We start from the raw sequence: 130,748 nt of genomic DNA on the forward strand, positions 1-130,748 counted from the left end.
TCCCTAGATTTGGTTGAATAAAATCTATATTAGATATTTTCTTAAATTTTACCATCACTGCTACCACAGGTGCAGCTTCACTGATAGTAATAGCGAGAGTGCCCATGTAGACTGGGGCTCAAGCGTCTGCTTGTGTTTTAGCCACATTGTTGCTCTGAGCAGGTTTAAATGACATGGCGGTCAAAATGCTGGTCTCTGGCCTCGTATCCCCATCATTGATACCAGCAGTAGAGCTGTACCAGTGGTAGCAATGGCAGATGTTTTATGGGCGGGGGGGAAGTAACGTGCAGGTTAGGGCAGCATCTGGATCTGAGTATTTCACTGACTTCATAGGAATTGCTCAGGATTTATTCTGATGCAACTGCAAGTAGACCCCACAGAACTACTGATTATTAAAGAATGTGCAATACCAGGTCCCATCTTTGCGTTCGAATCTGGAGTCAACCTTTTCCAAAGTTCAGGGATGTTTTGGATCTGGGGCTTTGCTTCTGGGTTCATCTCTAGTCAAAACCATAGTACCCATATATGATAAACTCCAAGGCACAGAGCACACAAACAGGACAGATGGGTTTCTTTTCCAGCCTGGAGTGACCCACCATCAGCTGATTCACAATCACTTGGGAGGACAGCTTCCCACCCTGGCACAAGGCTTCAAGCATCATGACCTCAGGCATTTCTACCACGGCTCAGTCGATGATACATCAGAGTCCAGCTCTGCAGAAGCTTCTGTTAGTCCACAACCAGCAATTCCTGTGGTCAAAAGAGCAGTTGAGGCTGTTCTTGATCCAACTGTCCCTCCTTCCCCTGTAGGTTCAGGTCCTACACACCCTCTGTGTCCCGGGAGGATACGACATTTCCAAGTGTAGGATAAGGTACATTAGCCAGCTGATAAAGGGTTAGCTGGTGGCATAACCCACTTTCAGAACACACTGCCAAGAATAAGTGTCTGAGTGCGCTCAAATCCCTGAGCTCCAATGGGTTTCAACCCGATATATGAAAGTGATTGAAAGCTCACAATAATCTGCTCTGAAAAGTAGGTGACCACATACTGTGGCTGCTGTAAAACCCATAACTTCATGATACGAAAACCAAACAAAGGTGTTTTACAAATAAAACTTTAAACATAAATGCCTCTTTGCCTTCTTTCTATCCATATGCATTATCTACATCGCCTCTCTTAATTGCTCAGTAACCTGCTTCGGGGGGTGATGAGTCATATATTGGGCTTGATTTTCAAAGGCGCTGAGCACCTGCAGCTCCAATTGACTTCAGTGGGATATGTGGGTGCTCAGCACGTCTGAAAATCAGGCCAATACAGCTCTGAATCCACAGGCAGAAAAGACTCTGGGGAAAATGGGAAGTGTGGTCTTCCGCTTTCCCTCCCATCCTTTGTCTATTTTAGTTCACAGGTTCTTTGAGGCATGTGCCTGCCTTTAATATTTGTTTAAAGCACCTAAATTATTTTTGGGCATGACATCATGAGTGATGACATCCGTGTTCGTTTACAAAGACAAAGGGATGGACTCTGTAGCCGAGTGCACATAAGGTAACAATAAGATGGCCAGGCTTCCTCCTGTTCCCTAGTTAAATAAATAAAAATGCAAGGCCTTGAGTCTCTTAGACACACCTGACATTTGCTGCAGGCTGCTCTGCAGTAGTGCCACATGCTGGCAGTGTCTGCAGTTCAGGAACAGGCACACCTGATGGTGCTCGCTCTCCTGGCAGGAGATTATGATGTGCTGTGTCTGTGCAGGTATGTGAGGGGATATCTATTTAAAGTAAATGCTATCTGCAGGCAGCCCCGTGTGACCGTAACAGGATCGTGCCTGCCATTTATTGTTGTGCTAATAGACAAGGGGTATGTCTACACTACGGAATAAGGTCGAATTTATAGAAGTCGGTTTTTTAGAAATCGGTTTTATATAGTCGAGTGTGTGTGCCCCCACAGAAAATGCTCTAAGTGCATTAAGTGCATTAACTCGGCGGAGCGCTTCCACAGTACCGAGGCTAGAGTCAACTTCCGGAGCGTTGCACTGTGGGTAGCTATCCCACAGTTCCCGCAGTCTCCGCTGCCCATTGGAATTCTGGGTTGAGATCCCAATGCCTGATGGGGCTAAAACATTGTCGCGGGTGGTTCTGGGTACATATCGTCAGGCCCCCATTCCCTCCCTCCCTCCGTGAAAGCAAGGGCAGACAATCGTTTCGCGCCTTTTTTCCTGAGTTACCTGTGCAGACGCCATACCACGGCAAGCATGGAGCCCGCTCAGGTAACCGTCACCCTATGTCTCCTGGGTGCTGGTAGACGTGGTACGGCATTGCTACACAGTAGCAGCAACCCCTTGCCTTGTGGCAGCAGACGGTACAGTACGACTGGTAGCCACCATCGTCATGTCCGAGGTGCTCCTGGCCACGGTTAGTCCTATAGGAAAAGGGGAAGAGTTAATGGAGATTACACCAAATATGAGCCCCAGGAGGATACAGGATGGGTTAAAAAGGATTACAAGGGAGAATGGGAATGGAAAGAACTTGCAGCCAGAGGGAACAGGGGATAGACTGGAGAATAGCACCGTCACTAGGAAAAGGCAGGTCTATGTGATTGGGGACTCTTTACTGAGAAGAATAGATAGGCCTGTAACCAGAGCTGATCCAGAAAATAGGAGGGTGTGCTGTCTTCCAGGTGCTAAGATACGGGATGTAGACCTGAGGTTAAAAAGGATTCTAAAGGGAGCGGGAAAGAATCCCCTAATTATCCTTCATGTGGGAACAAATGATACGGCTAGATTCTCACTGGAAAGTATTAAGGGAGACTATGCTAGGCTGGGGAGGACGCTTAAGGAAATTGAGGCTCAGGTGATCTTTAGTGGGATTCTGCCTGTTCCTAGAGAAGGGCAACAAAGGTGTGACAAGATTATGACTATCAATAGATGGCTTAGGCAGTGGTGCTATAAGGAGGGCTTTGGGATGTATGGCCATTGGGAGGCATTCATGGATAGAGGACAGTTCTCTCGGGATGGACTTCATCTGAGTAGGGAAGGAAATAGACTTCTAGGATGGAGGCTGGCACAACTGATTAAGAGAGCTTTAAACTAGGAATTTGGGGGAGATGGTTGGGAGATGTCCAGGTAATCTCCACGCCAGAATTTAGCATAGAGTGGAAAGAAAATGAAGTAAGAGTGGATACAGCTGTAGGTAGGAGGAAGGGCAGTGTAGATACAAGTCTAATAGGTTATACTGGTAGTAAAATAACCGTGCCTAATAGGGTACAGAATGTGAGTGAGGCCAAACAGCAAAAATTAAGATGTTTGTACACTAATGCAAGGAGCCTAGGTAACAAAATGGAGGAACTAGAGTTACTGGTGCAGGAAGTGAAACCAGATATTATAGGTATAACAGAGACCTGGTGGAATAGTAGTCATGACTGGGCTACAGGTATTGAAGGGTATGTGCTGTTTAGGAAAGACCGAAATAAAGGTAAAGGTGGTGGAGTAGCACTGTATATCAATGATGAGATAGAATGTAAAGAAATAAGAAGCGATGAAATGGATATGACTGAGTCTGTCTGGGCAACAAATAAATTGGGGAAGAAAACTATTAGAGCCTCCCCTGGGATAGTGCTTGGGGTGTGCTATAGACCGCCGGGATCTAATTTGGATATGGATAGAGCCCTTTTTAATGTTTTTAATAAAGTAAATACTAATGGAAACTGTGTGATCATGGGAGACTTTAACTTCCCAGATATAGACTGGAGGACGAGTGCTAGTAATAATAATAGGGCTCAGATTTTTCTAGATGCGATAGCTGATGGATTCCTTCAGCAAGTAGTTGCTGAACCGACTAGAGGGGATGCCATTTTAGATTTGGTCTTGGTGAGTAATGAGGACCTCATAGAGGAAATGGTTGTAGGGGATAATCTTGGCTCAAGTGATCATGAGCTAATTCAGTTCAAACTGAATGGAAGGATTAACAAAAATAAATCTGCAACTAGGGTTTTTGATTTCAAAAGGGCTGACTTTCAAAAATTAAGGAAATTAGTTAGGGAAGTGAATTGGACTGAAGAATTTATGGGTTTAAAGGTAGAGGAGGCCTGGGATTATTTTAAATTAAAGCTGCAGAAGCTATCAGAAGCCTGCATCCCAAGAAAGGGGAAAAAATTCATAGGCAGGAGTTGTAGACCAAGCTGGATGAGCAAGCATCTTAGAGAGGTAATTAAGAAAAAGCAGAAAGCATATAGGGAGTGGAAGAAGGGAGGGATCAGTAAGGAAAGCTACCTTATTGAGGTCAGAATATGTAGGGATAAAGTGAGACAGGCTAAAAGTCAAGTAGAGTTGGACCTTGCAAAGGGAATTAAAACCAATAGTAAAAGGTTCTATAGTCATATAAATAGGAAGAAAACAAAGAAAGAAGAAGTGGGACCGCTAAAAACTGAGGATGGAGTGGAGGTCAAGGATAATCTAGGCATGGCCCAATATCTAAACAAATACTTTGCCTCAGTCTTTAATAAGACTAAAGAGGATCTTAGGGATAATGGTAGCATGATAAATGGGAATGAGGATATGGAGGTAGACATCACCATATCTGAGGTAGAAGCGAAACTCAAACAGCTTAATGGGACTAAATCGGGGGGCCCAGATAATCTTCATCCAAGAATATTAAAAGAATTGGCACAAGAAATTGCAAGCCCATTAGCAAGAATTTTTAATGAATCTGTAAACTCAGGGGTTGTACCGTATGATTGGAGAATTGCTAACATAGTTCCTATTTTTAAGAAAGGGAAAAAAAGTGATCCAAGTAATTATAGGCCTGTTAGTTTGACATCTGTAGTATGCAAGGTCTTGGAAAAAATTTTGAAGGAGAAGGTAGTTAAGGACATTGAAGTCAATGGTAAATGGGACAAAATACAACATGGTTTTACAAAAGGTAGATCGTGCCAAACCAACCTGATCTCCTTCTTTGAGAGAGTAACAGATTTTTTAGATAAAGGAAACGCAGTGGATCTAATTTACTTAGATTTTAGTAAGGCGTTTGATACTGTGCCACATGGGGAATTATTAGTTAAATTGGATAAGATGGGCATCAATAGGAAAATTGAAAGGTGGATAGGGAATTGGTTAAAGGGGAGACTACAACGGGTCCTACTGAAAGGTGAACTGTCAAGTTGGAGGGAGGTTACCAGTGGAGTTCCTCAAGGATCAGTTTTGGGACCAATCTTATTTAATCTTTTTATTACTGACCTGGGCACAAAAAGTGGGAGTGTGCTAATAAAGTTTGCAGATGATACAAAGCTGGGAGGTATTGCTAATTTAGAGAAGGACAGGGATACCCTACAGGAGGATCTGGATGACCTTGTAAACTGGAGTAATAGGAATAGGATGAAATTTAATAGTGAGAAGTGTAAGGTCATGCATTTAGGGATTAATAACAAGAATTTTAGTTATAAGCTAGGGACGCATCAACTAGAAGTAACGGAGGAGGAAAAGGACCTTGGAGTATTGGTTGATCATAGGATGACTATGAGCTGCCAATGTGATATGGCTGTGAAAAAAGCTAATGTCGTCTTGGGATGCATCAGGAGAGGTATTTCCAGTAGGGATAAGGAGGTTTTAGTACCATTATATAAGGCACTGGTGAGACCTCACCTGGAATACTGTGTGCAGTTCTGGTCTCCCATGTTTAAGAAGGATGAATTCAAACTGGAACAGGTACAGAGAAGGGCTACTAGGATGATCCGAGGAATGGAAAACTTGTCTTATGAAAGGAGACTCAGGGAGCTTGGCTTGTTTAGCCTAACTAAAAGAAGGTTGAGGGGAGATATGATTGCTCTCTATAAATATATCAGAGGGATAAATACCAGAGAGGGAGAGGAATTATTTAAACTCAGTACCAATGTGGACACAAGAACAAATGGATATAAACTGGCCACTAGGAAATTTAGATTAGAAATTAGACGAAGGTTTCTAACCATCAGAGGAGTGAAGTTTTGGAATAGCCTTCCGAGGGAAGTAGTGGGGGCAAAAGATCTATCTTGCTTTAAGATTAAACTCGATAAGTTTATGGAGGAGATGGTATGATGGGATAACATGGTTTTGGTAATTAAATATTCATGGTAAATAGGCCCAATGGCCTGTGATGGGTTTTTAGATGGGGTAAGATCCAAGTTACCCGGGAAAGAATTTTCTGTAGTATCTGGCTGATGAATCTTGCCCATATGCTCAGGGTTTAGCTGATCGCCATATTTGGGGTCGGGAAGGAATTTTCCTCCAGGTTAGATTGGAAGGCCCTGGAGGTTTTTCGCCTTCCTCTGTAGCATGGGGCACGGGTCACTTGCTGGAGGATTCTCTGCTCCTTGAGGTCTTCAAACTACAATTTGAGGACTTCAATAGCACAGATATAGGTGTGAGGTCTTTTTTAGGAGTGGTGGGTGAAATTCTGTGGCCTGCATTGTGCAGGGGGTCAGACTAGATGATCATAATGGTCCCTTCTGACCTAAATATCTATGAATCTATGAATCTACGTCGGCTGGGAGCACCTGGACAGACATGGGCGCAGGGACTAAATTTGGAGTGACTTGACCAGGTCATTCTCTTTAGTCCTGCAGTCAGTCCTATTGAACCGTCTTATGGTGAGCAGGCAGGCGATACGGATTGCTAGCAGTTGTACTGTACCATCTTCTGCCAGGCAGGCAAGAGATGAGGATTGCTAGCAGTCGTATTGTACCATCTTCTGCCGGGCAGGCAAGAGATGAGGATGGCTAGCAGTCGTACTGTACCATCTTCTGCCGAGCAGCCATGAGATGTGGATGGCATGCAGTCCTTCTGCACCGTCTGCTGCCAGCCAAAGTTGTAAAAGATAGATGGAGTGGATCAAAACAAGAAATAGACCAGATTTGTTTTGTACTCATTTGCCTCCTCCCCTGTCTAGGGGACTCATTCCTCTGGGTCACACTGCAGTCACTCACAGAGAAGGTGCAGCGAGGTAAATCTAGCCATGTATCAATCAGAGGCCAGGCTAACCTCCTCGTTCCAATAAGAACAATAACTTAGGTGCACCATTTCTTATTGGAACCCTCCGTGAAGTCCTGCCTGAAATACTCCTTGATGTAAAGACACCCCCTTTGTTGATTTTAGCTCCCTGAAGCCAACCCTGTAAGCCCTGTCGTCAGTCGCCCCTCCCTCCGTCAGAGCAACGGCAGACAATCGTTCCGCACCTTTTTTTCTGTGCGGACGCCATACCAAGGCAAGCATGGAGGCCGCTCAGCTCACTTTGGCAATTAGGAGCACATTAAACACCACACGCATTATCCAGCAGTATATGCAGCACCAGAACCGGGCAAAGCGATACCGGGCAAGGAGGCGACGTCAGCACGGTCACGTGAGTGATCAGGACATGGACACAGATTTCTCTGAAAGCATGGGCCCTGCCAATGCATGCATCATGGTGCTAATGGGGCAGGTTCATGCTGTGGAACACCGATTCTGGGCTCGGGAAACAAGCACAGACTGGTGGGACCGCATAGTGTTGCAGGTCTGGGACGATTCCCAGTGGCTGCGAAACTTTCGCATGCATAAGGGCACTTTCATGGAACTTTGTGACTTGCTTTCCCCTGCCCTGAGGCGCAAGAATACCAAGATGAGAGCAGCCCTCACAGTTGAGAAGCGAGTGGCGATAGCCCTGTGGAAGCTTGCAATGCCAGACAGCTACCGGTCAGTCGGGAATCAATTTGGAGTGGGCAACTCTACTGTGGGGGCTGCTGTGATGCAAGTAGCCCACGCAATCAAAGATCTGCTGATATCAAGGGTAGTGACCCTGGGAAATGTGCAGGTCATAGTGGATGGCTTTGCTGCAATGGGATTCCCTAACTGTGGTGGGGCCATAGACGGAACCCATATCCCTATCTTGGCACCGGAGCACCAAGCCGGCAAGTACATAAACCGCAAGGGGTACTTTTCGATAGTGCTGCAAGCTCTGGTGGATCACAAGGGATGTTTCACCAACATCAACTTGGGATGGCCGGGAAAGGTACATGACGCTCGCATCTTCAGGAACTCTGGTCTGTTTCAAAAGCTGCAGGAAGGGACATTATTCCCAGACCAGAAAATAACTGTTGGGGATGTTGAAATGCCTATAGTTATCCTTGGGGACCCAGCCTACCCCTTAATGCCATGGCTTATGAAGCCGTACACAGGCAGCCTGGACAGTAGTCAGAAGCTGTTCAACTACAGGCTGAGCAAGTGCAGAATGGTGGTAGAATGTGCATTTGGACGTTTAAAGGCGCGCTGGCGCAGTTTACTGACTCGCTTAGACCTCAGCGAAACCAATATTCCCACTGTTATTACTGCTTGCTGTGTGCTCCACAATATCTGTGAGAGTAAGGGGGAGACGTTTATGGCGGGGTGGGAGGTTGAGGCAAATCGCCTGGCTGCTGGTTACGCGCAGCCAGACACCAGGGCGGTTAGAAGAGCACAGGAGGGCGCGGTACGCATCAGAGAAGCTTTGAAAACCAGTTTCATGACTGGCCAGGCTACGGTATGAAAGTCCTGTTTGTTTCTCCTTGATGAAACCCCCCCGCCCCTTGGTTCACTCTACTTCCCTGTAAGCTAACCACTCACCCCTCCTCCCTTCAATCACCGCTTGCAGAGGCAATAAAGTCATTGTTGCTTCACATTCATGCATTCTTTATTCATTCATCACACAAATAGGGGGATAACTACCAAGGTAGCCCAGGAGGGGTGGTGGAGGAGGGAAGGAAAATGCTACAGAGCACTTTAAGCACAGCACTTTAAAAGTTTACAACTTTAAAATTTATTGAATGACAGCCTTCTTTTTTTTGGGCAATCCTCTGTGGTGGAGTGGCTGGTTGGCCGGAGGCCCCCCCACCGCGTTCTTGGGCATCTGGGTGTGGAGGCTATGGAACTTGGGGAGGAGGGCGGTTGGTTACAGAGGGGCTGCAGTGGCAGTCTGTGCTCCAGCTGCCTTTGCTGCAGCTCAACCATACACTGGAGCATACTGGTTTGGTCCTCCAGCAGCCTCAGCATTGAATCCTGCCTCCTCTCATCATGCTGCTGCCACATTTGAGCTTCAGCCCTCTCTTCAGCCCGCCACTTACTCTCTTCAGCCCGCCACTTCTCCTCCCGGTCATTTTGTACTTTCCTGCACTCTGACATTATTTGCCTCCATGCATTCATCTGTGCTCTGTCAGTGTGGGAGGACAGCATGAGCTCGGAGAACATTTCATCGCGAGTGCGTTTTTTTTTTCTTTCTAAGCTTCATTAGCCTCTGGGAAGGAGAAGATCCTGTGATCATTGAAACACATGCAGCTGGTGGAGAAAAAAAAAGGGACAGCGGTATTTAAAAAGACACTTTTTATAAAACAGTGGCTACACTCTTTCAGGGTAAACCTTGCTGTTAACATTACATACATAGCACATGTGCTTTCGTTACAAGGTCGCATTTTGCCTCCCCCCACCGCGTGGCTACCCCCTCAACCCTCCCCCCTCCCAGTGGCTAAAAGCAGGGAACATTTCTGTTTAGCCACAGGCAAACAGCCCAGCAGGAATGGGCTCCTCTGAGTGTCCCCTGAAGAAAAGCACTCTATTTCAACCAGGTGACCATGAATTATATCTCACTCTCCTGAGGATAACACAGAGAGATAAAAAACGGATGTTGTTTGAATGCCAGCAAACATACACTGCAATGCTTTGTTCTACAATGATTCCCGAGTACGTGTTACTGGCCTGGAGTGGTAAAGTGTCCTACCATGGTGGATGGAATAAGGCTGCCCTCCCCAAAAAATTTTGCAAAGGCTTTGGGAGTACATCCAGGAGAACCGCGAATGCCAGGGCAAAGTAATCCTTTCACATGCTTTCTTTTAAACCATATATAGTATTTTAAAAGGTACACTCACCAGAGGTCCCTTCTCCGCCTGCTGGGTCCAGGAGGCAGCCTTGGGTGGGTTCGGGGGGTACTGGCTCCAGGTCCAGGGTGAGAAACAGTTCCAGGCTGTCGGGAAAACCGGTTTCTCCGCTTGCTTGCTATGAGCTATCTACAACCTCATCATCATCATCACCTTCTTCATCCCCAAAACCTGCTTCCGTATTGCCTCCATCTCCATTGAAGGAGTCAAACAACACGGCTGGGGTAGTGGTGGCTGAACCCCCTAAAATGGCATGCAGCTCATCATAGAAGCGGCATGTTTGGGGCTCTGACCCGGAGCGGCCGTTTGCCTCTCTGGTTTTCTGGTAGGCTTGCCTCAACTCCTTCAGTTTCACGCGGCACTGCTTCGGGTCCCTGTTATGGCCTCTGTCCTTCATGCCCTGGGAGATTTTGACAAAGGTTTTGGCATTTCGAAAACTGGAATGGAGTTCTGATAGCACGGATTCCTCTCCCCAAACAGCGATCAGATCCCATACCTCCCGTTCGGTCCATGCTGGAGCTCTTTTGCGATTCTGGGACTCCATCATGGCCACCTCTGCTGATGAGCTCTGCATGGTCACCTGCAGCTTGCCACGCTGGCCAAACAGGAAATGAGATTCAAAAGTTCGCAGTTCTTTTCCTGTCTACCTGGCCAGTGCATCTGAGTTGAGAGTGCTGTCCAGAGTGGTCACAATGGAGCACTCTGGGATAGCTCCCGGAGGCCAATACCGTCGAATTGTGTCCACAGTACCCCAAATTCGAGCCGGCAAGGCCGATTTAAGCACTAATCCACTTGTCGGGGTGGAGTAAGGAAATCGATTTTAAGAGCCCTTTAAGTCGGAAAAAAGGGCTTCATCGTGTGGACGGGTGCAGGTTTACATTGATTTAATGCTGCTAAATTCGACCTAAAGTCCTAGTGTAGACCAGGGCAAGGTCTCTCTCTGCCTCTCTCGCATATATGAGGGCTAAATTATACCCTGCCTAATGCAGTGACGATGATCAGAGAAAATGGCCAGTGTGCCATTTTCTGTAGGAATCCTGCCAACCAGGCCAGGGTTCCAGAGGCCTGGCGGGGGGAACGTGCAGGGCACACACTGGTGCCTCTCAGAAGAGGAGTGGCACTGGCTGCAGCGTACGTGCTAACCAGCTGGACGTGCTGCCAAATCTGCAGACCACATGTCTATTCCATTCTATACTTTGCTCAGAGTCATTGCCTTAGTAGCTGAGCACCGTCTAGTAGTGCATTAAGCAACACAGCTAACACCTGTCCTTGGTGACCTGGTGCACTAGTGAGTGCACCAGATAACCATATCCCCTGCTATTTCCTTCCAAGAGATTCTGCCCTGCTGGTTTTTGGGGGTGGGGGGATTCCATATGCCTTCGTCACACCCACTCATTTCTTGCACATCAGTACAACACAGTGCAGGCCCTATCTAGATTGTTACTGTTTTATTTACATTCACATAACCTCAGCACCAGGACTATATTATTGTATTTTTACATTCTGGATTTCTCTTCACTAAACTCCAATGAGGAGTCCTGAGTAGGGTGACCAGATAGCAACTGTGAAAAAACGGGACAGGGAGGGAGGGGTAATAGGAGCCTATATAAGAAAAAGTCCCCAAAAACGGGACTGTCCCTATAAAAACGGGACATCTGGTCACCGTAGTCCTGAGCATAGTGCAGCGTGTATTACCCTACCGAGGGCACATATGATGCTCCCTGTGCTCGGGAAAAGCTTCCCTTCCTTAGCAGGACTGAGCACGTGTTTGTAGCTGGAATCTCTGCAGGTCCCTATGCAATCATATGGTAGCAGGAATCATTTTCTTACTGCATTTTCTTAGTAGCACAACAAGGGCACAAAGCAGATTTGCTGCTTCCAGGCTCTGAACTGCTCCCCTCCTCCTCCTGACGTACACACTCACTCTCCTTCCTATCAGTAAAATGGAAGAATCAGAAAATGGTTTGTGTTGATCTAATGCTGCAATTAATAACCACAACTTCTCTCCCCTCTCCTTGACATCTGCCCCCTTTGTAAACCACTGGCTTTAAACACTGTTATTCTCTCCCTCTTCAGCATATAGTCCTGCGTGTACGCACCCCAACTGCTTCTAGCTGATGCCCTTGTGCTTAGCATCACGTTATGGTGATGAGTGATCTAGAAACGACAATTAACAAATCAACCAAAAATTTTTCCCTTTCTTTGAATAACAGAGCGAACAGCTGTGTCAGATCTGCATCATTAACTCACTGCACTTTTCACCAGTTTCAATTGCCAGGCTGCTTTGTTACTGCCTGGGTATTCTGTGTGAATTCCAGCAGGAGGTGCTGAGCTTTGCTATGTCTGTGTTTCTGTTGGTGTGCTAAGATCAGCTACTTAACAGTAAGGAAAAAGCTGTTTATACCTAGCTAAGTTCATTGAGGATAGGTCCATCAATGGCTATTAGCCAGGATGGGCAAGGATGCAAAACCATGTTCTGAAGCGTTCCTAGTCTCTGTTTGCCAGAAGTTGGGAATGGGCGACAGGGGATGGATCACTTGATGATAACCTGTTCTGTTCATTCCCTCTGAACCACCTGGCATTGGCCACTGTTGGAAGACAGGATACTGGACTAGATGGACCTTTGGTCTGACCCAGTATGGTCGTTCTGATGTTCTGTTGGGAGGGAATGAGAACAGAGCCAAGAATGTAACAATTCCCCACCATAAGAGCCAAGAGCACAGCCAGCACTAATTGGCAACCCTGTCGGCAGTGTCAGCAGAGAGGCCAAGAAATTCATGGAAACAGAGAGTGAATTATCATCCTTTGCCCATGAGGGAGGACTGTCCAGGACAGGGTGGAAGCAAGATGGCAGGAGGCAGCGTAAGGGAGTTTGCAACGCTGCTGCTGCCTTCACTTGCCGGGACCGTTTCTCTGGCACTTTTCACCTGCACTAAAATCATTTTTAAAACACGTTACCATTTTTGTCTTTCCCTTTCATAGCCCCCTTCCTTCCCAGGATCTTACAAACATAAGGCTGGCCACACTGGGTCAGATCCATGGTCCATCTAGCCCTCTCCAACAGTGCAGCAATGTAAGGGCTAACCACAGTCGACTCCTCGGTCATTTCAAACCAGTTTTGCTTTGGAAGGAATTTCTGTGACCTTCTTCTGTTTGTATTTTGAAACTCACCTGAGAGCTAATAAGTAACTAGTGAGCAACTTCTGAGGCTGATGGATAAACCTCAAAAATCAGTAACGGGGGAAACGAGCCCGTAAGTTTTTATCTGAGTGTTATTGCAAAGCCAGTGCATTGATCCGTGCTGACACTTAAAACTAAAGTAGTACCATGGCAACAGCAATCTACCTGATCCCCTGGCTTGTAGTCTTATAAACACCACAAAGCTGTGATATTCCTTTTGCATCCTGCAGCCTAAACTGGGATAGGCAGTGTCAGTGCCTGGGCAGAGGGGAGAGAGGTAGTGGTCTTTCCTGGGAGCCAGTCTGCTGATGGTGTTAGGGGGGCAATCATGCTGTCGTTGAACACCAAACCTGGTGTCAGGAGCTGCCACTGCTATTTGGCCTGTGGGCCAAATTTAGTGGGGACATAAACGGCGGTGGTAAATTGGTCAGAAAATGAGTGAAAGTGCAAAAGTCATGTTTGTTGCACCAAGACGGCATTAAATGAGCATGTAACACAAGTGTAATTTTCACAGGCACCAAGGGGGTGTGTTAGCAGGATGCCACTGCCTAAAGGCTGTAAGATAAAGCAACCCCTCCCTCTAGTTTATCCTGTGCTCTCCTATTAGTTGATTTTTCTGCTAGCTCCACCCCAGCAATCCCTGGGCATGGAAGTTTACATTCATCAATGCCAGTTAGACAGTTTACCATGTACACCCTGTTTCTGGCCAGCTCGCACCTGATGTGTAATTTATAGCCGTATCAGCACTGAGTTTGGCCCATGGTTAACAGAAATCTCGCTGTGTTTTTATTAGTATAGGGGTTATCTGGTGTCCTGCTAATAGGCACCTGCCTCCACCTCAGCACCACAATGAGACAATTCCAGGTGCCTGTTCACATGTGGGGAGCGGAGAGGAGGAAATGGGAGCAGTCTTCACAATCAGCAGTAATGTGGAGGGGCGGGGAACTTGTGCTGATTGTCAGGGGTAGGTACGGCATGTTTGCAGGACGAATTGCCTGGGGTGGTCACTGGAGTGAGGGTGGAGAGTGGGATGGCAGGAGAGGATGGGGTAAAGCTGGAGGTTTTCATAGTGAGGAGAGGTGATTGGATGCTGACAGAGAGGATGAGGGATAAGCAGGGAAGGCCAGGTAGTGGGGTGGGTGTCAGTGAAGAAGGATGTGTGGGCTGACTAAGAGGGCAACAGCTCCAGCAAGGGGATATTAGTGAGTTGGGGAGAAGTTGCTTTGTATGTGTTTTGTAACAAGACATGTAACCGCATGACCTTATTTGGGTAACCTTTGTCCACCCATCTTCCTATCTTCTCCCACCTATGGTAGTAGCTCTCATTGTGCGTCATGTCTACCACTAGTATTTCAGTTTGTTGGGGCAGGGACTGTGTCCGTCTATATGTTTGGGAAGCACTTGGCACTTCAGGCTCACCGCAATGAATTATCATCATAACTCCCCACTGAAGTCAGTGGAGAGTTCTGCTTAAAAACAAGCAACATGGTATGGCCCATAGGTCTTTTTAGGCCAGTGGCTCTCAAACATTTTTACTGGTGACCCCTTTCACATAGCAAACCTCTGAGTGCGACCCTCCTTATAAATTAAAAACACTTTTTTATATATTTAACACCATTATAAATGCTGAAGGCAAAGCGGGATTTGGGCTGGAGATTGACAGCTCGTGAACCCCCATGTAATAACCTCGTGGCCCCCTGAGGAGTCCCGACCCACAGTTTGAGAACCCCTGTTTTAGGCCATATCCCTATTATTATATTAACTCTTACTGTGAGGCAGGTCTGCATTCTCCATTGCAAACACACATGGCTCTGTACGTTTTATGAAGGCTTGTTATTTTATTTTTTCTATATATATTTAATTTATAAAATAAAAAGTGTAAATTCAGTTACCCAAACTTTGGTCCTGATCCTGATTCTGTTAAAGTCAACTGGAGTTTGGTCCTTCGTTTTATAACAGATCTTGCTCTCAGAGTACAGCATACAGACCGATTTTAATCAGCGAGGTTAAATGTGTGTGGACTGCCCAGTGAAATCCACCTTGGACATATGAAACCAAGAGCAAAATTTGGCCTTGGTCTATAAGCAGCTGCACTGAATGTACAACCTTCTAATCATTTACTTGGTGTTTGCAATTGCCATGTATGCAGGTTTAAAGGTGATGGTCAGTGTGTTGTTTGAGGAGACAACAAAGTATATAAAGAGTCCTGATTCCACTTCAAAAGTTTATTCTTGCAGGCTGGCCCTGGCCTCTCTCTTGTGGCTTCCCAGAGGTTATAGCATTTCCAATCTGCCTAACTGGTTTACTGAGCAGAATGACCCTGCTCGTTTTGCTTCTCTTTGGCATTCAGTTGCTATGCTCCTGGGCTGTCTCTCCTCCAGGCACGGAACCACCATCTCTGTTACGTTCCCCTGCGTGTAATGACTCTGCAATAGAGGAAGCTGCAGATCTGGCTCTGCGCCAGATCAATGCCAACCAAAGAGAAGGCTACGTGCTTGGTCTCTATCGAATTTTCAGCATCCAAGAACATCCCCAGGTAACGAACCCTCTCATTCTGGTAGCGTTTGTCCTGGGGAGGGGGGTGTACTTTGTACATACTGTCCAGTTGCCCTAGCAATGGGGGTTTGAACCAAGGAATGCTCAGAAAGACATTTCAGAAAGGCTGGGAATTCATTCTGATGTGTAGAAAACGTGAAAAGCTAAATTTTCCTAGGACTCTCAGGGCAGTGGCAACTTCACCCACAAATGAATGGAAATAATTTCACAATAGCAATTTAAAGCAAGTAGGACAATTGGAAGCAGGAGGATCTGATTCTCTCTGGCCATGCACCTGGTACCATCATTGGCATCTGTCCAGTGGGAGTGAAACACCATCATTGTCATTTAATAACATTGTGTACCCACTTGGTTCAGATATACTTGCTTATACAAGGTGCAAAGCAATAGCGTATTGGGCCCAGGGAATTTTTTCACATACAATTGGGCACCTCATTGAAGACTGACTTGCCAAGAGAGCTTTGAAACCAGGTCAGAGTTAAAAATAAATTTAGATCTAAGGGGAAAGTATATCTCTGTGTGTGACTATTTTATTTATTATTGTTTGAATTGCAATAACGTGAAGGAGGCACAGCCAGGATCAGTGTGCCAGGCCCCAATATGTAAGGCACTGTATAACCATGGGAGTAACACCCCCTTCCTCTACTGCACATTGATATAATCGTATCTGTGCACTCACTTGCATTGTTTAATGGCTATAGCGCTGTAACTGAACAGAAATTCCATTGCCAGATATTTAAAGATCTCCCACATCTACTAGGACTTGTCACTATTTCCTACCCACCAAGACTCCAGCAACTCACACAGGAAAATGCCATGGTTAAATTTATCTGCCAGAGATCAGGAATTGGGTCAATAAAGTTGTACACATGTTCCACTGCTCTTTGAGCCACGTTCTCTACCCTTTGCATTGCTCAGGTGGCTCAAAGTGACCAGAAAGCAACCAGATCAGGTCAGTTGAGAGTTTCCCACATGGAGTCAGTCTCAGCTGGCATAGAATCAGCACAGCTATTACCCTGAACTGACTCCATCACAATGGATATATCAGAGGTATGTTGTAGGTATGGCCAGAGCACAGTGTGCTCTGGCAATCCCCAGCTAGAGAATGGTCCACTGGGACCTACTGCCAGATGACATGAATGAGAGCAGCCCCTAGGCTACTCTATTTTATGATAGGGCTGCTGCAGATGTGCCATCAGGCACTTGCTCCCTGATGGGTCCATCCACCTCCTCCTGTGCAAGGCATGTCTCAGCACAGGGGAGAATCTGGGCCTCTTTTTTAATATTGGCTCTCATCACTTCCATTGCCTCTTCACTCTTTACCTTTAAGGAGTAGCTTGTGTCCTGGTTTGTTTGGTTATTTTTACTGATTATTACTCTTTTATTTCTAAAAAATGTGCAAAACCACAGCATATAACAGCAAATAGATCAACTAAACCCAGCAGCTGAGCCAAAAGCACAAACAGGACTAATGAGACTGTATCACATTTGTGCCTCTGTGAAAATGGAACATACAGAGTGCATTCAAATAGGTCATGTTATTCAAAAATGTTAATAGATCCCACTGACACCTTTGTTCCTCAGAAAGGGTTGAGAAACTTACTCTTTGCCTGTGATTTAAATCAGTGGAAAAGCCATACCCTCTCTTTCCCCCTCATGTTTGTGATCACCACCTGTGATGAAAACATTTTCACTTTGCCTTCAGATTCAAATCTGCCCCTACCTGATCTGTGGCTTGATCCTACTTTAAGACTTTTGCCATTGACTCAAATGGGAGTAGGACAGGGCCCTTCATTCCCAAGAAATGATGATCAATGTACTTCAGTAACAGGTTTTTAACTAGATCTTAAGTAATCATTAGATACTGGAACATATTTACCTTCTTCTTTTACTGTTTTTAACAGGTCCCCCACCCCCGCAAAGAGTTGCTGACCTGTGGTTGCCAACTCCCTTCTGGCTCCAAGACTTGCCAGCATGCATGGGACTGGTCATGTTAGTGTCAGCAGAATCAAAGCAAGGGATATGCCTGTGTAGAAAACAGAAATCATGCTTTATCCAATACTAAACAGATCTCAAAAGGTTCCCTCTTAATAACCTTATTTATGAGATAAAAAATAAGGGTAATGAAATGCTCTGTGATCTGCTCGCCACTGAATAAATCCTGAACTAGCCTTTCCCCACTGGAGGCTGATGCATCTGAAAGTCAGTACATAAAACTGACATGGACTGTACAGTATACTCATAGCCCTTCTGCCTGCTAGAACTGGCCCAGGCGGGTAAAACAAGGATTTTGGTTCAGTTTGATTGTATTTAAGCACTTAAATATTCTTGAATTCACCCAACCTTCAAAACCAGTCTGTGTGATTCAGCAGAATAGACATATCTGACATCGAACATGTGTTTGATCGCAAATACACCTGTTTGATGCAGAATGTGTGTGCTCCAAATACTTGGGTGACTAATTTGGAAGCTCAGATACCAACTTCAGATTCTCTGTACATCCCTCCATTCCTATCTGCTCACCTGTGATATTCAGAAGAATGTTTTTCTAAGACAAGATATATTCAAAAATAATGAGTCTGGCTCCCAAGTGTGGCACGCAGAGACAAAAAACACTGAAATTTTCAGAACTTGACAAATACTCTTTGACTGGTTCTACTGTTTGTCTAATCCAGTGGTTCTCAACCTGCAGCCCAAACAGCACACAGCTGCGGCCCATGTGACATTCTCAGGGCCATACAGGTAATATATATATTCAGTGGATGCGGCCCACATAACACATAGAGAGCTGGATATGTGGCCCACAATGGTAAATAGGTTGAGAACCACTGATCTAATCTGTAATCTAAATTAGCCACTAGCCATTACATTTTAAAGACATGTGTCACTGCAGTACTTCGGTGCCTTGCACATTAGTAAAAGTCACATCTGATTTCATCTGCAGAAGGACCAGCATTCTCTAACCCACTTGCACTACATCTATTGTCCTGAGGTGGACCATTGAGATGGTTTTCTTCCAGTGGAACATTTCTAGCAGCAAATAAACATGATATTGTATCTGTACAGTGATGGCAAAGCATGGGAGATGCCTGCGATGCCTCTTTCCATAATAATACCTCGCTCTCATACAGCACTTTCCTTCAATAGATCTCAAAAGCACTTTACCAGGGAAGATCAGTATCAATATCACATTTTACAGATGGGGAAACTTGGGCACAGAGGAGGGAAATGACTTGTCCAAGGTCACCCAGCAGGCCAATGGCCAAGCGAGGAATAGAACCTAGGTCTCCTGAGTCCCAGTCCAGTGCTCTATCCCATAGAATGCTTCTGAGTCATATGCCGCATGCATGCTCGGAAACTTCAGCAATATACGTTCTTTATTTACTGACACAACATACCCATAGATAATTCTTTTGTTTTCACTAAAATTAGAACAGACCTAAATTTCAACCAAACCATAAAGTTCTGTTAACTATTTTTAAAACAATTTCCCATTACCATGGTTCATCCTCATTCTTGGGTTCTGGCTGGCACCAGAACAGGAAGGGGGAAAATAACTCAAAGAAAGGCTGTTCTTGCAATAATTCTGACCTCACTGAGGGCTGGAAGCGTTAGAAATATTTCAAGACAGCATGTTCTTACAGGCCAGATCCTCAGCTGGCATATGCTGATTTACACTAGCTGAAGATTTGGCCCACAACATTTCCAGCTTTTTTGCAGGTGCTTGTATGAACTTTATGACATTTGTCCATCACTCATTGTTATTCCCTTTTCTTTGTGATGGGTGAAATTGTGACATAACCCCTTTTACGTTGTGTTTAGAAAATCACTGATTCTGTCTTCTATCTCACCTTGGATGTGGTAGAAACCGAATGCCACGTACTCAGCAGAAGGTTGTGGAAGGATTGTAAGAACAGAGCTATACATGAAACGGTAAGGATTTATTTTATTTATTTATTTTTAGATTTAAGTGTACATGGGAGTGTATGGCTCAGCTATTACTGAACGAAGCAAAGATCCTTGCACAGATGGTTCTTACAAGCAGTTGGCTGGTTAAAAATTTGAAACTTGTTAATAAAAAATATTTTTAAAACATTTCCATGAAAATATTTCACTGTTTTCCAACCAGTTTATAAGAGTTCTCAAATTCAAAATGTCAACATTTTTTTCCCAACCAGATCTAATAAGCAGCTCCTGGTAAATATGCAAGTTAAGCAGTGTTTAGAATCCCTGTACGGGTTTCTCTGAAAATAGCCTGACAAAGGAAGAATGAAAGAGACTCACTTTATTCATCTTAATGCTTATTCTTTGTTCTGACAATCTAACGAACTAGAGGCCTGAAAAAGTAAAGAGAAAGAACAAACAACAAGCTAAGCCTCACGGATGCAGCAAGCAACCTGGGCTCACTGCTAGAGCCAGTCAATACTTTCTTGACAAAATATTTTCATGGGAAAGGAATTTTGCATGAAAGACTGTTTTAGCATCTGATGAAAATATTCAGGTTTTGGTTAAAAACAAACAAACAAAATGTTTGGCTTTTGTCAAGCAATTTTTATTTTTTTTAAACAAAAGCCTGAAATTCAAAAATAAAAATTTCCTGACCATCACAGCAGCTCCTTTGGCGGTTAGAAGGAACTGATGGGCGGTTGGATTCCACATCTTTTATACCTCTGGAGCCCTCCACAAAGCAAGAAACAGTGAAGGTTGAGTGGCCCCAATGGACACTGTCCATCAGAAGATTTCTGAAGCTCCCAGCACAGGTGCCTTGATCCCACAAGGGGAAATACTAAAGAGGCCGCCTGAGCATTAACATTTAAAGTCACTCATGCTAAGCCAGCATAATCAACCCAGGCTCACTGTAGTATGAGGATGATCCTCCAGAGCCATACAGCTGATGTACGGACTTTTATGCCATTCTCCCTCCTTGCTGCCAACATAGCATGGAAAAGGGTCAGACTCATGGCTGGAAGATAGCGGGAGTGGGTAGGACATTTCCACTGGGCTGCGCTCCAGCTGTTTTCAGATGGTTGGGCTCTGTGTATACATCCCTCAAGGTCCCCAATAGAGGGGGCAAAGCCAGGAAAAAGGAAACGTGCCAGTGCACCCCAGCAATCCCCAGTTGCCAGAAGAACTGCGGGGGAGGCTGGGCAGCTAACTGGCAATGCGCAAATGTAGCACCAGCCCTATGATCAGGGAGCCAAAACCATCTCCTTTGTGCTCCCCCTTCTCAGCCGTACTTAGTGGCCAACTGAGAATCTGAACCTACTAGTCAGATTCTAAACTGGCATAAATGGGCATAGCTCCACGGAAGTCAACAGAATGAAGTTGATTTATACCACCTGAGGATCTGGCTTTTTATTTCTGAAAGGTCTTTTCAGGAGATAAACTTGCTTAATTCTCAGCTGAACACTAATTCAGAATCTTTCTTTGTAAAGAATGATATAAATGTATGAAGAAGAATGCACTGTTTAGAGGCTCTATGGCTACTGACAGGTTCCAAAACTAAATTCCGCCTACATTCACAGCACATATTTATATTCCTTTAGAGTTTTGGGCAGTGCAAAGCAATCCTCTACATTTACAAGCCAAGGAGAATTGTTCACCTGCATAGCTATGAGTGCACTTTACAGCCAGGTATGTTATTCTTAATATGTTTCTTACAATAAAAGATTGGGGGAGCATGGAAGGATTGCATGGAAACTTTTTAAAGACACCATAATAGAGACTCAACTTAAATGTACACTCCAAATTAAAAAACATAGTAAGAGAAAGAGCCATCGTGGCTAAACAACAAATTAAGAGAAGCAGTGAGAGGCAAAAAGGCATTCTTTAAAAAGTGGAAGTTAAATCCTAGTGAGGAAAATAGAAAGGAGCATAAACTCTGGCAAATGAAGTGTAAAAATACAATTAGGAAGGCCAAAAAAGAATTTGAAGTACAGCTAGCCAAAGACTCAAAAAGTAATACCAATTTTTTTTTAAAGTACATCAGAAGCAGGAAGCCTGCTTAACAATCAGTGAGGCCACTGGACGATTGAGATGCTAAAGGAACACTCAAGGACAATAAGGCCATTGCGGAGAAACTAAATGAATTCATCGGTCTTCACGGAAGAGGATGTGAGGGAGATTCCCAAACCTGAGCCATTTTTTTAGGTGACAAATCTGAGGAACTGTCCCAGACTGAGATGACATTAGAGGAGGTTTTGGAACAAATTGATAAACTAAACAATAATAAGTCACCAGGACCAGATGGTATTCACCCAAGAGTTCTGAAGGAACTCAAATGTGAAATTGCAGGACTACTAACTGTAGCCTGTAACCTATCTTTTAAATCAGTTTCTGTACCAAATGACTGGAGGATAGCTAATGTGATGCCAATTTTTAAAAAGGGTTCCAGAGGTGACCCCGGCTATTACAGGCCGGTGAACTTGACTTCAGTACCGGGCAAACTGGTTGAAACTATAGTAAAGAACAAAATTGCCAGACACATGGATAAACATAATTTGTTGGGGAAGAGTCAACATGTTTTTGGTAGCGGGAAATCATGCCTCACCAATCTATTAGAATTCTTTGAGGGGGTCAACAAGCATGTGGACAAGGGGGATGCAGTGGGTATAGTCTATTTAGATTTTCAGAAAGCCTTTGACAAGGTCCCTCACCAAAGGCTCTTAAGCAAAGTAAGCAGTCATGGGATAAGAGAACGTTCTTTCATGGATTGGTGATTGGTTAAAAGATAGGAAACAAAGGATAGGAATAAATGGTCAGTTTTCAGAAAGGAGAGCGGTAAATAGTGGTGTCCCCAAGGGGTCTGTGCTGGGATGAATCCTATTTAACATATTCATAAATGATCCGGAAAAACGCATAAACAGTAAGGTGACAAAATTCACAGATGATACAAACTACTTAAGATATTTAAGTCCCATGCAGACTGTGAAGAGTTACAAAGGGATCTCTCAAAACTGGGTGACTGGGCAACAAAATGGCAGATGAAATTCAATGTTGATAAATGCAAAGTAATGCACATTGGAAAACATAATCCCAACTATACATATAAAATGATGGGGTCTAAATTAGCTGTTACCACTCAAGAAAGAGATATTGGAATCATTGTGGATAGTTCTCTAAAACATCCCCTCAGTGTGCAGCGGCAGTCAAAAAAGCCAACAGAATGTTGGGAATCATTAAGAAAGGGATAGATAATAAAACAGAAAATATCATATTGCCTCTATATAAATCCATGGTATGCCCACATCTTGAATACTGCATGCAGATGTGGTCGCCCCATCTCAAAAAAGATATATTGGAATTGGAAAAGGTTCAGAAAAGGGCAACAAAAATTATTAGGGGTATGGAACGGCTGCCGTATGAGGAGAGATTAATAAAACTGGGATTTTTCATCTTGGAAAAGAGATGACTAAGGGGAGATATGATAGAGGTCTATAAAATTATGACTGGTGTGGAGAAAGTAAACAAGGAAGTGTTATTTACTCCTTCTCATAACACAAGAACTAGGGGCCACCAAATGAAATTAATAGGCAGTTCTTATGTTCTTAATGCTTAAAGATAGAGCCCAGCAAATCCACGGATATCCAGGGACCATTCTTGTGGATCACGGATCAGATGCAGATACAAATTTTGTATCTGTGCAGGGCTCTACTTAAAGTGTGGCTCTACTCTGAGAAGTGACTGTAAAAATGGCATCATGGTGTTTCATATTATTTTTCTCTCAATGGCATCTGCCCTACCTCACTTTCTCAGGGCAGAAGGATACAAGCTGTTGATCTTGAGGACTTTTAGGACCAATATGGGTACACATCATAACTAGAAAGGTCCTGACTTTGAACTGAAAAGAGGATGAAAGACTTTTTACATGTGTGTTTGGCATGGCACTTTGAATATAATGCAATTCATTTGCATCTACACAGCTCCTTTCATCCAAGGACCTCCAAATGCTTTACGAAAGCAGCTAAATATCATAATCCCAATTTTACCATTAGGGAAAGAGACTAAACAGAGAGACAAAGCAATTTATATAAGATCCTATGGTGACAGAGTGGGGAGTAGAACCCTTTTCTCCTCACTCTCAGTTTCCTGCTTTAACCACTAGATGCGTTGCTGCTCATATTTCAATATGAGATTATTGAATATTTCTGCAAAGCACCTAGCGTGCTGCAAAAATATGAAATGCATTATTATTATTTCCAGCATGTATCCTCTGGTAATCAATATGGCCTGGGACAGCAATGGACATGGGATAGCAAACCCTCCCAAAATTATTAATGTTATTTCTCTTCATTCCTTTTGGAGCATCTGCCCTAATAGACTTTTCACACTAGAGATGAGTCCAAACCAAACCACAGATATAAACACTCCTGATCTTTGCCAGTGTCTGTATCTAGATCTGACCTTCACGGCTGACTCCTAGGTCTATAATGGGCTGAACCAAACACCCAGATTGGAACATTATGGTTTGGGCTCATCTATTGACACCTCTCAATAAGTTCCAAAATCTGGGTTTGATTTTCCCCCATTGATGCAGGGGGTGCAAACTGCCAGCAGGGATAGGGTGACCAGATATTCCGATTTTATAGCGACAGTCCCGATATTTGGGGCTTTTTCTTATATAGGCTCCTATTACCCCCCACCCGCATCCCGATTTTTCACACTTGCTGTCTGGTCACCCTAAGCAGGGACCACAGCCCTCTGTGAGGAGGGGATGGTGTGTACATGTGGGGCGCATGGGAGGCATCCCCGAGGGAAATGCAAGGGCTGTTGCACCACTATCTTCTCTGCGGTTTCCAAGAGGAGAAATAAACTTTAAAGTGCATCTGGTGCTCTAAGGGACCCTTGCTGATGGACACTTCCCACTAGATCCATGATCCACCCCCACAAATAGTGGTTCTCAACCCACTGGCTGCTTGCGGCCTAATCAGCACAGAGCTGCAGACCATGTGACATCCTCAGGCCCATACTGGCAGTATATATATTGTGTGGATGCAGCCCACATAACACATAGAGAGCTGCAAATGTGACCCACGATGGTAAATAGGTTGAGAATTGCTGCTCCACAGTGAGCCAAGCCCTCTATTGTTTATTTGGTAGTGTTTGGGGAGGGGGCGAGCTGATGAGGTGGATTTATGGGGGTGGATTAGTGGGCGGGGGGGGGGTCCCATGACAGTTCAATTGCTACATCAATGGCGATAACCTTTGTATCAAATATTGTTGTTTGAAGTTGTGTGAAATGCCAAGGGCATGTGTGGGGCTGGGGCTTGAAACCCTAAAGAAATAAATAAGAATGAAATATGCACACCAACCTACTTACCTACCTATATCTGTCAATGGGACTGTAGTGTTTTGACACCTGTCTTATCAGCGTGTATTTGTTATTTTCTACAAAGTTCCATCAAGCTCATTTTTACGGATTTGCCCTGACTGTCCAGTCCCTGACTGTCCAACGGAGCCCAAGTACCTGGAAACTGCTGCTGTGAGCCTGGCCAAATTCAACAAGGAAAGTGAGCAAGCTCATCATTTCTCTGTCCTTAACGTTACCAAAGCTTCAATGCAGGTAAGGCTGCGATTCACACAGGCCGCTTTGGGCCCTGGAAAGCATTGATACAACTGCTGCACTTTTTACAAATTACTCTATAAGGTGCAAAGATGGGCTTGGGCATCAACAGTTGGTTCAGGATAGGATTCTGAACCCTTCAAAGTTTGAGGCTGTGTAGATCTGTGGCTTTGATTCATCTTATTATAGAGATAAGAGACAGCTGCAAAATTCAGATCTAGATTTGAGCTCCATAGTTCATTGTCCCTGCTGGCAATTTGCACCCCCTGGGCTTTTGATTCAGGCCTACCTCTAACAAAAGGCACAGATGATAAAGTATTTAGTGTAGCATAGAGGTCCGTTTCTGTGCACACCTGCAACTCACCAAATTAGCTTAAACATATCATTGCACAGTAAGGAGGTGCTAATTATCAGTGTCCTGGATAATTCCATGTGTTCCTCACAATTATATCTTGACTCCCTAAAATTCGTTTCAAATGGATAGTCTTCACTCTCTGTCTATAACAGTTGTGTAGTGTTACTCATAGACTTTAAGGTCAGAAGGGACCATCATGATCATCTTAGTCTGACCTTGTGCATATTGCAGGACACACTGTGTGCTGTTTACATTTTTCCATTTTCCAACCCAGAAGTGGCTGCATTTCAGGACAGAGTCAAGTGATACCTATAGATAGAAAAAAGAAAAGGAGGACTTGGGGCACCTTAGAGACTAACCAATTTATTTGAGCATGAGCTTTCGTGAGCTGTAGCTTTAGCTGTAGCTTTCATGAGCTTTTGTGAGTTCTAAGGTGCCCCAAGTCCTCCTTTTCTTTTTGCGAATACAGACTAACACGGCTGCTACTCTGACACCTACAGATAGAAAGTTGGTTGAGCCACAATGAGGATCTTTGGATGAAAGTCTCTGTGTAAATATCAATTATTAATAGTATTTAAAAGAAAAAAGCATTTTAATCTAGTTCCATCTTTGACTGATGCATGAGCTAGAGTGATACTTCACGGGGAATTCTGTATAAAAGGTAAGGATCAGGCTATCGGGCAGCATTCGGAGAATATGGAAAATATATTCTCCTGCAATACAGCTAACAAACTCAGAAGTCTAACCCTACTCCCTCTGTTGTTCATGGGAGTTTCGCATTCAATGCAAAAGGTGCAGGATTGGGATTATGAATTTCTTTTCCTCTTCCTGGCAAATTTGCAAATGCTAAAAATAACGGTCAATGCTCTCTCTCTCTCTTTTCATACAAAACTTTGACAGTGGGTCGTTGGTCCTTCACACTTTGTAGAGTTTACAATCCAGGAGACATCCTGCTCCAAAAATGAATCCATTGCTGATGTCTCCAAGTGCAAGCCCCTACCATCTGAACTGGCTGTAAGTAATTCTGCTTGCAAAAATACGTAACTTTGTGGATATTATAATTTTTGCATTAAGTATTTTGCCTATCTTTTTCTGTTTTTCTTCTTTATGAACATGATCCAAAGCCCACTGAAGTCAATGGGAGTCTTTTCATTGACTTCACTGGACTTTGGATCAAGCCCTATATATGATTATTATTTATTATTTATACTAATGTAGTACCTCAGAGCTCCAGTCATGGATTAGGATCCCATTGTGCCAGGGGCTTGACAAACACAGAACTGAAAACAGTTTCTGCCTCAAATTGTTTACAATCTAAGACGAGTATCCCAGACAAAGTTCTGGATAACTGTTCAGAAGTGCATGAACGTAAATGGCACAGACAAATACAGTACAGAATGAGCAGAGGAGCTAGTGTTACCTGAAATTGGGCCAGCTGGTAAGCTTAGGGAGGACTAATGACCCACCAGAGTCTGGCAGAAAGCAGCACATTTATTATACTGATAGCTAAGCTCAAAAGAAGAGGGGTGGGGGGTCACACTCACACTCGCATACTTATGCTCCCAGGACAGGCACGGCACTGGAGATGTCAGGATTCTTCAAGGTAAGTGTCCTACAGCGCCGTGATGAACGGTGTGATGAAGGTAAGTCTTTCTGAGGCAATGGGGTGAAAAACCACTGGCCAGGCGGTCTAGGTGAAGGGCCTTCACGGGAGGTACAAGCTTGTGAGTGCACTCCTGAGCACGTGGCCCCTTCCCCTTTTCAGGACCTGTTCCTCATGGCCTGTGTCTCGAGATGACTTGGCCACGTCTGGTTGGTCACACTCCACCTCAGACAATGTCCATGCATTGGGTGTGTAATCGCTGCCTAATTAGAGTTCCAGACACCTTGTCTACCTGGGAGCTCTTCTGATCTTCTGGCTGTTCAACCACCCCATTCATCCCACAAGCATTCCAGGAGGGAGGGGGAGGGGGAAAGCCACTTCACAGGTATTCAAAGAGGGAGAGAAGACAAAAGGGGAGTGGGGGAAAAGTGTAACAGACCTTTTGAGCAGACAGGTTATACATAGCATAGTCATACAGACCATACAGATCACTGCTGCTCCTACAACAGCTAGTACTTTGCAAAAGTTATTAGTTCTCAAGGGCTTCTTCTGTACAAGCAGCCACAAATAATGAATTTTTAAGAATACACACACAATATATGTACATTGTGCTCAAGAAGTCAAATATAGAAAACCTTCAGAAATTAGAGGAAGGAACCTGAAGACATCTGAAAGGTTAAATTAGCACATTAGCCAGTCGATTCTGTTCTCTTAACCTCAGCCTGCACTGAGATTAGAACTGTGCTACCTACCAGCATGTATAAATCTACGGCTTATCTACATGATACTGGAATTCAAACTACAGGGGATGTGCATTGTAGAGAGCTCTAATGCGTTGCAATCTCATTGCCCCATGTAGACCCTGCTGGCATGAACTAAAAGGCAGCTAGTTTGCACTGATGTAGTCCCATACCAAACAGGACTACATTCTCACACACTAGGTACCTTTTAGTTCACACCCAGCGGCGTTCACGTGAGGAAGTTAGAGAACAGCACGTTAGAACTCTCTACAGTTCAGACCCCTGTAGTCGGGACTGTGGCACCATGTAGACGCGCCCCACTGTTGTTACTATCAGTATTCTACCAAGGTTTCCTTGATCAGTGTGAAGAGAGATTTTTTTCTCTGAGAACCGTAATCTAATACTCTTTTATAGGCCTGGCCGCTAATGGCATTTTCTGAAAATGTCCCCTATCACCAAAGCAGTTCCACACTGGTAATAACAACAGAGTTAGTGTAGATGGTGCACAGGCAGCTCCAGCATTTTTACCATCATGTCCTCTAATCCTTCTCAGAGATTAAAAAATTCATCTGGGAAATCTGTCCTCCTAGGTAACTTTGCCAGCACAAAAACCAAAAGTTTGCACTAGCTATACATCTATGCAAATGTATTTATGGAGCTAAATTTGTTTGGACTTTCATAATAAGACTGGGACTTTTCAGCTTGAAAAAAAGATGGCTCAGGGGAGATATGATTGAGGTCTATAAAATCATGACTGGTGTAGAGAAAGTGTAGATAAGGAAGCGTTGTTTACTTCTTCTCAAACACAAGAACTAGGGGTCACCAAATGAAATTAATAGGCAGCAGGTTTAAAACAAACAAAAGGAAGTATTTCTTCACACAACACACAGTCAACCTGTGGAACTCCTTGCCGAAGGATGTTGTAAAGGCCAAGACCATAACAGGGTTCAAAAGAGTACTAGATAAATTCATGGAGGATAGGTCCATCAATGGCTATTAGCCAGAATGGGCAGGAATGGTGTCCCTAGCCTCTGTCGGCCAGAAGCTGGAAATGAGCGACAGGGGATGGATCACTTGATGATTACCTGTTCTGTTCATTCCCTCTGGGGCACCTGGCACTGGCCACTGTCAGAAAGCAGAATACTGGGCTAGATGGACCTTTGGTCTGACCCAGTAGGGCCATTCTTATGTTTCTTATAATCTCCTATTTTACAATGTTAAAATCTAAATATTAGTGATACATTGTGGTTTGATGCTCACTTCTCCTAATTAGCCATTTCTTTTTCCAGCATACTGGTTTGTGCAAAGGCTCTGTAATAAACAGTCAAATTGATCATCATCAGTTTGTCAGCATATCCTGCGAAATCTACAATCCACAGGTATTTTTCCATCTAACTAAAAGTTTGCAAAAAGGTCCTTTATAAAATAAAATTGGAATGAATAAAGTGTGATCATTTTGTGTTAGGATTATTCACAAAGTAATGGACTGCATGCATAAGGGAAATGCATCAGCCAAATCAGAAAGAAACTTGTGATAAGAGGATCTTTGCCAGATGGTGAAAAAAGGCAATACAATACAATACAGGGTCCTGAGAAGGTTTATACAGTCCATGTGCCCATGACTTCACTGCGATTGTTATTTGAGCTAGCTAGATCAAAGTTAGCTCAGATATGTTTACCTGTGCTGCACTCACACTTCAGATTGCATGGTAGGCAGACCCATAGTCATTAAATCAAGCTGTATCCCAAACAATTTACAAGGCATTTGAAAATAATACAGTTACAGAACTAAAGCAACAATCATAATAATAACACAGGGAGAGTGAAATTAATAAATAGCTGAATTACCCCACTTCCAAGCAAGGGTAATCTCCCCCGGGTACTGCAGTTGCTTTGCTTGTCTACCATAGGAGTTTGCACCAGTGCATCTACATCAATGGCTGGCAATACTGCTGGAATTTGGACTGATCCTGAGTACAGACTAGGTCTGAGCCTTTCTTTATATCAGAGAAATGTTTTTAAGTAGCTTTAATATATGCATGTGTTTGCTGTTTGCCAATTTAGGCTCCTGCCCTTGGAGAACGGGAGCAGCACCCTGGCGGTAGATCTCAAAAACCTGATCAAGATGACGATGAAAGGCATGAACATCCTCACCACCGTGGAAGGAAGGAGAACCACCACCCCCACAAGCACCCCGACAACCATGAGCATAAGCAAGAGCCCAGACGTGAGCATCAGCATCCTTCCCCTTCTGAAGCCAGCCACTTCTCCCCACATCTGGAAAAAACAGTGGGTTGGGTTAAAGTTCTCCCTGCTAAAGAGGAGACTGTGTCTCTCCACACCTTACCAGAAAATCAGAGTGAACATATAGATGGAAAGCCTGTTCCCCCGGAGAAGGCAAAGCCAGTGCCAGCCCTTCCAGACACACATGGTGTCACTGATGTGACAGGCAGGTCAGAAGGAAAGCCAGGCTTGACCAAGCCTGCTACTGGCCCAGACATTCTCCCTTTCCCTGAACATCCTTTGCAATCAGATGCGTGCCCAGGAGAGCCCAAGTTTGTTAGTCCCATCATCCTCCCTTTGCTTCCCAGAAACCCCGTCAAAATAGAAGTTTCACCACGACAAACTGTGACTGAATAAAGTTCATGTTTCCCATTGGCATGTAAGAACTTTCAATTAATAAAATGTTCTTTATAGTTATGGTCTCTGGTGTTGTGTTGGCTTAAAGTGATCTTAGGGACTGGTTATGATAAGGAATTTTATTAGGCATTTTCCAGCAAGAGAATTTGGGGTCAAACTCTGGCTTTTCCCAACAGGGGAGAGCGTTAATGAAGGGCAGCTGCAGAGCAGTGACCAAGGCATGGGAGCCTGAAGAAGGCAGAATGCTGGACAGACACAGTCCAAATGCCTCAGGGGAGAGCATACTAAGTAGCAACGTCTATTGCCACCTTGAAAAGGTGCAGGTTGAGGTCCCCTAACATCTGTTGAGGTCCCCTAACATCTGTTAGTGGATGCTAGCAGGAGTCCAAGTTGGACGGCACCCCTGGCTAGTCTCAACATTACTGCTCACAGACCTTTGAGAATGTGAAACCTGGGCATGCTAGCTATTCAGCATTCCAGAAGCACAAGTGGTAGAACACTGGCTGAGTATGGCAACAGTCTGTAAATAGGGAAGAAGATCCTGTTATCTGGTGCTAAAAACTAGGGTTCTTTTGATGATTTCCAGCTTAACTCCTTAATAATAACACAGGGAGACCACATTGAGAGATTCAAAGCAATCTAAGAGATTTAGACACACATTTTCTATTATTTTCAATGGAAGAGATGTGCCTAAATCCCGTAGACTGCTTTGAAACTCATAACCCCAATTCTCCATTGCCTGGCATCTTGTGCCATCACTTACACTTGGGCAAAAGGGTGTAAAATGTTATCTTCACACAGATGTCAAGACACAAGGTTCAAGTTGGTGGAGGGTCAGGCCCTAGTTGTTCAAAACCTTTGTGCTTTACTAACTTTGTCATGCAGAAAAAACGGTCTGTTAATCAATTTCACCAAAGTCAGACACAGCCAAGACACAGACAATGGACAAATATAAATGAAAGAGAAGACAGGAGAAAGAAAAGGAAAAATAAAAGACATAGAACTCTTGTTGTGGCCAGGTAGAAGGGCGATGGTTCTGACTGTTAATAGATAAGACTAAAGCCACAGTTTCTTTCTCTAGTTATAAGCAGACGAAAAAGCAAAAATAGCAGTATTTTACCTTTTCCCCAATTTTGCAGGCTGCTGAGTCACCAGCACTCCTCAAACCTAAGGGTATGTCTACACTACGAAATTAGGTCGAATTTATAGAAGTCGGTTTTGTAGAAAGCGTTTTTATACAGTTGATTGTGTGTATCCCCACACAAATGCTCTAAGTGCATGTAGTCGGCGGAGTGTGTCCACAGTACCGAGGCAACCATCGACTTCTGGAGCATTGCACTATGGGTAGCTATCCCACAGTTCCCGCTGTCTCCACCGCCCATTTGAATTCTGGGTAGAAATCCCAGTGCCTGATGGGGCTAAAACATTGTTGCGGGTGGTTCTGGGTACATATCGTCAGGCCCCCCTTCCCTCCCTACCTCCGTGAAAGCAAGGGCAGACAATCATTTTATGCCTTTTTTCTTGAGCTACCTGTGCAGACGCCATACCACGGCAAGCATGGAGCCTGCTCAGCAAACCGTCACCGTATGTCTCCTGGGCGCTGGCAGACGCGGTACTGCATTGCTACACAGCAACAGTTTATTGCCTTTTGGCAGCAGACAGTGCAGTATGACTGGTAGCCGTCGTCGACATAGTCCAGGGTGCTCTTTTAACTGACCTCGATGAGGTCAGGGGCACCTGGGCAAACATGGGAGTGACTCAGCCAGGTCATTTCCCTTTTAAGTTTTGTCTCATGGCAATTCAGTCCTACTGGCAGTGCACTGTCTTTTAATCTACAGCCAGCAGAAGACAATGGCCAGCAGTCGTAGTGCACCGTCTTCTGCCGGGAACCCAGGAGATGACGATGGCTAGTGGTCGTACTGCACAGTCTGCTGCCAGCAAGATGTATAAAGATAGATGAAGTGGATCAAAACAATAAATAGACCAGATTTGTTTTGTATTCATTTTCTCCTCCCTCCCTCCGTGAAATCAATGGCCTGCTAAACCCAGTTTGAGTTCTCTCCTTGAGGTTTTGATTTCTATCATTGAGGGGGCCATTCTGTTTCTCGTAAAGCCACCCCCTGTGTTGATTTTAATTACCTGTAAGCCAACCCTGTAAGCCCTGTTGTCAGTCGCCCCTCCCTCCGTCAGAGCAATGGCAGACAATCGTTCTGCACCTTTTTTCTGTGCAGTCGCCATACCACAGCAAGCATGGAGCCCACTCAGATCACTTTGGCAATTAGGAGCACATTAAACACTACACGCATTATCCAGCAGTTTATGCAGCGCCAGAACCTGGCAAAGCAAAACCGGGCGAGTAGGCGACGTCAGCGCGGTGACAAGAGTGATGAGGACATGGACACAGACTTCTCTCAAAGCACGGGCCCTGGCAATGTAGGCATCATGGTGCTAATGGGGCAGGTTCATGCGGTGGAACGCCGATTCTGGGCTTGAGAAACAAGCACAGACTGGTGGGACCGCATAGAGTTGCAGGTCTGGGACAATTCCCAGTGGCTGCGAAACTTTCGCATGCGTAAGGGCACTTTCGTGGAACTTTGTGACTTGCTTTCCCCTGCCCTAAGGCGCAAGAATACCAAGATGAGAGCAGCCCTCACAGTTGAGAAGTGAGTGGCAATAGCCCTGTGGAAACTTGCAATGCCAGACAGCTACCGGTCAGTCGGGAATCAATTTGGAGTGGGCAAATCTACTGTGGGGGCTGCTGTGATGCAAGTAGCCAACGCAATCAAAGATCTGCTGATATCAAGGGTAGTGACCCTGGGAAATGTGCAGGTCATAGTGGATGGCTTTGCTGCAATGGGATTCCCTAACTGTGGTGGGGCCATAGACGGAACCCATATCTCTATCTTGGCACCGGAGCACCAAGCTGTCGAGTACATAAACCGCAAGGGGTACTTTTCAATAGTGCTGCAAGCACTGGTGGATCACAAGGGATGTTTCACCAACATCAACGTGGGATGGCCGGGAAAGGTGCATGATGCTCGCATCTTCAGGAACTCTGGTCTGTTTCAAAAGCTACAGGAAGGGACTTTATTCCCAGACCAGAAAATAACTGTTGGGGATGTTGAAATGCCTATATGTATCCTTGGGGACCCAGCCTACCCCTTAATGCCATGGCTCATGAAGCCGTACACAGGCAGCCTGGACAGTAGTCAGGAGCTGTTCAACTACAGGCTGAGCAAGTGCAGAATGGTGGTAGAATGTGCATTTGGACGTTTAAAGGCGCGCTGGCGCAGTTTACTGACTCAGTTAGACCTCAGCGAAACCAATATTCCCACTATTATTACTGCTTGCTGTGCACTCCACAATATCTGTGAGAGTATGGGGGGAGACGATTATGGCCGTGTGGGAGGTTGAGGCAAATCGCCTGGCTGCTGGTTACGCACAGCCAGACACCAGGGCAGTTAGAAGAGCACAGGAGGGCGCGGTGCACATCAGTGAAGCTTTGAAAACCAGTTTCATGACTGGCCAGGCTACGGTGTGAAAGTTCTGTTTGTTTCTCCTTGATGAAACCCCCCGTCCCTTGGTTCACTCTACTTCCCTGTAAGCTAACCACCCGCCCCTCCTCCCTTCGATCACTGCTTGCAGAGGCATTAAAGTCATTGTTGCTTCACATTCATGCATTCTTTATTCATTCATCACACAAATAGGGGGATAACTACCAAGGTAGCCCAGGAGGGGTGGTGGAGGAGGGAAGGACAAGGCCACACAGCAGTTTAAAAGTTTAAAACTTTAAAACGTATTGAATGCCAGCCTTCTGTTTCTTGGGCAATCCTCTGGGGTGGAGTGGCTGGGTGGCCAGAGGCCCCCCCACTGCGTTCTTGGGCGTCTGGGTGAGGAGGCTATGGAACTTGGGGAGGAGGGCGGTTGGTTACACAAGGGCTGTAGCGGCGGTCTGTGCTCCTGCTGCCTTTCCTGCAGCTCAACCATACGCTGGAGCATATTAGTTTGATCCTCCAGCAGCCTCAGCATTGAATCCTGCCTCCTCTCATCACGCTGCCGTCACCTTTCAGCTTCAGCCCTCTCTTCAGCCCGCCACCTCTCCTCCTGGTCATTTTGTGCTTTCCTGCACTCTGACATTGTCTGCCTCCACGCATTCGTCTGTGCTCTGTCAGTGTGGGAGGACACCATGAGCTCAGAGAACATTTCATCGCAAGTGCGTTTTTTTCACCTTCTAATCTTCGCTAGCCTCTGGGAAGGAGAAGATCCTATGATCCTTGAAAAACATGCAGCTGGTGGAGAAAAAAAAAGGGACAGTGGTATTTAAAAAGACACATTTTCTAGAACAGTGGCTACACTCTTTCACGGTAAACCTTGCTGTTAACATTACATACATAGCACATGTGCTTTCGATCTAAGGTCGCATTTTGCCTCCCCCTAACCCCATGGCTAGCCCCTCATCCCTCCCCCCTTCCTGTGGCTAACAGCGAGGAACATTTCTGTTCAGCTACAGACAAACAGCCCAGCATGAATAGGCATCTCTGAATGTCCCCTTAAGAAAAGCACCCTATTTCAACCAGGTGACCATGAATGATATCACTCTCCTGAGGATAACACAGAGAGATAAAAAACAGATGTTATTTGAACGCCAGCAAACATACACTGCAATGCTTTGTTCTATAATGATTCCCGAGTACGTGCTACTGGCCTGGAGTGGTAAAGTGTCCTACCATGGTGGATGGAATAAGGCTGCCCTCCCCAGAAACCTTTTGCAAAGGCTTTGGGAGTACATCCAGGAGAGCTGCAAATGCCAGGGCAAATTAATCATTAAACACACTTGCTTTTAAACCATATATAGTATTTTAAAAGGTACACTCACCAGAGGTCCCTTCTCTGCCTGGCAGGTCTGGGAGGCAGCCTTGGGTGGGTTCGGGGGGTACTGGCTCCAGGTCCAGGGTGAGGAACAGTTCCTGGCTGTCAGGAAAACCGGTTTCTCCACTTGCTTGCTGTGAGCTATCTACAACCTCATCATCATCATCTTCCTCATCCCCAAAACCTGCTTCCGTGTTGCCTCCATCTCCATTGAAGGAGTCAAACTGCACGGCTGGGGTAGTGGTGGCTGAACCCCCTAAAATGGCATGCAGCTCATCATAGAAGCAGCATGTTTGGACTCTGACCCGGAGCGGCCATTCGCCTCTCTGGTTTTCTGGTTGGCTTGCCTCAGCTCCTTAAATTTCACACGGTACTGCTTCGGGTCCCTGTTATGGCCTCTGTCCTTCATGCCCTGGGAGATTTTGACAAATGTTTTGGCATTTCGAAAACTGGAACGGAGTTCTGATAGCACGGATTCCTTTCCCCATACAGCAATCAGATCCCATACCTCCCGTTCGGTCCATGCTGGAGCTCTTTTGCGATTCTGGGACTCCATCATGGCCACCTCTGCTGATGAGCTCTGCATGGTCACCTCTGCTGATCAACTCTGCATGGTCACCTGCAGCTTGCCATGCTGGCCAAACAGGAAATTGAAATTCAAAAGTTCACAGGCCTTTTCCTGTCTACCTGGCCAGTGCATCTGAGTTGAGAGTGCTGTCCAGAGCGGTCACAATGGAGCACTCTGGGATAGCTCCTGGAGGCCAATACCGTCTAATTGTGTCCACAGTACCCCAAATTCGACCCGGCAAGACCGATTTCAGCGCTAATCCCCGTATCGGGGGTGGAGTAAGGAAATCGATTTTAAGAGCCCTTTAAGTCAAAAAAAAGGATTTCGTCATGTGGACGGGTGCAGGGTTAAATCGATTTAATGCTGCTAAATTCGACCTCAACTCCTAGTGTAGACCAAGGCTAAGTTGTTTTGCTATTTCCCTTTTCCCTGAATCATCAGGCATTGGCAGCATTTTTTTCTCATTGGTTTTCAAGTTGATCAACATGATTTATCCAATTTACAAGTTGATCAGTTTGTTCTATTAAAGTGTGTAAAGGTCACTCTCCTGAGTAGGGACTGCAAGATTAGGCTCTGACGATGTGAGGATTCAGTGCATGTCCTCAAACAGAACTCTGTGAGCTCCTGGGAAGAGCTCGCCAGCTTTGCTGAACCAAAGGACGATGGCAGTGGAACAGCAGCCTGTGATGGGGACAGTAGTTTGCAAAAAGGTTTTTCTTCCCTCCTCCCTATTCTTCCTTATATCATTTCACTTTTGCTATTTTTAGGATGTAGCCTATTTCAGGAAACATTTCATCAGTTGAATGCCTAAGGCCTGATTCAGATCTGAACAGAAACAAGGACTCTCAATTGAGTCCAGTCACTTCTGTCTTTAAACACTAGACAGGAGGATAAATGGTGTCAAGGCCTCTTGAGGCAGCAGTAACACGATCAGCTAAGAACACCTTTCCCCATCCCCTCCCATTTTCACTGGGATTTAGCCTGGTTAGCAAATGAGGTTCAGGTTAGGATGACTCTGTTAGTCTAGAAGGTGCCATAGGATTCTTTGCTGCTTTTACAGATCCAGACTAACACAGCTACCCTTCTGATACTTGTCTCTCAATCAGAGCATGCTAAGTACAGTTCTGCTGCTCATTACTCATACAATACAAATAACATCTCATTACCCCTGCATTCAATATAAAGTGAATCGTAACCCAAAAACCAGCCAAAATTGATCCCTTTGGCAAAGCAGCTCTGTCTGCTGAACACCATTAGAGTAGGTGTGTCTACACAAATACCGAGAAAAGTTTTCAGGATCACAGTTCATCGCGAGATGTCAGGGGAAAGCTCATTCAGACCCTGCTTAGAGCTGTAAAAACATCAGAAGTGTAAACACCAGGGATGGTGAAGAGCTATTTAAGCTAAAGGACAATGTTGGCATAAGAAATAAAAGGCTGTAAATGAGCCATGAATAAATTAAGGCTGGAAATTAGAAGGTTTCCAACCTTCAGAGGAGTGAAATTCTGGAACAGTTGTCCAATAGGACTTCTGGGGCAAACAACCTAACTAGTTTTAAGATGCAGCTTGATATGTTTATGAACAGGATAATATGATGGAGTTACCTGCAATAGAAGACTAAACTTGATAACCCAGGAAGGCCCTTCCAGTCCTTTGCCTTATGTGGTAAGGTGTTTTGACTGTATATGCTCTTTTGGATAAACAGACAGGAAACACTCACGTTCCTCTCATTACAACATCAGCCACAGCCCACAGAAGAATGTGTTCCTGCAGCAGCTCAAATAGGATGGGGTTACTGACTGGATTGAACTCTACCTTGCATACCTGTCTCTGGAGGGTGGGGTTTTGCAGAAATGCAGAAGGGTGACAGGGAGGGCTATTTATTTATGTTCTTGGTTAGCCTGCAGCTTTGTTCCAGTAATCCCTTTACTAAATGTCATGTTGACAGTTGATATATCCATCTTTCTTTAACCTATTTGAGAAAGCTGAAAAACCATAGAAATCAGAGCTGGAAAAGGCGTGTTAAAAAACCTGGCCCATCCTATTGTATCGTATGTTACAAGTGTTTTAATCAGTCTAATTTTAAAATGGCCAAAGCAACGGAGCATTCCACTACATTTCACATTGAGTCTGATTTTGTTTAGATGTTTTTAATTGTAAGTTTCTTCATGAGAGATGGCCCCAAACCAAAACCCCAGAATCAAACATGGTGGAAGTTTGGATCCAAGATTCTAAACTCTGCAACTCCACAAATACGAAGCTACATCAGGGCTGTCTGTGGTGAGGCCCTATGCCCTGAAGCTGTCTCCAGGGCCTGTGTCTCCTTGTTGTCTCAATAGCAATGTGGCTCCAACAGTCTGAGCACCATGAGCCCTCCTGTCACCACTCGCCATATAATCCCCCTTGAAGGGATCCAAAGCACCAAGTATGAGCAAGCCAAAGTAAATGATTCCATGAGTATTAATTTTGGGGTAAAAATCCTGTGGGTTTGAGGGGAATAACACACAGAGAGCTACCACCCATGTACAAATGCCTGCCTGCAGAATGGTCATGTGGAGTGCACAAGAAGCCATGAATAATGCCACTGAGGCAGCTGTCTCTTTTTCATGTCTCCTAAGAGAAGATCCATCAAACTTTCATCCAAATTACTAACTGATATAACATTTTTTTTCTCCCTATAGTGGTTGAAGCTTTCTGGTCATTTGGATCATTGCATTGTGTTCCTTCGCCAGGTAAATCATTCTAAAGATTTAAAATGTCTCTGTCACATGTATTAATACAAGTACTTGTAAAATACAGTAAAGTATAGTAAAGCACTTTTTAGATTAAAAAAACTCCTATCATTTTGCACAGTGTGGCCAATGTTTTAAAAAGTGAACTCTGTATCTGGGTGCCTGGTTTTCCACAGATTCATAGTATTAAAGCCAGATGGGACCATGAAGATAATCTAGTCTGACCTCATGCATAACACAAGCCAGAGAATTTCATCTATCAATTCCTGCATCAAGACCATAACTTCTGGTTGAGCAAGATCATATATTTTAAAAAGACATCCAATCTCGATTTAAAGTCTTTATGAGATGGAGAATCCACCACATTCCTTGGCAAGATATTCCAATGGTTAATTACTAAGGCTGTCAATTAATCACAATTAATTCATGCAATTAACTCAAACCAATTCATCACAATTAAAAAAATTAATCGCGATTAATCGCACTGTTAAACAATAGAATACCAACTGAAATTTAAATATTTTTGGTTGTTTTTCCACATTTTCAAATATATTGATTTCAATTACAACACAGAATATGAAGTGTACAGTGATCACTTTATATTATTTTTATTACAAATATTTGCACTGTAAAAATGATAAACAAAAGAAATAGTATTTTTCAATTCATCTCATACAAGTAATGTAGCGCAATCTCTTTGTCCTGAAAGTGCAACCTACAAATGTAGATTTTTTTTTGTCACATAACTACACTCAAAAATAAAACAATGTAAAACTTTAGAGCCTACGAGTCCACTCAGTCCTACTTCTTGTTTAGCCAATGGTTGTGAGAAACAAGTTTGTTTACATTTATGGGAGATAATGCTGCCCTCTTCTTAATTACAATGTCACCTGAAAGTGAGAACAGGCATTTGCATGACACTGTTGTAGCTGGCATCACAAAATATTTACGGGCCAGATGCGCTAAAGATTCATATGCCTCTTCGTGCTTCAGCGATCATTCCAGAGTACATGCTTCCATGCTGATGATGCTTGTTAAAAAAAACAATGCACTAATTAAATTTGTGACTGAACTCCTTGTGGGAGAATTGTATGTCTCCTGCTCTGTTTTACCCACATTCTGCCATATATTTCATGTTATAGCAGTCTCAGATGATGACCCAGCACATGTTGTTCGTTTTAAGAACACTTTCACTGCAACTTTGACAAAATGCAAAGAAGGTTCGACTCTGAAATTTCTAGACAGCTACAACACTCAATCCAAGATTTAAGAATCTGAAGTGCCTTCCAAAATCTGAGGGGGATGAGGTGTGGAGCATGCTTTCAGGAGTCTCAAAAGAGCAACACTCTGATGCGGAAACTACAGAACCCAAACCACCAAAAAAGAAAAGCAACCTTTGCTGGTGGCATTTGACTCAGATGATGAAAATGCACATGCGTCGGTGCGCACTGCTTTGGATTGTTATCAAGCAGAACCTGCCATCAGCATGGAAGCATGTCCTCTGGAATGGTGGTTGAAGCATGAAGGGACATATGAATCTTTAGTGCATCTGGCAAGTAAATATCTTACGTAGCTACAACAGTGCCATGCAAACGCCTGTTCTCACTTTCAGGTGACATTGTAAACAAGAAGCGGGCAGCATTATCTTCTGCAAATGTAAACAAACTTGTTTGTCTGAGCGATTGGCTGAACAAGAAGTAGGACTGATTGAACTTGTAGGCTCTAAAGTTTTATATTGTTTTATTTTTGAATGCATGGGTTTTTTTACATAATTCTACATTTGTAAGTTCAACTTTCACAATAAAGAGATTGCACTACAGTACTTGTATTAGGTGAATTGAAAAATACTATTTCTTTTGTTTTTTACAGTGCAAATATTTGTAATAAAAATATAAAGTGAGCACTGTACACTTTGTATTCTGTGTTGTAACTGAAATCAATATATTTGAAAATGTAGAAAACATCCAAAAATATTTAAATAAATGGTATTTTATTATTAACACTACGATTAAACTTCACATTCACCTTTTGTTGCTTCAGTGATAACTTGATGAAGAAAACTGTCACCCATCACATCCAGAAATAAGTGGGTCCTGCCACTATTATTAGCATTTATTCTCCAGACTATAGCTGGGAAGCTAAAGTCTCCCATTCTTACACAATTCTCAAAAGCATTTATTTCTCTAATAATATTAAAGAGATCACTATCCATATCCAAGTCTGACCCTGGGGGGGTCTATGGCAGACCCCTAATACTATTCCAGCGGAACCACTTTTTACAATCCTTTCCCAAAGTGATTTTGACCCAGACAGATTCTGTTTTGTCCATACTATCACTTCGTATTTCTTTGAAGTTTACCACTTACATGATGTACAGTGGTACCCCATCACCTTAACCTGTATTCCTACCTCTCCTAAACCACTTGGATTTGTGAGGGCTCAGCACCTCTGAAAATCAGTTCCAAGATGTTTCTAGTTGGGTACCCAAAATCAGAGGTTACTTTTGAAAATTTTGGCCTATGCTGTAAAATTCAATCATATGATTTGCTATTAAATCCCCAAAATTGCATTCTTAATTACATATTAATGTCATATTAACATGATGAATAGCTAGTGGTTTATTACTGTTTTTAAAAGGATTTTTATTATTAATGTCTGAAAAATGTTTCTGTTTAAAATAAGCCCAAGAATGTATTTTACAGTCATGGGCAAGGATTAGGTCCTGTGTTTTTGATTTTTCATATCTCCTTATAGACAAATCCAGAATTATCTTTGTCAGATCTATCCAGCTACCTATCTATTTTAAGGTTTCACATAGTGTCCATGAACACAGTATTTCATAGACAAATATACTATAGCAATTCTAATAATTAATAGCCACCTTTTTTCCTTCTAAATTTGTTCAGGCGTAAGATGCCATCCATCTAATTTTCTATGGAAATTTGCAAATGGATGGCTAAAATAATGTCCATCCAATTTTGCCCAAATATTATTAAAGGTATGCAAAACTGCAAGTTGTCCCAAGCACTTTGCTACCACCTGTGATGTTAGGAACTATCAGCTAAGAAGTGGGGTGAGATCACAAGCTCTTTTCATGTATGTCATAAGAACATAAGAACAGTCATACTGGCTCAGACCAAAGGTCCATCTAGCCCAGTATCCTGTCTTCCGACAGTGGCCAGTGCCAGGTGCCCCAGAGGGTATGAACAGAACAGGTAATCATCAAGTGATCCATCCCCTGTCGCTCATTTCCAGCTTCTGGCCAACAGAGGCTAGGGACACCATTCCTGCCCATCCTGGCTAATAGCCATTGATGGGATCTATCCTCCATGATTTCAATTTGCAAGTGACACAAAAAATCCTGATTCACTTGAGATATCCTGTGAAATCTACCGTCCCTGGGTATGTAGTCAATTATCTTAACGTTACAGAAATGTCCCTGGCAACTTGCAAATGCACGCTCCTTAGGCTTCATGGAAAGAAGCATACTGAATAGGCCCAGACTGACTGCTGCAGTCGACAAGTGCACTTGGGAGAAGAGTGCAAGGGTGGTTGTACATCACTTCTGTGTTCTTCCCTACGGCACCTGTGTACCAGGCCGCTCCCCTGGAATAAATTAAGCAGACTGAGGGCTGCTCTAAATTATGCTTGGTGCCAACAGCTCCAAGGAATTTACATGGCAGCCAAGGGTCACCAGCGTACAAGGAAGCCCGGCTATGCTCCCTTTCTCTCAGTCCTGCCCCCTTCCCTGGCTCTATGACACCTGAGGGATCCATCTAAACTGGAATGACCCACCCATGGCCACCTATGCCATCACATCTTTTCTGACAACTGCAATATACAATTTGTTATAATGAACAGAAAACCAAAATCACATACTGTAACCTGACATGAAAGGGGTGTGCAGTGCAACCCTGATCTTTGATATAATGCAAAGCTCAATAGTACATTGTAAGTAGGTGACAGGAGTACAAGTCTATATTCTAAATGTAAAAAGTAAACATTAAATCATAATTAACCCTTAGGACAAGAATATTCATGCAAGGCAGGCTGCGCTGAGCTATCGAGGAAGAAAATATAGTCTTCCCCCTTCTCTACCCCACAAAATGAACCCACCCATCACTTCTGTTTCCTTCACCTTCATAATGAGACACTTCCCACAAACACCCATGTGAATGCCAGAAAGTTACCCCCAGTAAATGGGCAGATAACCTATAGCTTACATGCATTTATCCTCTGGCTGAGTGAGCTACCTTCATGAAGCAGCCACAGACTCCATGCCAGAAGCCTGATCTCAGCAGATGCTGCGCTTTGCCTATCTCCTGCTGTTTCCTGATGTGAGTGCAGATGTTAGACCTAGTATGGGGGTAAGCAGAGTATGGTGAAGGGGCAGGAATGTGTGATTCCCAGAAAGCAAGCAGCAGTGACAATGATGACTCACTGCATGCAAGGGTTCCAATCTGACTCTGCCTCCCAACAGACTCCCTTACTCCATGCTATACCAATTGCTAGAATATACACATGCACAACCTGGAAATTAGTCTCCTCCTGGTGACAACCATTTAGGGATTAGCTAGTTTCCTGAGTGCTAAAAGACCCGAATCATAGAATCATAGGACTGAAAGGGATCTTGAGAGGTCATCTAGTCCAGTTCCCTGAACTCATGGCAGGACTAAGTATTATCTAGACCATCCCTGACATGTTTATCTAACCTGCTCTTAAAGATCGCCAGTGATGGAGATTCCACAACCTCCCTAGGCAATTTATTCCAGGGCTTAACCACCCTGAGAGTTAGGAAGTTTTTCCTAACGTCCAACCTAAACAGTACTTGCTACAATTTAAACCCCCCATTGCTTCTTGTCCTACCCTCAGAGGTTAAGGACAACAATTTTTCTCCCTTCTTGTAACCTTTTACGTACTTGAAAACTGTTATCATGTCCTCTCTCAGTCTTCTCTTCTCTAGACTAAACAAAACCAGTTTTTTTCAATCTTCCCTCACAGGTCATGTTTTCTAGACCTTTAATCATTTCTGTTGTTCTTCTCTGGACTTTCTCCAATTTGTCCACATCTCTCCTGAAATGTGGCACCTAGAACTGGATGCAATACTCCAGTTGAGGCCTACTCATTGTGGAGTAGAGCAGAAGAATTACTTCTTGTGTCTTGCTTACAATACTCCTGCTAATACATCCCAGAAGTATATTTACTTTTTTTGCAAGAGTGTTACACTGTTGACTCATATTTAGCTTGTGGTCCACTATGACCCCCAGATCTCTTTCCGTAGTACTCCTTCCTAGGCAGTCAGTTCCCATTTTGTATGTGAGGAACTGATTGTTCCTTCCTCAGTGGAGTACTTTGCATTTGTCCTTATTGAGTTCACTGGAGTTACCCCAAACATGAATTTGTCACATACTGTTTAATAAATATGTAATAAGGGGAAAGATTTTCAGTCCAAATAAGCATAAGAGATACAGCAGCCTGTAGAAGACCTAATAAGATAAAGAAATAGAAATAATGGGCCTGATTCCCATTAACGTCAAGGCACCTTTACACTGCTAATTACATTGACATCCACTGTAAGACACCATTACCTGCCAGAGTGGTGTAAAGGGTCTTATTGTAAATGAGACCCAGGCCTAGCATGTGGAGTGATTTGGTAGCCTATTATTGAGATGTACCACAGATAAAATCTTCAGGAACAGAGCAGAGCAAACTAGTTGTAACGAAGAAATGAATGAATAAATTTTGCCTTTTTTCCTTTTTCTTCTCATTATTGCTACTTATTTTCTGATCGCACTCAGAGGTGTCAATCAGGATCTGGGTCCCTTGTGCTAGGTGCTGCATAAATACATATGGAGGCATGGCCCTTCCGCCATGCACAAGTACAACTTGGCTAATTTTGTTTTTGTAATTATTTTGCAAAAAGCTGTTTATGAAAATTTTGGCTAATTGATTGTTTAATTTCATTGCTTTGTTGTTTGTTATTTCTAGTTGCCTCCAGGTAATACAGATTGGTCACTTGGCATCTTATGGTATTTCCACTTCTGCACCTCTATTATGGTCCTATGTTTGAAACTTATAGGTGTTAGTGAAAGCCTTGTAAATAACTCCTCTTATTGCTTTCTCTCTCTTTGTGTGTGTGTGTGTTTGTGACATGAACATCTTTGATGACTATTTACACTGGTTTGGTCACGGAAAGTGTGACGGACCTCCTTTCCACCATCACCACCACCACTTCTCTAGGCAAGGACATCCCCCTGTAGGGCCATCACACAGACATCATCATCATCACCACCACAGCCTTTGGCCATGGACATCCTAAGAGACATTACCATAGATGCCCACCACCTCCTGAAAATAGGGTCGTCCACCCTGAAGGATCTGAGCATCATCACAATTTCTCTCCAGAGGAACACCAGCATGGGCCTCCTCATCTTCCTCCATCAGGTCCTCATTATCCTCCCCCACTCCCTAGCAGACCACATCATCATCATGGCTTTGGCCATGGACATCCTAAGAGACATTACCATAGATGCCCACCACCTCCTGAAAATAGGGTCATCCACCCTGAAGGATCTGAGCATCATCACAATTTCTCTTCGGAGGAACACCAGCATGGGCCTCCTCATCTTCCTCCATCAGGTCCTCATTATCCTCCCCCACCCCCTAGCAGACCACATCATCATCACGGCTTTGACCATGGACATCCTAAGAGACATTACCATAGATGCCCACCACCTCCTGAAAATAGGGTCATCCACCCTGAAGGATCTGAGCATCATCACAATTTCTCTTCAGAGGAACACCAGCATGGGCCTCCTCATCTTCCTCCATCAGGTCCTCATTATCCTCCCCCACCCCTTAGCAGACCACATCATCATCACGGCTTTGACCATGGACATCCTAAGAGACATTACCATAGATGCCCACCACCTCCTGAAAATAGGGTCGTCCACCCTGAAGGATCTCAGCATCATCACAATTTCTCTCCAGAGGAACACCAGCATGGGCCTCCTCATTATCCTCCCCCTCCTTATGGTTGCAAACACAGCCATAGACATATGCATCTACACCGTCAGGGGTCTAGCAATTCTTCCCAGGAAAGAGGAGATGAGGGCAGTTCCTTACAAGAGCACATTTCATCCCAAACACCTCATCCTTTCCATAAAAGACAGGTTGGATCCATCCATCACATTCCAGTTTTAAATCAGCATGATGTGCTCCCAGCTCCTGCCGCAAACTTCCCTGACCATCCGCCAGCTCCCCATGATCCATTTTGCAAATGTTGAAGTGAGAAGCCAGCAATTCAGCCTTTTCCACAAGTCCCTTCAGAATCTACAGCATGCCCAGGAAAACCCATGTATGATCTGCCAGACCTTTTGCCTTTATTTCCACCTAAATCTACACAGTGAACGTTTTTCTTTTAATTGAAATGCTCATCATTCCAAGCCCTCAATCAGTGTAAACTCGTCTTGTTCCATTGATTTCAGCGGTGCTATACCAATTTATACATAGCCCCAAAGATGTAACATGGAGAAAGAAAATATCCTAACAATGAATATTAAACTACAATTTTTCATAGTGAAGATTAGAATACATGCTTCTATATACATATGTATGGTATACCGCGTATGACGAATGCACCTATTGCAAATTCATGCCCATAAAGCTCTGCACTTCATCATCCAGTCTCTCTCTGTCTTTCATAGGCGCCGACTCCGTGGGAAAAATTAGTGGGTGCTTAGCACCCACTGGCAGCCAAGCTTCCCTCCCTCCCGCCCCAGCACCTCCCACCCACTGGCGGCCCTCTGATGAACTCCTCCCTCTTCCTCCCAGCGCCTCTCACCTGCCACGGATCAGCTGTTCTGCAGCATGCAGGAGGCACTGGGAGGGAGGGGGAGGAGCAGGGATGGGATGTGCTCGGGGACAGGGTAGAATGGGGCAGAAAGAGGTGGGACAGGGTGGAGTGGGGGCAGGAAGAGGCGGGCAGGGGTGGGCCTTGGGGGAAGAGGTGGAGTGGAGGCAGGAAGAGGCCGATCAGGGTAGGGGTTTAAGAGATGTGAGGAAGGGAACAGAATGGAAGTTGGGGAGAGATTGGGGCTTGGATAGTGAGCCCGGAGGGAGAGATCTGAGCAAGGAGACTGGGACTAACGAATGACAATTGGGACCAGATAGGCAAGGAGAATGAAACTGGGACAAGGAGCCAGGGGTTGGGGAGAGACATGACTGAGATGGGGGAAGAGCACAGAAGGGGTCACACTTGTGCGGGGACAGGCAGAAGAGTCTGTGCCCTCTAGAGAATAGTCCCTTTTAGTGCCTGGAATGTAATTCAAGATTCTTGTGTCTCATCACTCCTCTGCAGTCACCAGATATCTATGAACCCACTGGCACCATGTTTGTCTTAACCCGTCTCATGCTGGTCTACAGAGAAGATGACGGTGTACTATTGCTATCAGTTACTGTTAGTTCAAGGGGGACAGGTCTGTGCAATAGAACTAAAGGTTCCAGTCCTGAGGATGACCCAAGCGGATGTAATTATGATGCCACATGATGGACTTTCTCTTTTTTCAATTTGCTTTTATTTAAACCTCGGAAATTACAACAAAAAAACTGAGTTAAAAGAACATTAGGTTGAGTAAGTCACTTCACTTCTCTGTGCCTCATTTTCAGCATATGCTTAATAAGGCTTATCTAGGGCTCCAGGGAGTTGTGAGCACTGATTTGTTTAAGGCCCAGACACAGGATCCACAGGGTTGCAAGGGTCGGCACTAGCAGTTCCAACTGCAAGACAAGTGTCAATGATTGTAAAGCACAATTTAAATGTTAAGTGTTATTAGTCAGTTATGAACATTTGTGCAGAGTCATTTTTGAAACGTGGGCTGACTTCCTAGAACTCTTGCACCTTATTAGTAAACAGATCCCTGAAGATCACAGTGCCACTGTCCAGAACCAGCACTTGTTGTCTCTGGGACATGCCATGACCTTTTTGGGTGTTTTTATAAGCCTTATATAATAATTCATTCAGAGTGGGAGTTTTTATGTCAAAAAGTAACCAGGAGCGAGAGCTCTGGCTACCAAATGTTCTGAGATTTCTCCTGTGCTCAGGGCCCTGTGCTGCTGATACTGGGGATCTAACCCTGTGACTCTAATGTGCAGAGGCTTATCCTGTTATCCTGATGGCAGGTGGACAACCTTGGTGTCATTAAAGTGACTGCACAACGTTTGTTTGGATAAACCCAAAGGGTTGTTTGCTAGACAAACAGGATATGATGAGAGTCCACCAACCCCCATTGCCCACATACTCTGTTTACTTGCCAACTGCTTCTGAAAAAAAACAAGAGGTTATTAAATCCCTACCACGGGGTTCCTTTTGCATTTGTATTTGGAAGAGTCCCCCAATTTCAGAGGGGGCTGCTTTGTCCAGTTATGAAACTTTCCACTGTGCTAGTTCTCTGCTGCAGTTTTTTCTCTAGCAGAGCCAGCCCTCTACCAACCCAGGATGCAGACTGTGATGACCCTGATGTCTTTGAAGCTGTGGACATAGCACTGAGAAAATATAATGGAGACAAAACAGATGGCAACCAGTTTGCTCTGTACATGGTGATGGAAGCCAAGACAATAGTAAGTAAACTTTGCAAAAAGCATCTTTGGATTTTTTATTTATTTACTTATGGCCAGATTCTGCCCATCTCCCTCATGTGGAATCACACCTTGGTCTGCATGATGTCCCAATGAAATCAAAGGAACTAGTTGCAGAGTAAGGTACTAAGTATCAGGGAGTAGCTGCGTTAATCTGTATCCACAAAAACAACAAGGAGTCCGGTGGCACCTTAAAGACTAACCGATTTATTTGGGCATAAGCTTTCGTGGGTAAAAAACCCACTTCTAATTGTCATGAAAAGGGGTAGCAGAATCTGGTTCTGTATAGTTCTCTTGTTCCCTAATAATACTGAGCCCTTACTCACAGTAGTAAGCCGTTCCTGCCAGAGGGATTACTCCTGCCAGGAAATGCTCACCAAGGTGAGTAAAGGGTTCAAAATCTGGTCCTATGAAAAAAACTTTAAACTCTTGTAATTAGGTCGAAGAAAGTATAAAGGATCTATGAGTAAAGTAGCTCCATTGAAGTCAAGGGGGATACTCAACATGAGAAATGGCATCAGAATCTGGCCGTGTGTTTGCACTATATGGCAGGGTCTCTCAAGTGCCTTCACTTGCAGTACTAAGGGGTCAGTAGGTTGCAGGACTAAGTCAGGAAAACTGATTTCTTTCTACAACTATACCACTGACCCAATGTTGTCACCTTACCAAGTCACTAAGTGGGCATACTAACGTTTACCCGTTATGGGGAAATATTTGAGGCTGACGGCAGAAGCATACTTATTATTAAAAGAAACTTGATGTGGTCTTGTCTTGAAAAGAGCTGGTTGCAATGTGGAAAATATATTTGCAAATAATTGATTTGATAAATTATAGAAATATTTTGATTTATTTGTGAATATTATTTGATGGTCTCCAGTCCTGAGTCACATATCTACCTAAAACATCAACCAGTCTCTTGATCATATATGGTGACAAGTCTAACAAAAGAGTATTTACTCCTAAGAGCCACACAATGATGATGTTGCTATAAGCATAATGATAAGCACTACTTTACTTGGGAACAACATTAACATTTTTCTATTGCACTGGATTTTAAAATGTAGATAATCAGAAACAATATATTAATAAGAATATTTAGCACTCAAAGATCTCAAAGCACTTTACCCAGATAAGAAGCTGAGCTCGGAGAGGTGAAGTGTCTTGCTTAAGGTCATACAGTAAGCCAGTGTTACAGGTGGGACTGGAACCCACATCTCCTGACATCTAGACCCCCTTACGCTAACCACTAGATGACATTGTCTTTTCTGGAAACAGAGTCAAAAATACTGCCTGTGTTTTCTAGACTTGCTATGAGCCAGTTCATGCTAGAGAACGGTGGGGGGAAGGACTTGAAGAGACTCCCAGTACACAGTATCAAGTGCTAAAGTCCCGATTATGCAAACACTGCATTTGTTAATGTTAAGCACATTAGTCCAAACATCTTCAATTAGACTACTCACATGTTTAATGTTAAGCACATGCATAAATCCTTGCAGAATCAAAGCCTTAATGACACCCCATTCCTTTCTAGTCTTCTGGTAATGCACATTGTTAATATTCATAACAGCCTATGCTGGACATTTTAATTTTAATATATACATGTTTATTGCAGTCACTCTTTGCCTTTCCTTAGCTAGACACACTGATTTAATTTTACAGAAGATCTGAAGTGAAAATGACGTGTTGCTTTGAATTTCTGATCCATCTATGTTGGGGGGAGAGAAGAGCAAGAGGGAGGATTGCCAAAGCCCACAAGATTTGATCTGTTCTTAATTCTTCTTCTAAATATAGTCTAGATTTCACTTATCACCAGTCCTGCAGTGCTGCACTCATCAATTAAATGGCTTATTATTACACGTTCATGTACATTAATTGTTGATAAGATAATTGAACGTAAAGGCTGGCTAGTGGAAGATTGAGCTTCCCCTAATTAAAGACATAGCTGGTGGCAATAATAGTGAAATAAAATAGCAAACAACGTAACATAAGGAGCCAGCCCTTTCTCTCATTTACATCCATTACTCGCTGAAGTAAAGTTATTCCAGATTTACACCAATGTAACAGAGAGCAGAATTCGGCCCATTATGGGCTAGATCCTTAGCTGGTATAAATTGGCATAGCTCCATTAAAGTCAATGACTCAAGCTGAAGATTCAGCCCATTATGGTTTTTTTCATCCTGCTTTACAGCCTGTGGAAATTATTTCATGCACCACTGTGCTGGAGCTGCTATTTTGTGCACAACAGGAAGTGAGAAAGAACACTGGGCCAAATTCTGCTCTCTATTACACCAGTGTAAATCCATCATAATTCCACTAAAATCAACTAGTCTTTAACAGTTAACTGTGGAATAATGAAGACAATAATTTTCTTGCTATATCCAATTGAAACTGCAGGGAGAGTTTAATTCTGCTGAATGTAGTTCCCCATGTTCAAATCTGGCCAAGAACAGAAGTTAATATAATAACTCGTCTTTTATTATTAAATGCCACAGGATTCCTAGTGACTACAAATGGTCATCCAAAAGAAACATCTTCAAGAATTGCAGTGCCTTCTGATGCCACCTGAGGGCATTGATTCACTGTTGAATTTGGAGGGTAGGAGGAAATGCCTCCTACTGAATTACCAACACCACATTAGCAGTATCTCAAGGATTTCTTCAGAAGGATCCCATCCTTCTACCGACCAGCCCCAACTATAATTAATAAAGGCTGACACAAGCACAATCCAATATGGTAGAGCTGCAGACCACCTAAGCAGCCGCTCATATTTGCTGAATCAGAGAGCTCGAAATACTAGGCTCGAAATGCCCTTGAAATACTAGGATACAAAGGAGTTGAAAACATGACTGTTTTCTTGCACTATTTTTTCATCCTAGAGACAGTATGTGGAACAACCTAGGCAAATGGCTAACTAGAACAAATGACTTAATTAGATATGTTGATTACTGAGTCAGAAAGATTTTGGAGATCTGCTCAACAGAGACATCAGCTAATTTAAAGCACGCTTTATCACTCCGTGCTATACACAGTACAGTATGAAAGCCCTTGGAAACCCTCAACCCCTCCAATGACTTGCTGTCTTTTATCACTATGCAAATGATGACTTGCATTTTGTTTTCTCCAGGCGGGCTCTGGCAAACAGTTCTTTGTGATGTACCGAATAAGAGAGAGCTCTTGTGCTGTTGGGGGAGATAAACTCTGGCAAGATTGTGATTACAGAGCATCTGCAGAAGCTGTAAGTGGCTGCCTTCTTTTTAAAAATTCCATCTATGGAAGTAGCAATGTAACCAGCAAGATACCAGACTCTTGGGGATAGAGTGCACTTCTGCCATAAGTGACTCTGAAAATGGTATTGCAGGGTTCCATATTTACTGCGTCTCAGTGGAGTTGCAGAGGGAATGTGCTCAGTTTACAAGTAAAATGATGCAGCCTGGTTCTCCTCTCATTTATTCCTAACTGAAAGCCATACAAACCAAACCTGGTGTCTGACAGTCAAGCTGGGCAATCCCTTCTTGGATGCTATCACAGCAATTAAGGTCCTGCAGGTCAAGTTATGCCTTTATTCACAACTGTACAACCCTTGTTGCTGTCAATGGGATTGCACAAGTGTAAATGCTATCAGTTTGTATTCCTTTTGTCCACTAAATGTTGGTTAGACTTCCCAGTTGTGTTTTATTATTGCAATAAACTACCACAGGAGTATTTCACAGCAATAAATATGGTGCTAACTGGATTTCTGTATCAGGTGGCTTAAAGACAAATGATGTCATCTGTGTTTGTAGGAATCAGGTGAATGTACAGCTCAAGTTTATGTTGACAAGACTGAGCAAATCAGTAACGTTACACAGGAATGCAAAATTATCCCAGGTATGTAACTGTTCAGAGTGGCATTATATAGTTGTATTGAATAAAAAGAACAACTACAACTTGCAAAAGAACTTTGTTGAGACTTCCAGCTCATTTTAAATTGTTGTTTTCAGTGTTGTTGTAGCTGTGTTGGTCCCAGGATATGAGACAAACAAGGTGGGTGATGTAATATCTTTTATTGGACCAACTTCTCTTGGTGGACAGGACAAGCTTTTGAGCGTCACAGAGCTCTTCCTCAGGTCTAGAGAAGGTAACCAGAGTGACCAAACTAAACACATGGTGGGACAGATTTTTTAAGCGTAAGGGTTTCACACATTTGTTAGGAGACCACTTAAAAATGAAGCAAACAATTAACACCTCTGCAGTCACAGGGCAATGGAAAGTTAATAGCCACAGGGTGCATTACAAATTGTTGTAATAGGTCATAAGTAGGGCCTTACCAAATTCACATCCATGAAAAACATGTCACGGACTGTGAAATCTGATCTCCCTCTGTGAAATCTGGTCTTTTATGTGCTTTTAGCCTATACTATACAGATTTATCTGGAGAGACCAGCGTTTCTCAAATTGGGGGTCCTGACCCAAAAGGGAATTGCAGGGGAGTGGCAAGGTTATTTTAGGGGGGTCATGGTATTGCCACCCTTACTTCTGCACTGCCTTCAGAGCTGGGCAGCTGGAGAGCTGCTGACCGAGGGCCCTGCTCAGAAGGTAGCAGTGCAGGAGTAGGTTTGGCAGTACCATACCATGCCATCTTTACTTGGGCGCTCCTGCTGGCGGTGGATCTGCCTTCAGAGCTGGGCTCCTCGCCAGCAGCTGTCACTCTCCAGCTGTCCAGCTCTGAAGGCACCTCTGCCACCAGCAGCAGCTCAGAAGTAAGGATAGCAGTATCGCAACCCCCCTCCCCCCCGCCACACACACACACAACTCCTTTTTTGATCAGTATCCTTACAATTACACACCGTCAAATTTCAAATTTAAATATCTGAAAACATGAAATTCACAATTTTTTTAAATCCTATCACCGTGAAATTGACCAAAATGGACCGTGAATTAGGTAGGGCCCTAGTCATAAAACCAGTGTCTCTGTTAAGTCCAGGCTTTTTAGTGTCCAACACAGTTATGAATTTAAATGCTCAGGCTCACCTTTTGAAGGTGTTGTGCATGTTTCCTTTGAGGATGAGGACTGATAGGTCAGCTGTGGAGTGATTGCTCTGTGAAAAATGTTTGCCTATGGGTGATAAGGTGTTTTTGTCTTTTATCATTTTTCTGTGTGAGTTCATTCAAGAGCATAGTGATTGTCTGGTTTCATCCACATAGCTGTTGTTGGGGCATTTGTTGCACTGGATGAGATACACCACATGTTGTGATAGGCAAATGTAGGACCCGTGGATCTTGAAAGGTGTGTTGTGAGGGTACTGACCAGAATAACCGTGGAGATATGTCTGTAGGTTTTCCATCTGTTGTTCTAGAAGGATCTGGTGCTACCTTGAGTTGATGTATCCTGGTCTGTGGGGAGCTTGCTTCTAATGATGAGTTTGGTGAGGCTGGGGGTTGTTTGAAGGCCAGAAGAAGTGGCTCAGGAAAGATTTCTTTAGGATATAGTCCCCATCAAGTATGGGTTGTAATTGTTTGATGATAATCCATATGGATTTTAGTGTCTGGTGGTAGGTAACAACTGGAGATGTGCAATTAGTGGGCGGTTTTTTTTCTGTCCTCCTAAGTATTTGGGTGACCCATTCCATGATGCAATCTACTTCTCTGGCGGAGTGTCCTTGTTTAGTGAAAGTGAGGCAAAGTGTGCTCCAAAGACAGCAGGCCAGCAGTATGCCTCCAAAGGACGGCACGCCACATCCTGTCTGGGGAGGATTAGCATCCCTAGTCTTTTATACCTCACTTAAGTGCATTAAGGTGTATATCCTGAATTTTCTCTTTGGAGCATATTCTCTGCTCTCCACCAACAGAAGTTATTCCAAGAAAAGATATTACCTCACCTATCTCGTTTCTCAGGTAATTTTAAAGGTAGGAGTCTGCATCATTCCATTCATAACCTCACAAATTATTTTCCATAAGCTAATACACATTAAAAATGAAATTCCACTCCACTTTCTTATGCAAGCATGTGCTGTGCCAATGGAACACTGGAAGATTGCTATTAAAAATACCTTTTATCATGTAATGAAAACCAGAGTCATGGGTGGCATATGACTCCCGCATCTGGGGAGGCTGAGCCCGAGCGCCAGAAGCTCCCTAGAAATGGGGGGGCCCATCCGTACCCGGAGCGTGGTCCCGCCCCCTGCTCCACCCTGATGCCCGCCCCCACTCCGCCCCAGGCCCCATTCATGCTTGGCCCCCTCCCCCAAACCCCCCCACACACCTGCTGTTCTCACCTCTCTGCTCCATTCCTCCCTGAGGGTCCCCCTGCCCACACCTCTCTGCCTCTGGGGGTGAAGAGGTGTGAGCAGCAGGCGGTGGGGCCGTGGGGAGGGGATGAAGAGGCACAAGAGGCAGGTGGGTGGGCTGCGGGGGAAGCAAAGGAGAAGCACAAGTGGTGGGTACCTCAGAAAAGAGGTGGAGCAGGGACAGGAAGAGGAACAGTGTGGTCGGGGCCACAGGGGAAGAGCGGGATGTGGGAGAGGGGTCTTGGGGCACAGCGTGGACAGGGCCACGGCTGGGGCACCCTTTCGGGAGCAGCGCTCCAAAGTCGGCATGCCAGCAGCACGTCTCCAAAGGGAGGTGCACCACATCCTATCTGGTGAGGCTTAGTCTCCCTGGCCTCTTATACCTGCCGCTCAGGACCAGAGTCTGCATGAAGAATGTTTTTTAATCCTTTACTTTTCAGCCAAATCAAAACTGATTTTCACTGGACCAAGGTACATCTGTGACCTGTGGACTGGATATCTCCCAAATTATAAGTCTCTATCCCCACTCCCTGAGGCACAACAGAGGTTAAAATAAAGGTAGCAAAAAGCTTTGCTATATAGCAAAAATGTATCTTTTTCACTTTCTTCACACTCAAAAATGGCTGAACTGTTTTTGTTCAAATTTACTCTCCCCCCTTCCCCACCCCGGGCCCTCCAATGACTCTTCTGAGTAAAAAATGAGGAAAAATTCATCCCCAAAAGTAAAAGTCTGACAGGATTACAATAATCTGAAAAAGGCCCTTGGGAATGGACATATTTAGGCAATCTTAACAATAGTTGGTGGCACATGGTCTGCTTATAATCAGCACAGCCTCCCGTGCGTGGTCATTACATCCATGAGTAAACTCCTGTATTAGAAACAAGTTACAATGACTGAAAGCATCACAACTGATCTCCTTTCTTCAGTGTCCATGTTTTACTACCAACTAAATCATATTTTGTTTCAGATGCATTTGTGGGGCAATGGTGCCATCTAGTTGCCAGGAAGGTTAATAAGTGGGATGTGCGTTCCGTGGTTAACTCAACGAAGGGATGCATTTGATTTTGTTGTTTTGAAAGCTGAAAATCTACATTTGAATTGAATATATCAGAGGCACAGCTGCAGTTTTGCAAAAAGTGTAGACGTTCTTCACTGCTTGTGAAAAGAGCTAAAATTGTGGGTAAGGCCACAATCACTTTAGAACAGGATGTGCTGGATGTTTTGCTGCATTCTGATTTGTGACTGCACACACTGAAAATAAGGTCATCTACACTGATGTAAACTCGGAGTAGATAAATTACTTACAGTGGAGTTACTGCAGATTTACACTGGTGAGAGTAAAATGTTGTCCAATGATCCCTACAGGAAGAGGTAAACAATCGGGTCAGTCTGGTGAAGGATTTCACAGCTCAGTCTCTAATGAGTGAGTAATATATTGCTCAGCCTTCACTAATGGAACTTGTCCTTATAGAGATATTGGGCCAGTTCCTTGGCTGGTGTAAATTGGCACAGTTCCCACCAGGAGAGGATCTGGCCCACAGATTTTACTTAAATTCCACAGAGATCTGATATTGTCTCATGCTGATTCTCAAGGTCACTGAATTATGAAATTAATTTATGCACTGAACTATGAAATTAATTTATGAAAATCCAACCCATGCTTACAAGGCAGGCAAGGGGGTTAACAAGATCAGTGGCAGGGAACAGAATCTGGAGCCTCCTCCTTCCAGATCGCCTATTCAAATCCAGCCCAGCTTGGTGGTGCCTGAAAGTTGATTCCACCTGGTCAGTGTTTAGCAGCCCATGCAGGGGCAATTCAGACAATGCATCTGAAGAGTAGCTGGACCTGCATCTGTAGGGGAGATCCAAGTCATGATGGCCCACCTCAAAAGGTGCCAGCTAAAATTTTAATGTCAAGTTTTCCATTGCAGTGTGGTGTGGAGTACAAGGTGCTGCACACTGACTAAGAACACTCTGGTAAAAACCACAATCTCCTGGGGAATCTCCCTTTACTGCAGCTGCTGGCTGGGGCTGATGGATGACTTCCTCTCTTGCACAGTTTCAAAGCTGCATGCTGTATTTTCACATTAGAAGTAGAGAAGAGCCTGAAACAAAACTTTAGATCCAAAGACTGCTGAATTTGGGTGGGTGAAGGGTTTGGCATCTGAACTCAGATCTGGATCCAGATTTCAAAGGTGCCCCATACAACTATATTGAACTGAGCCAAAAAGCCTGGTTCTGAACACTCTGAATATCCTTACTGGAGGGCTAAAATCTGGATCTGTATTTTGCTGCTCAAGCTCTTTGCCAATCAAAAGGAATGAGGATTCTTCCTTAAACTCTCTCTCTTGTTCACAAAAAAATTGGGAACTAAACAATTTAGGCTGTTTTACTAAGCAAAAAGCTGAATTTTTGGTTGGTTGGTTTTTTTCAGTTGAAGGAAAGGTGATTCTTTCCCATGTCCAGTGTCTTGGATGCTATCATCCCATACCGGGGGACAGCCTACAATTGTTACCCATTTTGAGATATGCTATTCGGATCTTTAATAATCAGAGTGAACAATCCTCCCTTTTTGAAGTTGGTGAAATAATAAAAGCCACCAGGCAGGTTTGTATATCAGATTTTTTTTCTTTATTTTATAAAAGAAGGTACTTTGGTTCTTTATATCTATCTACCTGTAGTTAGCTCCATTTTACAATAGTAAAATATGTAATATTAAAATAACACTTTTAACTTCTATAGATGGGGACACTGAGGCACAAAAGGCTCAATGCCTGATTTTCAGTGGTTTTACCCATGGCTTCTGAACTGCTACTGAACATAGTTTGTCCTTGTCTCCAATTTCAACTAAACAGTGTTCAGCACTGGTACAGCTGTACACATCACCCACATATATTGTCAGCAATTGGTATATTTTGTGGTTTAGACAAGGCTAAAGAAAGAAAGTGATTCAGAAAAATAAAAAGTCCACACTCTGCCTGTGAGAGAGAAGTGGATTTTGCATTTTGGTCTTCAGTGAGAATTTTGAGTGTACAAGGAATGCACGGTCGAGTCCCCAAAGTTCCATGTCAATTTGTGTTCCATGAAAGGGTTACATATCTGTGCCAGGGACTCAGCTTAGGCATCAGTATGACCCAGCTCTAAGATATGTTTCTGATTTGGTTTTAAGTATTATATAACTTAACGCAATCTAGGTATACTTTTCCTTTGCATATTTGTATGCATTTATCTTTTTGTGTTGCACTAGTCAGTTTGAGCAACTGTTTAACTTGCTCAAAATATCATGAACCAAATCAATTGAATTAAGAAACCATTTTCCACCCTTTATTTAATGGCATTGGTCACCTTAGCTGCAAGAAACAGGGTCTACACATTCCTTACTCCAAGGGGGGCTGCACTGGAGCAGCTGGAGAGGGGATTGCTACACCACCTACGCATTCTAAACAGGCATCATGTCAGACTAGAATAAATTAAAGGATTTAATTGGGATGGACTGGGGAAGGAATATTATGTATTTTTATGTTAATTTAGCATCCCTATCATTTCTGCATATGGGGCCTGATCCAAAATCCATTGAAGTGAATGGGATTATGTCTGCTGTGATGCAGAGCGGATAAGGCTACTCTGCTGTTCCATGAGGTGGGAGCAGTAGCCACAAACAGTGAGCTGCATCCTTGCATCCTGGGTCCAGGCTGGAGGATAGATTTTGCCTTCCCACTTTCCAGAACTTCACTTACATAACATCAGAGTACTTGGGATTCAGGTGGATTAGGTAAACTGCACCCTTACAGCAGATATTATTGAAAGTTGCCATTTAACAAACAAAAAAGTGACTAAAATCCTGAACAAGATAAAAGAAGAAAATGCCCAAGGCAGACAATTCCTAGTAAATAATAATTGCAGCACCCCTTATAATAAATGACACCTACAACTCAAAGTTGCATTATTCAGATATTGTTATGCCATGTGCTATACCTAGGATCATAGGAACTGCCATACTAGATCAGACCAGTATCCTCTAGTCCCGTAGCCAGTATCAGATACTTCAAAGGAAGATGTGAGAAACCCTGCACTGTGAAGTGGGCGGGGGACGGGATTGGAATCTGAACCTGGATCTGGTTACAAATTTCATAGCTAGCCCCTATGACTCAGTTTACCCTTCTGTAAAATGAGAATAATAATTTCCTGCTGCACTGGGCTGTTCTGTGGCTTAATGACTGCAGAGCAATTTGAAACCCTTGAATGGAAGGTATTACAGATGTGCAAAGTATTATCAGCATCATCACCTTGCTATTGATTTGGTGATTTTATTTAATAGTTTTTCTTTCAAATACATATTGAATTATCTCCTAAATATTTGTTCAAGGTGGTGGCTGGATGGAATTATGCAATTGAATATGAAGTCAAGGAGACTAACTGCACCAAGAATAATTTTCAGGATTTAAGTCCAGAGTGCAAACCCATTGTTGGAGGCGTAAGTGGTATTCACGTAGTTTATCAAAACAGCTTCTTATCTTGGTAATTAATTACTAAGATTCTGATTCAGCAAAGTATTTAAGCACCTGCTTAGCTTAAGGTATGTCTACACTGCAATAAAACACCTGCGGCTGGTCCATGTCAGCTGACTTGGGCTCACGAAGCTTGGGCTGCATGGCTATAAAATTGCAGCACAACTGTCCAGGTTCTGGCTGGGTCCCGGAGCCCAGGCGCCAGCCTGAGCCCAAATGTCTACACTGCAATTTTATAGCCCCGCAGTCTGATCCCCGCAAGCTCAAGTCAGCTGACACAGGTCAGCCATGGGTGTTTATTGCAGTGTAGCCATACCCTTAAAGCCAATGGAATTTAACCACAGGCTTAAAGTTAAACATGTGCTTAAGTGCCATGCTCCTTAGGAATGGATTTAAGCGCATGTTTAAGTCCTTTGCTGAATGAAAGCCTAAAAAGGCCATGCCCTGAAACGTTTGCAAATTCTCTTATGCAGCCTGGCCAAGGGAGCTGCACTGGGAGAGCAGTAATGTGGAAATTAAAATGCTTCAGGCAGATATTTCTTAGGAAAAGCAAATTGCTAAATTACTGTTATCTGCGCCACAGTCTATATGGGAAAACTTCTAAGGATATGATAAATAAATACACATACTCCAGCTACGCTGTGCCATAAGTTACCAGGTCTTGGTATCTTGAATCCTGGGTCCTGGCTTGACTCAGGCTCAGACCTTCCACGCCTGGAGGGTCCTGAGTCTGAGCCCTGGGTTGGTACGGTTTGTGTGCAGACAGAAGGGGGTAAGGCTTGAGCTCGAACCCTGGGCTCACACTGCAGTGTAGACATACCCCAAGGGTATGATTCTGTAGGTACTAAGCATTCTAACCTCCCAATGAAGTCAAAGGGAGTTAGTTGTTCAGTACCTTGCAGGGCCAAGTCAAAACTGGTCCCATTAATCTTTTTTCAATATCTATCTATAAAGGGCTCTTCCCATTTTCTCAGGAGGATTTCCCAAGGTCATCTTTTCTCCTGATCAGAAATCACTGAACCTGATTTTGATCTCATTCACACCATAGCTGCCCATTGGTAGGTATTAGCAGGATAAGCAAGACCCTTCAGCACATTTCCAGTAGTTGTTACTCACACCCGTACTTCTGAATGGCTGGGTCCTGCGTAGATGAGGAGAAAATTCAATGGAGACAATGGAGACCAATCAGTATACAAGCCAACACAAGTAGGCCTCTCATCTCTCTCTGCATGACCCAGCATTGTTTGCTGTGAAGGAGGGTATCAGGACATTTACAAATGTCCTTGTTAAGTATTTCTAAGAGGAAAGAAAGAGCTTTTTTTTCTCCCCCCAACCCAGCATGTAGGTCGCTGTGAAGCCAAGGCCTATGTGGATCTTACTAACACAATTGTGGATGTTGCACAGAAATGCAAGTTTCCAGGTATGTGACAACCATCTGTCAATTCAAAAATGTTAATGGTTTTAAAATTGATGAACAATAAAAATGCCAAGGGACGAAAAAAAATCATGGGAGGGGAAAACGTATTCTGCTGGCACAGCAAAACAATAAGGCCTTTCCCCCCCACAATGGAATATTAACAGATAATTTTCTCATTTCCTACAAGTATTTAAAATGCAGGGGAAAGTTCTCTTCTCTGATCTTTATGCTGCCATTCGTCTATGACATGTGAAGCGGGCTGCTGACCCCGAATGGGGATCAGCAGGGTTAAGCTCAAGGTTAAACCCACCATGAAGATCAGCAAGGCAGCTCAGAGGGTATACTTATCCCTCTAAACTTTATTTCCAGGTAAAACACACACCCCTATTTCTTCCCTCCTTCTCCACCACCACCATCAGGAGATATCCTTTAAAGAGAAGTCAATATCACATAGTATCTTCTGCAAGCAGTTTCATCTATTGTGTTTCCAGAAGAACTGTATTTTCCCAGGAGCTCTGATCTACCCCTCCAAATAGAAGTTGAGCTGCAGAGATGGCCATCATTTAAAGCAGTGGTTCTCAACCAGGGGTACACGTACCCTGGGAGTACCCAGAGGTCTTCTAGTGAGTCCATCATCTCATCTAGATCAGGGGCTCTCAAACTTTTTCTTGCTGAGGCCCCCCCAAACAGGCTATAAAAACTCCACGGCCCACCTGTGCCACGACAACTGGTTTTCTGCATATAAAAGCCAGGGCTGGCGTCAAGGGATATCAAGCAGGGCAACTGCCTGGGGCCCCATGCCACAGGGGCCCCCACAAAGCTACATTGCTCAGGCTTCAGCTTCAGCCCTGTGTGGCGGGGCTCAGGGCCCCGGGCTTCAGCCCCATGGGATGGGGCTTTGGCTTTCTGCCCTGGGACCCAGCGAGTCTAACTCTGGCCCTGCTTGGTGGACCCCCTGAAACCTGCTCGCAGCCCCCCCCCAGGGGCCCCGTACCCCGGTTGAAAACCACTGATCTAGATATTTGCCTAGTTTTACAATAAGCTACATAAAAAGCACTATTGAAGTCAGTACAAACTAAAATTTCATACAAACAATGACTGGTTTATACTGCTCTATAGACTATACACTGAAATGTAAGTACAATATTTATACTCCAATCGATTTGTTTTATAATTATATGGCAAACATGAGAAAGTAAGCAATTTTTCAGTAACTGTGTACTGCGACACTTGTATTTTTATATCCAATTTTGTAAGCAAGTTGTTTTTAAGTGAGGTGAAACTGGGCTACGCAAGACAAATCTGACTCCTGCAAGGGGTACAGTAGTCTGGAAAGGTTGAGAACCACTGATTTAAAGAATTTTCACAAAGATACAGATATATGGGGGGGGAGGGAGGCATAGAGGAACAACCCCTTTAACATGCACAAATTATTACTGCACATTCACAACTTGATTCTGTATGTACATCACCTCCTTAAATCAAAGAGCCATAGCCACGTTGGCTGGTGCTCTCAGAGCCTGTCAACTAGACTCAAGAATTCATCTAGTGTTGTCTTTTTTATTTCATGTTACACCACTGTCCTTCGTTCAATTCTTAAATTTGGTAACTTGGAAAATTAGTTTTTTTTCCAGGAGTAAATTATCCCACCTACACCTGATTAATTATTACCCAGCACCATACCTCCGACCAGACCATTTGGTTTATTATCATTTCTTTCCAGTCTTCTATTAGGACATAGATTGTTACCATTCCAAGATTTTTAGATCTGCGGGTTCAGGGTCACTACATGTAGCGTGTGCTACTTCCCCACACATTCATAGACTTGTTTTGCTTCAAGGAATGATTATGTAATTCTTCAAAATACAATCACTCACTGCACAGTGTGCACTCATAGATTTCAGGGATGAAAGGACCCTCCTGTTTCCTCTAGTCCAGCCCATCACACAAGTGGAGATCTTTCTCGTCTAACAGAAACTTGCCACCCTCAATTTGTACTCTCATTTCCATGAGGAGCAGTGTAACGATCAAATGCACTGTCTGACCCTTGGCGCCTAAATTCTGCTTTCTCCAGAACACATAATTGATTGACAACACAAACATCTACCAAATCAAGCCCCAAAATATTTTAGGTCCCACCCTAACAGACTCAAACACAGCCATGCCTGGCAGAGATAAATTTCTCCCTCAATGGTTCGCCCTAGCCCAATGCACACTGAATCTTTTGTTCCTTAGATTTACCTGAAACCTGATGTTTCTTTCAGTTGCGGAAACTGTATCTCCTCACATTTCCATTTGTGCTGGCTGTCCAAGGCCCATCCCAACTAACAGTACAGAATTGGAGGAACCACTGAGGGCTACCCTGGAGAAGTATAATGCAGAGAGCAATGATGACTTCTATTATAAAGCTGAAGTAATATTATATGCCACAGTGCAGGTTGGGATTCTTCTTTCCTTTTCATGTTCAGTTTTATTTAAAACCACCTCTCCATATTTCGTAGAGATGGGCCAAGGATATGGTGATGACGGGGGTCAAGGCTGAATCAGGGTTAAGGTTTGAATTTGGGTTTGAAATCTTGGGAGCTGGTCTATCTGCTCAAGTGTTTATACCACTTGGGTCACCAGGGTATCTGAATGCCCGTTCTTGCAAATTTCAGCCATCTTAGGATGCATCCAAAAGGAACCCCCCCCACCCCCGCCCAAAAATCCTTCAACATATTTTTTTTTGTCTGACCTGGACCCAAAACAATAGGGCTGGGTTCCGATTAAGGAATCTGATGTTTGTTACACCCAGAGGTGAAAGTAAGCCGGTACGCCCCGGTACAGCGTACCGGCAAGAGCCGGTTTGCCGTACCGGGACCGGCTTTCCCAGATGGCAATTTAAAGCCCTGGGGTAGTGGCAGTGGGGCTCAGGCAGGGATTTAAAGGGCCGGGGCGGTAGTGGCTGCTGGAGCCCCGAGCCCTTTAAATCCCCGCCTGAGCCCTGCTGCCCAAGCCCTGGGGTAGCGACGGCTGGAGCCCCGGAGCCCTTTAAATTCCCAACGGAGCCCAGCTGCTGCTACCCCAGGGCTCAGGCAGCAGGGCTCACGTGGGGATTTAAAGGGCTCGGGACTCCAGCAGTCACTACCACAGTGGAACCCCAGGCCCTTTAAAGCTCTGCCAGAGCCCCAGGTAGTGGTAGCAGCTGGGAGCCCCCAGGGGTTCTCAGTGATTTAAAAGGCCCGGGGCTCTGCTGCAGTAGTGGCAGCTGGAGCCCTGGGCCCTTTAAATCATCCCTGAGCCCCGGGGTTCCCAGCTGCCTCTGCAGCTGGCAGCTTGGGGGTGATTTAAAGGGCCCGGAGCTCCCAGCCACCACTACCACAGCTAGATTTAAAGGGCCTGGGGATTTAAGGCCCTGCCTCTTCCGGTTGAGGCCATGCCTATTCTGGTTTAAGCCATGCCCCCTGCTCAGGACTCCGGCGTACCGGTAAGTCCTTTAATTTACTTTCACCCCTGGTTACACCCCTCTTCTTTACCAAACTTTTTGGCATCATTTCATACGACATCAGAAATAGAAAAGACCTATGAGTAAGATCATCCAGTCCATCCTCCAGGCTATCATTCTATACCATATATTCTCTGTTGTCTATCCTACAGTAGTTTTTAAAATCCCAAGCAATGGAGCCTTCACTGTTTTCCTTGGGAATCTGTTAACTTACATTCCCAGTAACGCTCCAGAGCAGTGGTGGGCAACCTGCAGCCCATGGGCCGCACACGTCCCATCAGGGTAATCTGCTGGGGGGCCACAAGACAGTGTTTACATTGACCGTCCGCAGGCAGGGCCGCCCGCAGCTCCCAGTGGCTGAGGTTTGCCATTCCCGGCCAACGGGAGCTGCAGGAACTAGGGCTGTTGATTAATCGCAGTTAACTTATGCAATTAACTCAAAAAAATTAATCATGATTAAAAAATTGCAATTAATCGCACTGTTAAACAATAGAATACCAACTGAAATGTATTAAATGTTTTGGATGTTTTTCTATATTGATTTCTATTACAACACAGAATACAAAGTGTACAGTGCTCACTTTATATTATTTTTATTACAAATATTTGTCCTGTAAAAATGATAAACAAAAGAAATAGTGTTTTTCAATTCCCTTCACACAAGTACTGTAGTGCAATCTCTTTATCATGAAAGTTTAACTTACTAATGTGGGGTTTTTTTGTTACATAACTGCACTCAAAAACAAAACAACGTAAAACGTTAGAGCCTACAAGTCCACTCAGTTCTACTTCTTGTTCAGCCAATTGCTAAGACAAACAAGTTTGTTTACATTTACGGGAGATAATGCTGCCTGCTTCTTATTTACAATGTCACCTGAAAGTGAGAACAGGCGTTCGCATGGCACTTTTGTAGCCGGCGTTGCAAGGTATTTGTGTGCCAGATGCGCTAAACATTCGTATACCTCTTCATGCTTCAGCCACCATTCCAGAGGACATGCGTCCATGCTGATGACACTTGTTAAAAAATAATGTGTTAATTCAATTTGTGACTGAACTCCTTGTGGGAGAATTGTATGTCTCCTGTTCTGTTTTACCCGCATTCTGCCACATATTTCATCTTATAGCAGTCTCGGATGATGACCTAGCACATGTGTTCGTTTTAAGAACACTTTCACTGCAGATTTGACAAAATGCAAAAAAGGTACCAGTGTGAGCTTTCTAAAAATAGCTACAGCACTCGACCCAAGGTTTAAGAATCTGAAGTGTCGTCCAAAATCTGAGCGGAATGAGGTGTGGAGCTTTCAGACGTCTTAAAAGAGCAACGCTCAGATGTGGAAACTACAGAACCCGAACCACCAAAAAAGAAAATCAACCTTCTGCTGGTGGCATCTGACTCAGATGATGAAAATGAACATGCATCAGTCTGCTCTACTTTAGATGGTTTTTGAGCGGAGCCTGTCATCAGTATGGACGCGTATGTCTCGGGATTGCGTTGAAGCATGAAGGGACACATGAATCTTTAACGCATCTGGCACGTAAATATCTTGCTACGTTGGCTACAACAGTGCCATGTGAACACCTGTTCTCACTTTCAGATGATATAAACAAAAAGCGGGCAGCATTATCTCCTGCAAATGTAAACAAACTTGTTGTCTGAGCAACTGGCTGAAGTAGGACTGCGTGGACTTGTAGGCTCTAAACCAGGGGTAGGCAAACTTTTTGGCCCAAGGGCCACATCTGGGTATGCAAATTGTATGGTGGGCCATAAATGCTCACAAAATTGGGGTTGGGTGCGGGAGGGGCTGAGGGCTCTGGCTGGGGATGAAGGCTCTGGGGTGGGGCCAGAAATGAGGAGTTCAGGGTGCAGGAGGGGGCTCCGGGCTGGGGTGCGGTGCAGGGGGGAGGGGAATGAGGGCTCCAGCTGGAGGTGCAGGCTCTCGGGTGGGGCTGGGAATGAGAGGTTTGGGATGTAGGAAGGTGCTCCAGGCTGGGACCAAGGAGTTTGGAATGTGGGAGGAGGCTCTGGGCTGGGGCAGGAGATTGGGGCACGGAGGGGGGTGAAGGCTCCGGGTGGGGGTGCAGGCTCTTGGGTGGAGCTGGCGATGAGGGGTTTGGGGTGTAGGAGGGTGCTCCGTGCTGGGACTGAGTGGTTCCGAGGGTGGGAGCAGGATCAGCGCTGGGGCAGAGGGTTGGGGCGCAGGACGGGCTCAGGAGTGCAGACTCCAGATGGCACTTACCTCAAGCAGCTCCTGGAAGCAGCAGCATGTCTCCCATCTGGCTCCTACATGGAGCTGCGGCAAGGCGGCTCTGCAGTGCTGCCCCGTCTGCAGACGCCACTCCTACAGCTCCCACTGGCCACAGTTCCCAGCCAATGGGAGCTGCAGGGACGGCGCTTGGGGTGGGGACAGCGTGCAGAGCCCTCTGGCTACCTCTACGCATAAGAGCTGGATGCGGGACATGCCGCTGCTTCTGGGAGCCACGCAGATCCGCGGCACGTCACACGGAGCAACCCTGCTCCCTGGCTGGAGCGCGGCAAGCCCCAGACCTCACTCCCCAGGCGAAGCTCGAGGGCCTGATTAAATCGGCTGGCAGGCCAGATGTGGCCCAGGGGCCGTAGTTTGCCCACCCCTGCTCTAAAGTTTTACATTGTTTTATTTTTGAATGCAGGGGTTTTTTTGCACATAACTCTACATCAGTAAGTTCAACTTTCACAATAAAGAGATTGCACTTCAGTACTTGTATTAGGTGAATTGAAAAATACTATTTCTTTTGTTTTTTGCAGTTCAAATATTTGTAATAAAAATAAATATAAAGTGAGCACTGTACACTTTGTATTCTGTGTTGTAATTGAAATCAATATATTTGAAAATGTAGAAAACATCCAAAAATATTTATATCAGTGGTATTCTATTATTAACAGCACAATTAATTGTGCAATTAATCACAATTAATTTTTTTAATCACTTGACAGCCCTAGTTTACACTAGGACTATGATTAAAACAAAACAATCCTCATTTTCTCCACTTCACCACAAATATCAGCCTCAATGCCCTGATTGTTTGGCTCTCCCTCACAAGTCTGTGTGCCTCCTCCACGTTGCCCCAGACACACGGTTCACCCTTCCTCAGCTGGTCTGAAAGGCCTCTATCCACTCTCTCCTCACTGACATGCTTCCTTATGGATCTGTTCCAGCACTCACTGAAGTCAATGGAAAGTCAGTTACCACAATGGGCACTGGCTCAGCCCCGCAGCCCACTTCTTCTGTGAAACCAACAAGAAATTAGCCAGCTAACAGATTTGTTAAATAATATCACTTGTAGCTCACCATGGCATGCACTAGCCTTGCAGAGCAATCCACGTTATCTTATTGATCTGTCCCTATTGTCTAGAAACCCCCGTGTTATATCATGAGTGAAATCAGTATATAAATAGTTTCAGGGAAGGAAACGTGGGTGAAATCTTGGCCCCATTGAAATCAATTACAAACTCCCACTGACTTTAGTGGAGCCAGAACTTCACCCCATATCTGTTGTTTCTACTGTGAGGTTCCTGCCACCCTTTTGGGTGTGGTAAAAAATACTACATAATAACAACAAATCAATTGTCCCAGGCACATTAATGAACCCTTACAGTTTAGCTCTTTAATGTGTTTGGCAAATAGTTTGGTTTTCACTGAGGTTATATTTAGCAGACTCTTCATTTTAACTCACCCAACTTCCCTTCCCTTATATTTGGCTCCCTACAAGTGGTGTTAAGTTTTTAGAGCACTGCCTTTTCTGTGAACCTCTTGTAATAAAAACACATTTAATGAGGAAAATCTTCTTACTGATTTTTCAGGTGGTTGCTGGAAAAAATTATAATATAACATTTAAAATTAGGAAGACAAACTGCTCAAAGACAGATGTCAAGAAGCTAAATGAAGATTGTGTGACTACAATAGACAGCGTAAGTGATTGGGATGCTGCAGACCATCAAGTCAGAGGGATGGCTCCAAATTAACCCAATTGAATTGCACCAGAGATGATCATGCTGTAAAAAACCCCCCACAAAAACAAAAATAACCCCCACCAAACCAGCAACCCAGATTTGGTGGTTTTATTAGACACCCTCAGTTGGCCTTTGCTACCACTAGACAGCCAGATCAATAAATGCTAATCATTCCTCAATAAACTGAGGGAGTTTTCTCTCCTAGCATTATCTTTACCTTTATCATGAGCTCTGTGTGTGACCCAAGATACTGCCAAAGACAGCAGAAAGAGTTGCTTTGGTGGAGTCACTCCAACCGCACAATCTGTCTGCTTAATGCAAAGCTAATTGGATAATTTTTTGACCATTTTATGGGTTATGGAGTCAAAAAAGAAAGGTGGGGGAGGGTACTACCGGGGTGTGGGCAGGCTGATGTTGCTGGAGTGGAGTGCTCCTATGACTAGGGGCTGGCACACTTGGGGCAAAGGAAGGTAGGACCCCAGTTGGGGTCGAACAATGGGTTAGTGCTGCTGGAGAGAGCACTCCTAAGGTTGGGGAAGAGGGCCTGGTCAGAAGGATGGTGCTGATGAGACTGTTTGTAGCAGAGTGATGGTGGGTGGATCTCTCTCTCTCACACACACACACACACACTCTCTCTCTCTCTCTCTCTCTCCCCCCTTCCCCACGCCACCTGGAAGAGCTCATTTCTGAGGGTTGAAAAATACTACAGCAAGGGGCAGTAAAGTCAGTTCCACCGAGGCACCCAGTAACAATGGCCACTTTTGAAATGTTTGACTTTAACCTCTCCGCACCTCAATTTCCCCATCTTAAATAGCTATAATGACATCAACATTTACCTACCCGTACGGGTGCTATGAGGATTACCTAGCTAATGCTTGTAAAGTACTTTGGAGATGAAAGTGCTGAGAATTAGCGTTATGAGTTGAACAGATAAGACAGATGGATTCCACAGATATTCACATAAAGCTCCAAATATAATAAGGTTTTTAAAAGGGTCACTAAAATTGTATAGCCTTATTCATACATCAGTCTGTTCTCCTGTTTGTGACATACTCTTGTTTTAAGAGCCCATGTTGGCTTTATTTATTTGTTTGTTTATTTGGTGACAGAAACCTTTGCTATGCACAGCACAAGTTTATGTGATACCCTGGACAAAGACAATACACCCCAAGGTTAGCTGCACCGAAGAGGAGGTATGAATTCTCAATAAATATATTATTTCATTTCAGATTACTTACAACGCTAGACGCAAAATTTGTAGTGGGGAAATATTTATATCCCTTTATCTGTCTCCCAGAACATCCAGTTCTCAGATTAGCTCATATTTTTATCCTCAGATTAGCTCATATCTTGTATTTTTAAAGAAAGGGAAATGGTCACTTTTAATCATCTTAGTAATGTAACCATTCCTCTCGCCCTCTGACCTCAGTGACCTAGGCTGAGCTAATGCAATGCTTGAGATGAGATGCTGGGCTAAGTAAGGATACATTTACATTGCATCTAGAAGCAAGCCTCGCAGCCCAAGTCACAATTTCAAAGCACTGTCTACACAGATATTATTTTCAACGCAGTAGCAGGAGTCCTAACATGAGCCTGTGGTCCTGGATTGGGGAGCTCACTTCCAGATGCAGTTTAGACATACACTAAACTGCAGAAGGTGCAGAATAAGAGAGCAACATTACCATGAGTATAGAGACTATTCTGCCTGCCTGATGATTGGTTCTTTGCAGGATCTGTCATGCTCAATTCTGTGAGATGCTGAGCACCATCAATCCCCATAGACGTCTATGTTGATTGTAAAAAGAAAAGGAGTACTTGCGGTACCTTAGAGACTAACAAATTTATTTGAGCATAAGCTTTCATGAGCTACAGCTCACTTCATCGGATGGATTCAGTGGAAAATACAGTGGGGAGATTTATAGACACAGAGAACATGAAACAATGGGTGTTACTATACACACTGTAAGGAGAGTGATCACTTAAGATGAGCTACTACCAGCAGGAGAGCGGGGGGGAAGGGGGAGAAAACCATTTGTAGTGATAGTCAAGGTGGGCCATTTCCAACAGTTGACAAGAACATCTGAGGAATGGGGGGGGGCGCAGAAGAAACATGGGGAAATAGTTTTACTTTGTGTAATGACCCATCCACTCCCAATCTATTCAAGCCTAAGTTAATTGTATCCAGTTTGCAAATTAATTCCAATTCAGCAGTCTCTCATTGGAGTCTGTTTTTGAAGTCTTTTTGTTGTAATATTGCGACTTTTAGGTCTGTAATCGCGTGACCAGAGAGACTGAAGTGTTCTCCGACTGGTTTATGAATGTTATAGTTCTTGACATCTGATTTGTGTCCATTTATTCTTTTACGTAGAGACTGTCCAGTTTGACCAATGTACATGGCAGACGGGCATTGCTGGCACATGATGGCATATATCACATTGGTAGATGTGCAGGTGAACGAGCCTCTGATAGTGTGGCTGATGTGATTAAGCCATACGATGGTGTCCCTTGAATAGATATGTGGACACAGTTGGCAACAGGCTTTGTTGCAAGGATAGGTTTCTGGGTGAGTGGTTCTGTTGTGTGGTATGTGGTTGCTGGTGAGTATTTGCTTCAGGTTGGGGGGGCTGTCTGTAAGCAAGGACTGGCCTGTCTCCCAAGATCTGAGAGAGTGATGGGTCATCCTTCAGGATAGGTTGTAGATCCTTGATGATGCGTTGGAGACGTTTTAGTTGGGGGCTGAAGGTGATGGCTAATGGTGTTCTGTTATTTTCTTTGTTGGGCCTGTCCTGGACTTCTGACTTCTGGATACCCTTTCTGGGTCTGTCAATCTGTTTCTTCACTTCAGCAGGTGGGTATTGTAGTTGTAAGAATGCTTGATAGAGATCTTGTAGGTGTTTGTCTCTGTCTGAGGGGTTGGAGCAAATGCGGTTGTATTGTAGAGCTTGGTTGTAGACAATGGATTGTGTGGTGTGATCTGGGTGAAAGCTGGAGGCACGTAGGTAGGAATAGCGGTCAGTAGGTTTCCGGTATAGGGTGGTGTTTATGTGACCGTCGCTTATTAGCACCGTAGTGTCCAGGAAGTGGATCTCTTGTGTGGACTGGTCCAGGCTGAGGTTGATGGTGGGACGGAAATTGTTGAAATCATGGTGGAATTCCTCAAGGGCTTCTTTTCCATGGGTCCAGATGATGAAGATGTCATCAATATAGCGCAAGTAGAGTATGGGCATTAGGGGACGAGAGCTGAGGAAGCATTGTTCTAAGTCAGCCATAAAAATGTTGGCATACTGTGGGGCCGTGCGGGTACCCATAGCAGTGCCGTTGGTTTGAAGGTATACATTGTCCCGAAATGTGAAATAGTTATGGGTGAGGACAAAGTCACAAAGTTCAGCCACCAGGTTAGCCGTGACATTATCGGGGATACTGTTCCTGACGGCTTGTAGTCCATCTTTTTGTGGAGTGTTGGTGTAGAGGGCTTCTACATCCATAGTGGCCAGGATGGTGTTTTCAGGAAGATCACTGATGGATTGTAGTTTCCTCAGGAAGTCAGTGGTGCCTTTTTGATTATGATGTCAGAGTTGTTTCTGAGGCTGTGGATGGCATTGTGTTCTGCACGGCTGAGGTTATGGGGCAAGTGATGCTGCTTTTCCACAATTTCAGCCCGTGCATGTCGGCGGAAGCATTCTATGTGGAAGTCCAGTCTGTTGTTTCGACCTTCAGGAGGAGTCCACCCAGAATCCTTCTTTTTGTAGTGTTGATTGTGTTTGCAAACTGGGGGCGGGGGGAGGGAGGAATTACCATTTTGGGGACATAAACAAATCTCCACAATATCTGCTGATCTTTGCACATTAGTAGGGCAGCAGGTATCAGTCCAGATCCCCTTTTGCCTGGCAGGATGGGCCTGGATTTGTAGATTTGGTTTTCAGGAGACATTTCCATCAGATCCTCCTCCTCCTCCCCATCCAACCATTATCCAGCCCTGTATCTATGTCAGAGCATGGTGGTCTCAGAGAAAGGATATAAAAATAAACTTCTGGAATTTGGGTCATCGTATTTGTTCTGTATTGACTGCAGAGGTCCTCTCCAGCTAGGTCTACACTGCAGATCATATTATACTGGCTTCACCATAAACTTCCCTGAACAATGGTTGAATGCTGTACTATTCCATCCTAAAGGTGGCTGGATTTCAGTGATGGGTGAAGTGTTTTATTTAGCTAGAATTTCTAAAACACTATGAAGTGTTGTTATTATCACCCTTATAAATACACATGACTATCTAGCTTAGTTCACAAGATCTGTTAACAACATATTTTTGTTTATTGACTCACATTTACACATCATCTGCAATTTGCTAGTTCTCAAATATTTGAAACTAAGGCAGGCAGTCAACAAAGTACCCCCCTCCCCCACCACCTTCTTTTTAAGCACTATTTTAAAAAAAATTTGGCAAGAGATGTCTACCTCTTACATTGCAACCACAAGCAGAATTGTTCCAAATGGTGTACTATGTGTAGATAATAATATTATTGCAATATATTCGTCTAATATCTCCTGTTCCTTTTTAGAATCTACTGATGAGAAGGCCTCCAGGCTTTACTCCTTTCCGATCTCTAGCTGTGGAAGCTAAAACTATTCAATACACACCCCAAATTAAAAATGAAAAGGGACCTAGAGAAGGACAAGGCCCTGGCAAAGGGCCAGGAAAAGATATTAGGCATGAACCAGCACATAAACAGGGGCACAGACATGATATTGGGCATGGACCAGAACATGATCATAGACGTGGACATGAGGATGAACATGGGCACAGACATGATATTGAACATGGACCAGAACATGAACACAGGCGCAGACATGATATTGGGTGTGGATCAGAACATGAGGATAGACATGGACATGGGCACGGAAAACATAAGGATAAGCAAAAGAAGATAAAGGACAAATGTAAACATTCAACAGAAGAGTCTTCTGAAGAATCCCATGACAAGGTCACTAACCAAAAGGAAACGCTGATAGCTGTAGTAGCTGAAATACAATCTCATAAGCCTGATCTGGTAGAGCTAGATGTGCTGCCTAGTACTCTAACAGATGGTTTTACTGAGATCCCTGATCTCCCTGCAGAACCAGACAGCCCTGGAATTATTCCTGATATTCCTTTATTTGGTGGGTTGCCAGATCTCCCAGAACCATCTGTCCCAAAGTGTCCTGGAAAGCCATGGAAACCAATCACAGACCTCTCAACTACTACTAACAAACCTAAAGTACTGACAAATGAGGATCTTTTACCTCATCTATCTGAAGACACGAACCCACAGACAGAAAAATACACACTACCCCCCCAGGACTTGGATGATTTTAACCTCATGGATTCTCTACTGTAATTCAGACAGTTTATGGTCCATTTTTTTAGGCAACAAACAGAAAATCATAAAAATTATTTTCTTTAGAAACGTGTAAAATTGTAGAGCAGTGGTTCTCATCTTGTTAGCTATGATACTTAAGAGGGCCACCAGCAGTTTTCTGGAGGAATTGAGAGCATGAGCCAATTCTCTGTGCCTGACTCTCCCCTTACAAAGGTGTAGATCAGGAGTAACTCCATTGAAATCAATGAGTTATACTGGCATAGAAAAAGTGTAAGTGAGAGGAAAGTCAGGCCACTTTTCTCTAGTTTCCTGCTGAAGTAGATTTATTCAGTTACTTGCAACTCATCATCCTCACCTCAGATGTCAGAAACACACTAGGTACCACTGCACAGATTCCATCACACCATGTTTGAAACGTCGTGGGAACCGGTTCAAAAAATTCTGGGAGTCATCTGAGGAAACCCTGTCAAATGAAGCTTGAAAAGAAGGCACAGTATGAAACAGGGTGAGAATCCCTTCCTTAGAGGTTTAAAACCATATTTTTCATCTCTGCAGGACTGACACATTTTTGGAGAATACAAAATAACAAAATAAAAGGAAAATGTATGACTTGTTAATTTCTTTACTCCAATTAACATTTCTGCCAGTACTTCACTTAGCAGGTTCTCTTCTTGGAAGAGATGGTAGAGGGCAGCTCAGAGAATCCAGTTCTCACTGGTGCAGGTTCCTACTAGAATAAATTTTCAAAGCTACATAACTATTTTCGGTATAGAAAATATTAACTATTCTATATGGAACTGCCACTGCAACTGAGAGACTTTCATGTGGCAAAGGTGCTCAGACACTTTAGGTCTGGTAACAGTAATATAGGTAGGGCCCTACCAAATTCACATCCATGAAAAACACATCACGGACTGTGAAATCTGATCTCCCTCTATGAAATCTGATCTTTTATATGCTTTTAGCCTATATTGTACAGATTTCTCTGGGGAGACTAGCATTTCTCAAATTGGGGGTCCTGACCCAAAAGGGAGTTGCAGGGAAGTGGCACAGTTATTTTAGGGGGGTCACAGTATTGCCACCCTTACTTCTGCACTGCCTTCAGAGCTGGGCGGCCGGAGAGCGGTGGCTGCAGACTAAGAGTCCAGCTCTGAAGGTTGCAGCAGAGAAGTAGAGGTGGCAGTACCATACCATGCCATCTTTACGTCTGCGCTGCCGCTGGCAACGGACGTGCCTTCAGAGCTGGGCTCCCAGCCAGCAGCTGCTGCTCTCCAGCTGCCCAGCTCTGAAGGCACCCCCACCCCCACCAGCAGCGCAGAAGTAAGTGGAGCAGTACTGCAACCCCCCCGCCCCCCTCCCCCCGCCACAATAATCTTGTGACCTCCCACCCCAACAACAACTTCTCGGGTCAGGACCCCTACAATTACAATACTGTGAAATTTCATTTTTAAATATCTGAAATCATGAAATTTATGATTTTTAAAATCCTATCACCGTGAAATTGACCAAAATGGACTGTTAATTTGGTAGGGCCCTAATTAGAGGCGACAAGTCTATAATTAAGGCTGTCTGACACTTTCCACTATAAAATACTGTTTTCTGTTGCTTATAACTCTTCCAAATGTAAATTGTTCCGGCTGATATTTTCCATGCTGGGTGTCTGTCAAAAGCTATTTTTTTTATTTTATTTATTTTGAAAGTTTCAGCTAAAATGGTTCAGCCATTTTGGAGAACGAGGTTAGGGAAAAATACATTGTTTTGCCCATGTTTTAAAAAAAAACAACCTATTACAACCGTTTTGCTGGAAAGCTCTAGAACCTTAGTGCTTTGGAACAAAGACTTAAAAATTGACAGGGATTGGGGGGGACGGGTCACGCTGGTGTCAAAAATGTGTCTTTTGCCATGCCCATGAAAATCCAACCAAATTTGGCCAAGTTATAAGCCTCTGAAAAATCGCAAATGGCACATACTCGGAAGAGGTTTGTTAGCATTTGGCAATGAAATTCTCTGAAGATTCCATCTGGACTATTCATGCTCCAGCCCAGGTTTTCATGAGTTGAGATGGACTTTCCCTACAGTTGTGCCTCCTGGCTGCCAGGGCCACTGTGGAACTAGCACCAGAACTGCTATCAGGGAGAATGTCTCTCCTGTGTTCACAATTTTCCTGCAACTGACCCCCAAGCAGCAAGGAAGAGGACCAGGAGGAAGCACCCTGACTGGAGTGCAGGGGGATGGGATGTGTGTGGAAGAGATACAGGGTGCGGGGAGAGATGCAGGAGCTTGGTGGGAGGAAAGAGAATCGGAGCCTGGAGAAGAAGGGCTGTAGGAGCTGAGGGGGATCAGAACAGGAGTGGGGGAATATAGGCAGAGAATGAGGATGGGCCAGGAGCAGAGGAAAGAGAACAGGGACAGGATTCGGGCAGGGGAAAATAGAAGCAGAGTGGGAAGACAGGGGCAGGAGTTGGGTGGGGTCACTAGCAAGAGCAAGGGGGGATAGCAGTAGGGGAGAAGAAAGGGGTAAGAATTGGGGTTGGGGGTGAAATAGGAGTAAAAGGGCACAGGGATGTTATATTCCAAAAATGTAAAAAAAAGTTTCATCATTATCAAAATACTTTGTTTCAATTTTTTTTGCCCCAAAATGAAATTGTCAAAATTGACATTCCTTGCAAAGTTTTGAATGAGGGGAAATGGCAGTTGCCAACAGAACAACATTCCATCTGAAAATTTTTGATCAGCTCTATTTCTGACTAAAGTGGTGATAGTCTCTATGGAATTACAAGCTATTATTATTGAGTTATGCTTGGTAAAACTGTACATATATATATGACAAAGGAGAAGACCTAATGCCTGAGCAAGTACATCTCTAGCTTGGCCAGTAGATGGCAGTTTTTCTGAATTGATTTGACAATTTCCTGTTTAGTAGGACTTTCTGGTTACAGGTAAAAAGCCGGGAAGCTTAGCACTCAGGACTGTCTTCTGTGCCAGTGTGTTATCAGCATGTGTTTATGCAGATAAACACACCACATCTATGCACCTCCTTTTTTTATTGCTGAATCTCTTTCAGCACGCAAAGAAAGCTTGCCCAATTATTATGTACAAAATGCCACACTATAAGTTTCAGAGTAGCAGCCGTGTTAGTCTGTATCCGCAAAAAGAACAGGAGGACTTGTGGCACCTTAGAGACTAACGAATTTATTTGAGCATGAGCTTTCGTGGGCAGCCCCACAAGTACTCCTGTTCCTTTTGCACACTGTAAGTGTACATGTCATTTTATAACTATAAAATTAAGACATACTCCCTGCACCAGAAAGCTTACATTCTGATTTCTACAGAAATCCAGAGATGGGACTTTTGAGTGTAAGGGCTGTTGAACTGTCTCCTCGGTCTGAGAAGCTATATTCTGATTGGTAATTGCATTGGAGGGATCATGACATCAGAGGGACAACATCACATGATTCCACGCAAAGAGGAATCATAGAATCAAACATGTATTCCAGTCATCCATTCAAGAATGAGAAACTCAGCTGGATGCCAGCTCCTGATTCAGGAGTCGCAGCCATGAGTGCAAAGTGGGTTTTTAAAAGGTAGGGTGACCAGACAGCAAATGTGAAAAATAGGGATGGGGAGGGGGGTAATAGGAGCCTATATAAGAAGAAGACCCAAAAATCGGGACTGTCCCTACAAAATCAGGACATCTGGTCACCCTATTAAAAGGTGCCAAATCACAATTACATTTTACCTCTACTGCACTATAGACAGGGGCCGCCCTGCAGTTACTAGCGCTCAGGTTTCTCAGTTACTCTTACAAAACACTGAAAGATCTGATATTTTTATTCCAGAGTCTGGTTACACATGTGGACCACATACAATAAAACCCTGAATTCTATTCCTCATGCAAAACCGTACAAGGATGAATCAGCCCCTGCAATCTCAATTACAGTACACAGAATGTTTGCTTAAAGGGAAGTTGTTCTATTAAAAACTGACTTCACTACAAGATGATTCTACCGCATACTAAAATAAAAGAGGAAGGCTGCTGTAAGCAGGAAAAAGTGAGGGTTTTCCTAATTAGATAAGGCATGTTGTCACAATGAGTACTGATGTTAATGCTGCTACTGTGCTGGTCTCAGTCTGCTGCTCAGTGAAATACTGTACACAAACTTCAAAGTAAGGCCACCCTTATGAATTATGGGGAGATGGATATGAGTTGCCCCACACTGTAGATCTGCTGCCTGTCATGGAGGCTTGGCACTGATTATTCTACCTCTGTTTTCATTCTAAATCAGAAGCTAGCCTGCAAGTTGACAGACGGGCATTAAATTACTGGGCCCTCGAAAGCGCAGAGTGCTTACTTTGTATATAAGCCTAGCTTTGGTTCAAAGTGACTCCCAGCATATCAGAACCGTTCGAAGAGACAGGATCTGTGCCAAAGAAGTGTACTTGCCTCATGACTCGAAGAACTGACAACCAAAACAACTTTCTTTTGTGAAATGTTGCTGTAAAGGATTCAACAAGCGATGCTACATGTTCCACCAGATGCACTTACTTCTGGAGCCCGAAGGAAACCACTCAGCTGTCAAACACTACCCCACGTTGGAATGGAAACCACACATACAAAGCAAAAAATGTAGACAGTGAACATACAAAGCTGGCTAAGAGACTGGGATAGAGGGACACCTTTCTATCTGCCTTTACCCCAGAGAGGACTTTTTTAAAATGCGGTGCTCAGATTACTATAAGATCAACTGTCAGGGTTGATTCAAGTTTACTAATGGCTTCAAGGAGGAGTGTAAGCAATAATCAGTAGAACAGTGACAGCAATAACACATTTAAACAAACAATTTGGCTAATGTAGCCAAACTCTGTAGCTCACGAGCTTGAAAAAAATAGTCAGACACATACAAAGAAATTTAAATGGAGATGAACACTCGTCTTATTTTGATCCCTGCGTGCCAGCAGAAATATATTTCTTGCCACTCACTTTCAATGCAAGAGATTTATTTGTAAAATGTCACAGCGAGCAGCAAATCTTCTGTAGCTGGATTCCCCTCCACCCACACATACCAGCAGCTCCACTAGTTGGGTATTAGCTAAAACAAACAAAAACAGGATATATTAGAATATGCCCCCATTCCCTAGAAATGCATACAGTATCTGCTACCCTAGTGCTTGCCTCATAAAACAACTGGGTTACAGAATGTGTCTAGGGATAACACAAACTGGGTCACTTTAGCAATCATAAAACCGTTCAACTAAAATATCTTGTTCGGGCACTGGGGGCCTTTCAAATGAAGGTATGATTGTAGCTCAGGTAGGCATGCCCGTGCTAGTTTTAATTTATTTAGCTAGCATCAGTAAGAGCAGTAGTGCAGGCATGGCAGCATGGGCTTCAGCACAGGCAAGCAACCAGAGTGCATACGCAGCACCCAGGCAGGCTTGTACTTGGGCACCTAACTCATACTAATCCCACTTGACCCCCTGGGTACATACTCGGGTGGCTAGCCTGAGCTACCGCAGTCATGCTACTATCTTTTAGTTCAAGCAGAACTAGCACATGCATGTCTACTCAGCCGGGAATTACACCTCCCAGCTGCAGTGTAGACATACCCTTACAGCAGCTTCCCAAAGCTGCCAACTGACTGATCTACAGGCCAGAATGGCTGGAATGCACAGTGCTCTGCTCACTCCCTCTCTGACCCCAGCAGAAACAGGAGGTCCCATTGATGACTGAGGGGAAGGAGATCAGCGCTAAAGGCAGTCCTCGGGCGCAGACTGGTAGAAAAGGAGGTCCTAGAAGGAGAGGACCTGAGACAACAGCAAATTATCATCTGATTCCTCCTGCCTTGGCCACACTCTTGGTATGCCACATGCCACTACACTCAGGGTGGCTTGGGGAATTGGTACACTGGAAATATTCTATTAGGTCTGCTTTTACCATCTTTAAGGCCCCATTAAGCCCCATTAAGCCACCAGGGCAACATACACTGGCTTTAGCAAGGGACAGACCTGGCTTCCTATCATATAGGGTCTGTTGCATATGGCTAAATCTGCCTGCAATGGATCTCTGATGGAGTGGAGAACCAGTGAGAGCCCAGGGGAGATGAGGAGAGCAAAGAACTGCTAGATATGACAGAGAGGCTAAGCAGATGTGGAGAATTCAACAAAAGCCGCTTATGAAAGGCTCATTGAGGACTCTACACTGCAAGCCTCAACCACTTTGCAGAATTCCACTCTGCAAGTCTGAAGCCACTTCTTGACTCTCGACAACTGACAAAAGTGTTTTTGAGTACTCACCAATATTTAGCAGTGACATGTATCTAATCTTGGGCATTTCCGGACACCGATCCATCATAACAATTGTATTATAAATTGCGTCCACCCTTCTTAGGGAGGCACTCAGGGTGCTGAACATTTAATAGCCATAATAGTAAACAACAATTAAACCATCTTTATACACACAGCACTGATGTGTCCAACATTATATTGGGTATTTAGCATTACTTTTTCTCGTTGCCAATCCACCATACTGAATATCTTTCATAGTTGCCTTTGCTCATTAGGATAATATTTATAGTACAGCAGTGTCAAATGGTAATTATCTCAGAAGCAGCCGCAAACAGTTTCTAAATGATAAAGTAGCAACTCTTCTAAGTTCTCCCTCCTTCCTTTGCAGTGTCTCCTCCAGAGAGCAGGGGGGTGTGCTTCCTTGTCACTCTTGCCACCCTAAGCAGTTAAAAGTTTTTTTTTCTTTTGCACCAGCATTTCTGCCTCACAAAAAATGAAACTGAATGACCTTTTTTAGACAGCAAGGACACCGACTTGCTCTCTACCCCTCCCCCAGTCTTTGCTGTGCCCTCTTTTTACCTTCAGTGGCAGAGGAAATCCATGCTGCAGTTTTTTTCTTGAGCAGCAGCAGCAGTTCTATGGCAACAGCAACTTGGAGGCAGTGATCCCTTGCATCTCTCACTTTCAGTTCCTTCAGTCAGCATACAGAGGCATGATTCGTTTGCACAGTATGTTAGCAAATACAATTTCAATGTACATTTTGCAAGTGAATTTGTTCTTTAGGATTGCCAAGATGTGTTTCCCAGCTAGCTAAATGTTGTTCTCACTAATGAAAGGCATTAGAGGAAATCAGAAAATTCCTTTAATGTATTTAGAATAAACCATTTATAACCATCTTCATCTGTGTTACATACTGAGCTTTCCCAGATTTAGTCATACATTTATGAAAAAGAAATTCTATCAGTTTTGGGTCCATAGCCAAAAGATAAAATATCATGTCCAAGTGAGGTACTGAAAGAGTTTTAAATATTGTGTGCATATACTGAATGAGTCTTTATTCACCACGACACCTATATGAGATCAGTGATTTAGTTGTGAAATTCCTGGAGGAAGAGAAGGTGAAAAGCCACACAAAGGTCTTGCAGTTTCAGACCAAGGTAAATTGTGCATCAGAGTATATTTGGAAATAATAATACAAGCTACAGAACATTACTTAGCAGAGAAATGAAATATTCCCTGACTGGGAGGCTACTGAACATCTACAGCCAGGAAACAGATTGGTTAGAAAGGGACATTTCCCAGGTTCCCCCACTTACAAATTAATCAAAAATGGGGTGCAAATAAATGCCAAATATGATAGCAAAAAAATCACTATATGAGACTCAAACACACATCACTAGAGGCTTTTAAAGGAAGCATTGTGACACACAGGAGATAAAGTAATTAATACATTTCTATAGTCCAATATGAATTGTCATTTCTGGTTCCTGCTGTGTAAGGAACAAAGGCTACTGGTTACTGCTGACGACTGGGACATGTTGTGCTAAAGTGCATGTCCGGGGTTAGCGCTAACGATTGCCACTGTAACAACTTGCTAACGCCCTAATTTGCTGCACCACTCCAAGTATTTTGTGCAAAAAGTTCTGCACACTATGAGACTATACCCTCTGATCTGCATAGCAGCATATGAGGTTTGAGAGACTGCATGGTTTTTTTCAGTTTTGTTTTCCTGGCTTCAAAGAAATATTTGGCATATGACTATATTAAAACTCTCAGCAAAAAGCTTCACATTATTGGATGATGAGTGTGGTCCAAAACTGAGCCATCAGAGCAGTTTATTATTTGACTTATGCTGTGCTCTTATGCTATATTTTGGTAATTAGTTTGTGAAACCGTCATCTGAATCATTTACAACAAACAAACACTGTTGTGTCCAAACAGTAGCTTTTTTCACAACACAACTCTATGACAACTATGTTCGTGCATCTACACTTACCAAACTGCTGAATCTGTATTAGTGCATTCTGGGAAAATCTGGGGCGCTATTACATAGTACCTGAGCTACAGATAGAGGGCCTGATTCTCCACTGCCTTGCACCTCATGTAATCATTTACACCTATTTGTTCGGGGACAGTCAGGACCACTGTGCCCAAAGGCCATGAACATAGTGTGGCACAAGTAGCACTCTAGAAAGTCCTACTGCGAGGACAGCTGGAAAGGAGGATTGGTCCCCAAAGGCATCTCTTGGCAGCCCTAATTACACTTCAAAAAACACCACATAAACCTACACCAGAAAGTTACATGAAGACAACTACTGAAAGCCTGGGAGAAACACTCTTAGTTCTGTGGACATGTTTACCACCACCTATGCCACTAACTGGTTAAAAAGATGTAATACAGACAGAGCCTAGATAGCATCTTTCATTCAAAGATCTCAAAGAGTTTTTATAAACATCAGATAATTAAGCCTCACAACGTCCCCTATTAATTGTTATTTGTTAATATTTAGATTGTGGTAGTACCTAAAGGCCCCACTCAGAACGGGGTGCTTCATTGGGCCAGACAGTGTAAGAATACACACATAAAAACATGATTTCTGTCCTGAACTGCTCACAATCTAAGAAATCCCTGTGAAGCAGAAAAGGATTGTTATTCCTATTTTATAAACCAGGTGAAACTGAGGTGCAGAGAGTTGAAATTACTCACCTGTAGTCTCCTAGTGAGTCTGTAACAGTGCCTGGAATAGAATTCAGGAGTTCTGATCCTCAGTCACCTGCTTTATCTACTACCTCACATTTTGTTAGAAAAATAAAGGCTCAACAGAAAACTTTGATCCTGTAGAAATGTAGGTTAGCCCTGATAATGGTGCATGTTTTGGCTCTGAATATACAGTTTGTTTACAGTTAATGATGCAGTGATCTGTCTTTGTTGTTAACATTTACTCATTGTGACAGGTCGTATAAACTCTGCAGTATACTCAGTGAGGGAAGTGAAATTGTCCTTCTAGAGGCTGGAAACTTTTGCTACACTTGGCTGACACATGAAGGACAAAACAAGCAAAGAATGCTTGCAATCCAGAGAGATGAATACCTTGTGTCATTTCTTTTCTGCCGGTTTTAAAGCTAATTTTTTTATGTTCTGACAATAAAAGCCTGGAAAGACATTTAAACCCTGAACTTTTCTATGCTGTGTTTTACCCGCTGATAAAGAGCTAGCCAGTTGTTCCTTTCAGCCTGACAGCAGTCTGATTAACCACTCACACTTACGTTGTTACTTATATAGCACCATAGTTAGTGAGATACTTTTCAGAGTAGCAGCCGTGTTAGTCTGTATTGGCAAAAAAAAAAAGGAGTACTTGTGGAACCTTAGAGACTAACAAATTTATTTGAGCATAAGCTTTTGTGAGCTACAGCTCACTTCATTGGATGCATTCAGTGGACACTTTTATTCTTTTATGGTGTAAATATATATTACTTTAAGAGCACACTCTATTTTAAAGATTTGATTTCATAATTAATATTGGGTATATAACCTACTATAACCAGAAGTCACACAAGACATTAAACTTCATAATATACAGAAATGTAACAAGATTTCATTTCTTCACTCAATAGTTGCCGTCAATTTTGTGTCTATAGAGTCTTGTGCTCAAATAAATTGGTTAGTCTCTAAGGTGCCACAAGTCCTCCTGTTCTTTTTGCGAATACAGACTAACACGGCTGCTACTCTGAAACATGTAAATTATTATAATTCTAATTACCAATGAACAATCAGTAGATTTCACCATTAGTAGGACAGAGTTGCATGGCTGCAGAACAAAGGAAAAAAGACCCCACACTAAAAGGAATCAATATCGTGAGCAGGCCCAGGCTGTAGCAATTGTTAGATAAGCAGCAGTAAATGTGACTACTTTGGTACAAACTGAAGTTCATAGAATATCAGGGTTGGAAGGGACCTCAGGAGGACATCTAGTCCAACCCCCCACTCAAAGCAAGACTAATCCCTAATTTTCTCCCCCCAGATCCCTAAAGGGCCCCCTCAAGGATTGAACTCACAACCCTGGGGTTAGCAGGCCAATGCTCAAACCACTGAGCTATCCCTCCCCCAAATTAATTTAAGTTGGCAATTATAATTTTGGGTATCACCTGGGGATGCCAAATTGAACAACCAAGAGAATAAATATATTACATGAAGGATTCAATTGTACTGACAACAAAACCAGGTCAATGTCAAGATTTTGGTGAAATTAATAAGTTCAAATTTACCTTTTCTCAGAATTTTTGAGGCAGCCCCCACTCTTATTTTTTGCAGACTGCTTCTGACAGATGTACAAGAAGTACAGTGTACCACTGTAGAGCAGAAGTGTTCCACTTGGCCTGCAGAATAAATGTAAATGCAGTACTCTTTCAGGATGTTAGCAGCAGCTGTCACTTGCTTAATTTTTCTAGCTTTCTTTCCTCTTGCATTGCAATCTAAAGGACAAACTCTGCCCTCAGACACATGCACACAACTCCCATTAACTAATTATACTTTGCACTCTAAAGCACGTTCCAATTCAGGATCTCAACATTCTTCACAAACATTTAATTTGCCCTCACAAAACCCCTGTAAGGGAGTTATTACTATCCCCACTTTACAGAAGAGGAAACTAAAGTGTATACAAAGAGCCAGTCCTGGTCCAGTTGAAACCAATGACAAAACCACTGACCTCAACAGTGCACTGTCAGCCCCTAAATGATTTGCCTAGGGCCACAACACAAGTGTGTGGCACAGTGGGGAATAGAGCCAACATTTCCCAACTCCCAGTCCAGGGCCTGAACCACCCAACTCTTTTCCTTTATTCTCTGGTGAGAATCTGAAGGGTAGAATTTGACCCCCAAATCAAACAGAGGATTCAAGGCATCCAGCTATTATTACAACTGTATCTCTCATGTCTACAGAACATCACATATATTTTACTAAAACACAGCATTTCAAAAGCATACTCCAGACGTACTGTAGATATTTTCCTTATTTAAGGAAGGAAAGGGTCGGAAGGAATTTTTCCTCCCAGGTCAGATTGGCAGAGACCCGGGGGAGGGGGGGACATGGGAAGGGGGTTGCCTTCCTTTGCAGCATGGAGCATGGATCACTTGCATGTGTAAAGTAAAGTAAATGGTGGATTCTCTGTAACTTGAAGTATTTATATTATGATTTGCGGAATTCAGTAACTCAGCCAATAAATAAGGGTTTATTACAGGAGTGGGTGGGTGAGGATCTGTGGCCTGCAACATGCAGGAGGTCAGACTAGATGATCATGATGGTCCTCTTTGACCTTTTTGACCATAGACTTCATGAGTCTATGAAGGCAGGACAGCCTGACTGGATTGGGGATGTGGATGTGGGAAGAAGGCTGGCACAATGACAGATCTGTTAATGTGAGGCCCAGTGCCGTGAGAAAGGCTCCTAGAATATTCCAAATATCTAATATAAATTGGAATAGATATTAGGTAAAATTTTCAAAAGTACCTATGTGATTTAGGAGCCTAAATCCCATTGACTTTTGCTTAGGAAGGCTCCTAAATCACTTAGTTGCATTTGAAGATGTTAACTATTAAGTCTAAAGCATAACTACTCAATGAGCTGAAATCAAAGAGCTCTCATTAACTTGTTTAGGACCCCACTGAACAAAGGATTTCAGTTTCATAGAGTTTAAGGCCACAAAGGACCAATAAATCATCTTGTCTGACCTGCTTTATATATCAGAGGCCATTAAATTTCACCAGTTGCCTTGGTGTCACAGATCCACAGGACCAGTACTACGCCTCCAGCTTTGGAACATCCTCTGGAAGGAACCCCTTCAATGTGCCAGACCCCCTAGGGATCTCATTCTTCCTCTAGGGTAAGACATGCAGCTTCACTGTCTCCTTAGACTGGACCTCTTCAGCACTTCTGCTTCACACCATGAGCTCTGTTCAGTGAATCCAATTGAGACAGGCTCTTGTTGGAGACTTGTGCATGCTTCAGCGATTAATACACCTCAGCAAGCGTTTACAGCGACACTAACAGCATTGTCAAAACAGTTGGGTTTCTTAGTCATCTGGAACTCAGCAAAGAAGTCCTTAGGTTAGCACAGAGAAATGAAGTTTAAAGCATAGACCAGCAGTCCCCAATGCCGTGCCTGCGAGTGCCATGGCACCCGCCAGGGCATTTATGTGCACCCGCTGTCAGGGCTGGCACCAAGGAACCAAGAGGAGAGGAGTGCATCCGCTGGAGAACCTGCCACCGAAATGCCGCAGCTGAGCGCTTCCAGCGGAGAAGCGTCGCCACCGAAATGCTGCCGAGAAGCGTCGCTGCCCGCCCACTCTTCTGCAGGCATGAACGTGCTCTTGGCCACAGAAAGGTTGGGGACCACTGGCATAGACCATCATGGTTAGCCCAGAGCCCAGCCCAGCTGTAGTGAATCCCATTGTTCAAGCACTGTCTATCTCTTAGTCTGACATCTTTGGTCAGTTCGCAGGTGCGAGCCCAAACTCCTTCCAGCAGCCAACTCTTATTCCCTACCTCACACCTCTCCAGTCCTTTGTTCTCAAGCCTGTGGTGAGGCAGGGAAATCCATATCACCCTGGGTCGTTAGTTGCTAGGTATCAATGGCCTGGTGACTGTATTTGCCATTGTCTTCTCAGGGGCTACACTCTGAAACCTGAATGGGGACTAATGCTCACACAACCAGGTGATATCCATATCCATGTCTCTTAGCCTGCCCTGAGAGCAAACAGTCCCAGTCCCTTTCCCAACTCTGGGTAACAATGCAGCATATAGGGAAAACAAAAGCACACCCAGGATTCATAAAAATATTACAGAAAATTCCCACTTCCTCACACTTGGGTATTTCAGTCTTCAGGAGACTAAACTATTGTGTACAGGCATAGAACGGGAGAGACTGAGGTGTCACCAATGCCTGAGGCCCCTGCAAGGGCAAGGAACTACAAAAGTTGGGGTTTCAAAAAGTGTAAAGTCCTGTCAACACAGAATGACAGGGCTGTAAGACACTGAACTTCTTCAAATAGACCGAATAGATTATAGACAAAGGTAGCTCGTGATATACTAAAATCATTGCTGAATGTGTATCCCATAGGAGTGAGGCTTAAAGTTGGACTGCAACAGTGAAGAAGCAGAGGCGCAGTTCATGTGTAAGTTGTTATTATTTAATTTGTTTTCATTGTGATTTCAATGAAACTGCACCAAGGTTACTCTAGCAGAGAATTTGGCCAAACTACTATATTGAGTTTGTGTGATGGATTTTTTTCCCCACACATGTTGCAAAAGGGTTAATAGGGGCGTGAGAAAGCAATTAATCAGTCCTGGGTGCACCTGGAGGGTAGGCCAGGCCTAAATAGAAATAAAGCCCAGATAAGGGACAGCAGGGTTTGTCTCCATAAAGTGCTGGGTGAGTCCAACCAGGGAGAGAAGACTGAGAGGAGAGGAGAGGAAGTGGGAAGTACCTTTTCTCTGCGAAACAGCCTCAAAAGAAGGTTGAGAAGGCAAAAGGGAAAAAGACCAGAGAGGCTTCTCCAGGGGCAAGTTGGAAGTCTGACTACTGATGTGCAGTTGTTCTTCAAGAAACCAACCTCTGTAGATGTTGAGTTCCATTCCTTGCTTTAGATGCTTTGTTAGTTACTTCAACTTGAATAAGTAAATGACTGGAAGTCCAATACTAAACTGCGGCCAAGTCACCTAGTCCATCTGTCATCCAGAGGTAATAAATAGCAACTTATATTGCCCATTTTCACTGTGATATCAGGTCCGCCAAGATTATCTGATGGGGAGACATCCTCTGTGACTACAAATACAATTGTGGCCAGGAGACTTAACATTGGTAGCACAGACAAAACTGTTACTTGGTGGCTCTTTTGCCTGGTGAGTTCTTGCATCCTGTCCCGAGGCAGGAGGCTTTGAGATGAGTGAGGTCTAGAATGGTTATTAATGTTTAAAGTTGTCTAGTAGGGATAGTTAAGAATTCTACAGAGTTAATAATCAATCCCAATGGGAGTCTAAGACTCTGGTGACAAAAACTGACCCTTTGGCACCTTTCTATGTGATAACTGACCAGTTATTTATCCAAATAGAAGAATAAATACGTATAATCCCAGGCAAGCCATAACTGCTGCCAAGCATTTTTTAAAATATTCAGATCAGATGTCAGAAAAAAAGAGAAATTGGCTGTGCTGTTCCCCCTAGAGATGCTGCTCAAACACGCTCTTCATGTCCACAAGTTCCAGAGTGCATTGCCAGTTACCTTTCTCTAGAAGAGACATAATGGCTACCAAACTGACAATCCTGAACTTTCTTTGACCAGATAGTGGTTTATCCGCCAGAGATGCAGAATGGCTTAAGAATCTCCTATTTTTTATTAATTTGGAAGTAATGGAAATAGAGTCTCTTCCTACTTTCATTTCGCGAAATGAAGACAGTGGCTTTTTTGGAAGGAGGGATTGGATTCCCTTGTACGTATGTATCTTTCTGATAAAGAGGATTCCTTTGAGAAGGGAACTGAGAGTTTGTTTTAGAAACCTAATTTTGTAGTCCCATCATAAAAAGCTCAGGACACATCTGTGGATAGCAGTGACCATCCAACGTGACGGAGTGAGAAAGCCTGTCTTCATTCTTTGGAAGCCCTCACAAACTCCTTAGTTTTAGGATTTTGCTGTAAAGAGCTGGGCTTCTGCAAAATAACTTGAGACCCAGATCTTCCATGGGTTATGCATGCCAAGAACAATGGCAGCATGCATCTTATGCTTGTGGTTGCTTGCAGTCTACAGGGACCTTCTATTCCCACTAATGTGCCAAAAGGCAGTTGAGCCCAATGGTGCTCAGTTCAAATGAGAAATAATCACCAAATCATATCAAAAATCAAAAGTCATCTAAATAGTTAATAGGGTGTGTGGGTCTGCATGTTAGAGCCATTCTGCCAAATCCTGCTCTCCCTGAAATCATTAGCAAAAAACCACCTTTTGACATCAATGGGAAGAGGATTGGGTCCAGTGCACTAAGGGGAGCAAAACTGGGCCCATAACTATCCATATTCAAAATTAATAACTTTGCTTATTTACACCTATTTTTCCAAATATAGCCAATGCATGAGCTTTCAAAGAAGTTTAGCTACCTGGAAAGTTTAAAGACATAGTAATCTCTGAGGTAGAGGCAGACACAGAGGCTCTGATTATTAGCTGGAAACATATATATATATATATTTTAATTACAAATTAAATTCTGCAGAAAATGATGACTTAATTCCTTGCTCCTCCCACCTGCCAGGGAAATCTTCTCACTTACCATGGGCCTATGGATTTTTAAGCCCTGATTATAACATTAAAATATACAGTTTTGTGGTTTCCTTACATCATAAATGTACAGTCTGCATATTTGGATTTGTCTAATTAAACTGAAAGAAATTGCATATTCAGCATTTTTAGCTTTCTCTAACAGTCCATTAGCTCTAACTACAAATCTAATTGTGTCTGTGGAATGTTTTAGGGTTCAACCAAGACCAGTGAGAGGCTGTCATCATCTGTCCTGTAACCTTGTGTGCCTTAAATGCTCTGATGCTGTAGCTCGGACACCAACAGCCAGCAGACAAGCATGCAGTTTCCTGAGTGTGTGTGTGCGTTGTGTAACCCTGATTCAGCACTCTAACCCCAGCAGCCTGCTTAACACAACAGCCCCACACTGTTAAACGTTAATGGAACATGGTTTATTTAAATATTTTTGGGTGTTTTCTACATTTTTAATGTATTGATTTCAATTACAACACAGAATACAAAGTGTACAGTGCTCACTTTATTCTTAATTACAAATATTTGCACTGTAAAAAAGAAATAGTATTTTTCAATTCACCTAATACAAGTACTGTAGTGCAATCTCTTTATCATGAAAGTGTGTCTTACAAATGTAGAATTATGTACAAAAAAACTGTGTTAAAAAATAAAACAATGTAAAACGTTAGAGCCTACAAATCCACTCAGTCCTACTTCTTATTCAGCCAATCGCACAGACAAACAAGTTTGCTTATGTTTGCAGAAGATAATGCTGCCGGCTTGTTTACAATGTCACCTGAAAATGAGAACAGGCATTCGCATGGCACTGTTGTAGTCCATGTCGCAAGATATTTACGTGCCAGATGTGCTAAAGATTCCTATGACCCCTCATGCTTCAACAACCATTCCAGAGGACATATGTCCATGCCGATGACAGGTTCTGCTTGATAACAATCCAAAGCTGTGCGGACCGATGCATGTTCATTTTCATCATCTGAGTCAGATGCCACCAGCAAAAGGTTGATTTTCTTTTTTGGTGGTTCGGGTTCTCTAGTTTCTGCATCAGAGTGTTGCTCTTTTAAGACTTCTGAAAGCATGCGCCACACCTCATCCTTCTCAGATTTTGGAAGGCACTTCAGATTCTTAAACCTTGGGTCGAGTGCTGTAGCTATCTTTAGAAATCTCACATTGGTACCTTCTTTGCGCTTTGTCAAATCTGCAGTGAAAGTGTTCTTAAAACGGACAATATGTGCTTGGTCATCATCTGAGACTGCTATAACATGAAATATACGGCAGAATGCGGGTAAAACAAAGTAGAAGACATACAATTCTCCCCACAAGGAATTCAGTCACAAATTTAATTAATGCATTATTTTATTAACGAGCGTTATCAGCGTGGAAGCATGTCCTCTGGAATGGTGGCCGAAGCATGAAGGGGCATACATATGGTTAGCACATCTGGCATGTAAATACCTTGTAAGGCCGGTTACAAAAGTGCCATGTGAAGGCCTGTTCTAACTTTCAGGTGATATTGTACATAAGCGGGCAACATTATCTCTCATAAATGTAAACTAACTTGTTTATCTTAGTGATTGGCTGAACAAGAAGTAGGACTGAGTGAATTGTAGGTTCTAAGGTTTTACATAGTTTTGTTTTTGAGTACGGTTATGTAACAAAAAAAAAATCTACATTTTTAAGTTGCACTTTCACAATAAAAAGATTGCACTACAGTACTTGTATGAGATGAATTGAAAAATACTATTTCTTTTATCATTTTTCCAGAGCAAATATTTGTGATCGAAAATAATAATAAAAAGTGAGCACTTTGTATTCTGTGTTGTGACTGAAATCAATGTTTGAAAATGTTGAAAAACATCCAAAAATATTTAATAAATTTCAACTGGTATTCTATTGTTTAACATTGCGATTAAAACTGCAATTAATCACGATGAATTTTTTCAGTTAATAGCATGAGTTAACTGTGATTAATCGACAGCCCTACTTGTAAATAAACAAGATTGCATCAAAGAAAATGAGACTTCATCAATTTCTCCCTCAACTGGGACATCCTCAGGACCCCAAACTTTGAATACCTCCTCTGGTCAAAAAGGGGCAACACTGTATTTTCGTGCACTCATCACCATCGTATCTGACCACCTTCCAGTATGTCGCATTGTTTGTTCTCTCATCCTCTCCCTGGGGCAAAAGCACATGAGAAGGACCATACTGGATCAGATCAATGGTCCATCTAGTCCAGTATTGTGTCTTCTGACAGTGGCCAATGCCAAGTGCTTCAGAGGGAATGAAAAGAACAGGTAATCATTAAGGCTGCGAATTGGTCACAGAAGTCATGGATTCCGTGACTTTCCGTTACCTCCGTGACTTTTGCAGTGACTGGCCAGCAGCAGCAGTTTGGTTGTGTGGGAGGGGGCTCAGGGCTAGAGGCAGGGGGTTGGGAAGCACTTACCTCAGGGTGGGGGGCTCCCTAGCTCCCACTGGCATGGACCCCCTGCAGCTCCTAGGTGGCAGAGGGGTGGGGGGGTCTCCACGTCACGCACTGCCTGTGCCCACAGGCCCCACCCACGCAGCTCCCATTGGCTGCAGTTGCCAGCCAATGGGAACTGCGGCAACCAGCGCTCGTGGCAGGAGCAGCAGAGCCCCTGCCCTGGCCCCTGCCTCCGCCACCTAGGAGCTGCAGGGAGGCAGAGTTGGATAGGAAGCCCCTGCCAGCCCCGCCAACTCTCCCCGCCACCAAAACCAGCAGGTGTCCTGGGGCACATCCCCCAGCACCTGCAGCAACCCTGAACTGCCCTCCCCAGAGCACCCGCAACCCCCACTCAAGTTTTAGCCAGGGCGGGTATTTTTAGTAAAAGTCATGGACAGGTCACTGGCCCGTGAATTTTTATTTACAGCCGGTGACCTGTCCATGACTTTTACTAAAAATACCCGTGACTAAAACATAGCCTTAATAATCATTAAGTGATCACCCCCTTTTGTCCATTCCCAGCTTCTGGCAAACAGAGGCTAGGGACACTTCAGAGCATGGTTTTGCACCCCTGCTCAGCCTGGCTAATAGCCACTGATAGACCTATCCTCCACGAACTTATCTAATTATTTTTTTTAAACCCAGTTGTGCTTCTGGCTTTCACAACATCCCCTGGCAACAAGCTCCGCAGGTTGACTGTGCGTTGTATGAAGAAGTACTTACTTATGTTTATAGTCTTGGCCTTCACAACATCCTCTGGCAAAGAGTTCCACAGGCTGACTGTGTGTTGCGTAAAGAAATGCTTCCACATGCAATGGAGTGTCTTGTTTTAATAATATTTGGAGAGGGAGAAGGCTGGATTTTCAAAACTTCACCTGCATTTGTGCACGTGTTCACTATAGAGACAAATTCTCAAATTGCCACACTCAACCGCCCTCTCCCTCCTCAAGTGAACACAAATGGGATGAGTATATTATATCATTTGTATACACTAATAATAGTATGAAACAATTATAATAAACCTGATAAGTGTAGTAAATGCAGCAATACCTTTCCTCTTTTATTGGCATGAAAGCACCTAGTACAGGGGTGGGTAAACTTTTGGGTCTGAGGGCAACATCTGGGTGGGGAAATTGCATGCAGGGCCATGAATGCAGGGCTGGGGTAGGGGGTTGGGGTGCAGGAGGGAGTGTGAGGTGTGGGAAGGGGCTCAGGGCAAGCAGTTGGGGTGCAGGAAGGGGCTCAGGGCAGGGTGTTAGGGTGCAGGAGGGGTGAGGAGTGTAGCAGGGGGCTGAGGTGCAGGAAGGGTATGGGGTGCAACAGGGGGCTCAGGGCAGGAATTGGGGTGCAGGAGGGAGCTCGAGGCAGGGGGTTGGGGTGCAGGAGGAGTTCGGGGAGCAGGCTCTGGCCCAGTGCCACTTACCTGGAGCGGCTCCAGCATGGCAGAGGCACGCAGCGGGGCTAAGGCAGGCTCCCTGCCTGCCCTGGCCCCGCGCCACTCCCGGAAGCAGCTGGCACCACATCCCTGCAACCCTGGAGGGGAGGGGCAGAGGGCTCCATGCCCTGCCCTCACCTGCAGGTACCTCCCCTGAAGCTCCCATTGGCCACGGTTCCCCATGAACTAGCACAACTAGCCCCTGAATAGCACAATGATTCTCAAACTTTTGTGTTGGGACACCTTTCAAACAGCAAGCCTAGGAGTGTGACCCCCCTTATAAATTAAAAAACACATTTTTTTGTATTTAACTCTATAAATATTGGAGGTGAAACAGGCTTTGGGGGTGGAGGCTGACAGCTCATGACACCCCACATTGCGACCCCGTTTGAGAACCCCTAAACTAGCATAATACCATTGACCATCTTGATCTAGCTTGCACAATAAAAAAAATTATTTATTTAATGTATTATCTTGTTTTATTTTAGTTTGTATAATCAAAACAATATTTCCTGACACAATTTAGTATTCACATTGTCAGACTGTCAATTGCAATCTGTCACAACGTTTCCATCACATAGGAACAAATCTGCAGCAATCCTAGCAACAGCAAGGATTAACTCCCACACAAACATCCCCCAAATAAACCTTCATCTAGAACAGGGGCTCTCAACCTTTTTCTTTCTGAGCCCCCCTCAACATGCTATAAAAGCTCCACGGCCCACCTGTGCCACAATAACTGGTTTTCTGCGTACAAAAGCCAGGGCCGGAGTTAGGGGATAGAAGCAGAGCAATTGTCTGGTGCCTCATACCACAGGGCCCACGCGAAACTATATTGCTCAGGCTTTGGCTTCAGCCCCAGGTGGCAGGGCTCAGGGCCCACACTTCAGCCCCATATGGTGGGGCTTTACATATCTACCCTGGGCCACAGCAAGTCTAATGCTGGCCATACTTGGCGGCCCCCCTGAAACCTACTCACGGCCCCCCTGGAAGCCTCGGACCCCTGGTTGAGAAGAACTGATCTAGAATACATTACCCACATTTTAACTCTCCTTTACAATCCCATCACCAGTTTCTGCTACCTCAAAAACAATCAACCAAACATAAATCTCAATGCTGCCCACCAGTAAAACAGTGTTTGAAGCTAATGTATTTAACCTTTTAGGGTTTTTATACAGCACCCATCACCACAGTATCTGAGCACATGAATTAAACAGAGGCATGGCAGTAGAAATCACCATCTAGCCAAACAATATAGCCAGCAACATCTCCCTATCTGCAACTGTCTCCCCGAGGTTCCATCTTCTCCCCTATTCCACCTCACTCCTGCATCCCTGGTACCTGTTCCCTGAGCTGCTTCCACACGTCCCTTTCTCCAGAGCACCACAGCTTCTCCTTCCCCTGGTCCCTCTCCAGTATTGCCTACTCCAGACATTCAAAACTCTGAATCACCTCCCCCCACAATCCCAAAATCACAAGGTTGATTTAAAAATCACCAAAGGGGTTTTTTTCTTTTGACTCTATTTGCAGTTCTTTTACTGCCAGTCTTGTTCTGGAGACTTTCAGAGGGCGGTTTTCCAGCTTTGTCCCCACAACACAAGAGCTAGAAGCTTACTGTGTGTGCGTGCGTGTCTCACATAATCCCATGACTCCTGGAGCCTGGGTTTGACACCAACATGGCAAGACTGGTGATAAAAATCCTGCCATGTGATAACCCTGCCTTCCTCACAGCTGATGCTCAGGCTTTGATCCCTTAACCATCCTCACCTGATGCCCCCTTTTCTCCCATCCCCTCAGCTTCCCTCCTGTCTTTCCCTGCCCCTTCCTCGGGCCTCAGCTGCCCTTTCCCCTCCTCTGGCCCCTCGCCGAGCTGCCCTTCCCCCCCCTCCGACGACCCAGCCCCCCGCGCCATCCCGAGCTGAGTCTCTGCCCGCACTCTGCAGCAGGGGCCGGCCAGGGAAACCCCGTGGCGCGAGTGGTGGGGGCACGAGCAGGAAAAGGAAGGAGCGAGGGCACTGTCACTTTCCAACTGCTGCAATATCCTTCCGCCTTCGCGGCACACAAAATAGTTCCAATCTCCGCCCCGCTCTGCTGGCCTTTGCAGCCTTACGAACCCCACGGGAAATAGCATACCCAGTTTGAGTGGGGACATCCGTGACACCGGCGAGTCCTAAACGGGGCATATTTGTGGCTCGGACTGCGTGGCGATATACAGATCCCTCCGCGGCGAAAGGCGGAATGAGTCCCGGCGGCAGGATGGCTATATAAGCCAGGCGCGGCGGAGGCGCTGCCTTTTCAGTTGAGGACAGAACAGCAGTAGGGGTTGGAGACCGGAACATGTCAGGGGGCTCGACGGATTATAGCAGGTATGGGGGGGACTAGTCGGGGCCTTCGTGGCTTTTTTTACCCTCTTGAGGCGATTTTCAAGGGCAGAGAGACTAACGCGGGGGAGGGGGAAGCGCGTGTGCTGCCGGCCCTTTGCCGTTAGGGGGAAGTACCATCCCAGATGGTTCAGTCCAGTTGTTCCCTTGTAGGCCAGTGCTTCCCGCAGCTGGTCCGTTTCGGGGACCACCCGTGCGGGCCAGCATGATTCCGCTCCGAGAGGAGCCGGCCATGACGCTTCATCTTTTAACCGCGGCGTCCCCGCCCCGTTGGCTCACTCCGCCCCTTCATGAGCCCGGCTTCGGGCGAGTCCATTCTCACGCAGAGCGGGAGGGGCGCGGCGCTGGCCGGGCGCGTTCCTCCGCTTCTTTAGCGTCTCCGATATGCGCAATCTGTGTGTGGGGGGGGGAGCTCTCGCGAGAGTTTGTTCTCCCTGGCTGAGGGAGGAGGGGCGCGCCGCATAGAAGCTGGGGAAAACGCTTCACTCCCGGCGCTGCGGACGAGGTGGTCTACAGGGGGCAGCTCTTCCGCTTTCTCCGCGGTGGGGGCCACAGCTCAACGCATTTTGAGCCCTTTTTTTTTTTTTTTTTGCTGCCGGGGGCGTGCTGCATGCTGGGAGCTGTGGTCTCTGCCCTGTGGCGGAGGAAGTGCTGCATGTTGAGGCCTGCTGTCCCCGCATTGCTGCGGGGAAGCGTGCTGTGCTGCCACCTGCAGTTTGCTCCGGGGTCTGCTGCACGGTAGAGACGTTTTGGAGCGCTTACTCTGTAGTTTAGGAGCTGTGAATGGTGACTGAGCCTGGCACAGAAAGTTGGAGTAATGGCTTCTATGCGAATGAGGAGGGGAGACTAGTTCTCATGCTGGGAAAATACCGAAGTATTTGCTAGAGTAATCCATCACTGGTTCACGTTCCAATTTGGTGCGGGCCATGCTAACGATATTCAAGATACTGAGGTCCTGTTCTACATGCAAGTTGTTAGTTGCAAAGAGTATTAAGTCTGTTTTTTCTTTCTTGGCAACAGAGACCATGGCGGCCCAGAGGGAATGGACCCTGATGGTATCATTGAGGTGAGCAAATGCATAATATCCTTTAGACTCAAATCAAGTATGGAGGTAGGTAATCTGTGTAATAACCTGCCTTTTGTTTCCTTCTTACAGAGTAATTGGAATGAAATTGTTGACAATTTTGATGATATGAATTTAAAAGAATCGCTTCTCAGGGGTATTTATGCTTATGGTTTTGAGAAGCCTTCAGCTATTCAACAGAGAGCTATTATTCCATGTATCAAAGGTAGGCAAGCACAAAAGTCTGGTGCATCTGTCTGCTAATGGTGACAACACAAGTTAACTAGAAAAGAGATCTTTTTAAATGTATGTACGAAGTAGTTATTTTTAAAGTGTGGTGATAGCACATTTTTAATCCTTGCTTGAACAAGTGAGATGATGGTATATCATCTTTCGGGACTGACCTGAAATGGAGAGAGCTCTTAATTGCTGATCACTTATTTAAAAAAGAATAGAATTAATCTAAATATGAATGACTTGTGTGGGAGCAGTAAATATATATCCTACTTTTTTTAGGGTATGATGTGATTGCTCAAGCTCAGTCAGGTACTGGCAAGACAGCCACATTTGCTATTTCCATCCTGCAGCAATTGGAGATTGATCTCAAGGAGACCCAAGCACTAGTATTGGCCCCTACCAGAGAACTGGCTCAACAGGTATTGATAGTGTAGTTAAAAAAAGCTGCTTGCACATTGCATAGGTTTCAGGTTTCACAACTGTGTAGGACAGTTAACAGACTTTTTAAAGGGGTCTGTAACTAATATCCATTCAGAATCCTTGCCACTTTGAGTATAATGGGGAAACGGAATAGCTTCTGTTTTAGGTTTTCCCTACCCACATGAAGGGAGTTCAGATGTGACTTGTTTGGAGGTGATGCTGGGATAAGGTGCAGGTAACGGCTAATATGCTGTGTAGTTCTGAAAGGGCATCTCCCAGCAAATGGTGAAATCTTAAAAATAAGATATTAAAACAATATGTTCTGAGTGGAAACAAAATGCACTTGTTGAAAACAACTTTGTGCAGTTGTGCAACATGAAAACTGCAGTGCACATGTGATCAGTTCATTGTCTTGTGTCTTTATCTGACCCATGCTATGTTGCATGTTTACTTCACCCTCAAAAGGTTCAGTACTTTTTTCTGCTTAAAATGGAGATCCAGACTACATTGAATCCTGTACTCTTAAAGTGGCTCTAAGAAGCCAATGATTTAAGGTTTAATGATGTGATAAGTGAAAGTGTAGATATCAAACTTTTAAAATGTCTTGCAATTTGGTTTTATACCGTATAAAATTTGCTTAGCACTCTTAAGTGAGAATATTTTTACTACCAAAGATTAGTCAACTGTGCTTGGAGGTAGTTGCCCAAAGATGATACCTTTTGGTATTTTGACTGTTACAAAGGTATTTTGGGTTTGGAATCTAGGAAAAATTGTGGTACTAGATCAGTCCTAGGTTAGTAGATCTCTTTAGATTGTTTACTAATCATATTTCTACTCTCAGTGAAGGCAGTGGCAAAGTGAGACTTCACTGGGAACAGAATTGGGCATTTTTGCAGGTGATGCTATACATCATTTCGCCTTAACACTGAAGATGATTGAGTCTTGCCTAATAAAACGGAGTTTACTGCATAGTTGTGTACTCTGAATGCCTGAGGACAAAATATCATAACTTTGCAAGCTGTTCTGCTAGTGTACAACACCAGTGATAGTTTTCTCAATTCTGTTGGCGCTTTGCAGTTTGGCCTCTAAAGGAAAATTCCTTAAGATACCTTAAGGAAAAGATCTAGGATTCAATTGATAATGGGACTGACTCTTCTGTTGGTAAGAAGAAAGAACTAGCTTAAATAAGTCCAACCCAATAAATTACTATGTTGATGCCATTGGTGGGCTTTGCTCTTTAGTGAATATTTTAAATTTTGGGGAGATTAGCAGTAACTTTGACCCAGTTTCCATACCAGACAAGTGCATGGTCCTTGTTTAGAACTGAATAGTGAATTATAGGAATTAGTGTTTTGGAACTTTAGAAAAAAACAAACCAGTTAACATACTAGAAGTACTGACTTAAGGATTTTTATTTTAGATACAAAAGGTAATTTTGGCTCTTGGAGACTATATGGGTGCAACTTGCCATGCTTGTATTGGTGGCACAAATGTTCGTAATGAGATGCAGAAGCTTCAGGCTGAGGCTCCACATATTGTGGTTGGAACTCCAGGTCGGGTGTTTGATATGTTAAACAGACGATATCTTTGTAAGTACTGAATTTAGTTTAATTTCTTCAGCAACCAGTCTGTTCACAGGTGGAAGCTTCTTGATGGTTTCAACTGACAATACAGAAAGCAGGCTTTGTAATTTCTGGGTTTCAACTTCCCAAGTAAATAAATAATTGTGGAAGAAATACATATTAAAGGCAATAGATATATACATGAACATTCCATTTAAAATATTACTGTTCACCAGTTTGGGGAGAAGTTAAGGATGTTTGAAACTTTACATTGGATACATAACTTACAGGGTGTGAAACTTAAAGGAGAGTGAAGTGATGTTTTACCATCTTTCGGGACTGACTTAAAAATGATGATAAAAGTTTATACTGATCACTCCCCTCAAGGATGAGGTAGTGATTCACAGCCATTTCAGATACACTAAACGTTGTCCTTAGCATAGTTTATGAAACACTTCTCCCTTTCTCCTAGCACCTAAATGGATCAAGATGTTTGTCTTGGATGAAGCAGACGAAATGTTGAGCCGTGGATTTAAAGATCAAATCTATGAAATTTTTCAAAAGTTAAGCACAAATATTCAGGTAAAATCAGAATTTAGTTATAACTAAAATGAATAGCTTGTTAGAAATGCAGGATAAGTTACAATGTAGCTGTCAAGTGCTGTATTGTCGTTCCCCCCCTGCTCAAATAAATTGTTTCATACTATTCCTGTCTGCCTTGATCCCACAGTGGACAGGGACGCTTGGTCTCGTACTTGTAATCTGTCTTCACTTACCAGTGTGAGATTAATTTCAATATTTATCAATTGATGATCATATTTAACTGTGGTCTCTCTGCTTTTGAGTGCTCACTGCACAAACTGCTCTCTTGGATGTTGGTGGTGTTGGTCTCATTAGGGTTAGTACAGTACCTGAATATTGGTGTTTTCTTCTCAATTTGTAGTGTAAGAAAATGCTTCTAAAATTGTATCTCTTAGGTTGTATTGCTGTCAGCCACAATGCCTATGGATGTCTTGGAAGTGACCAAAAAGTTCATGAGAGATCCTATACGTATTCTGGTGAAGAAAGAAGAATTGACCCTTGAGGGCATCAAACAATTCTATATTAATGTTGAAAGAGAGGTAGGTGCTAACTTTATTTCCTTTGGCTGGAAGTATTTAGAAGATCTCTTGTCTTTCCACCTTCTTGTTCAAGCACTGTGCTAAAATTACAGAAACCAGGGCTGGGCCTTGGTTTTTGTAGTAATGCTAGCAGAGTACACATAAGAAGAAGAATAAATATGCACTAGATCCAAAATGACTTGGGTGGACCTCTTTCTTAATGTCCAGTGTCCTATGTCTTAAGATTTGGTGCAATAATCTACATGGAAACATGCATGTAATGCTTATTTTTCATGTTGTAGCTACATAATCTTAGATACTGAAATGTTAATTTTATGGGGGTTTTTTGTAGTTCTTGCCCTCCCATATTTAGATTTTTCTTAGTAACTGAACTTGTTAGATAATACAAATTGAATTACCTGGCACTTTTCCCTAAATATGTGCAAATTCATTTAGGAATGGAAGCTGGATACTCTCTGTGACTTGTATGAGACACTGACCATTACACAGGCTGTTATTTTCCTGAATACAAGGAGAAAAGTGGATTGGCTTACAGAAAAAATGCATGCAAGGGACTTCACGGTCTCTGCTCTGGTGAGAGTTGATTCTTCGTTTTATCTAAGACATCTCATGCTTGTGACCTTGTAGGGACTGCTTTATATATCTCCACTTCAGTTGTGCAATGATAGAATCGTTCCCACTAAAGAAGTGTTGAAATAGATGGATTCAGAAACTCTAAACAGCCCCAGTTTTTGGTGCCTAGAACTAAAGCGAGAAGCAGGTTAAGTTACAATGTAGCTGTGAAGTGCTGTATTGTCGTTCCCCCTGCTCAAAGCAAAATGTTTCATACTATCCCTGCCTGCCTTGATCCCATAGCAGATGGGGACGCTTGGTCTCATACACGTTAAAATAAGAAAACAGATTTTTTTTTTCTCTGTTCTGGAATATTGAGATTGTAAAAAGTTCTCATTTTTGATTTCTCCAGCATGGTGACATGGACCAGAAGGAACGAGATGTTATCATGAGAGAGTTTAGATCAGGATCAAGCCGGGTCTTGATCACTACTGACTTGTTGGTAACTATCCAATCTTCTTAGCATATGCGCAATGTGCTTCAGGTGGCATGTGACCAGAATTCATCACCGAATTCAGTCCACTGGTTGGACCATTAGCTTCCCCAGCTTGGGCTGGGTTACTGATTGGTAGTGCGATGTGAACACTGATCCATGCCCCCCAACATCCAATTACCTTAATACTGCACCTCCCCAGTGTTTTAGTTTAGCATGTTCACACTTGCTGCCAAAAGCTTCTTGACTTGGTGAAGGTTATTGTAACCGAACCACTTAAGCTCTTGGAAGAGTAAAGACTACACTCCACTATGGGCTACTACACGGTTGTAGTTCATCACTATAATGTGGTCAACAAAACAAGGAGTAAATTTCTTTCTCTAAAATATGTGGGCTTGTATTAAAGAGTCTGTATTGGCTTCCAGGCTCGTGGCATTGATGTGCAACAGGTTTCGTTGGTTATAAATTATGACCTGCCGACCAATCGTGAAAACTACATTCACAGGTTAGTTGCTGCAGTGTTACATCGTTGAATGTTTCTCCCATTTTTCACTGCTTCAGACTAAATCACAAGAACTTGCGTCCTATTTTGTACATATTTCTATCTGCATAACTTGGACAAACCCACCCACTGCTCTGGGTTTTCTTATTCCACTTGGTGGGGGGGGGGGGGGGAGAACTGGAATAGTGTGTGTATCCAGCCATTCCAAGAAGGGCATACCTATCTAAAATATCAAACACTAAGCACTGACTGGTACAGCTGTTTCCACAACATTTCTGAAATGGGGGAGGGGCAGAGCTTCTTGGTTAGTCAATGAAACAAAGCAGTGGGAAAACTTAGATGTCTTAGTCCGTCTTAGCATTGTTACCTGATACATTCATTGCTGAAGTGTAGTCCAATTGGCATCTGCTGCTGAATTAGTACCTCCTGCAGTATATCTTGTGGAGTCTCGGATATTGCCAAAAATCAGGAACTAGACTTGGCATGAACACTGCAGTTAGAAAAGATTGTCCACCACATCTTATGGCTTTAGGCCATAGCTAATTTTTCCTGAGTTGCTGCTGCTGTTCAGCTAGTAGGCTTCCATATTAGCAACTTCAGCTGGTATAGTAAGAATATGTTGACTTCCGAGGTCTAATTGTGCTATGTTTTGTGCCTTCATTGTTTATTTCTTGGTGGTTCCTCTACAGTGGGATTCTTTCTTCTGTGGTTTTTTTTTCTGGTAGCAATTTCAGTTTTGTTTCCCTAGCTTTAGTTAAATACTTCTAGTGGCTTTGTCCTTAAATGAAGTAAATTGTACTCTGTTACTTGATGTAAAAAAATACAGGAGTCGATAGCAGCAGTTGATGACACAAGATGGTGCTCAGAAACGGCGTTGACCTAATTTAGGACGTGGATTCGTAAGCGGCACACTGTTTGAATAAAGAGCGAGTTGGTATTTATATATTTGTTTTCTTTTGTCATGATTATTCACTTTAAGTTTTGTCATGAGCCATTCTTGTGTATTTTAGCTTTTACAGAAAAGGTGTTTCACATTGTCCAGTTTTCCATGAAGGAAGGCAGAACTGTGGTGGGCTGTCAACTCACTCAAACTAATGTGGTGGTGTAATCAGTGTCTTACCTAAAACTGGTATACAAAAGCAGTGATGTTTAGGTTGGGTTTCCTTGTCAAACTGATAAGTTTTCCCACTGAAAACAGCATCTTAAATTAAAAATACTTGTTTTCACAATGAAATATGAACATTTATTGTTCTGCATTACAGAATGTAATTGGAGTACATCTGTTGCTGACTTTGATATTTTTTAGCATTCTTGAACATTTTACCTGTGCTAGGCTGATCAAGCTCTGCCCATGCTTGGGAAATGGATGAGGGTGGCTGGATGTAAGTCTCATTGCTAGCCATTTTCAAAGGTGCAAGAGTGGGTGGGTTGAAATGATTTTGCAGTTCATATCACAACACCAAGAAGAGCTACACTGAGATTATTTTGCAGCACAACAGTAATCTTTCTCTACTGCTCTCTATAGGTTGGATATTTCTTAAGGTTGGCACTAACTGCTCATTTTTCTTAGCCAAATACCACTGAGTAGTATCTAGTACTGTAAATAAGGATAAACTGGCCTTTGGCAGATAAGGCCAGAAGGGACCATTGTGATAATCTAGTCTGTTGTCCTATATAATACTGGCCGTAAAATGTCTCTCAAATTCCTATAGGAGGGTATCGTTTAGAAAAACACATTTTAAAAAAGTCTTCTGTTCTGTGCAGAATTGGACGAGGTGGTCGTTTTGGCAGGAAAGGTGTGGCTATAAACTTTGTTACTGAAGAGGACAAAAGAATTCTTCGGGATATTGAGACTTTCTACAATACTACAGTGGAGGAGATGCCAATGAATGTGGCTGATCTCATTTAATCCCTGGGATGAGAGCTTTTTGAATGCAGTGCTCGCTGTTGCTGAATAGGCGATTCACAACGTGCATTGTGCTTCTTTCTTTGGGGATATATTGAATCTTGTCTCAATGCTCATAACAGATCTGAAATACAGATTTTTGATAAGCAAAACGACATTTTGTCGTGAGCTCTTGTGGGGAAAGCCATTGGCTTTATCCACTTTAGGGTTAGACTGTTGGGGTTGGGTGGAAAGTCATGGGGTCTGTAAATTTTTTCTTCATTAGAAATTTATTTCCTAGTTCAGTAGAAGTGGTTGTATTAGATGTTCTTTATCATTTGATAATTTACTTATGGACTAAAAGATATAAGTGCTGTATAAAATCAGCCAATTATGTTAAACTAGCATACCTTCCTTTATTGTATGTTTTACTTATACTTTAGATTGAATTGGAAAGGCCTTTAAAATATCTACTTTTTTATAAAGAGTATTAAAATGTGTTTTTGTTTGGTATGTATTTATTCAATAAAGTATTTAATTAGTGGTAAGTGTGATCTGGACCCTGTTAAGCCCCAGCAAGCAAGCAATCATACTATTTGTCTTAGTTTGGGTTAAACCCAGTAAAATTGCCATATTGCACATGTCTTAATGAAGTTTGAATGTTAAATAAAATACTTCTATATTCACTTTCAAAGTGTAAAAGTTTTTGACTGACAGTGTCTGTCATTGAGTGGAGGTAATCATTTTGATCAGATTTCTAGTGTTGGGAGGAGAAATAAGATCAGCCTAAGTTTTGCATTTGAGTATAATCACCAATGCTGGTTACCCTAACCTTCCTTTCTGCAGCTACTAGAGGGCTCCATAAGTAGCCTGAGAATCAGGTTAAAGCTTTTTCTTTTCTTTAAATTACTTGCTAGTAAGTAGCTAAACATTCTAAAGACTAGTTTTTTTTCCCCACTGGGGAAGAGCTCCACTGCCTATGGGTAAGTCCTAAGCTTTTCCTTCTCTGCCTCATGCAGTTAATTTGTACATCTGCAAATGCTTATTAGAGTGCATCACACTAAAATAGCTTACATAGGTATGGCTTTTAATCTCAAATTTAAATATCTTGTAATAGAGCCATCTGTTAAGTGTAGGGCTTTGTAGCTGCACATTTGCAATGTAAAACTGGTACTAAAAAAACCTAGTCCAGACAAGTGCTTGTGGTTTTAAATCTTTCATTTATGGACCTCCAAATTGCAAATGGAGGTACATACCCCTTTGGAAATCTTAGGCTGTAGCCACCATGTTGTAAACCATGGGTCTCCAGCAATGACAACCTTTATGAACCCCTTATGTGGTCTGTAGGCCTCAGATTGTGATGAGGTTCCTAGAGCCAAAGGCTGAGGACTTCAGCCCTTAGTTGCCGGGCTCAGGATTGCAGCTCCCCTTGCCTGGGAGCAGCTGGGCTCAGACTTCAGTTCCCCACTCCTGGGGTCTATCTTGTCAGAAGGTACTGCAGTGGAGTTTGAGAACCTGTTTTGAATGTTTCTTTAAGAGGCATATTGAATAAAACTAGCATTATTACTCTTAACTTACTCTACCACTGCCCTATATAGTCAAATGACTGCTTGAGCAGTCAGTAAGCAAGAAGGTGATTGTAATCACAATATGGGAATCTTATTCCTTGTTGCTGCATTGCTAGTGACACTTTATGAAGACCATGAAGTTGTTTGGCATTACCTAGAGCTGTTGTCCTTTCTGTGGAATTGGGGTTTGTTACAGCCTCAAGTCCCCTTAAAGAGCTATGGGCTGCTTCTGGGTAAATGTGCAACTTACTCTCCACCTGCTCAAAGAAGCAGGGACTAATGTAGGCCCTCTGGCTGTAGAACTGTACAGGGAAGGGGAAAGTATACAGCAAGGTGAGAAGCTGCAGACTCAGCCATGTGGACATTGAACTTGCAAGTGTTGCAGTGATTAGCTGAGCAAGAGCTCTGTATAACCTCACAAGCACATCTCACCAGAAAAGTTCATCTAAGAAGATATTTCCTCCTCCCCCTTATGTCTCAACCATCCTGGGACTAACAGCTAAAAACACTGTATAAGACAATTAAGGTAAAGTAGCAGCTTAAAACAATAGCCTATTTGGCTACTGAAATCAAAATATGGAGGGATTCTACATGTAAAAGTAGTGCAACAAAATTTTGCTCAATGTTGAAAATAGTCTGATGGGAGGTTTTATAGGAGCCAAATGTTTCTGAAAATCCTACTAGTCACCTAGCTGCATCTTTAGGTACTTGCATACTTTTAAATATCCAGCCCATACTCCAGAATAAATTTTGTACACCACTGAAAGACTTAGTATACACACCCATGCACTTAAGGAAAAGCTTTCATTTCTTTTAAAAAGGTATTCACAGACCAGAAGTACTCAAACTGTGGTCCATAGACAACCAGTGTCCATAAGCTCCATTCAGGTGGCCTGGGTGTAGTTCCTTTTAAGGTACACACCTGAGCAACCACACAAGAGAATGAAAAGCCACCTAATTAGCGGAGCCCCTCACACAAGTAGTGGTGGCCTTGGAAGGAACAAGAGAGTAGGTAGAATAAGAGGGTGGGGGGGGAATTTTGGATGTGCAGGGCTGCAACTTCCCCCAGCTCCAAGGGGAGACCCTCCTTCCTTCCCAGTCTCAGCTCTGCAGCAGGGGAGAGAGGGCATGTCACATTAGAAATGTAAGACTACTGCTATTAAAGTGAGTTGTGTGCTTTTATTTGTATAACTTTTATGGAGCACTTTTATCTAAAGCACTTTACAAGAGTTAGCTAACAGTACAAACATTTGGAAATATTAAGTAGTCTGCAAAAAGAAAGTTTGAGAACCACTGATCTATATAAGCTACTTTTAGGTAGTCTCAAGGCTGTTAAATATGTAACAAAGAAGCATGTAAGGAGTTCATAAGGGTTAGAAATTTTAATATTAAAAGTATTTTATACAAGAAAATGTATAATTTCACCCCACAGAGTTATGTTTTCAAGGGGTAGGTGTCTCCAACTATTAAGGGGCATCTGTTCCCCCTCAGGTTGCAGGATTTACACCCATACACAACAGATTTGTTTAAAAAAAATAGAAGGGGTAGTTGTCTTAGTACAGGTTAAAACTAGACAGTTGTTCCTGTCACTGTTGACAAACAGCTTAAGTAACATTTTAGGAGTCTGCATAGTAGAATGCAGTGACTGATGTAATTAACACCCTACTGCATCTTTAGCTGCTATGATAGTTAAATTTCCAAGACCCCCACCACTATGAGGGGACAGCACATACTAGAACTCAATTAGTGGCATGCAGCCCTTGCTCATTCTTCATCCAGCTGTGTCTTTCAAGCCCTATGAATGATGGGGTATAGCTACAAGTGTGAAGCAGTGATTATATCAAAATAGCAAGTGTTTGGTTCCTAAAATGATTTTTTCAGTTGTTTGGCAGTCAATATTATTATTACAAAACCACAAAAATAGATGTACAGATTGCAGTTGAGAGAACAGCAACATCAATAAATCACTCAGAAGATCAGAAGTGAGAAATTCAGCTGGCACAATTTCTCCCTGAAGAACTAGCCATTCTGAGTTAGCTGCTGCATCACAACAGCACAGAGACTGATCAATTGCAAGTACTCGTCTGCACCATCCGTCAAGCATTTGTCTACCTCCTGCAAATAGAGACAAGTTATAAACAATCCCATTAAATTGGAAAGAGGTTCAGTGCTTTGAAACTGATTAAGTTGGAGAGGGAGTAGCTATTGCAAAGAGTCAGATAAGTTTTCCTGCTGAGAACTGACATTTCTACTGAGATTTGTGAAGATTTGTAGCTTGAAGTGGAGCTGCGGCTCTGTTTCCTGCACCATCCCATCATGTAGGCAACAATGGTCAGACAGAAGTTACATGCATCTTCTTGGGAATGTTTCCATGTTCTCTGCTTCATTGTTGTTAACATTAGTATACAGTAGCTGGTGTTCTTGAAAAGGGTCATGGATACCGAAACAACGTATACCAGGGACCCATTGGTACAGCAGTGGGGTAGGCAGGAGGGGACACTTACGTGGGCAGGCAATGATGGGAGAGCGATCTGGCAGCCTCTCCTCCCCCTCCAGCAGGTGGGGGGGAGGGGAGAGATAGACACTCAGGCCAGGGGCTCCTGGAAAAATGGGGGGGCCATGTAAAATGTGCACCCCTGCATGCCCACCCAGCACTTGCTCTGCTCCAGCCAGGGAGCAGGGTTGGGGGCTTGGAAGCCCCCTTGCCCCAACCCCACTCCCTCACAGGAGGTCCAGGCAAGCAGAGTGGGGCAAGCCCCTGACCCCGCTCCACAGCTGGAGCACCAGAGCTGGGCAAGCCCCATCTGGAGCACTGGGCAGGTGGTGTGGGGCAAGCGCTGGGTCAGGAGCAGAGCTAGGATTCCAGGAGGGTGGGCCTGGATGTTAAGTGGGTGGGCCACAGACTACCCATATCTGTGGCAGATCAGTCCCTCATCAATAGGGGAACATGTTCCGATTCACATCGGTTGGCATATCCATTGTTTGCAATTTACAGTACTGCAAACGACAGATATGCAGATCAGGATCGATGTGATTGGGAACATGCTTCTGTATTGATGAGCAATGGATATGCGAAACAGTTAGGGTTCCTGGTACATGTCTGTCTCCCCCTTCTCTACAAGGAACTGAACTCAAGGGATTCTCCATGAACCCTGCAACTTCAGCCCATGAACAGTGACTACTCATAAGATACGAGTTAGCTGCTAGCACTTACAACAGTTCTGTAACAATCCTCACTGAATTTAGCAAGCACACCTCCATACATATGCCATATTGATTAAACAGCTTATCTGTCATTTCCTTTTTGGTCCAAACACCACCTTTAGTCCATTTTAGGAAGTTGTAGTTCTAGTTCACAAAGTTTGTTTAAATAAATGCATCTGAATAAGGAAATGAGATTGAATTAGAACATTCAGCCGGGAATTATGAAATCTGGGTTTGAATTACAGCTCTGCAGACTGATCTTTGGCATCTCATCTTTGTCTCTATGCCTCAGTTCTGAGTGCCCACTATCTGTCCTCAACTGTAGAAAGATGGTGCCTATCTCTATCAGTAGTGTTGAGAAACAACTTTTAATTTGTAAAGGTTTGAGATCTGTGGTGGAAGATGTCAAGAACCTCAGCACTTTTCCTCCCTCTTACAGCAAAGAACTTTAAAAAGTTAACTCAAATTCTGGGATTCCAATTAACAGTACCAGGGAGCTACAGTCCCCACACCTCCACAGGTGCTGCATCATTGACCATAGCAAGGGGAACACAGTACTTTGAGCCAGTGTTCCCTCTAATTTTTCCCCACACACATGTGGAATGAGTTTTGTTATGTGCACCAATATAGAGGTGATGTGTCACATCACCTCCATATTGGTGCACAAAATTCATGTGGTGGGGTGGGGCTGAGGGGTTTGGGGTTCAAGCTACCCTGGGGCTACAGTGGCGAGAGACTGCTCCCCCCCCCTACAACAGCACCTGGGCTGGTGGGGAGAAGCACCTCTCCCCGTCACAGCAGCTCTGAGCGCTGCAGCATAGGTGCTTGGGTCTGGGGAAGGGTGCCCCTCCCCCAGCAAGTCCTGGCTGGGTAGCTTCCCTGAACACCTGCGTGGCACTCAGGCTGCTGTGCGGCCATGAACTCATGCAGGGTTCCCTGTTATGCAAGAGAGCAAGCCGCAACTTATGTAGTTTCCAGGGAACTGACACAGGAGTTAATCAACCCAAGGGAAGAGGCATTTGGTCCAAATCAACAAAGTTTAAAAGACATCCTTTACCTTGATCTCTTATTTATCGAGATATATTTCAAGAAGTGATTAGCTCAATATTTGTCTCATCAGAAGTAGTTTAACCTTTTTATAATCAAGAAGGGGCACAAGATCTCAAGTTGCCATAACACAGGAAAGTCTCCTGTTCATTTACATTCCTTTAGAGATGGCTACCTAATTTGAACATTTATATCCTCTCAATGCATCTAAATGCACCAATGCCTCACCCCACGCTTTTTAGGGAAATGTACCCATTTGACCAAATTAAGAATTCATCCACATTAACCAGTACCTCAACTTCTTTTCAGCCTAATGCAATTTGGCAAGCTCCAGACTAATGGTATACATGTAGAACATGATAGGGAATGAGACCCAAACAGCTGTGGTGCACACAGGATCAAGCCAGAGGTAAGTATTTTGGGGGAGGGGCAGGGGAAAGAAGCATGGGTAGGGAGCACCAGTACTAGTTAACTGCTGCACTAACAGATGAAGTCAAGTTAATGGAGACTTACAGCAAGCTTCTCTGCAATAACAGATTTCTGCTGGTCAGGGAGATCCTCTCTCTCAACAATATCATCATGAAGTTGGTTTATAAGCTGAGCAACAGCATACCCTTCATTTATCAGATTCTGTAACAGGGAAGAAGGAATGGAAACAAGGTAGCAGTAGTCTGAATTTAAAGCTTTTAAGTAGTAGTAATCATAGTAATCAACATGTGGGTGGGGGTGAGTAATATTGAAAGTGACACTATCAAGTCATTAAGACCACTTTGAAGCTGTGACTTCTGTTAGGGAGATACATAAACTCCTGTTGATTCAATAAAGTGCAAGTTTTCAAGAAAAAGGTCCTTAAACCAAGCTGTCAAATAGTCATGAACTTTACCAACCAAGACAGAAGAGTTTATTTCATATTTATAAAAAACCCTGTAGTTTACTCAATCAACATAACATCACTTGTCGTGGGCAAGTAGAGTTTTGCAAAGCTTCCTTAACATTTCTTAACTTCATAAAAAGCACTGTTTTTAGTAAGGAGGCTATTGTCTGTGCCATATCTAATACATAAATATTGTCACAGGGTGGCAAGAAAGGGTGCTGAGCAGTGTTTCATGCAGCCAAGCAAGTAGGAGTAGTAGTTTCTGGATCAAACAGGAGAGGGGCAGTCTTGTTTTGCTGTATATGGTAAGTTATAAATAACTATACTTTAAGTACTAGATATTTAAACAAATCTGTAATATTTAGAATTTGGAGGATGGTACTACCACATTGAAATATTGCAACAGATCAAATCAGGGCCTGATTAAGACATAGGCATTACAGGGCCATGCCTAGAGTGCCATGTCCTGGAGTCACATGATTATGTCAATCCAATTTCATTACAAACTAAGTTCTAAAACTTATGGTGATAAAGGAAGCTTAGAAAAATATTGACAGTGCTTAACCAGTGCAGTGATATTTGCACTAGCTCCCATATCTCTAGAAGAAAAAAAAAAACTGTTCCATGCATCTCTAAGGGTTGTTAATGACAAGCCTCACTGTTGTGGGAGGCCATGCCACCACCACCCTAGAGGACCCTGGTAAGAGTGCAGTGGGTTTACCTACACTGCCCCTCCTGAGAGAAAAGGGGACTCCCCGCTCATACCACTGCCAGTCCTATGATACACCCTCCTCCTCTCCAGATCATGGACTGCCTAGTGACTGGGTCCCCTTTAAATGTGACTTCTACCCCAACGAAGTGCTGGGGAACTAAAATTTACTTTAAAAATATATGACCTAGCAGAGTTAGATTTTTTTAATCTTAACCTATATACAGATAGTTTGTTTTTTCTTCTAGTGAAGTGTATTCACTACAGTTTGCCAGCTAGGCTTACCCACAGTGTTCCACAGAGAAAATGAAAACTGAAGGCACTCTCCACAGATTAGACATTTACACCCAGCATTTCTTGTGGTACACACTGAATACTATTTCTAGACAATATGAATGAAATAGTGAGGTCTAAAAAAAGTGTTGGTGGTGATCAGTAGAAGATGAATTTGCTGAAATCATAGATTGGACATAAGAACAGCCATATTGGGTCAGATCAAAGGTCCATCTAGCCCAGTATCCTGTCTTCAGACAGTGGCCAACACCAGGTGCATCAGAGGGAATGAAAAGAACAAGTGATCCATTCCATTGCCCATTCCCAGCTTCTGGGAAACAAAGGCTCGGGACACTTCAAACCATTACCCATTTTGGTAACACAGTCTTCAGCAGACAGTGGTCTCACAGGAGATCCAAGAAGAGCTGAGTTTGCCTCACAAAAATTCTTATTCTCCACAACTGAGCAGGACACCTTCATATATTGTCAGTTTAACTCAGAAGTCCATGGTCAAGTTAGCAGGGAAAAATTTCTTGTCACCTTAAAGAAGTGCTCTCCTTCAGATCAAGGCTTAGGTCACTTGACTGATTAAGGTCAGGAAGCTTGTATTACATTTGCACCATAAATTGGCCTCAGCAAATAGTCTTCAATTTCAACCTGCTAACAGGAGTGCTATTAAAGTTTATCCACTACAGCTAGCTCAGAGCCAACAGCATATCATTTTAAAACCAAAACCCCACACTTCAATTGTTTTGAATTCACACTAAAGAATGAGAGAAGACATGTGAGCAACTCTACCTTTGCTACAGTTTCCAGTTTTTCAAAAGAGCCACTTTGACAGGCAGATAGTAGTCCATCAATTGTTTCCTTAGGGACAACCTACAACAGAAGTGACATATACAAAGCATGCACATACTGTCCAGGTGTCTGGGTGCATTTACAACTTAGAGTTTAAAAGTTAACTGCTGACTATGCCATGACCCCAGTTCACCACCAGAACAGGTAAGTATAGACTCAGAAACACTACAGCTAGTTTCCAGAACTGTCCCTACATAGATAACATGCTTCCCCACCAGCTTCTCCCAGGCAAAGGTTGAGCAAACAAATAGGTTTGATATTAAGATCATATGAGATGGGGAGAAGTATGCATTGATATTAGTATTTTGTTCTTGATATTAGGAACTGTGAATGATACCAAGCTATTTTAGTGTGACTACGTGGGGCACCTACTTTAACAAATGGATCAGTCTTGATATATTTTTCCAGGGTCCTATGGTTTGGAACACCAAATTAGTTTCTACCATATTAAGCAGCATGGATATGTGAAAACAAGCAATTAAAATTAGCCTGAAGCAACTAGATCAATCAGCAAATCAGAAGAGAGGAGAACTGTTACAACAGATTAAGTCAGTCATTTAACTCAGAAAGCACTATTAGCTTTTTCTTTGGACACATTATTCCTGCAGCCTGAAGCCGCAAACTGTTTTCTTCACTCATGGAATTTCTTTGAAAGTCTCCAGTACCAAGGCTACCACTAGTCTGCAACGGTAACATAGGAGCAAGATCTTAACTATACTACCTAGATGCAAATTAGGTTCCTCTGATTTTTAGCAGATTATGTTGAAACTGAAGCTTTATGCTCACAAGAGCACAAACATTAATTGGAGGGTCTTTCCCTATCATTACAATATTTGATTTTCAGGTTCTTCAATTTCAACTGGATGGTATTTTGAAAGTGCAAGTTCAGCCATTTTTGCATAGCTAGAGATATAAAAAACTAATTATCTTCTATGAAGTTGACTGGAGGGAAAAAAAAGATTTATTTAAACTTGACTTGAAAAACATGCCTGGAAAGCAGTTCTGTTCCCTTCCTCTCAAAAGGCAAAAATGCATGGCTCCAGAAGGGCTAGTGAAATTGTGCTAGGAGGGTAGCACATATAATTCAAATACCAAGTGTCCAATATGAATATCCTATTCACTTCTCAGCTCCTCTCTGCTCTTATTCTTGCTTGAGGAGATAAGTGTTATTTTGCCATAGCAACACTTTCATACTGAAATTTTAGTAATTTGGTCTTCCCTCAAGTTTCTACTGTTCCTGTCAGCATTCCCTAGCTAGTAATCCTAGAGAAAACTTAAATTGCTACAAACAAAAAGCCACACAGGTACTTACAGGGACATAGTCAGCTTGTGTAAGTTAAACAAGAACTAGAATGGTTCTTTGAGCCATTCCCCTGCAGTATTTCCAAACCAAACTTTGCAGCACTGTGCTAGTGCATGAGAACCTGAAAGTGCAATTATCTGTTCAAATGCCCAACCTAAATGATGTGCAAAAAATAAAGTGCATAATTGATTAAAGTAATTTGTATTTAAAAATTCAGTTTTAATAATTTAACAGTAAAAATCTAAACTTACAAGTCTTACCAAGTGAAAATACTTAATTTTTCTGTTTGTACAATATCGCTGAGTTTACTGCTAAATGCAGGTACTTGTCATTTGACAACTGTAGACTAAATTGAAAATTAATTTTCAATATTAAGTATAGTATCTTACATAAGGAACAAATTGGAGTAAAAATCAGTTACTGAAATCGTGAAGTGGCTGAACAGATTTAGGGAAGGGATGTATTGAGTAAGAGTATGAAATGTTTACATAGTCACTTTTCTGACCATAACCACAATGTCACAGGAGAAACTAAGCAAAATCATGTATCATGATAGCCTACCCCTGCAATTTCGGTGACAACCTTCTCCGAGATCTCTTTCCCACCTGTTAATCGAGTAGCACTTTGAAGAAATGTGATTGCTTTTCTTAAGTCTCCTTCTGACACTTTAACAAGACAAGATACTGCCTGAGGAATAGTGAGAAAAATGACAAATTATATTTTGTTAGTTAAAAATCGAGTACACTTTGTGGGCAAAAGTGATTTAAAAAAATATCACGTGATGCCCAAGGCTGCAGACAAAGTAGTATGCAGGAAGTCACAAAGCAACCTTTAACATTTCATATAAATACCAGAGATGTATGTGCATACACTGCATTTATATTAGAAGCTGTAACAAGGATGCACTCCAGGATCGATCCTGCACTTTGCATGTAAGGTAAGCAGAATGCTGTGAAAATAAGCTCACAGTAGAAAGCAATGATCAGGAAAACCTGATCTTGTATTAATGAACAGAGGGCTGAGCACCCTGCAAGTTACTCCTGTCTTGTAGCTGAAGCAAGGGCAAAGAGGGTAATGGACAATTAAACACTTCATTTGCATTGTAGGGATCATGCTTAACACATGTCTCAGACTAGTCTCCTCCCATGCCCTAACCCATCTCTCAGGTATAAGGGAGCTGCCGCACAAGAGGACTGAATTTTCCACTCAGCGCAAAGAAATTATACCTAATGGTTACTCATGGGCACAACAGTAAGGTTTAGTCTTCACTTGCATGTGTTGAAGCACATTCCCTGCTGCACACACTCCCCCAGAGTAGTCAAATCAAATCCATTATCTATTCCAGACATGTTCACCTTAACCAACATTTGCTTCAATACAAGGATGTAACAAGCATGACATCAGCTGGCTGTAGAGTCACCTTGAGCAGAAAACTACTGTTGAGGAAAGAGTGCTCATTATACCAGGTAATTTGTTCTTTATATTCTAAAGTTATAGTTCTGCATTAATTTAAGTGAATTCAGAGGGTTTTCATTTTGAAGCAAGTTTATGGATGTTTCTAAACCTAGTATAGTGGAGCTATAAGTCAGATAGGAGTAGTAGTAATTCTCTGGATGTCACCTATGTTAGCTAGTATAAAAAAATTCACAGGGGAAACACAAAGCTTGAATAATAAGTGAAACCTGGGATGTATTCATCAATATGCATTCATCCTGTATTTTCTATTTAAAGTTAACAACTTCATATTGATATTGTGACAATTCTAGGTTGTAACATGGCTTCACTTTAGTGGACTGAGCATAGAACCAGAAACTCAGACTGTTCTAATCCTTGTTCTGACAGACTTTTCTCCGGCCTTGGTCATTGAAACCGTTACCCCATGTGTGTAGTTAGGATAATACTAAAATTAGCTCATATACTATGTTTAGTAATAGCTATAACCAAGCAAAATGGGCATGGGTAATGCCTATTTACTCCTTTCACTGCAATGTAATTATGACGACCCGATAAAGCAATGAACCTATAAGTGACCATAAAACTACCTCATTGCTAACTTTCACATTTTCCTTTTCGGAAACAGCCAGTAGTCTCTGCTGTTGGATTTTATCTGTCAGGGGCTTGAAACGGAATTTGGAGCATCGAGATGTTAAAGGTTCAATTATCCTAGAAGAAAGGAGGAAGGAAAAAATATTGATGAGTCTATGTAGAGAACTCCTCAGGAATCTATCAGCTTAGATTACTAGAGCAGTAAAGCAAAATAGAGTTTCAAATTGTAACACCTTAGTGATAAAAAATGAATTGCAGATCAAACCCTTCAGATTTGTTAGATCTTTTATTTATTTCCACAGCTGGAGAGCTAACTCCTCTCAAACTACAAGTTAAACAGAAAAGTTTGCAGTAGTAGAGACAAAACCTGGGAAGGCAAAGAAAACCACACAAACCTGCTGATGTAATTACAAATAAGGCAGAAACGTGTCGTTTTTGATTCTTTCTCCATAGTGCGTCTCAAGGCTGCCTGAGCTGCTGAAGTCATGGAGTCTGCTTCATCCAGGATCACAATCTTAAAAGGAGGACAAACCTTACCACTAAAAAAATAAATGCCCATCATCCAATTAAAACAGAGTTCATTGTTTTCAAGTATATGTGCATTAATATTTAAAAGTCAAAGCTTGTTGCACAGTACTACCACTATCTATAGGTAATATTAAAAGAGCAGAAGTAAAGCGGTATGTATTACCTTTTGCTTATCTACCATTTGCCAAAGGACTAGCAGTTATAGGAAGGGCAATTAATATTTTCACATTTCTTATCTCCAAGCCTTACACTTGAGAACACTGCAAGATTCCTCTGCTAAAATTCTTATTCATGCTTTCAATTAATTCCTTCTTTTGCAGGCTTCCTTAATCCCTGCAGGATCTTCTAAAATTTAGAAATTAGAATGGCAGGTTTATCTCAGTACATGAGATGAGACTATTTCTCCTTCCAGCTAGTCTTGGGCTTCTGTTACCTCTAGTTAATCACTCTTCTGCTCCCTCATCCATATGGGCCTCTCCCTAGCCCCAGAATCTCCATAACCAATTATCAACTGATAGAGATTTTGTATGATACACATTGTGTTATGGACACTAGATAGAGGTGTGGGGTGTTTTTTTTTAAAATCACAAGCTATGAAATTTGTTCCTACACTAGCTATTCACTCATTCAACATTTGCTGTCACATGTAGATTTGGTAATTCAGTGTAAGACTAGATTTTTTGGAATTGCATCCGGTATCCATACAAATTCTCCCCAGTGACTTTACAGCAAGTTGCACATGGATGAGAAGGGGAAGACCCTTTGGCCTGCAGTTTTGCTCTAACTTCAGTTATTCCATACTGACTCAAAGCTTAACTCTGCAATTAAAATTAACCTAAATGAATCTATGACACCCTTCATTGAGAAATACAATCCATCAGATAGTTGGCTTTGATCTCTTGCTTACTCTGAACGACTTCCAGACACAGTTAGCTGAGCAAATATCTTCACTTTCTCTCGAATCACTTGTATTCCACGTTCATCAGAAGCATTTAACTCAAGAACTCTCTGTCGGAACAATTCAGGTCTGTGAAGAGTTCAAAACATGTTACATGAGCTTCTAACACTTGTAATGCCTTATTACAAGCAAGTGACTTGATTACAGTCAAAGCATCTACATGGGGAACAAATATTTAATAATAGGCTCTTCAATCCAGCAAAGAAAGGTATAACACAATCTAATGGCTGGAAGTTGAAGCTAGACAAACTCAGACTGGAAATAAGGTATACATTTTTAATGGGGAGAGTAATCACAGGAACAATTTACCAAGGGTTGTGGTGGATTTTCCGTCACTGACAATTTTTAAATCAAGATTGGATGTTCTTCTAAAGAGAATGCTCTAACAATTATTTTGGAGAAGAAGTTCTATGGCCTGTGTTATACAGGAAGTCAGACTAGATGATCACAGTAGTCTCTTCTGGCATTAGAATCTATAAATTATCCAGTAACCATTCAGGTTTGTGAGGATTTTAATCTGTAGTATTATTAATGCTGCTTTACAGTAACTATCCTGCTAACGGCAGAGCCTATGTTAAGAGTTCATTAAAATTCTGGTCCTGTAAAAGTCTAGAATTCCATAGTCTAGTTTATACAGAGGGCTTCTGATTTTCAGTTTTAACAAACACCAATAAACTCCCCCAATATAAGATATGAAATTGTGTTTACACAGTAAACACCAAAAGCCATCTGAAACCATCATCTGTGTCTAAGGTCTCATCTATATGCAGCAGTAATGAGGACTGGGGTTGTGACTTCCAAAGCACACTAATGTGTTACGCATTAGTCAGTCTGTGTAGACCCTGCTGGTGCACACTAAAGGTTCCCTAGTGCGCTTTAACATAATGGAGTTTGAAACAGTACTACGTTAAAGTGCACTAGGAATCATTACAAAGGTTGTTCGTTACAGAATACATAAAGAGACCCAAAGAGATCTGTGCTTTTTGGACATCTACATAAAACTCAAATTGCTAATAAACCCCAAAAATCTGAAAACAGAAGCCCTATTTATACCAAGTACCTTGTCCCCTAGACTATGGAAAAATTGAAACATGAAGTCACACCACTGCTCCAGGCAAAAACATTGAGAGAGCATTCAAGGTCAAGGACACTTGATTTTTCTGTGCTATGTCTATTTCCACAAATATTCTGTAAATCAAGTTGTACAGTAACTTGTAAAATCCTCTGTTGCAGCCACCAACAGTGCTCTGCAGTTGTCATGCTTCCAGGAGCTATGCTGCTAGAAGACTTAATTTGATACAGAAAGTGCAGCTAAAACAGGACATCAGTCACAACAGGCCATTTTAGCCAAGATCGATCAACAGTTGTAAGGTTGCAGAACCTGAAACATCTACGCTTCAGAGAGAAAAAAGAAAAGGAGTACTTGTGGCACCTTCGAGACTAACCAATTCATTTGAGCATGAGCTTTGGTGAGCTACAGCTCACTTCATCGGACGCATACCGTGGAAACTGCAGAAGACAATATATACACACAGACTAACACGGCTGTTACTCTGAAACTTGTCATTATGCTTCAGAGAGGAGTTTGAATACTAATTAGGAGTTTTCTTCCTAGTGTTAATTTAGATTGGTAGTTCTTTCTCCTCCTACACTACAGAATTTGGGTAAGTAAAAAGAAGAAGAACAAAAGATGCTATGCAACTCACACAAGCAGTCAACCAGCTAAGATTCCTGTGGCATTAGATTTGAATGCAGGTCAGCCAAGCCTCTTATTTTAGAATCATAGAATATCAGGGTTGGAAGGGACCTCAGGAGGTCATCTAGTCCAACCCCCTGCTCAAAAGCAGGACCCATCCCCAATTAAATCATCCCAGCCAGGGCTTTATCAAGCCTGACCTTAAAAACTTCTAAGGAAGGAGATTCCACCACCTCCCTAGGCAACGCATTCCAGTGTTTCACCACCCACCTAGTGAAAAAGTTTTTCCTAATATCCAACCTAAACCTCCCCCACCGCAACTTGAGTTATAACCCTTTCAAAAAAAAAAATCACAAAAGCCACAAAAAAGGAATCAATTAATGCACACAGAATTTAAGGAAGAATAGAACATGCTGTATTATCTACTATATCACAAGTTTTTAAAAAGTGGTCAAGAGCAATTGCCCTCCTCCTCTTCCCCACTCTCAGATCCTTCCCATAGTCACCCCATTAAGAGTTTAGCTCAATAAAAGTTTCACAACACCCTACGAGGTAGGTAGGGAAGACAACTGTGGTCCAGTGACTGGGAATCAGTAGACCTGGGTTCTATTTCTACCTTAGACTCCCAGGGAAGCCACAGCCTGCACCTTAGTTTCCCCAACAGTATAATGGCAAGAATGACATTTATCCATTTTTGTTAAGTGCATTGAGATCTACAGATAAAATGCACTACAAGTTCAAATACTAAGGATTTTTGTTTATCTTTGTGTAAACATTAAAAACAATATCAATCTTCAGTTTCACTAGGGTTTATAAGAATGTTAAATCAGAAAAGAAAATGAAGAAACCACCTAGGTTCACCATTGCTGAAGGGGCATGGTTGCATGATTTGAATCACAGCACTGACTGAGGCTTCATCAATAGACAGCATAGTCAGAGTCCAGTGATATGATCAGACAGTAGAAAAACCCTGGTGTGAACACAAAGTGGTGTAACAGACAAGTACACAGATATCAGAAAATCTTTCAAAGGTGAGGAGGATTTCCAGACAAATGGAACACCACAAAAACTCCCATCCCTGCTCTCTCCCTTAATATAGCATCAGATGTTTTACTTAAGTGGTTTAGTGTTAAATGTAATATTGTGAGGAGGGAAATCTGTTATCACCAAGAAATACAAGTTTGGAATACACAAGCAACAAAGAGAAGGCTCAACTCAATATTAGATTCTTATAGACTAGAACACCACAAAAATTGGAGCAGGTAGTGACTAAAAGGGTCACAGGGTGGCAAGCTTTTGGAACACTTAGTAAATACAGTTAGATTCCAACTTACCCATAGAGTTCTCTGGCTAATGCCAAAATAGTGGAAGTCTTTCCAGTTCCAGGTGGGCCATAAAACAAGAGATTGGGAAGCTGTAGTAGCAGAAAAGGGATGTTTTACAGCACAAGTTATTAATTCAAAATATTTAACGTATAGAAATGTCACTTCACCCTTTACGCTCTATTGGGAGTTCAATAGTAGAGCGAGAGAAAAGGGACTGGATGCCTGTGCAATACAAAGGCTTTCAACATCTAGGTCATTAGGCACTGTAGCTAACAGTCAAAAGAACACAAGCCAACCCATTAGTGATAAGGATATGTGAACAAGTTGGCATTTTATGATACTAACACATGTTCTATCAAAAAGTGATACCCTCCTGAGTGAGGGTACTTGGATACAGTGTCTTCAGGTCAGGATTGAGGCACACTGCTATGACAGCATGGGGGAGGTTTGCAATGGCTCTACCTGGAATGTACATGCGCTGCTTGTTTTATGCACTTACGCATTTTTTTTTTTTGCCCTAGGACACAAGAGTCCCTTCCAACCCATAACAAACAAAAAAGGGCTGAGCTTCTCAGTCAGACTTGATATTTATAGTCGCAAATACATTTTTTTAAAAAAGATAGATGCTTTGTAAAAAAAGACATCTATTCCACAGAAGTAAAATGTTTAATTGTTAAAAGATAGATTAGATAGTCCCATAATTAAAGTACATATCAAGCGTTCTATGTTGTTATAATAGATTTGCATACAGTAAAACCATGTATTTAAATATAGATATTTATATAAAGCTTCAAGTGCTTAAGTGTATATGAAAAACACTGAACTGAATTTATAGGTTGAATTCAGATGTCATCATGTTAAAACTTTTTAGGAGGGGACGCTTTTTTTAAAGAGAAAGTAAATTTTTCTATACAAATAAAACTGAGTGTGAAACATATAAACCCTCGTCTCCTCTAAAAGGGAGACTGTCTAGAAGTTATGCCTTTGACGGAATCCAAAGGTTATACATAATTACTTAGTATGTATTGTGTTTAACAGCTTAAGTTTAGGTCAAATTTAAGACTAAACACCCTTTTTATATATTTGATCATCTACCATAATTGTCAACATCCTCCAGAATGTTTTAGGATTGTACTGAGAAGGGGAAACATTGTGAGTGTTAGTTCTCATAAGTGAATGACTGAAGACAAGAGCACTGTATTGGCAGTCAGACACACTGCAGACCTTTGTGTTGGAGACATACACAGTAATTTGACCCAAAAATCACTAATCCACTCTCTGCTAGTCCTGTGAATAGGCTTTAGTAAGAGTTTTAATGAGATTCCACGTTTTACTAATTCCACTTAAATACACTAAATCCATACTCTAGACTGTTTGTGCTTCAGTTTCACATCAAAATTATCACCAGCATTTACACTGCTGCCTTACAAAGTATATCCTAATCCTTTATATAACGTAGTGGCAGTATTTTTGGCAGAACTGTAACCTGATCCAGCCACGCAGGTTTCAGCACTTGCCAGTAGTAAGCTATGATACCTGTAGGCATCTTATCTGGATTATGGGACTGTTACAACTACTGGCAAATTACATATCATAATGCAAATCCTCAGTCAGTTTCAGGAAGTTTGACACACAGCACATTCTCAAAAGCTGGACAAGAGGAGATGAAAACTGAAACGGCAGCTCTACAATGAGCCTTCTAATATGCAGCCTCCAGAGACCCAGTTAGAGCACTGAGCATGCCAGATTATTATGGTTTACATTATTTATTCTTACCCACGCCAGGCACTGCAATGATGACAAAGAAACTACTCAAGTCCTTGAAGACAGAAACAAAGTTCATACACTACAACTAGTTAGGCTCAGCCCTCTGCATGTCATTATAAACTGAGGTTGCTGGGAGGGTCTGACTTAGCTCCCAAATGCCTTCAGGGACCACTGGTGGTCTATGAAGTGCTGGCTATTCACATGGTGCCAGTTTGCATTACCTAAAAACCACCTTATATCCGGGAAGTAGTCAACTTTACCACAGATTATGTTATGAGACAGCAGATGGGAGGGGAAGTGGCCTACAAAACCATTTTGTTATTTAGACATAGTCCACATTAAGTTTAAGGACTCCTGATCTAGTTATTCTTGGTATCCGCCACATAGCAGTACTGACTGGCAGCATGGGATGGAGAGAGTAACAGGCGTTTGTGGCCAGGAAAGTCATTTGAGAGGCATACCTCCAAATTCACTGGGATCCAGTCTGGAACAAACATCAGCAGTCTCAGGCTTTGGTTTAAATAATTCAGAAGTGTCTTTTATTGCAGTGTTAGATCTTTGCTTATTTTAGATATGTGAACTGCCAAGTTGTGTTAATTCTTAAACTAAAGCTACTTAAATGATTTTGCCCTCTAATGGTTTACTGGTTTTGAGCAGTGTAACTACAACAAAATATAAAACCTATAACTATAAATAGGAGTTATACTTCAGCCTTTCAACACTGATGTACTAGGATCACAATCCCAGAAACCTAGCTGGTCAAAGAGCCATAAAATATTTAAATAGCTTTGCTCAAAATAGAACTGCCCAACCACCACCTAAGTAACATTATGCACTGCAGTATCACTATTATAACAAGTAGTGAAAGCATTTCATTTCTCACTGACATTAATAGGTCCTAAATATACTCAATACAATTGTAATGTTATTAAAATATGGTAGAATTGCTACTAGATTTTAAGAGCATTAGCTATACTGACCTGACAGTATGAGTTACTGGCATGTATTAAAGAACATACTTTTTTAATCTATTACACTGGTTTTACACAATTGTAAAACAAATTAAGCATCACAAAGTTTACAATTTATGTATTTATTTTAAAAAAATAGGATGTCACGTGTGACAGATTAAATTGATAATTTCAGAAATATTTATAAAATTGGCCAAGAATGGAATTCTAGACAAAGGGGATATAAAAGCTTTCACCCTCCACATTGCCAATTCAAGTAGCATCTAAGGGAAAAGTCATTCAAAACCTTTTTGAAAAAAATACAGAAAACTTATTTTATTCAGTATAATTCCTAGTGAATATGTCCACATCATAAAAGACAACTTCAAACCAATATATCTGTCAGTCAGTTCAGAATCATTAGTGGATCATGAAAATGAAATTATCCTCTCAATTCTAAGTGATCTTTATCTAGAACTTCACTAAGGCAGAAAAAGGTTGTCTGTGTGGGGAGGAGGAGGAGGAGACTATCCCAGATCCAAAGCCCAGACATACAGCCCCCTGCTGGCTACATTTTCATATTCCTTTTACTTGTTTCCTCAAACACCAGGTAGAAGAAAAATGGCAACTGTTCATATAGATCACAGCATTTTGTAGCTAACCCCAGCAATGCGACAGACATGCAAATTAAAAGTACTCTTCACAGCACCTTACAAGTTACTTCTGTTTAACTACTTGTGTTTTAAAAGAAACACCCTCAAGAACTGCTCTCGTTCTCACAATTTATTTTATATCTACACTTCACTAAGATGTCAATATCTTTAAGCTTCCTTTGCTATTTAAGTGGTTTTAGTAAAACTGTACTTAGCCTTCCTTAGAAGCATTAATAAATTAAAAATTATTAGAAGTCCATTCATAAAAGTTTACTTAAACAAAAAAACCCCTGTTTTTCCCTCTGCAGCAAATTTTCAAAGTTTAACATTCAAAAGTACAGACTATAGCTAGGTAAGAACATCAAGGTAGCTGTGGTTCTTCCAATCTTGTAGGATTATGACAACAGAAACTGAGGGGAGAGCACCAATCAGTAAAGCTTCCAAGTTATACAATAGAGATGCTGATTTTAGAATTGCTAGAAAGCTGGAAATGTCAGAAACACAGAATCAGAAATGTAGGGCTGGAAAGGACCTCAAGAAGCCATCATAATTAGAAAGTTTTTTCTTAATATCTAACCTAAATCTCCCTTGCTGTAGGTTAAGACCATTACTTCTTGTCCTGTCTTCACTGGACATGGAAAACATTGATCACAATCCTCTTTGTAATACTGGAAGACTTATCAGGTCCCCCCTCAGTCTTCTTTTCTTAAGACTAAATATGCCCTTTTTTTAACCTTTCCTCATAGGTCAGCTTTTCTAAACCTTTTATCATTTTTGTTGCTCTCCTCTGGACTCTTTCCAATTCATCCACATCTTTCCAGCTGGCACCTCACCAGCGCTGAGTACAGCAGGACAATTACCTCCTGTGTCTTACATACAACAATCCTGTTAGTACACCCCAGAATCCTATTAGTCTTTTATGCAGCTGCATCACATTGACATTCATACTCAGTTTGTGGTCCACTATAATTCCCAGATCCATTTCAGCAGTCCTACCACTTAGTCAGATATTCCCCATTTTGTAGTTGTGCATTTGATTTTTCCTTCTTAAGTGAAGTATTTTGCATTTGTCTTTATTGAATTTCACCTTGTTTAATTCAGATCAATTCTTCAATTTGTCAATGTCATTTTGAACTTTAAATCCATGCTCCAAAGTGCTTGCAACCCCTCCCAGCTTGGTGATATCCTCAAATTTTAAAAGCGTACTCTACTTCAGTGGTTCTCAAACTTTTTGTATTGGTGACCCCTTTCACACAGCAAGCCTCTCAGTGCAACCTCCCCTGCGCATGGTGGGGCTGGGACTGTCACCCCACTAGATACGCTCTCCCAATTTTACAGCAAGCTATTGGTAACCACCCTGAGTACGAAACTCATAAGTCAGCAGCACATAAAGCTAGTTCTCTGCTGCTACAGAACCATCAGAATTTCTTGAACATGCTATGATTGATTAAATGTCTTTGTTGCACTCACATCAGCTCCCTCTAAGGATTTTTTCAGCACAGCAACAACTTCCTCTTGGAATGCAACTTCATCCACACACTTCGGACGACTAGATGAAAACACAGTGAAGTGTATTTTAGTATCTACTAAAAATTCTCAATATCACTTTCACCCAAAAAAGAATGTTTTCCTTATAGGTTTTGGGTTTTTTTTGGGGGGGGGGGGGAGGGGGCGGGAAGAAAGATTATGAAAAGCTTTGTAACAGAGTGACTGGGCAATTTTGTGCAATGCCTCTAAACTGCGTAATATCTTGCACAAAAATGCTAAAGTCACCCAGTTTCTCAGGAAGATGCCAGTCTATCTATACTGTAAACAGAAGTACTTTCCGAAGCACAACTACAATTTAGAGTCTAGAACAGCTTTGCTACTTGAAAGGCTGGTGCCAAAATCTTATTAGAAAACATTGAATAGTTTGTGTCTTGACAAAATGCAGTTACGATCAGAGTAACACGAGTGCATATGCAAAAAACAAAAAACCCACCTTACTGCTCCGTGCATCAAAGGCGCTGAGAAAACCTTTTACCCGATCACCACTGCACAGACATACACCTGCAGGTAAGCAAGGTGGATTCTACCTAGTTAGTAATTTACATTCTGAGGGAAATTTGAGAGGCACGGAGACCTGGGCTCAATTTTCAACTTGCAACACTGATGGGGAGTGGGGGTGGGGTGGGGGGAGAGCACCATTTAAGTTCTACACGGAGGAAGATTTCCCCATGAATGTCAGTGGAAGAATAAGACCAGAGTCCCAGTTTTTTTCCAGTCCTCCCCTCCCCAGAAATGCAGCTACCTCATGGCTCCATTCCGCCATACTCAATACAGCCGCTCTAGTGCGGCTACACACTCTGCGACGCACACTTCGGGTGCCCCTTCCACCCCACCCCCCTCAGGCAGAAATCACTCACGGCCCTGCTGCAGTCTGGACGCCCTTCGCTCGCAGCAGCTGCTCCGGATCAGACCCCCCCCCCCCACTCCCGCCCCCCGCCGAAGGGCGCTTACTATTTCTCCACCCAAGGGATGGGTTTGAGCCGCTTGCCCTCGCCGCTGCCTCCCGCGGCGGGAGCCGCGCCTCGCTCCTTGGACGCCGGCGCTCTGGTGCTGATGGCGGACGGGCCTTTCAGAAAGGCCTGCATGGCTGCTGCGCCTTGTCGCCCTGCAGGGAGAGCCCCACACACTTCGTGTCACCCCCCAGAGCAGCGCCCCCGAGCCCCGCCCTGAGGAGATGGGCGGGAAGAAGAGGCTGCGCACAGGCTGAAGGCGGGGGAAGGGTGGGCACCCCCACCACCCGGGGGGGGGGGGACAGACCCCGGGCCCACCCCTGCCCCTCGGAGTCCCCTCCCAGGAGGGAGGGCGGCCGCGACAAGCTAAGCTAAGCTCAGCCCCCCCCAGGCATCCCTCGCCCACACCAGTAACCGGCCCGCGGGAGCGGGACCTACCCCCTCAGCAACAGCCGCCCGCCAACTCCCGCCAACCCGCTCTTTTTTTTAATGCGGGGGCGGGGCCGCTTCCGCCTGGGAGGACAGGCCCGAGTCTGCCGGAAGGAGTCACCATCGGCGCCCCGGGTTATTGGTTATGGGCGACGCAGACACGTCACGTGATTGGATGGCCTCAGGCCCTGCCCCTGATTGCCCTCAACCAACATGGCGGCGGGCAGCGGCGGCGCCTGCGGTGCGCATGCGCGCAGCGCCACGCTTACTAAATATGGCGGCTCAGGCTCCGGGGTGGCGGGGGAGGTGTTGCGTCTTTGCGTGAAAGGAGACGCTGCGGAGATGGCGTGGCGGGCGCTGGGGTTCGGTCTCCTTCGTGTTTCTAGCGCCCTGTCAGGCGTGTGCCTGGGGAAGGGGAAAGAGGTGGGAGACCCACGGGGTTCACTGCCCGCCTCCACCGGGTGTGACCGCGGGCAAGGCGGCGGCGGCAGCCCCTCTGTGCCCCATGCGTACAGTGCGGGTCACGCTGCCTCCCGGCCAGTTGGCAGGGTACAGGGGTACACTGAAGAGCGGGAAGCGCCTGGAGAGCCGCTGAGGAAAAGGGGTGGAATGGAAATATGCAGCGTGGCTAGGGAGAGACAAGGTGGGTGAGAGCTGTTCGTGAGAGACATCAGTAGCCTATGCTCAAATAAATGGGTTAGTCTCTAAGGTGCCCCAAGTCCTCCTTTTCTTTTTGCGAATACAGACTAACACGGCTGTTACTCTGAAACCTGCTAGACACTAAAAAACATGCCCTGAGCAGAGACTCTGGATTTGTGGCACATCACAACAATCTGTAACCCACTTACCCCTTTTTTGGCACGATGACTGCAGAGGTGTTCATGCCTCGCATGGTCCCTTTGAATACGTGCCAACTACTTACGCTGGACAGTCGGCTGCGCCATTCGTTTAGCTGTGACGCAGGGAGTACCTTTCCCAGACCTGAAGAAGAGCTCCCTGTGGCTCAAAAGTTTGTCTCTCTTACCAACAGATGTTGATCCAATAAAAGATATTACGTCACCCACCTTGTTTCTCGAATATTTTCATTATGTCATAGCATAATGTGGGCGTGAACCTGTGTGTCATGCTGCAGACCCACTGGGGCATGGCCTCATCATGGCATGTGGAGAGAAAATGCCCTTCTAGGGGAAGCTGGGCCCACTACAGCCCCAAGTAGGACCATGTCCTTTCAGTGGGATGCTGGGTGGCATTGCACAGGAGTGGGCCTTTGCTGTAACATGATGGCATTGCCATGATGGGGCCATGCCCCAGTGGGTCTGCAGCATAACACACAGGTTCACACCCACATTATGCTATGACATTGCCATCCAGGCCTCCTTGGCACAAAGGGACACTTCTGCATGGTACTAGGATCTTGCCACAGAATGGTGGTGCATCCTCCTGTAATGTACGGGTAAGGCTAGGCTTGTGATTAATTGTTTTTCCATTGGGAGCACATTTCAAAAGTGGGGGCCTGCTATGGAGAAAGTAGTATTGTGCATTGCATCCTGTACCGGGGATCCTGTTTTGATGGGCACTATGCAAGCATTTGTAATAAACAGATTATCAAAATTTACCATGAGTGGAATGTCATTTTTTGCACAGTTTCCTATGAAAAAAACAACTCTAATTTTGATTAAGAATGGTGATTTCTCTTGTAAATATAAAATAAAAAATGTAAACAAAGACTGCAACTACAATGGGGATGAAATGCTCTTTTTTACAACAGGACGCTATTAACTTGAAATACTGTCCATTTTAAAAAAGTGAGCTAAAATGTATATTAGATCTTATGCCTGGACTTGTGTGCCTCTGATTATACGTGATTTGACAATCATTTATTTTTAAAACATTTCTTCTATACTGCTGCTCTGTGAAAGACCCACATAGATAACAGTGAAAACTCATTGACAGATTATACACAAAATGCTACCAAATGCACAAAACAAACTGACAATTTAAAAAAAAAAATCATTTCTAGTAATCTGAAAGTACAACTAAATTAGGAGGAAAACTTATCAAACAATTTGTAAATTGATATGGCAGTGCCCCTTTAAGGACAAAAATGCATCCCAGCATGCTTATTAGTCATTCCATATGCCCACATTTTGGTGCTATTGATGGCTACATTTTATGCTTCCATTTATCTCAGCTGTGCATATATTGATCGAACAATGCAGCTGTTACTTATTGATTAGCTCACAGGCTGTGATATATTATACCTAGAGAGTCAGTTGCTGTTATAATTGGCTTTAAGGCTGATTGCAGATGTATTGTTTTACTACTCACACCAAGACATTGCTGAAAACAAGGCACAAGACAGCAAGTGGCCTGGATGGCAACAAGAGTAATCATTCAGAATTGGAACTGTACAAAGGAGGAAAGTAGACCTGGAAACAGTTTCTATGGCAACTAAAAACAGTTATTAGAAACGACACTGCAGGAAAGACATTAAACTGAAAGTGTGTTATTCTACTGAGGAAAAAAGGCTAGAATTTTGTTTGGGCAATTTGAAATACACCTCTACCCCGATATAACGCAACCAATATAACACGAATTCGGATATAACGCGGTAAAGCAGTGCTCCGAGGTGGTGGGGCTGCGCGCTCCGGTGGATCAAAGCAAGTTCGATATAATGTGGTTTCACCTATAATGCGGTAAGATTTTTTTGGCTTCCGAGGACAGTGTTATATCGGGGTAGAGGTGTAAATCGTTTCCTGTTATCTGGCACAGTAGCTACATCCACTATTAAATCAGTTGAAATTCAGATCACAGCCTTGCTAACAACAGATATTCATATTTGTAACAATTGAAGCTGCTTGGTGCTATTGAGCTGGTTAACATTGTTCTCTTTTTTCTTTCTAATAGTAAAGATAGTGTTGTTTATACCCTCTGTATGGGGATTATATTTGGTACTTTGACACTATGGTAAAAGCACCTTAAAAATGCCCAAGATACATAAAGAATTTACTACATTCAAAGAGTTTTATTTCTGTAACAATATGAAATTGCATTTATTTTGCACCTACCTGCATGATCTCTTTAGCTGTACACCATCCACTCTACCCAATGGGGCCACTTCACACATTCCAGTTTATGGACTAGATGAACCTCAGGTTTGATACAACATGGCAATTCCTACATTCCTATATAACAAAAATAAACAGAACCCTGACCCCAAACCGTTCCCTTTCCCCCTTTACTATGGATCAGGAATTGAAAATAACTTTTGCTACATTCTGTCTTGGACCTGTGACCATCTTAAGGTCCAGAGTTAAAGATGAGAGCTGACTCCTAGGATTTCCAGTGATATAGACAACATTTTTATCTTGTCCTATCAGCACACAAGAGAGGGTAGGCCTTACATATAACTGTAACACCCAGATGCATAGAAAAGCTAGGTTAGATGATTTTTAAATTCTAATCATTTTGTCAATTTCCAGAATGTGCTGGACTTGTTCACTAAGGCACTATATATGTGTGTTCAATTCTCTAAATGGCCCACCTTGATTATCATACACATTGTAAGGAGAGTGATCACTTTAGATAAGCTATTACCAACAGGAGAGTGGGTTTGTGGGGTGGGGGGGGGGACCTGGATTTGTGCTGGAAATGGCCCAACTTGATTATCATACACATTATAAGGAGAGTGATCACTTTAGATAAGCTATTACCAGCAGGAGAGTGGGGTAGGGGGAGAGAAAACCTTTTGTAGTGGTAAACACCCATTTTTTCATGCTTTGTGTGTATAAAAAGATCTCTATACTTTCCATAGTATGCATCTGATGAAGTGAGCTGTAGCTCACGAAAGCTTATGCTCAAATAAATTGGTTAGTCTCTAAGGTGCCACAAGTACTCCTTTTCTTTTTGCGAATACAGACTAACACAGCTGTTACTCTGAAACAATTCTCTAAGATGTGGCATAAACAGAATACATTATGGTGTGATGTGGCATAAAAGTTTCATTGGTGTTCAGTAGGGATGATCAATCAGTCACGTGTGGCCTTAACCCTTGAGATTGCAGCCATTCCAAACTCATCCCAATCAAACCTATATCCCACACCACATATACATATTTACAAAGACATGTAAAACAATGAGGTAGTGAGCACCAAGGAATTGATGTGGATTGTGTGCCTGAATAGACAGCCAAACACAACTGAAGGCAACCTTCACACCACCCTGGCTCTCCAGCCATTTCTGATATGCCAGTAACTTCCAAACACTTGTACTTACCCAATCATTCCTGACAGCCCCAGCTATCCTCCCTGCCTTTTCCTCTTTTTATACCACCTGGGTTGGTCTCCTGATGGGCTCATAAGCTGTAGCTGTCTCTGGCCTTTGTCTTTTAATCCTTATCTCTACAAAGAGAGGCCAAGCCAGGAAGTCTGGTCTCCCTCCTGAGTCTCAGTCACATTTACCTTCAGGTGGTGGATGCAGCACTAATCCAATCAGCACAAAAGAGACTTTAGGACAGTCACAACCTATAGGTACCTTCTTTAGGGCTATCACCTGTTACATCTGAGAGGAGGGATGGTCTGGGTGCTGACACTTGGGAGACGGGTGTTAAGTCCCCTGCTCTGCCACAGACTTCCTGGGTGACTTTGGGCAAGACACGCAGCCTCTCCGTGCTTCAGTTACAAATGGGGATAATATCGTGTCCCTACCTCACATGGGCACTGTGAAGATAACCACATTCAAGATAGTGAGGTGTCCAGGTTATGGGGGCTATACGAGTACCTAAGATAAACAGTACAATGGGTGTGCCTTTAGGACTCAACCTGGCCCTTAAAATTAAAGGGACACTGTCCTATAGTTTTGCCCAAAATTCAGGCTTTGTCTAAAAAGAGGGAAAGAGATGAGGGTGGGGGTTTTGAAAAACTGAAGGTGAATAAAAAGGTTTATATAGAATTAAAAAAAAAACTTTAAT

At 43.2% G+C, this 130,748-nt stretch overlaps 5 protein-coding genes across 7 annotated transcripts in view; 4 read left to right on the plus strand and 1 right to left on the minus strand.

The window, feature by feature from the left end:
• AHSG (alpha 2-HS glycoprotein) overlaps positions 1–1,128 on the plus strand; it is an 11,235-nt gene extending 10,107 nt beyond the window's left edge. The window contains exon 7 of the mRNA XM_084639428.1: positions 582–1,128. Coding sequence (XP_084495554.1) covers positions 582–866 — 285 coding nt within the window. The 3' untranslated portion in view covers positions 867–1,128. The remainder of the gene's footprint in view (positions 1–581) is intronic.
• Positions 1,129–15,309: 14,181 nt separating this feature from the next.
• LOC311526190 (fetuin-B-like) lies at positions 15,310–30,602 on the plus strand. The gene is made up of 7 exons (XM_084638976.1): positions 15,310–15,626; positions 19,469–19,579; positions 21,193–21,280; positions 25,042–25,208; positions 26,464–26,577; positions 29,196–29,285; positions 29,971–30,602. The coding sequence occupies exons 1-7, from the start codon at positions 15,405–15,407 to the stop codon at positions 30,544–30,546; spliced, it is 1,368 nt and encodes a 455-aa protein (XP_084495102.1). The 5' UTR covers positions 15,310–15,404; the 3' UTR covers positions 30,547–30,602.
• Positions 30,603–48,073: 17,471 nt separating this feature from the next.
• On the plus strand, positions 48,074–73,992 carry KNG1 (kininogen 1). The gene is made up of 10 exons (XM_084639596.1): positions 48,074–48,333; positions 51,476–51,586; positions 52,134–52,218; positions 57,053–57,225; positions 58,985–59,092; positions 60,465–60,546; positions 62,808–62,980; positions 67,866–67,973; positions 69,125–69,208; positions 72,578–73,992. The coding sequence occupies exons 1-10, from the start codon at positions 48,139–48,141 to the stop codon at positions 73,391–73,393; spliced, it is 1,935 nt and encodes a 644-aa protein (XP_084495722.1). The 5' UTR covers positions 48,074–48,138; the 3' UTR covers positions 73,394–73,992.
• A 21,112-nt stretch (positions 73,993–95,104) lies between these two features.
• EIF4A2 (eukaryotic translation initiation factor 4A2) lies at positions 95,105–103,779 on the plus strand. Of its 3 annotated transcripts, none has more exons than XR_014713028.1 (12): positions 95,105–95,243; positions 96,279–96,324; positions 96,415–96,547; positions 96,838–96,977; positions 98,399–98,567; positions 99,013–99,122; positions 99,518–99,661; positions 100,097–100,234; positions 100,626–100,715; positions 101,132–101,211; positions 102,035–102,138; positions 102,973–103,113. XR_014713028.1 is itself a non-coding variant. In XM_084639597.1 (11 exons), exons 1-11 carry the CDS (start codon positions 95,215–95,217, stop codon positions 103,115–103,117), a joined length of 1,224 nt encoding a protein of 407 aa, XP_084495723.1. In that variant the 5' UTR covers positions 95,105–95,214; the 3' UTR covers positions 103,118–103,779. The 3 variants fall into 3 exon arrangements, 1 of the variants encoding a protein (XP_084495723.1); XR_014713029.1 differs by having other exon boundaries at positions 102,035–102,142; positions 102,973–103,109; XM_084639597.1 differs by lacking the exon at positions 102,035–102,138 and having other exon boundaries at positions 102,973–103,779.
• A 2,041-nt stretch (positions 103,780–105,820) lies between these two features.
• Positions 105,821–125,921, minus strand: RFC4 (replication factor C subunit 4). Its single transcript, XM_084639598.1, has 11 exons — positions 125,789–125,921; positions 125,352–125,505; positions 124,323–124,401; positions 119,492–119,571; positions 116,411–116,530; positions 115,371–115,514; positions 114,972–115,092; positions 113,491–113,616; positions 111,567–111,647; positions 109,426–109,542; positions 105,821–106,776 (listed from the first exon to the last, which is right to left on the minus strand). Exons 2-11 carry the CDS (start codon positions 125,483–125,485, stop codon positions 106,681–106,683), a joined length of 1,098 nt encoding a protein of 365 aa, XP_084495724.1. The 5' UTR covers positions 125,486–125,505; positions 125,789–125,921; the 3' UTR covers positions 105,821–106,680.
• Positions 125,922–130,748: the final 4,827 nt, after the last annotated feature.

Source organism: Lepidochelys olivacea (assembly GCF_965140295.1).
Source record: "Lepidochelys olivacea isolate rLepOli2 genome assembly, chromosome: 9".
NCBI lineage: Eukaryota > Metazoa > Chordata > Testudines > Cheloniidae > Lepidochelys > Lepidochelys olivacea.

Excerpts from the sequence above, each read along its gene's own strand:
- KNG1 (XM_084639596.1), top strand. The coding sequence starts at position 48,139 with ATGAAACTTTCCACTGTGCTAGTTCTCTGCTGCAGTTTTTTCTCTAGC. Across the intron at positions 59,093-60,464 it reads GCAAACCCATTGTTGGAGGC|CATGTAGGTCGCTGTGAAGC; the intron begins GTAAGTGGTATT and ends CCCCCAACCCAG. Across the intron at positions 69,209-72,577 it reads TTAGCTGCACCGAAGAGGAG|AATCTACTGATGAGAAGGCC; the intron begins GTATGAATTCTC and ends GTTCCTTTTTAG.
- EIF4A2 (XM_084639597.1), top strand. The coding sequence starts at position 95,215 with ATGTCAGGGGGCTCGACGGATTATAGCAG. Across the intron at positions 100,716-101,131 it reads TGATCACTACTGACTTGTTG|GCTCGTGGCATTGATGTGCA; the intron begins GTAACTATCCAA and ends ATTGGCTTCCAG. Across the intron at positions 101,212-102,972 it reads CGTGAAAACTACATTCACAG|AATTGGACGAGGTGGTCGTT; the intron begins GTTAGTTGCTGC and ends TGTTCTGTGCAG.
- RFC4 (XM_084639598.1), bottom strand. The coding sequence starts at position 125,485 with ATGCAGGCCTTTCTGAAAGGCCCGTCCGCCATCAGCACCAGAGCGCCG. Across the intron at positions 113,617-114,971 it reads ATGTGAAAGTTAGCAATGAG|GCAGTATCTTGTCTTGTTAA; the intron begins GTAGTTTTATGG and ends ACTATTCCTCAG. Across the intron at positions 106,777-109,425 it reads TTATTGCAGAGAAGCTTGCT|GAGGTAGACAAATGCTTGAC; the intron begins GTAAGTCTCCAT and ends CTCTATTTGCAG.
- LOC311526190 (XM_084638976.1), top strand. The coding sequence starts at position 15,405 with ATGACCCTGCTCGTTTTGCTTCTCTTTGGCATTCAGTTGCTATGCTCC. Across the intron at positions 19,580-21,192 it reads ACAGAGCTATACATGAAACG|AGTTTTGGGCAGTGCAAAGC; the intron begins GTAAGGATTTAT and ends ATATTCCTTTAG. Across the intron at positions 21,281-25,041 it reads TGAGTGCACTTTACAGCCAG|TTCCATCAAGCTCATTTTTA; the intron begins GTATGTTATTCT and ends TTTTCTACAAAG.